Here is a 144,179-nt window from a genome sequence, read left to right on the forward strand (position 1 = left end):
ATTTGTTTTTTTTTTCTTGAAATGTGTGCAAAGTTAAGTAGTTCTTATAAAATAGGACCCCAAAAAAAAAAATCACACCAATTTAATTCCAGAAATATGCGACAAATAATTTGAATACATAACTATTTGAACCACACCACTATCGGAGACACATATAATCACAGTATTATTGTACTATAATGAGGAGTTGCACACCAAAAATGGAGAATTTAATTTTTTTAAAACAACACTTTTAAAGAACACAGTTCAAATTACAATTGCATTTTACACATTATAAATAGAAAGACGAATGTAATAATACATATAATACTACCAAATTCACATTATTTCTTCACATCACAAATCTACCCATGGCCAACATGATTTTCCCACATAGCAGTAGCAACTGCATCCCTCAAGTTCGATTAGTACGTCAACGCATGTTGTGACATGTCAACACAGTCAGCTTGGCCTCCAACAAACCCCTCTGCTGCCGCTTCTGACGCCATTTCATTATCAGCTTCCATGAAGAATGGGTCCATAGTTGCATGCAAGCAGATCTAATTGTGTACTACACAACATGCAATCACGATGGGTCCTTATCGTGTGAACTTGTAATTTGGCATGGACCGTAATGACGAACGTCGATGGTTAAACAATTCCTTGGGTCCATAATAATGATAGCCATGAAACTCTTGCAAGTGATAGCGCTAGGAACGAAATAGGACAAGAAATCCAAGCATGTTCGTGAACTTGGTATCCACTAAATAATACTTGTCTATATGTAAATAATGTTTGTAATGCTCTGTCAAATACATGTACACAAATATCAACATTTAAGAAAGTACAGTGTGTTATTTGGTGACACTTGCCATGGGGTGGGTGTGGGAAATGTAGAGCAACTCTTGTAATTGAGTCAACTAAAATTGCGTTGTCGTGGGCGCTTCTTTCCCATCTAGAATTAATAAATGAGAACAACATGTCGAAGTCGCAAGCTGCGAGTACATTTTGCGATACCGTGGCTTTGCGACCACAGAATGTATTTTATCTTGAGGCAGGGACCCACGCATCCACCAATGTACCATCGATAGTACTAACACAATCCTATTTGAAATATATTAGTTAGACATTAAACGCGAAACAAACCTAGATCTTACTTTGAAAACATAACAAAAAAATTCCTTCGTTACCGTTATTGCAAATTTACTCGTCAAACATATAGTCATACCTTAAATCAGGGAAAAAACCTCTTATCATTTAAAATTTTTGTCGGTATCTTGTATTGGTTATGTGGTTTGATAACCGTTGATGTAAGCTTGCATAGTACCCGCATAATGATTTTAATGTACTAACAAATAGTTTTAGTGGAGTGTCGAAATCTATCGGCCAGTAGCCTATGTCGGTCATTTTGTGCCAATGTGTACAAAAAAATGCCAAGCGATTCCTTGACACTGATATGCATATGTTCAGTTTTGACAAAGCCATTTTGAAGTAAAGTGTCTTCCAATAAAATGAATGTTTGGGTATCCATTTGCATGATGTCCATCATTGTTTCAGGATGGTCATTTAATAAACTAAAGATGTAATGATCACCTTTGAATGGACAGGTTCGCTACGGTCTTCTGCTGCTTGACGCATTTATATGTTTATTCATAAAAGCAATCATAAAAAAGTCCATAAAAACTTTGATAACCTCATCCTCCTCTGATGAGCCTACCACTGCATTATTTTTTCTGTCGGATGATATATTGTTTCTGCTACATGACAATAAAAGCAGAATTATAATAAATAATTAACAACATGATAACTGTTACCATCATTGATGAAACTGAAATTAACCACTGTCATTAATTTGTCGGCCTTAGTCATTTATCGAACTAAATGGAAATATGCATGCAAAGAAAAAACATATTAATATTTACTCATCTTGTCATACATACTAATGCATATTGTATGTTGTGTGTAAAATTGAAAGTTGAAGCAGAATGAAGAAAACGAACATGAATGAATGCAGAAGAATAAAATCACATCTAAATATGAAATAAAAACAATGTCACAAAAATATAAAAATAAACATACAAAGACAGATAAAAACCCACATGTCATCAAGTGCCAAAAAAAATAGAAATCATCAAATCATGTTGCACAACCACAAAGAGAACTGCAAACTCCATCAAGCCACAACTTCTCCTTTGACTACAAAGCTAGGATCATACCTAGGCACATATGCATAGGAGTACACATAAAGAACCTCCTCCATTCCTTGTCTTTGAATAGTGTCAATGCCCTAACATACTGGGTCGGTGGTATGTCCCCAAGCTTTAGTAGGGCAACTTGACATGCATCAAGGAAATAGTCATCACCACTTGCACTTACAGCCTCTGTATCTGGACCGGTGGCATGTCCCTAAGCTCTAGCAGGGCAATTTGGCATACATCAAGGAAATAGTCATCACCACCTGCACTTACAGCCTCCGTGTTTGTTGATCGTGTACGAGACTGTTCCGTTTTTGCTTGTATGTAGGTAGTGAAAACTGCGCAAACATCATCAAATCCACATGATCGTGACCTTTTAGAATGACCACTGTTACTCTGGCTATTTATAGGGCCCCTCTTGTGACTTTTGACCTTAGATGGTTCCATATAGTCATCGCCGAGTGAGTCAAGAGCAATGGCTTCAGCCGCATTACTCCCACCAGCTCCAGACGACCAAAACTTGTTAAGCATTTCGTCCAATGTCCTTGTGGCACAGCAGTTTTCAACAATTTCGGTCATTTCATGAAAATACTCAAATCATTTCGTCCAGAATTTCTTTACATTTTTTGTTGCCTACCTCTAATTGAAAATTTTGCAAATAACCTTATTGTATGTGTGACAAAATTTTACAAAAAAAAAATTGAAAAGGTACAGGTTAATTCAATACCTTATCCCAAAAATCATCAAGTGCAATAACCGTTTCTACAATGAGATCCTATCCCAGACCGGTCTGTACCTAAAGTCGCTTGAAAGTTTGGCAATCAGCTTTCAGTCGCTGATATTTTTGTCTCACCTGTTTTGGTGTGTATCAAAACCCATACTGATTTTGTAACTCAGTTGCAAAGTGGTTCCAATGCCTAACTGTCCACACAGTATTACGACCTTTTGTTTGGTTTTTTTATACCTCTTGTCACACCCCGTATTTTATCACTCTGATAACATTACCAATATTCATTAATTAAGTCCATTTACAAATAATATTTCATCATTGGATGAAATGATAAATAATTAAATATACACATTCCCTCTCGTTATACAACAATGACATTTACATACAAATAAAAGAAATACCCCGAGGCTTACAATAAAAGAGAGGACACTACTCTTTATAAAAAACTAGCACTCAGCCAAATAACAAATGAAGTAATATAATCCATTACTACATTACACTTATGAAATGGTAAAACCTATTGTTTGATCTTCAAATCCGAAAAGCATTCCCTGTACACATGTATAGGTAAGGGGTAAGCAACCACTAGCTCACCAAACAATCTCATATTAAAACATTAGAAGATATACGGCTACAAAGATACTCATACATTTATGTAAAATCATATCATGTCAAAACCATATGATTCTATTATATAAAATCTTTAATCCAATTCATTTGATTAACCACAACTAGTTAACTTAAATAAATACGCATGCCTCAAATACAACATGACATCCTTTTCAATTCATTCAATAACCTATTTGTCGATTGAATCAAATAATTAAACAATTTATAATGACATTTAACAAAGCATTAAATACATTTTATACAATCTTATGATATGAATGCATATGCCATGTCATGCTCAAAATATTTTTTTCATCTTTTGAAAATCTTACGCACAATGCCAATTTGAAAACACATTAATCCAACAATTTTAATAAAATTCCAAGATGGTAAATACGACTCAAGTAATCTCTAGGCTGGTATCTGCAAGTAGACTATACAAGTACTACTAATTTGTCATTTTTACCAGTATTAATTGGAAGGCTCGACACCTATAATCTGTCATTTTTACCAGTATTAACTGGAAGGCTCGACACTTATCCGTGCGGTTTTCTGGTCTTTCACCAAGGACACATAGGCCAACTTAATCAAATTCATCTACACCATCTTTCAAGACTTACCACCGTATTTACCCCAAAATCATTTCATGAAAACTTATTTCCCAACATTCCTTTCTCAATGCAAAGTTTTCAAATCAAATTTCAAATTTCATCATTATCAAATGAATTGATATGCCAATGCAATGATTAATAATACAATGCAATATTTCTTCCACTTTCAATACTTCCACACAATATTCCCATTGTGATCAAAATTCTCATTTCTCATTTCAATGTAATTTCTTAAGATGAATATAAATACTTTTATTCCAATTCATCCATAGGACAACATAATTCCCACACTTAGAGTAATCTCAACCATTTAGTCACTTCAAGACTATATCAACATTTTGAATAACAATTTCAAAAACTTCAACAATTCTCATATTACATGAAAACAATCATTTATATGTAAACAAATAAATAATTTTTCAAATATCATTTATTTTGGCACACAAAATAAATACAACAACATCTTCAAAGATTGTTAACATCTTTCTTAAAAACTCCCAATTTCTATGTTTTCTCACCAAAACCACTCATCTTCATTTATTGAAAGGAAGTCACCAAAAACATATCTCTTCAATCCTTATAGTTCAAAACCCTCAATTTCTAATTTAAAAGGAACAAGAAAGTAAACTCACTTTCAAAAAAAATCTCTCATCTTCTTAAATTAACAATCAATTTTCAAAACAAATCAAATGATGATTTCGAAAATCATCTAGATCTTGCAAAAATATATATATAACTCAAAGAAAATTCTTACTTATTAAATATTACCATTTCCATCCTACTATGTCAAAAGTTATGGTATAATCTTAATAACACACTTTTAGCCATAACGGATATAAGTTTTTAACCAAAACTAATTTAATCTACTAAATTAATAAGTTTATTATATTCAAAAAATTTCAAATTTATAATATCAAATCTAACTTCACATGCCTCATCCTTCAAACATAACTATATTTCAACATAACCATTTTTCATGCCAAGCTACTTAAAGAGGTAATATTTTTACCAAATTCTCTACCAATAACAATTTCACAACTTTTTCTAAATTTACTTAACCAACATGATATTTACATAAAAAAATTATGAAACATGCTCAATGGTAACATTTTCAAGGTTATGAGTTTGAAAGTCCATATTTCACATTTTTATTTTTATAGAAATGAACACAACTTAATCATTAACATATCATCTTTTATAAAAGGGCAAATTACATATACCCCCTCGAGGTTTGGCTAAATTATAAATACCCCCTGAGGTTTGAGAAATTACAAATTTCCTCCTGAATGCTATATTTGCATAACAAATTAGGGGGTAATTTGTTATGAAATTTAAACCTCAGGGGGCAAATTGTTATGAAAATACAAACCTTAGGGGCGGGATGTAATTTTCGAAACCTCAGGGGTATCTGTAATTTAGCCAATCCTCGAGGGAGGTATATGTAATTTGCCCTTTATAAAATATCATGAATACAACACTTATAGAGTTTTTAATCCCAAAATAACTCCATAATTCTTACTTAAGTATTTACTCCATATTCCTCAATATTAATTTATTTTTCTCAAAAATAAATTCTAAATCAAAGATAAAAAAAAATCAACTTTATATTTCTCAAAATAAATCATCTAATCATAATATGATGTAGAGACAATCCATACAACTATTAAATTTAATTTTCGAATTTCTTTGTAAAATTATCAATACAAAATGATTTTCCCAAATCAATCTCAAAATGCCAACATTCTTAACATTTCAACATAATTTTTCTTTGAAAAATTACCAAACAAAAATTTGAATATATATATATATATATATGCAACACCTCTTATAATGATATATTTTCTCAAAATAATCCTAAAATAGTTTTTATATAAAAATATGAAGAAAGTCCCTACCTCAAATAATGGAGAAGAGCAGATCTGGAAGACAAATCTTGCCCGATCATGAATCCGAGACTACCATTGCGAAGATCACGATGAGTTCTCTGACTTTCATTTATAACACTTTAACAAAATCTCACTCTAAGGACTCCCATTTAAACCTCAAAGGTTGAGCTTCTATGGTGTATTCAAGAAAAAGAAAAAGAGACGCAAAGCCTCTGCTCAACAAAAATAAATAAATAAATAAAAAAAGGATGAAGAAAGATGGAAGTAATGGAGATGAGGACAAGATAGAAAAGAAAGAGACGGCTCACATGGGCTCTGTCTCTACGTACATCCTAACACACTTTTCCTAAAATTTTATTTATTTATTTTTATATTATTCAACCCGTTAACTGGTGCAATATATACATTGTAATAATATTTCAAAATTTTGTAACATAAATTATAAAATGATATAATTTTTCTCACCATAAAATATAACATTTTTATACACCACAAAATATAATCTTTTGCTCACTATAAAAATATATATAATTTTTCACAATATGATACTCACCATAAAATCAACTATCAAATATTTATTATAATCATATATAATAAATAATAACAACTCCTAAGGTGGTTATTACCAATCACATAATTAAAAATGACCAAACAGTTAAACATGGGTCATTAAACAAACTCAAATTAAATTAAAATATAAATCGTGGGTCTCACCCATAAGTCAAACATGGTCCAATTATATACCAAAATAAACCTAACAAATTTATCTCAATTCATGGTCCGAATACCCAAAACTCAATTTCAAATTCTGTTATACACTAGACCGAACACCGATCAGTCCGCAAATTTTCATAAAATAAATAATCATTAATAAATTCTGAAATGTTTACCCAACGTGCTAGACTCGTAGGTGAACAACATATGAAAATTTCATAATTTTCTAAAATCGAGAACTATTTTAAAAAAATACAAAATCGAACTGTTTTCACACAGAATTTACATAGCAGTCAAATTCGAAAATTTGCTCAATTAGATTATGCACTGTCTATTTTTTTTAAAAAAAAATATGGATCATCACACCTCTTCTCTCAACATGTTTATCAGCTTCATTTCAATTCTGGAGGTCCACATTCTTGTATCCTGATTATCATCTGAATTGTTGCTATCCATCTAACAAAACATAATTTATATCTAAACTAATCTTAAGTGGATATTGAAAAATAACAAGATAAGTCCTAAGCATAATTTATCATATAACTTGAGTTTTCATAATCAATGCAAGAGTCATCTTCATACAATTTTTGTTCGAATAAAAGATTAATTAATTTATAGCGATCCCGTTTTATTTTACTCGACTCTTGTGATGTTTCCTGCTCGGGTTTAATGCTTTCATATCGTTGTCTATCTCTTTCTTCCTTTGTATACCTTTGAAATTGGTCTTTGGGTTGTTATGGTTGTGTTTAGAATAGGTTGGTTACTTAGTTTTCAAACTTTGTGTTGCCCAGATTTTTGGTCTTCCGCTCGAGCGGCCATTCTCGCGCTCGAGCGGGCTATGTACATTTTGGTCCTCCGCTCGAGCGAGCTTTTTCGCGCTTGAGCGGGAGTTGTAAACTCTTAGTACTTTACACGTCTGAAAGAGTACTGGAGGGGTGTCTTTTACGCTCGAGCAACATTTTTTACGCTCGAACGGGTAGGCAATCGAGTGTCCCTTCTTGAGCTCGAGCGGTTGGTCTGTCGTCAGTAAAAGTTCTAAAGGTGTGTATTTTGCGCTCGAGCGGGCTTCTTCTTGTGCTTAAGCAGAACAAATCTTTTGTGTTTAACGCTCGTGCGTGAAACTCTCTACTCAAGCGGATTACGCGTATATCAGATCACAAAAAGTATTTTTTACATCACTTTTTTATATCTTTTCAACCAAAACTCTAAAGTTAAGAGCCTCTCTCTCTTTCTCTCTCTCTCTCTCTCTACATTTTGGCCTAGATCCGTTGATCTCTCCACCATATTCCCTTTGATAAAGAGGTAGAGCTTCTCAAGATCTTCTAGTTGAACCAATTAGAGTTGAATTTCGGCACTTTTGGGGTTTCTCTCTTGCTGGGCTCATCTTCTCACTTTGAGGTAAGGATATTCTATACTCTAGTATGAGTTTTAACTTAGTTATTTGTTGTTATGTATAAATGGTGAAAATTTTGGAAATTTTTGGGTAAACTTAGGGTTTGGTCTTAAATTGAAATAGGAGTTTCTCTATTGTGTTACATAGATGATTATGGAGTTTCGAATATGAGGATATCTTGTGTTAAAATGGTGAATTTTAGCCTTCGGGCTAATATTTGAGTAGGGTGGAGATTTATCCTAAATGTGCCTTGAATATAATTTGGTATAAATCATGAAATTGACGTGAGAAATGTGAAATTGGAAAAAAGTGTAAATGAATGGTGTAATTGGAATTGTTTAATCACTCATTCATGGAAATTTGATAAATTATCCGTTATAAAGATTGTATATCTGTTTAGAAATATCTATATTGAGCTATCGGTAGAAGATCGTTATGATTGTTGTAGAAATTGCATGAGGATTAGGTGAATTGAAACTAATCATTTAAGTTTGTCATTGAATCTGACGGTATGATTAAGGCATTAAATATGTGTTATGGATAGTCATTGTATATGACGGTAAATTTAAATACATTGTATATATACATTGTTTAGGGAGAAGAAAGGGGATGTACTCCATTGTTTTGGGAAGAGATAGGGGATGGACTCCATTGAGAATTAAGTTGACCGGAGTGTCCAGGGTGAAAGTCCTGAAATCTTGTGTATACATGGGTGCTGATCCCGTGGACGAAATTTCTGTAAAATGGTAAGGTTGAAGTACTTGTATGGTAGTTATGTTGATCGAGAACCACTGAGTTGTAGTCTCGGTTGGGTTATTTGAAAACTATAAACTTGATCTATAAATTGAAACGAAATGGATTAACCTAAATGAATAAATGAAAATGGATCGAGATGTGAATACCAGTAATGAATGGTTACGGGAGGGATGTAAGTTGGTCGTAAAAATTGAACAATTGTCTGACGCTTATACCTTAGTTAAACTTCATACATTGTATTAGACTGTTTCTACTGGGCTTTAGCTCACCCTACTTGGGAAACCATTTTCAAGTATCGGTGACATGCTTCCTCCAAGGACGTAGCTTGGGAGGACTTAGGAGCTGGAGGCTTTATTTTATTATTTTGTGTTTAAATATTTATTGAAGCCAAGGGCTTTACATGTATAGAGCTTAAGACTCTCTTTTGTTGTAACCAAGTATTATCTTGGAAAGATGTAAGCCCGTAGGGCATTTATTTTGTTGTTATTAATTAATGTTACATGTTATAGATTTAGGATGAACATTTATGAATGTATAATGTATGTAATACCTTTTGTAATATGAATTCTAATGAATGAAAGTATATCCATTCCATTATGCACTTTTCTCTTATATATGGGTTAATTGTACTTTTTGGGGGCGTGACAACTTGGTATCAGAGTGTATCGGGTTTGAATACTTTAGGTACATGGGAAGTGGTTGGTACCACAGTGGGTTTGTCTTGCTTAGTTGAGACGTTAGTACATATTGTACACATATGTGATTATATGGGTATGAGATTTAATTTCTAGGATGCTGATCGAGTCCATGGGTTTCTGGGAGTGTGGCATGGCGGTCAACCGGCCGGAAAACTACGACCTGCCAGTTGTCCTGGTGGATGATCGGTCAGCACTGTTTGGACAGAGATGCCATTTCTATTTCTCAGTTATTCCATAGTAGATCGATTGAAGGATATACGTACCAGAGCAATATGAGTAAAATAGTTGCCACTAGTGACGGAGTGGGTAGAGTGGGTGGATGTGCGCTTTTTCGGTAACCATCTGATTCGAGAATACGCTTCACAAATTTGGCCTAAGAAAAATAAATTTGGGGATGAAACAGGAAATTAGTGAGTTGTGTATAGAGAAATTTGTGATTTACTTTATCTCTTTGTTGTCGTTGTTTCGTTGCCCAGAAGGTGAATCTTTCACAGCGTACAAAGTGAAACTCAGTTGATTTGTGGGAGCTGGTGGATGCAAATTTATGGGTGGGAAGGGAATTCACAGTCATGGTTTAGATTTGAAGGTCACAATTCAGTTCAAAGAGAGGAAGATGGCCCGTGAAGAATCTTCAGTTGTGATCTTTAGCTTTAAATTTCTTTGCACGTGAAGCTTTTCAGAAATGGAGAAGACCGAAGACAGAGAATATATACGTTTGGAAGCTTTTCAGAGTGGAGAAGAGGAAGTGAAGAAATCTGCCAAACAGGAAGTAGAGTTGCATTTTGAACTGTGTGGTGGAATTATATTTTGAAACCTGTAAACGTAAAACGCAAAGAGGAGGGTGAAAATATATCTGGAGAGCACAACCAAACACAACCTAAGATTTTCCAAATTTTGGCTTCTTCATTTTCTTCTCAACCTAGACCCTCAAGGACAAATGCTTCAAAACTATGTTACTGTGGAGAGAGATCTCATGTGAACTTCAATTTCCTCCAGCCAGTTCACCATGCAAAGCCTTGCAATACATATACAACATAGTATTAAAAGCCAAATTTTGAAGCAAAAACATAGCCACAATACTCAAACCCATTACAATCTGAAGAACAAAAGATTAGCTCTTCTACATATCACTGAAGCTGCCCAAGAAAGTCCCCAAGCAAGCCCACACAAAAACCCTAATCATAGTCCTAAAAAATAGTATAAGATACAATGAAATTGGTCTCATCTCCTTCATCAAATACATCCTGCGCCGCAATGGCTCGAGCCCCCATTTCGATTCCACCACGACAATCACACATGCCAATGCCCAATTCACTTGCAAATGAACTAATACCAGTAACAAAATCACTGAAACCACAACACAAAAATCCAGAAAAGAATTCGAATTGTAATCAACATCAAACCTTAGAATCTCAACCAGTTAGGGCACCAAAATCACAAAAGAGACAAAAACTATAAAGACGACGATTTAAGAGATGACTGTTGTGATGGCAAGGGGGATGAAGGACTATAATAGGGAGATGGTGGTAGAGGCGAATTTGACAGGTCTATCGTACAAGTCGTGGTAAGTGCTATAGGTGATTGTGCTAATTGCGTAGAGAAAGAATAGAGAGACAAAGAGGATAGAGATGAGGGGGAGAGCTAGGATGTGGAGAGAGTAATCAGAGATTTGGATTGGGTGGGAGGGAAGGATTCAGATGTGTTTGGGTTGGGATTGAGAGAGAGTGGTTTGGAAAGTTGGGTAGATGATGATAGAGAAAGAGATGAGGAAGATGAAGAGGACTTTGAAAGCGAGGAAGTGGCAAGAGTGGACTTTGATGATTCGTTTGGATTTAAAGAGGACTCCCTAAAAGTTGAGGAGTCTGAATCCTCTCCTTGGATTCTTTTCTTGGGTTCCTATTTGCAACGGTGGAGATGCACCCAAACAGATTCAACGGTCCAGATCTGGTTAATAAAAAAAAAATTAAACAAATTGAAAATGAAATTTTCCTGCCCTATACATCTATACTATTATATTAAGTGAAGCCCTAATTTAGTCTCTTAAAACTTTTGCCACCTGTAAATTAATAATAATAATAAAAAAAATACAACCACATTCCTCACACACCACGTTCCCTCACACATCTCACCCTGCACAACTTTAAACTTTGACTCCCACGTTTTCATCTCAAGCAATCTGATTCTCCTTTTCTAACTGTTCCCACCTTTTCACCCCCACAAACACCTTTTCATCCCATGTGTCCTTCATATTACACTTTATGGAATTTTCATTTTCTTCTCCCAAGTAAAATCATTGTCAATCACATTCTTAGAATATTTAATTTTCTGAATATTTATTTATTTACAATTGGTGTCAATTTTGTGATAATGTTTAATTGAACGGTAGTTTGTGGTGGTTTGACTATGAAGTTGGGCTTTAACGTCAATAACGGAAGTCAAGTTTGTTTTTTCATCCCACATGTCCCTCCTGTTATGCTCCAAGCAAAAGTATAAAAACTAGCATTATTAGGTATTTTTTTATACTATTAGTATGTAAGAACATGAATTGACCAATTCTCCTTCTCTTAAACTCTTTTTATGAATTTTTTACTTTATTAGTTTTTTTTTTTTTTTATTTTTTTTTTTACAATTATGGCATACAAACAAGATTACTATTCCTCTTTGAAGGTAAATGATCTAAAACTCATTAACTTTTATATTCTCAGTGATTGAATTTTTTGTTTAGTTATTTTTTTTCATATAAATTTTTGTTCATTATTATTCTAAACTATAAATTCTGTTTTTAAAAATAACTAGAATTAATAGGTTTGTTTATGTTTTAAATATTCTCAATGATTATTTATTATTTTAAAGTGTTTTTTGGGTATAAATTCTGTTTTTTTTAAAAATAAAAATAAATTCTATAATTGTTTAAGAGTTTTGAATTTGTTTATTTTGTTTATTTTCTTTCGTACAAGTTCTTTAGTTGTTTAAGAGTCTTGAATTTGTTATATTCTCAATCATAGAAACTTTTGTTTATTTACGGCTGGTTTGAGATATATAAAAAAATTTAAAAAGTCAAAAAATTATTCAAAAAATAAAAAAGTTATCACTATTCACAAAAAAAAAAAATATTTACACACAAATAATTGCAACTCAGTCTGAACCATCCCACAGACTATTGTTAAGTTGCTGAAATGATTTGGAAAAATTGCATAGGCAAGGTGCACAAATAACACAGTGTTGTTTGACCTGTGGGGGCCATCACGGGTCTTATTTTGATAATCTGTACTGTGAATATGTAGAACTCGTCGATTATTATATGTCTGTAAAAAATCACGTTAATCGGATATCGCTAACTACATGATTAAATCAGTTTTGTATAAAAAAATGGATGGTGTTATAGTTAACGGTTGAAAAAAAATTAATCCGATCAGATAGCTATTGATATCCGATCAACATGATTGTTTACAGGCATATAGTACTCGACGAGTTCTACACATTGAACAGTTCAGATTATCAAAACGGGACCCGTGATGGCCTCCATGGATCGAACAACACCGTCTAATGCACTGCTCAAAAAGTAGGCAACCATTTCTTATCATCAATTCACTCCCCAGGCGGTACGGCCTACTGTTCTTATCTTCTCTTACATATTAATTTATATAATTTTTTAATACACATTTTTTCGTAAAAATTTAAAAGTTAACCAAAATAACTATCTTTTTTTTCTGAACTTTTTAGTCAAAAAAATCAAAAAGTACACTTATTTAAGACACCCCAAACAACCCCTTATTTATTTTTTTACTATAAATTCTGTTAAGTAATATCACTCTTTTTGGCCAATCTTTCCAAAATTTAAACTTGAGAGCACATGTCAGTGATTATTTATTTATTTATATAAAATCACATCTAAGTGATTGTTTATTTTTTATTTTTATAATTTAATTTTGTTCATTATTATTATAAAAAAAATTTCAAAATTTATATGTTATATTACAATACATTATATTGTAATTTTTGAATTTTATTTATAAAATATACTAAAATTAGATATTATATTACAATACATTATATTATACTCATGATACATATATATTATTAAAAAAAGTATAACATAATATAACTTTTTCTGAGAGATTGTTTGGAGTGTCCTAAATAAGTGTATTTTTTGTCTTTTTGAACTAAAAAATTGAAGGAAAAAATATGAATGTTTGGGTTAATTTTTTGATTTTTTATGAAAAAATGTATATTAAAAAATTGTATAAATTAGTGCGTAGAAAAAAATTAGAATTAAGAGTTATACAATTTTAATTTTTTACTTTTGGTAAATAGTGATACCTCTTAAATTTTTTGAGTAACTTTTTTATTTTTATTTTTATTTTTTTTTGACTAATTTTCAACTGGCTAAACTTGGCCTGAGTTTGCGATGCGTGTGCCCTCGACTGCTGGTACAGGTTATACGCCCTTTTGACCTCACTCTTACTCGGCCTCACGCTCACGCTCACGCTCTTCTCCTCCACCGAACCCATCCTCACCAGCGCCTCACTCCCGACGACGGCGACCCACTCTGGAACCCAACCCACCGCTCTAGCCCTCATCTTCTCTGCTTCGCGAACCATAGCCCACCGTCCACCTCACCGAACCCATCTCACCGAATGCACAGTCGACCAAGTAGGAAGTAGACTCAAAGAGAGACAGAGGGCGTTATCCACTGCGACCACCATCGGCTGGAGCAAAGAAATTTGTTGAGAAGAACGTGGGTTCTCAGGCCATATAGATGAACCAGGTTCGTCCTCCAAACTCGGAAATCTAATTTTAAATCCAGATTAAAAAGTTAAAGTTGTGATTGAGAAAATATATTTGGAATTTCAAAATTAGGGCTTTGATTTGGGTTTTCTTGACTTGATTATTTGTAGTGCTATAAATTTGTGGATTTTGATTATGATGTGTACTAGGCAATTATCTATACTTAAAAAAATGCAAGTATTAGAAGAAGGTAGCAGAGATATGAGGTGTAGTCATTACCTAGTTATTATGAATTTTGTGAAATTGATACAGATTTAAGTGATTTTTACTCAAATTGTGTAAAATGGCTGTAGATGCCCTAAGATGATCATGTTCCCACACTAAGCAAAAGTATTACTAGCACCCTTTTCTATTCGACACTGTAAATAGTTTTCATGGCACGGAGAAAACAAAGGTTAGTTTTAGTGCAAAGTTTAAGCCATATCAACATGAATCATCAATGCCATTAAAGTTGTTCTACTTTTCACTGAAAGAATAAATATCAAAATATATTAGTTTACCCAAAGACAAGCTTCTAGGGCAGCTGTCAACTTAAGCAACCAACTCATATGTATTACACCTCCTGTTTTGGGTGGATTTAAATTATGGTTTCAGCTTTAATTGGCTAACATATGGCAGACAACTTAAGCAACCAACTAAGTTGGTTTCAACTTAAGCAACCAACTCCTATGTATTACTGTATCATTGGCTAATTTTATGTCAATTAAGTTGTGAATGATATAATTGCAACTAACCGTGCAGACACCTTGGACCCAACACTTCTATGCCCTTTTTTGAGTTTGAATTCCCCTAAAAGAGGCTTGTTTTTCAGGTCAGTTGTCTTTTGGCATTTGAAACATCCTTCTTATTAAAGTATCTTTAATTTTTCTGTCAATTTGAAAGCTATAACTACATCTCTAGCATACTTTGCTTGATTCTGTGGTCATCAATTTGTAAATTGTGGGACTATCTCTCTCTCTCTGAGTTATGACAACCTAGCTTGATCTTGACATGGGAAATCAGCTCTAATTATGCATACTACTTAACGTGCCTCAACTTGGATCTCGTACTTGTTAATTATTTTTTGAACCTATAGTACTTAAGACCTTCTACCTTTCCCAGGTAAAAATAGATGCAACCAGGAAAGAAAATATGGCTAGCTAAACTAATTCCCAAGCCAGCATGACAACCAAGACAATTCTCAAATTAGTGTAAGAACTATATGACCAAATAGACCCCATTTGTACTAGTTTCCAAAAATATTGTGATTGTGTTGGGCAGAGTTTATTCCGACAGGAAAAATAAACAATTCCATTAATAAATAAAAAGGAGGATTCTAAAATAGTAGCAAACGTTTTTATCTGGTAAAATCAATACACTTACCAATTTAAAAAATCAAAGAGAGACATTTGGAGGAATTAGACTTGCACAAACATTAAAGAATCATATTGCAGTTCACTCGACGAACAATATAATGTCAGGATGTGTGTGATATGCTATAGATGTCTTTATCAATTTCTGAAAAATGTGGTTGTGATCCTTAGTTGTGGGATTGTTTGTAACATTTTGGCTTTGATGAATGGATTGAATGATTTTAGATGGTTTTGATGAATGAAAATTTGATGAATGTAGTTATGGATTTTATGATTATATGATTATAGAACTTGTAATGTGTGATGGTGAGTGTGTATTGATTGATGCTGTTAGGCCAATGCTTATCAATTGATCCAGGAAATGCCTATGAAAAAGGTCACATGCACGCATGTTTTCGGTGTCTCCTTGCTATTTGGTTCAATGTTACTTGGCCCAGATCTCAATCAACATCTGTGAAGGTGGTACATGAACACAATCTGTCCAGAGTAATAGGAAATCAGCCACTCAATTTAACATGAAATCTGCCCACAGCACTAATGAAAGAAAAATTAGTATCACCCCCATAAACAAACTCCAACATTTTTTTTCAAAAAAATAAAAATAAAAATACAAGTAAATTATACAAGAATGAACACCAATCTATGTCATTTTACGTGATTGAACACCAAAACAGTGTGAATAATGCTGGTATATGTTACATAGCAGGCAAGAGACCATCCCGAGCCATCTTTTGCAACAACCCATATGCTTCTTCCAAATTGCCCACTTTACACAATCCATCCACGATAACATTATGGGTAATCAAGTCGGGTGGAAACCCCTTTGCTGCACCTAATTTCTTATATCTGAAAGAATATATAGACATATGCGACCAACAAAAAAAAGAAAGAACATATAGACATGGTATAAGTGCACATAAAATTCGTCCATTCAAAGATCAACAAAAGAAAGGATGAAGTTTGTCCAAATTGTAAATACAAGCCAAGATATAACTCTGGTCAATGTTACATGGACTGTTCAATACTAAATGTACATCGTCACCTAAAAACATCTTATGTCACAACAGCATCAACAACATTAAAAACACACAGCAGCAAATTTTCACACAACGTTTTCAGCAACATTAAAAAAATAAAAAATAAATAAAAAAATTCAGTTATGAGGAACATTTTCAACAATATTTTCTACAACATGAACAGCAACAGTTTCAACAACTTTTTCAGCAACATTAAGGAAGAAACTTTCATTTATGAGCTGCTATAACTAAAATTTCTAATGCATTCCACCTCTTTGTGCCTATTGATAGCCTAAAAAAAAACAAAAAGAAAGAAAACACAGCAGCAAACTGTATTTTCCAAAAAAAAAAAAATATATATATTAAAAACACACAATGGACAGAACAAAGGGGCAAACTCAATGTACATAAAATGTAATAACAATCTAATTTAACATAAAATCGAGCCTCACAACCAGTCCTAGTTTCAGCTCTAGGTTTTTTGGTCAATGGGTCTCGCTTGTCAACCTTCCGAAATCTCTCCTTGTTGCAAACCAAAATTCTAGAAATAAGTTGGCTAGTAAACTTGTTCTCGCTACAATAATCCCTTCTTATGCTAAACCTCATTCTTCCTCCATATATGTATTATAAAAATCAGAGCACCTTGTTCTGAATCAAATGTCATTCCCTCGTTTGGCTTCCAAGTACAATCATTCTTTGATTCTATATCCATATCAAAATGCAACTGAAAAGTCATATAAATCAAATGTTAGCTACAAAATAAGTCATATAAGTTATATCTGCTACAGGAAAAAATGTTATATCTGCTACAGAAAAAAATAAAAAATAAAAAATAAACAATTCCATCCTTAATCATTGTGAGAAAAATGAAAAGAAGAGGTAAGTCAAAACAGACATTGGTTGAGGTCATGATAAAAGTGAAGGTTACTTGAATGCTGACTGAAACTATGGCTTTGGATAAAGGCAATACAAAAAAGGCCAACCCAATTCAACAAGCCTTCATCATATTTACCAGGATCAACTACATCTTTTTCACATGATTTTATCTTTTAGATGGTACAAATAATTTCTGAAAAAATTGAAAATATCTTTTTAGTGTTTATATTTGTCAAACTAACAAAATATAAAAACTAATTTTTAAATTATTATTATGTAAATCCAGCAAAATTCTCAGTGCATCAGTTAAGTTATTGAAATATTGTTTTAAGTGTTTATGTTAGTTGGTTCATGGTTTAATAGGATAATGAAATTGACATACAAACATAAATTTTTTGTGCATCAGTTAATATATTGACATACAAACACCAATTTCTTGAACCTATGTATGTCAAGACCAAGGAGAACCACTACCAGTAGGCAAAAATTATGTATGTCAAGACCAAGGGTATCAACATCCATTACCAACAGGCAAAAATTATATCACATGATTGTTTTCATGTATCTAACAAATGAAGCTGAAATAATCAATTACAGAGACAATGAAGACTAACCTGTGGATGATTGACATCGGACCCATATGTCGGGTGTTTGAAGCTACAGAGACTAGTTGCTCACAGGGGAACTTTGGTTCGCGAAAGTGAGGGCAGAGAGAATGAGGGCAAAGTAATGGGTTAGGTTTGGGGAGTGGGTCGCGCCGGTGAGATGGAGGAGAATAGCGTGAGGCTTTGGTTTGTGAAGCAGAGAGAATCAATCCACCTCAATGGGTTGGGTTTCAGGAGTGGGTCGTCGTCGTCGGAAGTGGATCGCCGTCGAGAGTAGATCGTCGTCGGGAGTGGGTCGCCGGTGAGGCTGGGTTCGGTGGAGGAAAAGGGGTGAGGGTGAAGCTGAGTGAGAGTGAGGTCAAATGTGTATTACCTGGTATGTATGGCTTTGTGCAGGAAAATTTCATTTTCAACTTGTTTTAATTTTTTTTTATTAGCTAGGTTTGGACCGTTGGATATGTTTAGATGTATCTCCCCCGTTGCAAGTAGGAACCCAAGAAGAGAGTCCAAGGAGAGGATCTAGACTTAAAGTTGAGGGTTGGGGCTAGAGTAGCCGTGGGAGGTGAGCTTTAGAGAGAGAGAGAGAGAGAGAGAGACCAAGTCTAGTGGTCAAATCAAACAACTTGATGTAAAATATCTAGGGAATTTAAGAGATTGTTTGTGATGATTTAAATAAATATATTTTTAAATTTTTTATTAAAAGATGTGTAGAAAAGTAGTGAGGTGATATGACCTAAAAAAATAAAAAGATAAAAAAGTGTACTAATATAAGGGATGTCAAACAACCGCCAAGTGTTACAAATGCAACCATAGAGGTTCTGTGTTTTTTCGTCAAACCATAGGGGGTTAAAGTGTAATTAACCTTTTTTTTTTTACTACATAAAAAAATCAAAAAAGTTAAAAAATTACTAAAATACAAAGTTTTCAAATGGACACTAAAACTGGTGTTTAATTGAGAGATTTAAGAAACACAGCTTAAAGAATCTTAAATTTGGGTTTAACTTGAAGAATTCAGTGTAAGTTTAAATTGTCCAAATTCAAATATAAATTGATCGGTCGAGGGAACGTCTAGACTCAATTTGAAGTATGGAGAGATCAATTGAAATTTGAGTCTGACATTGACACCAATCTCTCTCAACTTGTTTGGACAAGTTCAAGTTTGAGTTTAGCTTAAATAACTTTGGGGTATACTTGGGTTGCACAAATTCAAAAAAAAAAAAAAAAAAAAAAAATGTTTATCTTAAACTGATATATTTCACCTTTAAAAACTATAATAAAAAATCTAAAAAATTACAAAATACGAAACTCTAATATGAAATTTTGTTTGTGTATCAAAGAGTAAAATTTAATCCAAATGTTAGTATAATAGTTTGTGAGAACCCTTGCATAAGTATTGTCCGAATTAATTCAAGTTGACAAGTTTAATCCAAACCCCAACCAAATTAAAAATTATATTGTCAAATTCTTTTATAAAAAATATTAAAAAATAAAATTAATTAGCTCATGTTATTGGAGATGAAACAGCTTAAGGTGTCTGCCGAAGAGAGATAAATGAAAATGTTAGGGTTTGGGACCCTAATAATGGGCTGAAACTCTTTGCCTGATTCGAATTGTGCCTAGAGGCCTCAATCCAGCCCACAACTTTGGCATTTTGTTTAGACCAACAATTTTTTTTAGTAATCCAAAAAAAGTGAGCTTATAAGCTCCACCAAACGAGAGCAAATTTAACATTACTAGTGAAAAATAATATAAATATCAACAAATAAGGATACTTTCAATATGCTTTATCTAGCATAAACATTCTTTGTATTTTTTTATGATTCACTTATGTAGAATTATTCCAACAAAAACATTTTGAACAAGCTTAGTGACTTAAGAAAATTGGGTCATTCCAAGCTTCAATCAAGTAGCCACTCCATGAAACTATAGATAGCCTAAAATTGTATCCTTGGTTTGTGTCACGCATCAAACAAGGAGAAACCATGGTTTGTGAAAGCCTAGCATACATGGCCTAAACTTGTAACCCTAATTTGTGTCAAGCATCAAAGACCATGATTACCAACCTCTGCCATGCTAACTACATTGTTGATGCATCAAGAGTGGTGTAGGCGTTGTACATCTCTTTGAAATGTTATATGCCCTGTTGTACTCCTTTTTCCTTTGTAATTTTTACATCTCTTTGAAATATTATATACCCTGTTGTCCTCCTTTTTCCTTTGTAATGTTTTCATCGTTCTTCTAACCTAAAGGTAGTGTGGGATTTGTACATCATATTTTGGACACTAAAATTATGCTTTGAGAAATCCACACAAAATGAAATATGTTCTACCATTCTAAACTAAAAACTATTGTAGGCAAACCAAATTTCTCAAGGACCACAGCATGAATGATTTTATTAAGGAATTCCTAATGGTGATTTTAGGAATTCCTTGGAAGGAATAGATGTCTTGTTTTAGGGTGTGTTGTTGATAGCATTGTACAAAAGAAGAAAAAAACAAGAATTCCAAGGTTATCTAAGCCTAGCTTGAAAACAAAAATAATAAATAAATTTAATAAAGAAAATCCAGCTGTAATTCACCAAATTGATTGAAGTGTCACTTTGTTTGATTTGAAATTTTCAAAAACAATTTTCTTAATTTTCAATTCATATTATCATATATTTTTTAAATATTTTAATCAACCTTCTTAGTCTTTAGATTTACTTAAACTTAATATACTTAAAAAATATAAAATTTATACAAAAATCTTAAAAAAATTATTGAATATAACTAAATACAAAAATATACTAATTTTTTTTTGTATTTTTTTATAAAATTCACAAATATTATACTTTGAAAGTGCATCCAAATTAGATTACGCATATCTCAAAAAAAAAAAATAAATAAAAAATAAAAATTAACATAAATTATTTTTAAAAATTCACTTAAAAAAATTACAAAAACAAAAAAATAAAGTACTTCCATACAGTATTCAAAAACACATCAAAATTTTAATCAATAGCACTTAAAATGAAACAAAGAGGCACTCTCTAGTAGCCACCCTTTAGATCGTTAACCACATCATAAGGTATGGGAGTGACAGTCTCTAGCGTCGCTCCTTCAACCATAAAACCGGGTTTAGGACCCTCTGGCTGCCTCTTGGTGCTGATAACTTCACCCCTTGCCTTAGCCTCTGCCTTCAGCTTATCATTCTTCTTTTTCTGCAATTTGAAGTCCTCGGTGCACCTTGAAGGCTGCACATGTTTGATGCGCACATGGATCCTCTTGCAGATGATCCTGTTACCCACCTGTATTTATGTACACCATAACTTCCATTTACTTTTTTGATAAATAATACACCATAACTTCCATTATGTTCTATTTCATCAGTTAAAAAACCAAATAAAAAAAATACACTGCCAAACAAATTCAATTAGAATAGCCTGATACAAAAATAGAAGGCTAATGAGCAATGTGTTTGGATATTGGATTTGTGGATGTAAAAAATGGATAGTTTCCCCTTCACTAATCCTCCACAAATTCAAGAACCAACCACAGCCTGAAAAGAGGGATCAAACCCATCACACATCCATATCAAACGCAAAATAACCCAGCTAATAAAAAAGCATTTACATACTCCAATTTAAAAACCAAATACTCTAAATCAACTGACATAAAAATGACACTTGTTTCTCTGCTATAAATACACAAAACTATGGAAAACCTGATGATTACTCCACCATTTCGAAACAAGCAAATTGTCAAATACCATTCAACTATATATCACCATTTCAACATATACCAAATTAACTATATCACCTAAAAACCACATTCTTAATCAAATTACACAAAAAGACACTTGTTTTTTCGATAAAAATGCACAAAGCTAAGTAAAACAAACCCAGATGATTGGTCCACCATTTCAACACAAGCAAATCATGTAACACCTTCAGAACAAGTAAATCATCTAACACCTTCAGATCACATACCAACTGATTATATCACAAACAAAAAAATTTTAATCAGATGATTCAAAAAATACTTGTTTTTCAAATATAAATCCACAAAACTAAAGAGAACCCAGATGAATATTCTAAAATTTTAACCCAAGCAAACCATCGATCACCTTCAGATCAGAAACACGCGAAATTACTATTGTTTTTCTGATATAAATCCACAAACTAACAAAACCACAGATGATTACTCCTCCATTTCAACAAAAACAACTCATCAAACATGTTCAGAGCAGAAACAGATTTACAACAACCAATATATGAACACATACTACGCTTATTTATGTATATACAAAGAAATTTGTAATAAAAAAAAAAATGTTACCTCCAACATTTCAACAGAAGCAAATCATCGAACACCTTCAGAGCAGAAACGGATGTTTATATATTCTGATATAAATACACAAAACTAAGAAAAACCCAAATGATACCTCCATCATTTAAACACAAGCAAATCATCAAACATCTTAAGAGCAAACACAGATTTACAAAATCGAATCATAAAAACATATTAAAGCGCACACACACACACACACACACACACACACACACACACACACACACACACACACACACACATATATATATGTGGGAAGGATTAGAAAAGAGGGTATTTGGACCTGCTTGTTCATTTCAACACCGATGGCGCGCTTGGTAACGTTCCATACGTGACCAGTGCGGCCATGGTAGAACTTGTGGGGCATGCCCTTGTGAATAGTGCCGTTAACTTTGATGTCGACATACTCCCCGATGTGGTAAGTGTGAAAATATGTCGACAGATTAATTGTGCCCTTCTTGTAGAACCCTCAAGAGAACAGATCTCTTTTCCTCGACCTTAATCCATGTCCAGCCGGCATCTTCTCTGTCTCTCTCTCTCTGTCTAAATCTCTATACTCTCTGTGCTCTGAAGAATGATGAAAGATGCGTTTTTAGGGTTTTGATTGTGAAGCTGTTTTGCTCTACTAAGAGCATCTCCAATGCTTCACCATTTTTTTCCATCAAATTTGAGTAAAAGAAAGGCGAGTTCCTTGATCTGATATCAGTTGCTCCAACGGTGTACTGTAGCTTTCATCAAAAGACAGTGGACGTCCGGGGAGATGACCGGTCGGCCAATCGGACAAGGAAAATGAATTTTTTTTTTCCACACTCAGAAGCATCACCTAATTTTAAATTTTCATGATTTTTGTAAGGGTAAAATGGGTCTTGGTTAGAAACATCTTCAGTATTCAGATCCCAACCAAGACCCCTTGATGTTGTTTTCAGAATTGTTTTCGTATATTGCAAGTTTTATTCCTCTTTGCTTGTCACTACTCTGTTTTGAGAATTGGAATTGAAATCAAAACCAGATGAGAAAAGAGTTGAATCAATAATTTTCACTCACACTTTTGGAAATATAATGAAAAGAAATGCAGACCCTCAAACAATTTCAAAGAAATCAAATGGGAAACACACCAATTAGGATTGGTTAGGGGGGTTTTCATTTTTTTACACATTGGGCTCCATACGTTGTTGACTACTGCAGAGATCAGTGGAGGACCCATCAAGTTGGAACCAAAGAATAAAAATTCCATTTACATCTCTTTCCTATCATTCATCGGTTGAACGGTTTAGCCTTCACGTTTTTTCCTCACTGAGTTTGTTTCCTCAAAAAAAGATACAGAGGTGGTCGACCGGGGGGTTGACCTCCTAGTGTAAAATTTTCACAATATTTTGTTTGAGGTGGTCATCTAGGAGGACATCCGGCTGGTCGTTCGGTGGGTCCACACTCAACGGCTATACACAGTAAATTGCTGAAAGGTGCAAGAGATCTTTAGTTTGGTGAAAATTTTGGGGCGTTCTCAATTTGATACTGTTTTGATAAAACCGTTGGAGCAAAAAAATGTATACTTTTTCACCAAATTTATATTTGGTGATGCATCTGGTGAACCGTTGGAGATAGCCTAATAGGCGAAACCTATTAATTGGGCCGGTCCAGGTGGATCCGTTGAAGCCCGGCCCATGTTTACAGAGAGGTGTATCTATATTTGAGTCGGAGTCCAACTTCTCTATTCGAACTTGCTTAAAAAACTCTACGGTTGTTTCGGAATTCAATTTGACAAAACAAAAAAAATTTTGAAAAAAATAGAAAAGACAAAAATAAGATAAAAATAGTAGTCTTTTTTGCTTATTTTGACTTATTAAATATAAATTTTTTAGCTTAGTCTACACAAGATAGACCAAAAAATATAAAAAATTGACAAAAAAGTTATTAAAGAGAAAATAAAATAAAAATGTGACTTTTTTTTGCACACCCCAAACAAATTTGGGTTTAACTCAAAGAATTCAGAGAAGGTTTGTCAAAATTCAAATACAAATTGGTTGGTTAAGGGGTATGTTTGGCATGTAAAGTTGGGACTGATAAACCAATAAATATTTTATTTAATAAGATAAAATATTACATTCAAATCATAATTATTTCATTTTTTCTTTCACAACCATCAAATCAACTAAAAAAAAGCCAATTATCATCTCAAACACAAGTTAAAAAAGTTCATCCCAAACGAAGGCTCAAAGTTCATTCCATATGTATAGAGGGATCGTAATCCCAACTTTTATCTGAACTTGTTTGAAGAAATCTAATTTAGGTGAAACTCGAAGTGGGTTTGAGTTACCCAAATTCAAATACAAAGTAGTTGGTTGATGATACGTTTAAACTTGATCTAAAGTATAAGTAGTTGGTTGATGATATGTTTAAACTCGATCTGAATTATGTAATGATTTGTTAAAGTTTGAGTTTGACCTAAATCCAAACTCCCTAAATTGGTGTAAACAAATTTGAGTATGAGTTTAACTCTAATAATTTGGGATATGGGTGATTCAAATTCAAACACAATAAAATGTATTTTACTTTTAAAAACTCAAAAGATAAATCAATAAATAAATACAATACACGACACTTAATATGAAAATACTTTGTGTATACGGAATAGTAAAATTTATTATGTTATAATATAATTTAATAAATATTAGTAATAAAATTCGAGTTGGTATTATTCGAGTTTAATTTAAATTGACAGTTTAATATTCAAATTATATTATTCCAAATTAAAAAAACAAATTGAAGTCAGATTTGTATTGTTGGCGTTGAAACCACCACAAGATGGCTTCGGATGAAACAAATTAAAATGCTAAGGTTTGGAGCCCTCGTATGGGCCAGAACGCTGGACCTGTCCGCCTGTATTTTATACCACATTGTAGAAAAGGAAAAAAATACAAGCTAAGCCTAGCTCAAAAAATAAAATAATAAATAAATTTAATAAGCAAAAAGCCAGCTGTAATTCATCAAATTGATTCAAAGTGGCAAATCAATTTTTTTTTAAACAAGCTACAAATACATCTCCTAAAATATATTTAAAATACAAATTATCCATTGTGATTTATAAAATTATATACCTCCTTATAATAATTTTTTATTTGATAAAATTAGTTAAAAAATATAATTTTTAATTGTTTTCCTAGCGAAATGATATTCCACAACTATTATATAATTTTTTCTATTCTCTTATAAAACCAAACCAAACCAAACCAAACCAAGCCAAGCCTTAAGTCCCATCAAATGGGGTCGGTTACATGAATCATTTTTCTTCGCGCAGCCCTATCAAAGGCCATTTCGTTGGTCAAATTAAGTAGATCCATATCTCTATTTACAATGTTAGCTAACGTTAATCTAGGTCTACCCCATCCCTAACACTCCACTCTATCGTTACAGTTTCGCATCTTTTAACTACTACCTTTGTTGGTTTCCGTTGAATGCGACCAAACCATCTCAATCGATTTTCTCTCAACCCCGACGACCGGGTGAAAGATTGTCTACCGTGGTTGTCACCTTTGTTGACCACAGTTGTCAACCTTCTCGCCGGAAGACCACCTGGATGTCCTCCCAGACGACCGGCAAGGTGAATTTCGGGCCATTCAAGCCAACCTCATATTCGGGCTACCAAGCATTGCTCTTTTAAAAATTCATTGAATACATAAAAAAAATACAAGAATATACTAAATTTTCATTTTTTTTGTATTTTTTGAATTTGGTTAATTTTTTTAAAAACAAATAACAAAATGTATCTAAATTATGTATATTGCTCAAAAAAAATTATGTGTATCTAAAAAATAAAAATAACTTAAAATATTCAAAAAATTTACTAAAAACAAAAAACTTCCATGCAATATTAATTTTAATAAGCATGACATAATGCAACAACAAACAGCCCTAGTTGCCGCCCTTAAGATCATTCACCGCGTCATAGGGTATCGGCATAACAGTTTCCAAGGTGGCACCTTCCACCATGAAACCAGGTTTAGGGCCCTCTGGCTGCCTTTTTGTGCTTATGACTTCACCTCTGGCCTTGGCCTCTGCCTTCAGTTTATCATTGTTCTTTTTCCTCAATTTGAAGTCCTCGGTGCACCTTGAATGCTGAACATGCTCGATACAGACATGGATCCTCTTGCGGATAATCCTGTTACCCACTTGTATTTATGTACATTAAATTATGTTCTATTTCATCAGTTTAAAAAAAAAAAAAAAAAAAAAACGAAGTAGAAGAGCACTTCCAAATAAATTTTAAAAAATTAGTAGATGAGGGGGTTAAGTGTTACAATATTTAGTTCAGGGGGTAAAGTGATATGGGACAATAGTTGAGGGGGTTAAAGTGTAATTTACCATTGCTGAATATGTCAATTACTTGTTTCATGAAAATATGTTTTGAGAGAAAAGGATGTTCATGCTAAATATGTCAATTGGTTTTTTTTGGTATTCACAATTAAATATGTTGCAGTGATGAGTATGTCAATTACTTTATCTTCTCTCTTTGTATTTTATGGTTGTGCTGTTTTATTAAAGTTTGTTTTGAATTTATGAATGTTTTTGCATGTGTTCCACAAACAGAAGTTCTACCATATGATCATTTGAAGGCAAACGGGGATCATGGTCAATTATGTACGTTGAATGTGCCAGAAGATGACTGCATTATGGACGGTTGGGGTTATTTGTGTTGACACTAAAGGACATATAGCATCTGGAGCTTCAAGTCGTGGCATTGCACTGAAGGTGATTATCTGCTTTGTTTTTGTGGCATTTTCTTGTTATATATGCAAAGAGTTTCTATATTATTTGTCTCAATTCCTTAAATTGTATCATTATTTTTCTACTGTTCTTATTTAATTAACCCAAGTATGGTGATGGTGGTCGAATTGGTGTTCTGTGGGAGGAGTTGATTGGTGGCCATTGACAGTTTGGTAGGGGCTTTGGTGTATGAAGTTGTGTGTGTGTGAAAGAGAGAGAGAGAGAGAGGAGGGGGTTTTCAGAGGCTTTGATATTTTTTTTAAAAAAAAAATCAGTTCCACTATGACATTTTGCCCTTCCAAGTTCCCAACAACCACACAAAAGAAATGCTTTTCTTGGTAGTGAATGAAACCTTGAAGTGGTTATTGGGTAGCCAGTTCATTTGATGAAGTTAACCAAGTTTCTAAGGGCCTATTTGGCATCATTTTCATTTTCAATGCTTTTCTGGCTTATCTTTTATTTAGATTCGATGCCTTTGTTGATCACAATTCACACCTAAAAGTGGAAATTTGCATGACATCATTTCTAAAATGGATCATTATTCAGTTAAACTTGAAATTTATTCTTCAAATATTTTCAACAGATAAGTGGACGTGTGGGATTAGCAATGTATGGCTCCGATTGTTAGGCATCCTTAAAAGGCCCGTTTGGGGCTCCATTTATAGTTGGTTGCGCTAGTGGTGCTGGAGAGTATTTAATGAAAGGATTTGCTGCGCGGGAGTGCTATGTCTCATCATCACTTATATGTATCCTCGTTATTCAAAAATGTCATTTTATTTTATTTTGGGAAGTATAACTAACAGAATAAAAAAAAAACAAAAAGAAAATTGTATCTTAGAAACGTTCAATTTTAATTTATCTTTTACTATAAGGAACATTATATTTTCTTGGTATGAGGCTAGTTTGATACTGGGATATTTTTGTAAACGTCTTCGTGTTTTTGTGATTTTTGCCTAGTTTAGTGCTTTCTTCTATGTATTTAGTTTTCATTATTTATTTTTGTGTTAAACCTACAAAAATCATATTCTTTGTTTCCATTTATGTATACCCCGCAACTTGTGAATCTAACATGGTTATTATTTTTGTTGCACAGGTCGCTGGCTGGTTTGGGCTCTGCTTGCATGAAAGTTTTACGCTCTGTTATGTAAGATAGTAGCCAACACGGTACTGATAAAAGTGCTGGAACTCTAGTTGATCAAGCCGAGGCTCTTATATCAGTGGGAGCTACCGACCCTCAACCTTAATGGTTTTTTTTAAGGAAAAAAAATGACTTATTATTCGTTTGTTTCCTATTTAGCTTCTTGGGACTTCACCTAAGCTGAAAGCTATAGAGATTGCAGCAGCCTACAATTCCCTGTCTGTTGGAATGGGTTATTTTGGAAGCTCTATGGGGCGGCCTAAGGTATTATAATATGTTTTAAGTAATATTTCAAAGCCTAGCATATGAATTTTCTTCTTTAATTGATATATTTAGATCAAATTTTAAGATCACATTGAGTTCAGTTGATCTCTGCAGATGACATTTAATGATGAATCATTTCATTGAGAGTAAACTAATACATTGTGTATTAATTAGGTGTGAAATGTTCGTTAACGTTTGTTATATTTAATAATTTCTTGTTTTATAATTGTACAAATATTTTATATAAGAGCATATCATAAACTGACTACAAGAGATTGGCATTTCGTATTTAAATTGTTCATTTTTGTATCAGTCATAATTGTAATGGTGACATATAACAGTTTGTAGTTTGTCCTGTTCGGTTCTTCCTTTTTTGGCCTTTTTGTGTCCATATCATGTTATATTATGTTGGTTTACATTTATCTATTTTTTTGCGGAATACATGAAACGAGCAAGCATGCTGCAATTCAAACCTAATTATGTGTTTAATTTTTTACTTAATAATGTGTTTAATTTTTACTTATACGAAACTTATTTGTTTTATTCATTTATTTTTATGCAGGTCTCAATTCTTAGGACTACAAAGCAGCAAAATAGGACCGACATCAACCAGTTTGCCGCACGAATTGGTGTGAAAGTAAAGGATAAAATATTGTGTGCGCTAAGATTTTGATAAGAAATTTAAAATTTGAAAGTAAATCAAACTGATTTATTTATTTTCTTCTTTCAAGTGAGTCATCATGTTTCAAATGGTTATTAAGGCAAACCTAAAACCCGAAAGGGGTTCATTTTTGCTCATGGGAGAGATCAACGCAATTATTTTATTGTCCATTCTTCTGCAGCATGATAATGGGCTTGTTTGGTGTAAAAAGTTGAAAATGTGTGAAGCCTCTTTCATTGGGTTGCGGGCCGAAACCTTAAGCCTAGGTGAGCTCGCATGGTGGACTGTTGAGTGGGCCAAAATAGGCTCCCTCTATGGGCTCGTGGCCTGGCCTCCAGGCTTAGTCCAAGATTTTTTTTTTTGGGTAAGTAGCCCAAGATTTCAGTCTTTTTTTAAATAATTTTTCTTCACTTTTTTTTTTTATTATAATTTTTTGTGGCTGGGCTGAGCTGGGTTGGGTTTCAAATTCAAGGCCCAATCTCACTTGTGCAGGCATGTCTAGGATTTGGGCTTTATTTGTGTAACGGCGAATGAGCTTGGGCCTGGTTTGGTTTCAAGTTCAAGGTCTAATTCTAGGCTCTGTCTAATTTGGGCGGGCCTGTCTAGGATTTGGTCTTTATTTGAGTAAAATCCCAATGAGCTTGGCCAGGTTGGGTTTTAAATTCATGGCCTAGTCTCACTTGGGCTGGCCAGTCTAGAATTTGGGCTTTGTTTAGATAAAAGCCCAATGAGCTTGGGCTGGGTTGGGTTTCAATTTCAAAGCCCAATTCTAGCCCTAAGTCTCATTTCAACTGATGTGTCCAGGATTTGGGCTTGGTTTAGGTAAAAGCCCAATGAGGTTGGGTCGGATTGAGTTTCAAATTTAAGACCCAATTCCAAACCCATTCTCATTTGGGCTGACTCGTTTGGGATTTGAGCCTTGTTTGGGTAAAAGCCCAACAAGTTTGGGCTGGACTGGGTTTCAAAAGGGCAAAAAATTGTATACCCTTTGATCTTTCTCAAAATTTTAAAATTATGCCTTTGAGATTCATTACAATAAGAAAATAAATATGAGCAAATTTTTATCACAGTTTTTATAGTTTGGCTTTATTGTCATTTCCACCTTTGTAATTTTAATTAATTCAATTTTAATATTAAATTTTTTATTGTCACAATTTAATTTAATTGACCGTAATCATTAACTTTTTTTTTTTTTAAAGGGCAAATTACACAAACAATCTCTATAGTTTGGAGTTTGTGTCACTTTGATCCCGACTTTTTAACTGTGACATATTTAACTCTGAATTTTGAATCTTGTTTCAAATAAGGACAATTGAATATATAATTAGATTTTTAAGGGTAAAATTGTCAATTTGATAAAATATAATCTAATTTGACAAAAATAAATGTCAAACAAATATTTTTGAATTTTTAAAAATTATTTCTACCTATTAAAAATAAAATTATGTAAAATTGATAAATCTTTTAGACATTTATTTATTTTTTTATCAAATTAATTTTTATTATGTATTTGGATGATGATCATGTAAAATTAATTTAAAAAAATTAATCATGTAATTTTTATTAATTTTACATAATTTTATCATTGGTGGATAAAAATAATTTTAAAAAAATTAAAAATATTTTTTTGACTTTTATTTTTGTCAAATTAATTTATATTTTATCAAATTGACGATTTTACCCTTGAAAAATCTAATAATATTTTTAATTTTCCTTATTTGGAACAAGATTCAAAATTCAAGGTTAAATGTGTTACAATTGAAAAGTTAGGACTCAAAGTGACACAAGTCACAAACTATAGGGACTATTAGTGTAATTAACTCTTTTTTAAATTATGAGAAGTGCGCACATAAGTAGCATGAGTTATGGTTTCAGGAACAAAATTATAAATTTTCTTAACTAAGTGAGTCAATCTCTATCATCTCATTAAGGATTTATTTCAAAAACACTAATTAACGTTATTAATTCAATCAAAATAGTGCAAAATTTAAAATTAAAATCAAAATTAAATCAATTAAAAATGTGAGAATCAAAATGATATATTAGTCAAAATACAAAATTACCAATTTAATTTATCCAATAAACATAACCACTTTTCCTACCTTGATTCCAGGGAAAATCCAAGGCTGCCCGTTGGCAAGCTATCAGCTTGCAACCCAAGACAAGAAAATAAAACAAACAACAAAATCAAATCAAGGCCAAAAAATAAAAATAAAAAACTACAGTACAAAAGAATTTTGTTTTTATGATTGTGAGGCCAATATTCACAAATATAATAATAATAAAAAATTTAGTTCTCGATCTAGATTGAAAAGTGTTGTTTAGACACATGGAGTTTGCTACGAGTTTCATTCTGATAATCTAAACCGATCATTTTATATTTTAAATTTCCCATTATTTAGTGTTTTTAGACTATCACTCTACATTATTCATGTTAGAATACTCGTCCAAAAGGGAGAAAAAATTTAATTAAACTATAAATTAAATTATTGGTTTCTGTAATTTAAGTAAAGTGTCATTTTAGTCATTGTAATTTTAATTTGAACATTTTAGTCTTTACATTTTAAATTTTGTTACAAGATGGTCTCTCTGTCAAATGTTGTTAACAATTGAAACATAAAAAATTAAGTGCAAAATTAGAAGGACCAAAATAAAATTTAAAACAAATTATAGGGACTAACGATATTCAACAATAGTAACAAAAAAATCACATTCAAAAAAATCAAATTCCAACAAAATTGAAAACGTATAAACCAAATCCCAAAACTGTTGGTTAAAGATGGGAAAACTTCTAAGCCACCCTCTACCAACTGAGAAAAACCATGATAGAGATGAATTCATTTTAAAACATATTAACAAACGTGATTGGGTTCTTCTACTATCAATATTATATTTGGTTCTTTTATTTTTATTTTTTAATTTATATGTTGTTTTCGCAGAGAGACAGGAGAACGTGATTGGGTTCTTTTACTAACAATATTATATTTGGATTCTTTTATTTTTATTTTTTAATTTATATGCTGTTTTCGCAGAGAGACAGGAGGCCAATGAAAGGAGACTCCATTTTTGACTTATTCTCAGCACTCAATTTCTTCTTCTCATCACAAAAATATAGCCATTTTTGAGACTGCAAAAGCATTTTTTTCACTGAAAAAAAGTCAACCACCTCTTTGCTTTGCTTCGCTTCTGATCTGTTGGTTTTTTCTTTTCCTTCTGTAATCGGAAACAATGCCTATAGCAGAGATCTTTCTCTCTGGCTTCGTCAAATTGCTGTTTCAGAAGATGACCTCTTTTGCCTCCTCCAAATTACCAACCTTTGAAGGTATTGGTGCCCAGCTGACCAATTGGACCAATATGCTGTCTCAAATTGAAGCTCTTCTGATTGACGCCGAGGACAAGCAACTGACTGATCGAGCCGTGAACCTGTGGCTCGATGATCTCCAGGATCTGGCATATGATTTGGATGATTTAGTGGATGAGTTCGCCACCGAAGCTTTGCGACACAAGCTCAAGGCAAAGCCGTCCCAAGCTAGTTCCAGCAAGGTATGGAACCTCATCCCTAATTTCAAGCCGACAGATGTTATCTTTAATTTCAAAATGAAGTCCAAGATTGAGGAGATTAATACTAGATTGCACAATAGTTTTGAACAATGTTCGAAACTTAATTTGGTTAAGACTGTTGGACCCACCACACCCACGAAGACTTGGCAAAGACCAGACTCTACATCTATAATTGATGAGCCTCGTGTTTACGGCCGAGAACACGATCAGAGTAAGATAATTGAGTTGCTCGTAAAGGGGGATGAACCAAGTCATAGCAACGTTGGTGTAATTCCCATTGTGGGTATGGGTGGGATTGGCAAGACCACCCTAGCTCAGATGGTGTACAAGGATGAAACTGTGAAGGAGCATTTCGATTTGAAAGCATGGGCTTGTGTATCAGATGAGTTTGACATTCTGAGAATAACAAAAGCTATTTATGATTCAGTGACTTCCCAAACATGTAGTTTTAATAACTTGGATCAAGCTCAAGTTCAATTGCAGAAGGCTTTGGCTGGAAGGAAGTTCTTAATTGTTTTAGACGATGTCTGGAACAAAAAATACAGTGACTGGAATGTTTTGAAAAAACCTTTCAGTGATGGAGCCCAAGGGAGTAAAGTCGTGGTGACTACACGTAACAGAGATGTTGCAAGAATGATGGGAGCTGTTGAACTTCATGACATTGAGGTCCTATCAAATGAAGATTGTTGGTGGTTGTTTGCACAACATGCCTTTGAGCATATAAGTATTGATGCAAATCCAAATTTGGTGTCAATAGGTAAGGAAATTGTGGAGAAATGCAAAGGTTTGCCCCTGGCTGCTAAGACACTCGGTGCCCTTCTACGTTGCAAAGAACGAGATGAGGAATGGGTAGATGTATTGTGTAATAAAATATGGGATTTATCACACGAAGAAAGTGACATCCTTCTAGCTTTGAGATTAAGTTACCATCATCTCCCTTCGCATTTGAAGCAGTGTTTTGCATACTGCTCAATAATACCCAAGGACTATGAATTTGAGGAAGAGGAGATAGTCTTGTTGTGGATGGCAGAGGGTTTCATTCAGCCAAAAAGAGAGAAACAAATGGAAGATATAGGAGGTGAGTATTTTCGGGAATTGTTGTCAAGGTCTTTTTTCCAACCATCAAGTACTGGTAAAAGCTCTAAATTTGTGATGCACGACCTCATCAATGATTTGGCTCAAGCAGTTGCAAGAGATACTTGTTTTAGATTGGAGGATAGATTGGAATATCAAGAGCAGTGCAAAAATATAAAGAAAGCTCGGCATTCATCTTACTTGCAGGAGTACCATGAGGGTATGAAAAAATTTGAGATCTTTGACGAAGCCACGCATTTACGGACCTTCTTACCACTTTCCTTAAAATCTAATTCAAATTTTTTTTTGGCAAGCAATGTTCCCCGTAATCTATTGCCGAAGCTAAGATGCTTGAGGGTGCTCAATATGAGTAGCTATGTCATCACAAAACTTCCAAATTCGGTTGGAGATTTGAAACATTTGCGGTATCTTAACCTATCCCACACCTCCATTGAAGAATTACCTGAATCAGTAGGCTCTCTCTACAATCTACAAACATTGATGCTAAGAGAATGTGGAGTACTGAAAAAGTTGCCAACAGACTTGGGAAACCTAATTGATCTACGTCATCTCGATACTACAAATGCACATTCCTTAGAAGAAATGCCACTGGGAATAGGTAAGTTGGTTAGTCTTCAAACACTATCCAATTTTATTGTTACTAAAAACAGTGGTCATCAGTTAAGAGAGTTGGGGAATTTAATTTATCTTCGGGGGAAGCTTTGCCTATCTGGGTTACAGAACGTGGTGGTTCCATTAGATGCAAGGGAGGCGAATTTAAATGATAAGAAGGGGTTATATGTGTTATCAATGGAATGGAGTGTTAACTCAAATGATTCACAAGATAGAAGAGTTGAAACAGAAGTGCTTGACAAGCTACAACCTCACAAGAATTTAAAAGAGCTCCATATCAAAGGCTACCTTGGTACAAGATTTCCAACTTGGATAGGAGATTCTCTGTTCTCCAATATGGTTGACGTAAGTTTAGATAATTGTGGAAATTGTGCATCCTTGCCACCACTTGGACAACTACCCTCCCTCAAAAAGCTTTACATTAAAGGAATGAGTGTACTAAAGCATGTCGGTCGTGAGTTTTATGGGCAGGGTGGTGCCAAACCTTTTCAATTACTGCAGACTCTCAGCTTTGAGGATATGCCGGAATGGGAGTACTGGTATACTTTTGAAGATGATAAGGAAGTTCAACCATTTACTCATGTTAGTGAGCTCTCCATTGAAAATTGTCCTAAGCTTGTTGGAATGTTGCCAAGTGATCTACCTTGTTTGAATAATCTAAAGATTAGGGACTGCCCCAAACTCTGCGGGATGATGCCCAAGGATCTACGTTGTTTGAATAATCTAGAGATTTCAGAGTGCCCACAATTCCTAGTTGAAGGTTCCAGCATTAGCCTCCCGTCACTCACCTCGATAGCTATGAATGACGTTCCTCTAACAAGCCTTGAAGCGGTCCTTGAGATGAGGAGTATGGTTGATGATGAAGTGATATCGGCAAATGCAAAGTCTAAGCATCCGAGTTCAATAACTGCCTTGAGCATTGGGATGATTAAGAAACTCGAGCTCTTGCCGAAATGGGTTACTCATGGGCTGATGGAAGTCGAGGAATTGAACATTAGAAGGTGTGAAGAACTCAAGACACTGTGGAAGAATGAGGCGAGAGTGCAACACAGCCTCCCTGCATTCCGACGTTTGAGAATTGAAGACTGCCCCCAGCTTGTTTCGTTGTTTGAAGAAGAATGGGTTACTCATGGGCTGATGCAAGTCGAGGAATTGAACATTAGAAGGTGTAAAGAACTCAAGACACTCTGGAAGAATGAGGCGAGAGTGCAACACAGCCTCCCTGCATTCCGACGTTTGGAAATTAAAGACTGCCCCCAGCTAGTTTCATTGTTTGAAGAAGATGAGGATGAAGAAAATGAAGGGCAACATCAGCAACAACAACAAGAGGGACTCCCTAGCATAGTGAGGCTTGAGCATCTAACAATAATTAATTGTGAAAAGGTGCTGGATAAACTGCCACGGCTGCTACATACCTTCACTTTTCTTCGAGAGTTGTATGTCTCTAAGTGTCCAAGTCTCGGCTCTTTTCCGGAGACAGGTTTTCCCAGCACGCTGAAAAATCTCGACATACGTGATTGTGAGGCTCTGCAATCCTTATTCGGGTGTATAACGCAGATTAATGACAATAATCTTGAAGTGTTACAGGTTTGGAGTTGTCCATCCCTCACATGCTTGATATCGTGCAGAGGTGGGGGGCTACCACCCACACTCAAAAGCCTTGATATTGGGTGGTGTGAAAAGTTGGAGGCACTGCTAGTAGAAGAGGGGATGGAAATTAACTGTCCATCTCTTGAGTCTGTTTGGATCGTTGATTGTGATGGGCTCAAATACTTGCCAGATGCCCTTCCTAATCTCAGGAATCTCAGTCAATTGATCTTGTTTGGTTGTAAGAATTTGGAGTGCATTCCGGAAGGATGGTTCCACTCCACAACAAATCTGACAAAATTGAATATCAGGGGATGCAAAAAACTGAAGGCCCTACCACACGGATTGCAGAGCATCAACTACCTCACTTCTCTTGAAGAGCTGGAGATGGATATTTCACAATGGAACAACAACTTCAAGAAGATTGGTTTGCACAGTTTATCCTCTCTTAGAAGACTGTTGATTGAAGGCAAAGAAGAAGAACATCCGATGGGTTCCAGCTTTCCGATAGATGGGAAGTTGCTGCCCACCTCTCTGATATTTCTTCAAATGAAGGGTTTCCGAAATCTGGAGAAACTATCTTCTAAGTTGTTTCAAAACCTCGCCTCTCTTGAACAACTTTGGATCAGGGATTGCCCTAGGCTCAAATCTTTACCAGTGCAAAGGCTGCCTCCCTCACTTAATGAATTGTGGATTGAGAGTTGTCCGAGACTAACAGGGAAGTGTGAAAATGGGAAAGGCAAATATTTGCCCCACTTAGCTCACATTCCTGCAGTCTGCGTTGATGATTCTTATCTTACTGAGTTCTAAACCGTGTGGAGATTCCCACCGCAATACAAGCAGTCAAATTGGCAGGTATCAAAAACAGAAACTAATGTGATAAATATAAATATTTGAAAAATATTTTCAGATTTTAAAAATTAAATATTTTTTCAAAAATAGAAAATCATATGAAAAATCATAACTGTTTTTGCTTATAGATTTTCAAATTTTTTTTGAACGAGGGATCCCTGAAGTATGCAGTACATTATATTTTCAAGTTAATCGCGTTTTTTTGGATGAGGAAGTTATTTGCAAATTCATATAAAAATTTAAAACAAAATGAATTTGTATTTTGAATTAATAAAAAATATTTTTGAAAATAATAAAAAAAATATGTTAAATTTAAATTCAAAGGACCATTATGGAATAAATAAATAATTTTAAAAATTTTGTTTGGTTTTGGAGTTTTCAAAAATAGTTTTAAAATTTTTAATTCGTATTTTTTTAATATATTGGCTAATTTGTTTTTTTTTATTTTTTTTATTTTTTAGATGCATCTAATCTACGTATACTTAAAATTTTTGAAAAAATTAAAAAATTCTTTAAAAATTTTAATAAATACAAAATAAATACGAAAATGTATTAAATATTTAGTGATTTTTTAAAAGATTTTTTTCATAAATTTTATATGTTTTAGGTGTATTTAGATTGAATAGATCTAAAAACTTAAAAAATAATAAATATTAATTAAAATACTTAAAAAGTTCACTGAAAACAATAAAATATGGATTGAAACTTAAAAACTATTTTTGAAAAAGCCAAAACCAAACAAAGTTTTAAAAATTATTTCAATTTCTAAAAACTAAATGAGTTTTGAATTTTCAAATTTCTAAAAAATATTTTTAGAATATACAACCAAACAAATTTTTAGAAAATTATCTTTCAAAATTGATTGTGAAAACCAAACCTTAGTTTTTTGGGTTTTCTGTGCTAGTCATTAATAAATTATTTTTGTATTTGTTAAGTTGTTGCCTGTCTAGTGACTAGGGAAAAGTCAGATCGAACATGATTAAGCTGATACAAATTCTTGTTGAAGGGGGAATTTTTTGGCCGGTCAAATGAGGGTAATGTTAAAAAAAAGAAAAGAAAAGGAAAGAGAATGAAATGCTGTGAAATTATGTAAGTAGTTTGCAAATGCTTAGAAAAATTAAACAATTTTTTTGTTGTTGGAAGAGCAAACTTAAAAGGTTATAGACAAATATACACATATCGGGTGTCCAAATTTCATTTTGGTGAGCTATTCTAATGAATATGGAAATTGATAACAATTTTAATTGTATACTTGGAGTTGTTACATTTTTTGTATGAAAAGAATTCATAGCATTAAGTTTTATCAATCTATAAGGGATTATTTGATACAGATATTGTAAGAAATAATGTATAGAGAAAGAGAGAGAGAATAAATTGTATGTATTATTGATTGATATATTGATCTTTATTACAATGATTCATGATTCCTATATATAGAAGAGGGTGAGTGTGTAGTAGGTAAGGAGTAGGTGAAGTGGAGGTGGTAGTGGTGTAGTGGGTTAGGTTTAGTGGAGTAGGTTTAAGTGGGTGAAGTAGGTGGAGAGTAGGTGGATTTTAACAGCCCCCGCAAACTCAAGGGGGATAGGAACTAACCAACTTGAGTTTGGAGAGAGTAACAAAACAAGAAAATACATAAAAATAAAAGAGGATAAGAGACACTGTATGGTCGTGTCAGACCATTGGTGAAGACACTGGATGGTGGTGTCATAACGTTGTAGAGGACACTGTATGGGGGTGTCATAACCATGTAGAGGACACTGTAGAGTGGTGTCATAACGGTGTAGAGGACACTGGATGGCGGTGTCAGACCGATGTAGAAGACAGTTTATGGGGTCATGTCGGACCGTTGTAGCAGACACTGTTGTGACAGTTGTTGTGACAGTTTACGGAGTCTTGCTGGACCCTTGTAGAAACTAACCGCAATCAATGTCGAGACAGTTTACAGAGTCTTGTCGGACCCTTGAAGGAGCTAACCGGAATCAATGTCGGGACAGTTTACAGAGTCTTGTCGGACCCTTAAAGGAGCTAACCGGAATCAATGTCGGGACAGTTTACAGAGTCTTGTCGGACCCTTGTAGAAACTAACCGGAATCTATGTCGGGACAGTTTACAGAGTCTTGTCGGACCCTTGTAGAAACTAACCGGAATCTATGTCGGGACAGTTTACAGAGTCTTGTCGGACCCATAAAGGAGCTAACCGAAATTAATGTCGGGACAGTTTATAGGGTCATGTCGGACCGTTGTAGAAGTTGCACCCTCAAAAGGTGTGCCCAATTTTGTCAAAAGGTGTGCCATCAAAAGGCGTGCCCAATTCATCAAAAGGTGTGCCGGACATGATGGCGAGGCACGTGGGCGCCTTGGCTTGCGCGCCCGTTTTGTCGTCTGGTGGCAAGAGGCACGCGATACGCGTGGCTGCCTCGCTATTTAACCAAGGTTGATGCTGAGGCTGAGGCAGACAAAAAAACTTCTGAAAATTCTCTGAAAACAACTCTTCCTTTGCTGAGAAAGAAACTCTGTAATACTCTGTAACCAACCCGTCTCTGAAACACTCAGCAACATGGCCTCTTCTTCCCGTCCAGCTACCCAGAACATGGCCTCCTCTTCCCGTGGTCTGCTCACGCTCTTTCCAGAACTGAACGAGTCCACAAGAGAAATAACTAGTGCGGTTGCCAGTGAACCTCAACCAAACACCTCTGGTTTTGCTCCGTTGAACTTTCCGATGCGGTCGGTGGAGCAAAAAATGGCGGTGCAGTCGGATGTGGAGGCCAATCAGTATACCTTGAAGTCATGTGTGGAAACCATGACTGCGGTTACAAATTTGTCGAACCGGCTGCAGAGTAGGACAAATGAGGTGCAGCAGTTAAACGCCCAACTGGCTCTGCTCCAACGCATGTATAAGGATGCGCGAGCAGAGATAAGTGTGCTAAAGGCGGAAAACAAGGAGCTGAAGCGGAAGGCCAGTTTTATGTTCCGATTTGGAGGGCCGCCATATGCTGCAGTGGAGGAGCAGGGAGTAGTGATCATGCCCAGTGGAGTGGGAAACACGGAGGCAAAACCGGCAAGGGCCGCCCAAGACGGTGGCAAGAAGAAAAGACCGGCAGAATAGGCGAGAAGAAAAATCCCACTGTTCCGATTTGTGTTGGTTGTGTTTTGTTTTGTTTTGTGTTTTTTTTATTTTTATTGTTTTTTTTATTATTATTATTTTTTTTATGGTGTAAAATGCTGATCGGGGTTGATCCCCGGCATGAAGAAATGACAAGTTTGTAAAATGTTTTTTTTTTTTTTTTTTTTTTTTTTTTTTTTTTGGGAGTGTTTTGTTGAAAAAATAAAAAGAAAATGAAAGAAAACAAGGGAGAAAGAAAATAGATAAAAAATATTTATAGATGGATTATATGAAAAACATCAGTGCGATTGTTTCAAAATAAAGTGGGGTATTTAAAAAAGAGGAAAAGTGACTTGGAAAAAATAAATAAAAATAAGTGATTTTTGAAATCAAATGGAGGAGAGAGAGGGACAAACCCATGTGATAAAGTGGAGAGAGAGTCGGTGAGTGGGGTGCAAAAGGTGAAGGAGAAATGATGGATTGAAAATGGTTTGGGTTAAAAGTGGACACTGTTAGTGGGGAACATGAGTGCATTGATTATTTGATATAATAATAATAATAATAAAAATAAAAAGTTAGAACAGTTGGAGAGAATGAGTGGAGTATGGTAAGGGTTTCATCCAAAGCCAAAATTCCTGCAGCGAATCACTTCGCAAATCCTAGCATGAGCTTTTTCTCTTTCCAGGCTTATTCATGAATTTCCTGGTGATTTCAAGAGCCTCTGGTGGCATTGTGGCAGAGAACACCCCAACCTGGATTTTGGGTGGCAGCAACTGAGAACACCCCAACCTGGATTTTGGGTGGCAGCAACTGGAAAATATCATAGATCTGATTTTTAAAAACCTCGTGACAGCATTTCATCAGTTCATCCAAGACAAACATTTTGATGTAAACAGGGCGAAGTGATTGTCTCCGCAACATGTCAAACACACGACCAGGAGTACCAACAACAACATGAACCCCACTGGAGAGAATGCGCTGATCTTCGCGCACACTAGTCCCTCCAACACAAGCATGAACCTTCACACTTTGCTGGGCAAGTTCAAGAGTGGGTGGAAGAACCAAAGCTTGGCACTCAACCAAGCTATAATCTAGCTGCTGCAGAATTCCAGAGCAGAATGTTGCAGTGTTTCCAGTTCCAGACTGTCTCGTCATATGAGGTGAAGAATTCTTCTCCATCAGCCTTACACATGACTACAGTTGCACAAATCTTTGTTGATTTTATCAGCGGAATAGGTTGAGGTCCGGCGGGCGGCTAAGGTGAGGTTGCCGCCCGCCGGGGAAGCGAAAATATTAGGTTTTAAACCAGCTCTGATACCATGTAAGAAATAATGTATAGAGAAAGAGAGAGAGAATAAATTGTATGTATTATTGATTGATATATTGATCTTTATTACAATGATTCATGATTCCTATATATAGAAGAGGGTGAGTGTGTAGTAGGTAAGGAGTAGGTGAAGTGGAGGTGGTAGTGGTGTAGTGGGTTAGGTTTAGTGGAGTAGGTTTAAGTGGGTGAAGTAGGTGGAGAGTAGGTGGATTTTAACAGATATGTGCTTTCAACGATTTGAATACAAAGAGAGGCTTATTCCGATAGATTTCCTCGTCTGCTTTTATTTCCCGAGGGAACCACAACAAATGGAAGAGTTCTCATTTCTTTCCAACTTGGTGCATTTGTCCTTGGATATCCTGTCCATCTAGTGATTTTTCGCTATCCCCATGTACACTGTGACCAATCCTGGTAAGAATTTTCTTTAGTTGAAACCGTTTTGGTGTTGTCTTTTGTAATATCTTTACTTTTGTAATATCTTTACCTATGGCCTATCATTTTCTTTAGGGGAAATATAGCTTTGGGAAAGCTCATGTTTAGAATGTTCAGAGTTTCACAATTTCATAGATGTATGTTGAGTGATTTTTTATTTTTCTATAGTTGCATATACTAAAAATGTAGTGAGTTTGGCTTTCCCCGCTATTTTTGTTTATAAAATTTTTAGGTAGTATGGTGTGTGAAGTGGCAATTCATATATATAAGTTGTCATAGTGATGCCCCAATTTGCTATTTTTCTTTTGATAACTAACTCACTCTCGCAAATCATTAATACTGATTATTCATCAACTTAAATGTATATGCATTTATATGATGTGTCCCTGACTATATGATAATTAGAATTTTGGTTACTGAATAACTTGTATGTTGTAAAAAGTTGAAGCCATTTATTAAATTGTACAAGTAGAGTATCTTCCTGTTATTTTACCCCTTGAAAATCAGTAGGAAAATGTTGCCCATTTTGCTCAGAGGGTGAGTCGACATTATTTGATTAATCTTTGTTGCCTTGTTGGCTTTAGTTGATATTTTAATATTAATTATATTCTTATACATCAAAGTTTTTAATGGGCACATTACATACAGTTTGTTAATTTTTTGTATATTGTTAACATGTTATGTATTTCGTATGCTTAATCTCCTAAGCAATTCAGAACCAGTGGATGTTTAACACACCTTAAATATTGTAATTGAATTTGTGTGATATTATGTCTACTGCATTTGTGTGTGGAAGCCTATCATTTTTTTTCGCATTTGTGCACAAAGAATTAGCCAATTGATGATTCCTGGTCTTTGGATTTCAAGTACTATTATATATATACAAGGATCAAAATTTCGTTTCCGTGTGTTGTTTCAAATAGTACAAAAACAAAAACATCTCAGAAATATTTTATGAAATGAAGATAAAATAGAAATGTTTGAAAATATAAATTGAAATATATCTAAATGTATAAAAGCTAATAATTGATTATAGTCATTCACATATAAGAATTTAAAAACTAATGTCACTATGAACTAAAAAATTATTAAGCATTGTCAAATAACTCAATTTTATTAAACAAAAAATTCCAATAAGGTCTGAAAATTTACTTAAACAATAGCAATAAATGTTTATGAAAATTTCTAACTTTGTATAGATACAATTTATTCTTTTGGTATATCACACTATGTTTTGGTGTGTTTCACTATGTTTTGATGTGTGTCAATGAAAACACTAGAATTTTATTATTCCACTAGTGTTTCATTTCGGCCTCTTTGAAATGGAAACACTTTGGCCATTTCAATGGAAACAAATGAAAATTTTGTTCCTCATATATATTAAAGATAAATCCATGTCAAAAAGTTTTCATTCATGTGCTGTCTACGTTTTTCATGTTATTTGGTTCCAAACAAATGGCATATGGTACCTATTAAAATTGGGTGTAACTGCACATGCAACAGCCCTCGTGTCTTCTGTGTGCACTATGTTAACTTATTACAATTGGAGGAATAATTTCCTATTGTCCATCTTTAATTTGGGAAATTTTCCCCTTTTGTATTGTTTTAGTAGCTGTTGGTGTATTGCCATGATTCTTTGGGGCAGAGCCATGTATAACAAAGTTCCCACTGGAAATTTGAAAATCTGAAAATATATACACTCCACATGTTCACAAAATATCTACCTAACTAACTCTGTTACAAGTTACAACAAGTTGAACTAACACTTGACTTGTTTGGTTTGCAGAATGACTATCTCTAGTCTGGTCTTGGATTGAATCCTGGATTGCTGAGTCTTGCTTGGTTACACTAACTGTACAAACATCTCATTCCTATTGGGGCATCATGCTGCTTGCAAAAACTTCCGAGTCCAAGCAGGTCCCTTTTCGTGCTCCATGTGTTTTGACTTTTATAGTTTATCTTGCTTTTAGGTCAGCAAAAATGATGTTGTACTTCATTCAAACATTCTATGAAGTGCTAGATTTCAGCTCTTAAACTTAATTTGATGGCCTTTTTTGCTATGGACCAAGAATAGTTGATGTAGCTGCAATGATGGAATTTACATTGTCTCCTTGGGATCTCATCATGTATTAGGTGTAGGCCTTGAAGCACACCATTTAACGCTTATACTTCCTGTCTTCCAAAATAAATAACTTCAACTCTCTTTCACATGCATTACTAAAAATATTTTAGTGTACTCTGGTTTGCCAAGTTTGATTTCTTTCAAATTGGGTTGATTCATAGAACTTAACTTTGTTCATTTAGCTCAACAATCTAAATATTGCAACCACCAAACAAAGTGTACTCAAGGCTCTAGCTGCTTGGTTTTTTTAGCATTTGTAACCTTGAGGTATGGTGAATCTTGCTTAGACATGAGCTTTTTGTGTGGTTAATTTCTAACAGCCTTCATTTCTCCGTTGTATGTTTCCACTCTAATGGAAGAGTATTTTTTTTTTGTTTGCAAATATGCCTTGCTCCTTCCAGGGAGTATATATGTTGTTTGGCAACATTGTGTTTGTTCATAGTGTTTATTGCCTAGCCTTAGAAAACTGTCCAGGAACTTTCCCGGATGCAACTATAGCTTCATTGGTTTCTTTAATATTTTTTCATATTTACTTGGAAAACTTTTTGTAAATTTTTCATCTTGTCTACTAACTTCTATACAAGCCCTTTTCTAATAAATGATAATGCTAAATTATTTAAAGAGTCATGCTAATGACAGCCCAATGAGCTGCCAATAAGGGGAAGAAAACACCAAAAAACTCTCAATGTATTTTTTACACATCCCAAAGCATTTTCACAAATTTGGATACACTTTTTACACGTCCACTGGTACTGTTGACAGCCCAAAGGCTGTCTTTAGCATTTTTCCTAATTTAAATTATGCAAATGTATTCCATGTCGAAGAGATATGCCAGAAGACTCGTAGGAATGATGGAAACAACAGAATACTGCATGTTTTATAAAACTAAGTTGCATCTCTCTCTCTCTCTCTCTCTCTCTCTCTCTTTCTCTCTCTCTCTCTCTCTCTCTCTCTCTGTGGAGGAGTTTGAAGTCTTCTATGGAGTCTACCCTAATTTTTTTGTCATTTGTATGCTTTGCAAGAAAATCCCTCACTATATACTGTTGAAATGGCAAATGTGGAATCAGTGAGTTTTTAATTGAATGATTTATATATGAATACTTTTGTTGTGTTATAATATGGTGAAAATACAGATAGATTCATATCTCTTCATTGTTGTATCTAGTAAAACAGTTATTTGGAAGGTTTCCTTTTGTCACTTTTTTTAGAAATCTAGATGTATTACTATGCTGAATATAAGGTTTTTTTTTTTTTTTTTTTTTTTTTTTTTTTTTTTAAATATAAAAAAGACTTCATTATGTGCTTTTGCACAATAGGTCATATCATATCCTCAGTATCTTTTGGTTTTGTTTTTTTTTTGGGTGTGTGTGTGTATATTTAATATAAATGTAAAACACATTTTAGAAGAAAAAAACGAAGCATGCTTTTGTATCTATTGGTTAAAATGATGAAAAATTGAAAATGAGCTTTATAGACTTGTAATTTACTTATGGCTTTAGAGAAGAATTTTTGGGTGCTTCGAATGCATGTTGTTGTGTGTTCCTATAGTCAAGAGCACTCTATCGAACTTGCCTATTTATTTTTTGTCCATGGCCCATTTTTGGCTTTTTATCATTTCAAAACGTTACTCACCTAAGGTTTTAGTTCAATTGTGAATTTTATTTTCCTCCCAAGGAAACCTTCGAGGAAATATATTTGAAAACCTTTTGAGATCATTAAATTTACGGTTTTGGAACAAAAATGTACCATGTTTCGAAATGTGCTTTCCAAAATCTAATTCATTTGGGTGTTAACGTTTTGTGGTAACACTTTGGTTTTATGGATTTTGTAGAGAGCTTATTTCCATTGATTTTTTAATTGGGGTGCATTCTGCACATAGCGCATGCCTATTGTCTCTGTTGGTTTGCAATAAATTATCTTTTGTTTTTTAAAAATGCAGAGGAAGATTCAAGTAATTTGATTACCATCAATTATTCTAAATACATTGATCCCTCTCTAAACCAAATTTCTCTCTTTTTATTCAGTATTCTAGTTCATCATTAATGGATTACTCTCAATTTTCTATTAATTGGTCAATTGGAAAGAAGATGAATTGGATTATATCTCTTTTTTGCCAGACATTTGATTTAAGCAGTTCAGAAGGTGTGGACTTTCTAGATACATTTCTTTCCATGAATCCAAATTCCAGGTATGATGACAAGAAATTTAATTTTAATGATATTTCTATAATACAATAATTGTTATGTATGATTTCATTTTCCTGTAAGGAGCTATTTATAATATACTTCTGATCAAAACTGCTTGAGTTGTTCATCTGGAACTTCATGCCACCTTACCTACATGCAAGTCCCTAAATGTGATCAATTTTCCTTCGTTCTGTCGCATAAGATTATTGAACAGGGTATTTGAATCATGGATGAGTGATCCGCTTGTTTTTTTATTTTTTATTTTATCCTTCATTTCATTTGTTCCTTCTATTCTGTTTCTTTTTCCTTTCTTTCGCTTGTAGCTGTGATTTTTATTTGAGTTATTAAAAAGTATATTTTCATTGAACTAAAGCTGCATCTATGCTAATGATGCAAATGAGGAATTTTTTGGTGGCTAAATCAAATTATTCTTGATATTTCATTATTTGATTTAAAAGCATATGTTATTGCTTCTTCCCATTTTTCTCAGATATATCAAATCCTTGGTAGGGTTATAATTAACGTTGATCATGTGTATTTCTGTGAATATATATTTTTACCCTCATCAGTATGCGTGTATTAGTTGTGCACTGGATAATCCTACTGTTGCACTGAAATTCATTAATCATTATCATATCAGGCTTTTCTTTTCTCTTTATTTTTTCTTTTACGCATAATTTTAAAACATGTGAGCTCAAATTTCTTCCAACAACTGGGTTTCGAAATTGACGCTTTTTTTTTTGTATTGTGATTTGTGACTGTTATAACATACTGTAGTGCTTCACTAAACTGAAGATGTAGACCATGTGTATCTAAATATGCTTAATTCTGTCCTAGTTGCAACATGTAGCATTGAAATGCTTTCTTTTCTCTCTTGAGCTTGTCTAATTGCATTTAAGTTTGTGTTAATATCAATAGCGCTTAAGTTGGCGGTGATGCAAGAATTGTTTATCTCACTGTTTGCATCCTGCTCATAGCGGACAGGTTAGAATCCACGATTTCTACAGGGTTCTGAGATTGAAGGCTTGTAATCTTTCTGAAAAGGTTAGTGACCAAGTATTTTTCACTTTTTATGTAACCTACTGGTCTTTAATATGAATATCTTGTTTGTGTCTCCATGCTTGAAAGGCCTCTTTTATGTATGCCATCTTTGTCTAGTTCTTTTTCGATTTCTGACATTTGAACTGCGAACTCATTTGTTACATATATATATATTTTTAAAATTAATTTGCCATAGAGTGAAGGTCGATATACATTTGAACAATAAAATAGTCATAAGACAGGCATGACAATTTTTAACAAGGATTTGTGTGTGTCAAATGCCGATACTTTTCACACTTCCGGCATTGTGTAGAACACATTTTAAAGCTGTTCTTTATTCAAAAATTAAACTTCATGATTTATGACACTTGGGCAACATGTCCTCACACTGGCCAATACATAACTCACAGAACTTATTTGTTGTGTTACTGATTTCATCTAGTTTATAGAAAAGTTTTAATCATGAAGAAATATGAAGTCAAAGGTTTATACAAAAAATTTCAATTTGACCATATTTTCAAAGAGGAAAAATTACCTATAAGGAGTGGGGTGTGGGAGGAGAGAAAAGTCATTATAGTAATCTGCACTTCTGTGCCAGACACAAATTCTGCTCTATCTGTCTCTGTCATCATCAATGATTATATCAATATAATTCGCTACTAGAAAGTTCAATTACAACTTAAACGATCCCATTACAGGGGTGAGGACACTCTAAATCCACATATTGCCCAATTAGAAGCAAATCAATTAGGAAATCGATAGATGATTGATTATTATCTGTGGATTGATATGACTACTTTCAGTATGTATACATAACCAAGTAGGACTAGTTCAGTTGACCAGAATTCTTGAATCGCTCATGTAGGTCAAGGGTTCTTGTCTTGCCATGGACAAGGTTCCCCTCCTCCCAAGGCTATGATTGCAAATGTCCAAAAATAAAAAATAAAATAAAATAAAGAAAGATATTACCACTTGGAACTTGCAGTCTGGGGACCTGACATTCCGAAGTTGTATAACAGAATGCTCTGCTCCTGATTGGATTCCAAAGCTGCAATGGCTTGTCACACTTGATTAAAACCTGTGTCAAGTATCAAATGAAAAAAAATACTAGAAGCATGTTTTTCCTTAATTTTTCTTATCAACCTGTACAGAATTGAGTGCAGCAAGTATTGAATGATGTTCTCCAGGAACTTCGCACGAGTGACTGCAAGGCTATGACAATTATCATGGTCATTAATTCCTCTAATTTACTTGAACAAAAATATTTAAGCATTAAGTTGCACAGATGATAGTTAATTAAAGGAGAAGGCAATATAAGTTACGACCACAGTATATTAGATTTGTGAATCATAAACTATGTGATTTGCTATGTAATATTACTCTTACTTGTTGTTGTGAATCTATTTTCTTATGATTTGATGAGTCACTATCTAACTTTCAATGTTGGACCGTGGTGATGTCCCATGTCTGTCAGTACTTCTTAGATGTTGACCCATGTTATGTCTTTGTGATGACTTGAACATAGCTGTCTGGTGACACAATGGATGTGAAAGTATGGTCACTAATAGGAAAATGCAATATTGTATGACTATGAAGCACGGGTACAGATACTAATATGATACGAGTATGTCGATATGGCAAAATCTAAAAAAAATAGGGTACGGATACGGCTTGATACGTTTGTAAAAAAATATTTATTTTTAATTTAGAATAATACAAAAATTGATTAAATGATTTAATTTGTTAAGATTCAACCTACAATTAACATTTAATGCCAAAAGTAAAGGTATAAACTAAAATTAAATGTCATTATATTAAATAACTTACAAAACACAGCTTAATTTTGTTTATAAGGGTAAACTACCAATAGATCCTAATAGTTGGACTTAATTCTCATCAAGTCCTATTGAAAATAATGCATAGTACAATTGTCATTAAAAATAATTTTTGGGACAATTTTTTGCGTATGTCGCTAAAAATTGACAATTAGTGATTTTTTTTTGTCACGATTTTTTTTATAAATTGTCACTAAAACTTACAATTAGTAACCTTTTTGTCATGAATTTTTCAAACTGTCATTAAAAGTTGAAAATTAGTAATATTTTTTTTAAACTGCCGCTAAAACTTATAATTAGTGACATTTTTTGTGACAATTTTCAATCTATCGTTGAAAATTAACAATTAATAACGTTTTTTAATAGTGTGTGATGAAAAATGTCATTAATTATCATATGACCTATTGGATAATAAGTTCACTTAGTAGGACCTACACGTAAGTCTCTCATTTTATAATCATGCTAAGCATAAAATTAAAAATAAAAAAAAAGTCTAGAGAAAGAAATTTTATCTTTGTAGTAGAAGAAAATAGTGTTTCGACTGAAAAATGGTATAACTTGGGTATATATTAGGTACGTTTGAATATATCAAAAATTTGAATACGTGTTTCGTGTATTCAGTACATATGCAGAAGTACACCATATGAAGTACTATTCGCCGATGAGTACCTGGTACTGGTACGGCATATTTGTCAAAGTACTCATGCTTCATAGCTGTATAACTATGTAGAAAATACTAGGCCTTAGTCTTGAATGGATGGATATGAGGCCTTTGCTGTGGAAATAAATTAGATACGTGAATAAATTTTGCTCACTTGCTGTCCATGAAATGTGAAACAACATTACAATTTACAGCTACTTGATTTGAGAAAGTTTTCATATTTAAGAAGTTATTCTTTCCTGATTTCGTCACCTATCTCATGGCTATTATTCTATGTTGTAGATATTTGGAGTCCTTGATGTGGAGAAAAAGGGTAAAATAACATTCAAGAAGGTGATAATCTCTCTCTTAGTTATACATGAGATCCTCAATTGGTCCCAATTTTGTCTGCACTAAGCCAATACAGAGCCTCTCATAGATGGAAAATCTATTGCTTGCAGTTCCTATATGGGTCAGCTCATGTCCTACAGCAACCATTTTCAGACAGACGAGCCAGTGAATTAGCCTTCGCTGAGTGTCACACTAGTGGAAACCATTACATTTCCGAGCAAGAAGTATGTCTCATACTCTTTTCCTTGATATTCCCTTTTATTTATTATACTTTTGGATAAGGTGTAAGTTGTGTACTCTTGGTTGGTAAATGGATGGCTCAGTTAGGAGATTCCCTCAAGCCGGCTATTCCAAACACAGACGAGTTTGAGGTGAGTAATTGACATCCTCATGGGTTTAATGGAAATGTTAATCTAATCCATACAATAACCTTAGAAAAGTAACCACAACGATATATTTTTCTTGAAATTCTTTCAAATTGAAGCTTTGTTTTACTTTACATTTGTAGATCCATGAACTATTCAAATCATTTGATACCGATAGCGATGGGAGGATCAACAAGGATGATTTTATCGCCTGTTTAAGAAGAAATCCGTTGCTTGTAGCACTTCTCTCTCCCCAGTTAATGCACAAGAACTTGTCTAGAGTCGATGATACATAGGAGGTTAAAGGAGATGGTGTGACGGACGATGGGTTGATCAGTCTTCTTGTAGATTTGGCTCAATGAAACATTTTAGCTCTTTAACAGAGGGCTTAAGTGAGGGATAGGTTATTCGAATATAATTCTTTTTCTTTTGAAAATAGTCACTTAACTTCTTGTGATTTGTTGAATAAAATATACCGTCTTCATCAAAATTAACAATGTATTACACATGTCTACGTTTTCAAATAGTAGGGGATATATGTGCGTATATAGGGGTAGTGTGAAGTGTTTAGTTTAGAAAATGAGATTATTGAAGTTTGTTTACAAGTACTAATAAATTAGGAGGAGTTAATTGTTTATTTTCAAATAACATAGGTATTATGTGCACATAACTGTACTATAAGGGGATAAAGGGAAATATTTATTTCTTTTTTCTTTTTTTGAGGGAGAGGTGATAAATTATAAATATGCTACTTGAAATTTGTCTAGAAATATAGTTTACTTCTTGTGAGTTTAGAAATTACAGTTTTCCCCTCGTCAGAATTAGTTTATTAACGGCGTTGACGAGAAAAATGAAAATAACCCTATTTTGTTTTCCATAATTAACATTACCCTATTACCTATCTCCCTTTCCTTTGTTGTCAAACTTGTTCTTATTTTTCTTTCATTTCAACCACTTTCTATCCTTGTCCCCTACTCTAGCACCCGACCCTCTCTCTCCTTCACAGCTACCATTGTAATTTCTTTAAATGGTTGGTGTACTCCCCTCTCCTAGTCACCTCCACTCCCTTCCCTACTTTTGCTGCTTACTCTCACTCCCACTTGTACAATCCTTTTTTGAAACACTTCAGTAGTGCTCTTGTTTCAAAATCTACATAATGAATCAGAATACCGGGAGCCATCTCCTTATTAATATAATCTTACCCACCACTCCTACCCCCACTTGTACTTGAAAAAGAAGATAATAACAAACAAATAATTATCAACCCCTCAACCAAATAGATATTAGTTTAACATTCAGAATAGGCGCTATTGTTGTGATTTCAAAAAAAGACTTGTGTATTTTTTTTTCACTTTTTTGTATTTTAATAAATGCTTTTGTGACTACTTTCCTCTTCCTTTGTGGGACCTACCATTATTTTTTTTTTTTTTTGAGGATGGACCTACCATTATTGGGTTCACACGCTACTTTCTTCTTCTCTTTTTGTCATTTTCTTTCTTTTTTTGGTTAATTAAAAAAAATTCTAAGGTTTCACATATTTTTCATTTTAAATCCCAATAATTTCATTTCAACAAATTAAACTCTAAAGTTCCCATCCGTATTTTAATGTGCCCTCTCCTCCTTCCATTTTCGCTTGTTCAAGGTAACGGAGAATCATTTCAAGGTTTAAATTGAAAAACACCGGAGTTTAAAGTGAAAAGCATGTGAAACTTTTAAATAAATAAAAAACCTGTAGTTAACCCTAATATATAATTTCTTTTTGTGTGTGTATATATGTAACTTACATATCTTATTGTATATGTACATTTGTGCTTATATATATGGTGAAATTTTTTATTCAAATTTTGACTCTTCTAATGATAAAATTTTGATTTCATCCATACTATGTGAGAAAGGTTACCTGAAATGTAAGAGACTTATCAGTGTTTTAAGATTTAAAGCTCCCTGATATGTAAGAGACACTTATCAATACTTTAATGGATTAATGTTATTCTTAGTCATCAAAATTAGGGATGAAATCAAAATTTTACTCCCCCGTCCAATATTGATAGCCCCTTTTTGAATATTCAAATTTTAAATAATTAATTCCAAAAGTACCATTTTATTTCCATTTTTAAACATATTTATAATTACTTTACAAGGGATAATTTTGAAAATTTTTAAATTTAAAATTTTGACTTTCAAAGTGGACATATATATATATTTTTTTGAACAGGAAGTGGACATATATTTTGGGACAACAAAAAATGTAATAATGGACCAATAAAATAGGACGGAGAGAGTATCATCGGAAGAATAAAAAATTGAATAAAAAAATTTCACCATATATACAAGTACCCTTGTACATATACAATGAGATATGTCAATTATAAATATACACACAAAAAAAAAATTATTATGATTAATTACAAAAAAACTTTAAAACTTCACGCGTTTTTCACTTTAAACTCTAATATTTTCACTTTGAACCCCAAAACAATTTTCTGTTACCTCACACAGACAAAGATAAACAAAAGAGGCACATTGAAACATAAATGAAACTCTAAACTTTAACTTGTCTAAATTGAAATACTGAGATTTAAAATAAAAAATACATAAAACCTCTTTTTTTTTTTTGTAATTAATCCATTTTTTTAACTTGTTCAGGATTTGGGATTGGTTTCGGTAAAAGCCCAACAAATTTGGGCTGGACTGGGTTTCAAGGACAAAAAGTTGTATACCTTTCTCTTTCATCTTTCTCTTAATTTTTAAAATTAAACCTTTGAAATTTATTTAATCCTCTTAAAAATAAGATTTATTTGAAAGAACTGATTTCATGAACGAGGATTGATTTTATATATATATATATATATATCTTCTTTTTTGAGAAAAATATTTATATATGATTTTTTCCAGGTTAAATCATATTGTTTTGGAAAATATATTTTGGCCTACTACTCATTTATTTGTATTAAAAAATAATTTCAAGTAAGAATATCAAATTTTGTTATAGCTACAATTGGGAGGAGGAAACTTGAATCTCCACATTATCAGTGGACATCTTCAACTAATTGATGTGTCATCAATGTACTAATTTAATAAATCTCACCTTTCATGTCTTATAACAAATATATTAGTGACACAAAAATAATCTAAAATTTAATCACTGCAACATTAACTGAAATTAAAATTATCCAAACAAGCAATTATTAATACAGTTGACAAACAAAAAGGAATCCAAACATGCAACAAGTTCCTGCCGACAAACATCCAATGCAATTAGCAAATCCATGAATCTACACATTTTCTCACAAAAACAATTTCTCCATATGTAGCATCATATCACTTTGACCATTTGCATTATACAGCATGATCAAAACAAACAGCTAACAAAGTACTGTAAGATTATGGAATGCAATGTGATTAGTGAGATAAGAAAGTCCTCTTAGACAGTTTTACCAAAATTTATCAGATTGGAATATGATTGAAGAAAGAAAAAGAACAATTGCCCCTTTCACGCAGGGGGCATTATCGAAACAAAAATGTCCATGTGATTGATCAACAAATGTGTCTGCTGCTGCCACTAATTTAGCTATATTTCTGTACAATTTATACCAAAGGGTTCAAGTAAACCGCTGTACATTCTTTGTGATCTGTTTTTTAATATTATTATGTTAGTTCTTATCTTTGGGTGATGGGTTATATTACCACTGTTCCTTTAGTGATTTGATTATCATCTGAAGAATCAGAGGGTTGAGATTTGGGTTTACTCATGATCCAAGAGTATCTATAACCGAGAGAGCTTCCACTTGTCTCAGAGAGCTGCATGCAATATTTGATTGTGGCACCTCAATCAAATCCAAATGACAGGCCTATACTAACGAGACTAACCGAATTATGAAAATCAAACGTTAATAAGTACCTCGGTAAGCTCAGAAAGATGGCGGGACCTAAACTCGTTGATAGTAGCTTTTATTTCTGACATGGCAGTTTAGCCTAACAAGGAAAAACAAGATAAAGTAAGAACATTCGAAAAATGCCAAACCAAAATAACCAAACTTCTATAATGTTTTGACTTTCTATAGCACATGCTAACAATTTCACAAGCAAGCATCAACCAACAGCAGTAACCAGAGCTACAAACGAGCCGTGCTAACAATTTCACAAGCAAGCATCAACCAACAGTAGTAACTAGGGCTACAAACGAGCCGAGTCAAGCCGAGCTTTAGTATGTTTGGGCTTGTTTATTAAGATTTTAACGAACTCGAGCTCAATAAAAATTTAACGAACCGAGCTCGAGTCGAGTTGGCTTAAGTTAGGCTTGACTTGAGCTTGAGTCTGTTTACAAGCCTTAACGAGCCCAAAAATTTATAAATTCATACTTGCGTATGAAACCAAAGTTACAATTAAAACTTTGATTATACAATATATATAAACATTCTAAAAAAAAAGTCAATATTTTACCAAAATAATAATATCTACTACCACTATTATATAAATGTACTATCTATAGTAAACTATTATTAACATTTATATTTTTTAAACATATAAATAACATATTTATCTTATTTTTTATACATATTTTTATATTATTTAATATATAAATAATAAATATTAAACGAGCCAGCTAACGAGCCGAGCTTTAGAATGTTTGGACTTGTTTATTAAAAATTTAAAGAGCTCAAGCTCGAATGCAAAAAAAAATTTAATAAACCAAGTTCAAACAAGCTCTTACTGAGCCAAGCTCGAGCCTGTTCTTGGCTCGAGCCTGTTCACGAACAGGTCTGTTCATTTTCAGCCCTAGTAGTAACAAGAGTTTGAGTTGCTGCGTTGCAGCTGGTGAATCCACAAGATCAGATCCAAATGCCTTCAATTTTCAATGTGTTAACCGAGTCAAATACATTTGTGTGTGTATGTCACGTGAAAGTGAAATTATATCATATAAATCACAAAACACTTCAGAGAAGCAACAGCCGCTTCTGCTTTACAATCAGAGAACCAGCATGGACATAAAACAAGTACTCAACAATGAAGACGATGTACACAAATAGTTGAATTTGAGACTTAAAGGTAAGCATGTAGCAAGTCACTAATTCAAATTAAAAGATCCAATAAGATGCACGGTAATCATCAAGATTGTAGCAAAAAGAGATTAATCTTACAGTGATTTTATGGAATGTCAATCCAAAAATTGATCAATTACATTTCATACTAGCATAGCATGGTGAGTGACAAATTCAATGGAAATAATATTCAGCTTCCTTATGATTTGTTACAATCGGACTCCACACTACATGCATGCAACCAATTACCGATGCTCAGCAGAAAAAAGAAAATAGTATTCATCAATATAACTTACGCAGTATGTACCAAATACAAACAACGTACATAGCTCATGCAGTGAAAAATCTTATACAATTCAGTGTCACCGATACTGTTTTTAACCTGTGCAAGAACAGCAGTAGCTAGTTGGAGACTAGGTTCCAAGGTCTTGGGGACAACCTGTAAGAGTTTCAACTAAAACTCAAGATATGATGTAATTTGAACAAAAAATTGATCTTTATATAGATAATGCAAGATATATTAGTACTGATAAAAGATTTATACACAAGTCAAACAAGAATAATGAGCTCCTAAAACATAATCCTAAAATAAAATTGTAAGATTAACCTATATAGGCAATTAGGAAGAGTGAAATAACTAATGAAAACAGCAACAGAAATGTACCGTTGTTGGCCCCGCCTTTTCCAAATTGAGGCCATGATCAACATCATGAACACGGACAAATGTCTTGACATTAGGGAAATACTTGCTCAAAGCACACACTGTTCTATAGTTTGCACCGGGGGTATCTAAAGTTATTGCTGCTACACATGCTCTTTCAGCACCAACTTTATGGAGCACCTGGTGGCCAGGAATACGAGCAACATGTCAGACAATGAACCTGCACAAAGCATATTTAAGTTTGAGCAGGATCATCTATACCTTTCGACTACAAGCATCACCAAAATACACAGGAAGATCAAGTGCACGGCCAACTGCTACTCAGTCACTGAAATGATGGAAACTCTAAAATCAGTTATCTGGATGCTGTTGTAAAATATTCTCATAACCATTTAACACATTCTCAGTAAGTCATGGACACGGTACCTTTTCTTTTTTTCCAATTTGCATTTACGTTAAAATGTTCACAGAGATTCAGGGAATATAAGTAAATGTAGGAAAATATGGAACCAAAGGCTGGATAATCCTGGATATTCACTTCATAGACTTGAAATCCCCATGTTGTCCTTAGCAAGTAATACTAGATTTTATCATAAAAAATGGACGTCATAGAAAAACAAAGAAGGAATACCCCCAGAACAGAAGTACATGAAATAGTCTTCAAACTGGCATAGATTACCCAAAAGGAACTAGCTAGAAAACTCACAAAGCCCACACTCATATGACTAAGATTTTCAGCAGAATATTCAATCAGCAATCCCTTCTCTTTCTCAGCCCCAAAATTGACTTTATTCCAGGAATATCAATTCATTGTGATGGAAGCATACCTCCTCACATCAAGAGCAACAAATGGAATAAATTGTTCTGAAAGAAGCTGCACAATGATATGAAAGAACAGAAGGAAATACTGCTCTTAGACAAAACATGATACATACATCCATACATAAACTACATTATTTTTTGGGGTAAGAATCTATACATAAACTACATTAAAAATAGATCCACCACAACAAATGATTTAAAACAAATTCATCAAAAAAAAAAAAAAATGCAAACAGTGACAATACCTGGCCAACACGTCCAAATCCACAGATAATGATATGGTCCTGCAAATCATCTGTCTGGGGAAACAAGCCAAGGGAAATCAACGATCAATACATTCAGTGAATATTTCAGTGTAAAAGCAACATCAACCCTATGTCAAAAACAGACAATTCATTCCATGGTCAGATGTATGGCTGCACCAGTCATTAAAAACGATTTAAAATTATTGAATAAAAGTTTAGTAGATCCTAGGTATAGTTGGACATACTATATTCAGGAGTTTGGAATAGATTTAATAACGGATCATATCTTATACAAATATTGCAAGACCTAACTTATTTTAGTGCACAGACTATATGGCAGCCAGTGGTTCTTCACCACCTTCATCTATCATCGTCAAATATTTTTGCATGAACTCAAAATGGCAAAACTTCAAGAAGGAATATAAACACAAAATACCAAATGCAAGCGAGTAAGTGTTTACCAAAGATTTCTCAAATGCATAAGCACAGTGAGTTTATGGAAACCTAAGATCAAAACAAAATTCATACACATACACGGTTCAAAATTAAAAAAGGCTTCATGATATTGACAGAGACTTTTGAGAGCACATCATAAATATTTCCCCACATTCTAGTGCAATAACTAATAAAAGTGCTTATAATACAATTTTCTTCTTTTTTTTTTTTTGGGTACAAAAATGGATATGCAGATAGGTTACTCCAACATATCCGCCAAGAAGTATTGCCCTTCAGCACCTACAGTATATCTGCAGGGAACCGCACCGCACCTATGTCGGGGTCGAAGCTTAGGCCCCTTGCGTGCTCCAAGCACTAAAGAGTATGTTTAGCCCCAACAAAAGGTTATAGAGACTTGAACCTAAGCCTTGAGTGAGGGATTCGAAGGTCTTATCCACTAAACCAACCACTTGTTGATCATACAACAAAAAAAAATAAATAAATAAAATAAAAATATATTTTTTTTTTATTTGCGCCTCCCATGATATAGTTAGAATGATCACTAGAAAATCTATGCTCCATTTTCCTAACCAAGCTGAGTTTGAAAAGCTAAGCTACCCAGTAAGCCAATCCTGATTGACAAATCATATCCATAACTAACACAGTACCAATAAACTACAAATTATTATCTAGTGGAAATAAATAAATAAAGGAATTGAATTCTGTAAACCACCAATATAAATGCTCACTCAGATATCATCAAACTTGAAATTATGAATTCTACCTCACTCTCTACAGGTAACAAACTTCGCACATCATGCAGCTCAAAACGAGAGGCTAGTAATTGGCCTCCGACAGCTAACCATGGGGTGAGGGCCATTGATACCCTACCACAAGAAATAGCAAAGATGACATTGACATCTGACAAGACATTATACCCTGCAAAAAAGGCCAATTAGCAAACAATTAGTTGTGCTAGCAATACTAATGACAATAGTTACCATTTATATTGTTTTGTTTTATTTATCTAGTGTGGAATTACCAGTCCTGCACAGTTTATTTATCTACTGTTATGTATTTAAGTTCACAAAAACATATATGTGTGTGTGTGTGTGTGTTGAAAAAGAGAATCGAAAGGGGGAAAAATGACCTAAAATAATAAAAGGATAGCATGAATTTTGTTAAGTGTTAGGTGTAGTTTGGTCTTTATGTCTTATTCTTATTAATATAAATAGTTTTGTGTAAGGGGGAAACCCTATGTTTTTGAATCAATAATATACAACAGCCGTTTCTCCCTCTCTCTCTCGGTTCTGCAACTTCTTCTTCTCCTCCTCATCTATACATTCAACATGGTATTAGAGCAATATTTTCCTCCTTGAAGATTGTTCCTATGGTATTAGAGCAATATCTTCCTCCTTGAAGATTGTTCCTCTCCTTCCCTCGTTCTTGTATCCTGGTACGTTCTAAAAAAAAATAAAAAATAAAATTACAGTATGCTCGAAAATTAATGGGTATACATCTTATAATCTCCTTTTGATTTTTTGATTATCATTGATTGTGTTTTCCAAATTTTTTTATTTTTAGTCAAAACTGGGTGATTTTTTGAAAGTCACTGTTTGAACCCTTTTTGATTGATTTTTCCCTCCCCCTTGCATCCTAGGGAGCCAACTGACCCTCTAGAGGGATTTGCTATCCCTGTTTTGATGTATTTTGGCCCCACCTTGGTTTTTTCCTGAGTTTTGGATGATTTGCTTCAGTGTTTGGGTTCCTAGTTGATCTGGTTGCTTTATTCTAGGATTATTTTGCATTGTTTCAGCCTTAGAAGGTGCTCTGTTGTGCTGGTTAGGTGTTTTCAGGACTTGTTTGATATCCTACTTGTGTTTCTGCACCCTTTCTCTCGTATCTCATGGCTGAAAGCGAGGGTCAGTACTCTAAAGGCAAGGAGGAGAGTGGATTGAGTCGTGGTATGACTCTTGGTGATAGTCCTTCTCTCCATATTAATCTGGTCAAGCTTAATGGCATCAATTACTTGATTTGGTCCCGCTCCTGCAATCTTGCCATTGCCGCTCAGCGTTTGACTGGCTATATTACCGGTAGTACCAAGCAACCTACTGAGGACAGTGCTTTATATGCTCAATGGATTTCTGAGAATGCTTTAGTGATGACTTGTCTGATCAATTCTATGAAATCTACCATTAGTCGGACTTTTCTCTTGATAGATACTGCTCACAAGATCTGGATAGCAGCATCTCAGATGTATTCTCAACAAGGTAATGATGCACAAGCCTGTGAATTAAGAAAGAAGATTAGGGGCTTAGATCAGAAGGATCGCTCTTTGACAGTCTACTATGCTGAGTTGAGTGGTTTATGGCAGGAGCTAGATTACTACCAGAGTTTCCAGCCAGTTTGCTCCACGGATGCCACTATGTTTCAATAGGCTGTATGAATTGAGAAAGAAGATTAGGAGCTTAGATTAGAAGGATCGCTCTTTGGTAGTCTACTATACTGAGTTGAGTGGTTTATGGCAGGAGCTAGATTACTACCAGAGTTTCCAGCCAGTTTGCTCCACGGATGCCACTATGTTTCAATAGGCTGTGGAGAAGGAGCGGGTGTATGACTTTCTTGTTGACCTGAATTTGGAGTATGATCAAATACGGGTTCAGGTGTTGCGTCGCTCTCCGTTTCCCACATTGCGTGAGGCTTATGCACTGGTTCAATAGGAGGAGAGTCGTCGTAGTGTTATGGTGTATGTCCCTGTTCAAGACCGGTTAGCGATGGTTGCCACCCCAAATTCACGCGATACTCTGCCTCGTCAGCCTCAAGGTGGAGGTAAGGGTCCATTGGTTGATCGGGATAGGTTGAAGTGTGATTATTGTGGGAAAGATAGACATGATAAAGAACACTGTTGGAAGTTGCATGGTCGGCCTACTCGAGGCCGTGGTCGTGGTCGTGGTATTCGTCCTTAAGCCCATGTTTCTAAGACTACTGTTAGTGCCTCAGATGATGCTGGTTCTATTTCCCAGGATGAGCTTCACACTCTCAGACGTTTGATGGCTCGACTTGATTCTTTATCTATCTTAGCTCCGTCCTCTTCTGCCTCTTCCAACTTTGCCCACACAGCTAGTGCACTAAGTACCTCTTCGTCGTCTCCTTGGATCATTGATTCCGGTGCTACCGATCACATGACGGGTACTTCTAGTTTTTTTCCATTCTTATTCACCTAGTTTTGGGCGAGATAAGGTTAGAGTGGCCAATGACACTTTATCTTCTATCTCCGACAAGGAGTCTGTTCATTGCACCTCTTTACTTTCGCTTTCATCTGTTCTTCATGTTCCGAATTTTTCCACTAACTTACTTTTTGTTAGTAGCCTTACTACTGCTCTCAATTGCTCTGTAACCTTTTTCCCGACTCATTGTATCTTTTAGGAACTGGTTACGGGAAAAATGATTGGCAATGGTAGAGTATAAGGTGGACTGTACTTTCTGGATGCCATTCCTCTTGCATCAACTTTGTCCTCTCAGGCTCTTCAATGCACTTCTGGCTTCCCCTTCGTCTCCTTTATCAGTGGCATTGCCGTTTGGGGCATCATTCCTTTAATATTTTAGAGAAACTTTTTCCTTCATTAGTTCGAGATTGTCCTAGGAATAACTTTGTTTGTAATGCTTGTGAGCTTGCTAAGCATAAACGTGCTTGTTATCCTTCAATTAATAAACGAAGTACTTTTCCTTTTATACTTATTCATACCGATATATGGAGTCCTTCCCCTATGATTTCTACCTCTAGTTATCAGTGGTTTGTCACGTTTATTGATTATTATTCTCGTGTGACTTGGATTTACTTACTTTGCACTAAAAATGTTTTCTCGTGCTTCAAAAGTTTTCATAAAATGATATCCAATCTCTTCAATGCTACTATCAAAATTCTTCGGAGTGATAATGGGACTGAATATGTTGATGGAGCTTTCAGGGCATACCTCAAGGAGCATGGCATTCTTTATCAGACTAGTTGTGTTGGCACTCCTGAACAAAATGGAGTTGCTGAACGCAAGAATGGTCACCTTTTTGAGGTTGTCCCTCTCTTTTGTTTACCATGAACGTTCCTAAGTCTTTTGGGGGGAATGTTATTCTTACTGCTGCTTACCTTATTAACTGTATACCCTCTAGTGTCCTCCACTTCCAAATTGCTCTTGAGCTTCTTCCTGTGACTTATCCCACTTCTTCCCTTCTGACTCGGGTTTTTGGTAGTGCCTGTTTTGTTCATCTTCAATCTCATACTCGTGGAAAGCTTGATCCTAAGACTGTTTGGTGTGTCTTTCTTCGTTATTCTGCTACTCAGAAGGGCTACAAATGCTATGACCCTCACACTGATAAGCTGTATGTTAGTATAGATGTCACCTTCCGTGAATCTGATTTCTTTTTTCCTTATCCTCCGCTATCTCCTCAGGGGGAGAGTGGTATAGATGAGATTGCGGATGAGACGGCATCACATCAGCATGAGTTGTCTTTTTTCCTTCCTAATCAGCGGGCTATTATTTGTGGTGAGGGGGAGCCTAAGTTCAGTTGATGAGGAGTCGGATATCGGTGGTCATTTGTACAAAGCTGATCTTAAGACTTATTCACGGCATCAGAAAGTGCAGACTTCTCTTGTGCCACCAAGTCAATCATCATCTCCTATGCCAATTCCACACCCAATTTCCACTGACTCTACAGGTAATGATCCTCAGCCCATTTCTTCACCTGTTGTTGATCGTCCTGTTGCTGATAATTTGAGTCTTCCTATTGCTCTCAGAAAGGGGGTTAGAGCCTATACTCAACACCCCATTTCTAAATTTGTATCATATGATTCGTTGTCTTCTACATATCGTGCTTTTGTTTCGTCTCTTTCTTCTGTGTGTATTCCGTAGGGTTGGAAAGAAGCAATCAATGATCCAAAGTGGAAGGTAGTTATGGTAAAAGAGATACAAGCTTTGAGTAAAAATAACACTTGGGAGTTGGTGTCTCTTCCTAATGGGAAAAAAATCAATCGGATGTTAGTGGGTGTTCACCATTAAGCACAATGTAGATGGAACGATTGAACGGTACAAAACAAGACTAGTGGCCAAGGGATTTACCCAGACATATGAAATAGACTATCAAGAAACTTTTGCCCCGATAACAAAGGTGAATTCCATTCAAGCTATTCTTTCATGTGCTGCTAATTTGGGATGGCCTCTACAGCAACTAGATGTAAAGAATGCTTTTCTTCATAGGGATTTGGAGGAGGAGGAGGTATGTATGGATGTACCTCCAGGATTCTCATCTGAGTCTACAGTTGGAAAGGTTTGGAGATTGAAGAAGGCTTTGTACGGTTTGAAACAATCTCCTAGAGCCTAGTTTGGTAGATTCCTAAAGGCAATGCTGGGATTCGGGTATCAACAAAGCAATGCAGATCACACCTTGTTTGTCAAACACAATGTACATAAGGTAACAATGCTTATTGTATATGTGGATGACATAGTTGTGACATGTAATGATGAGGAGGAGGTGACCCATCTCAAGATGCAGTTAGCCAATGAATTTGAGATAAAAGACCTTGGTCCATTGAGATACTTTCTTGGGATTGAAGTTGCTAGACCTGATAAAGGCATCTTCATTTCTCAAAGGAAGTACATTCTAGATCTTCTTAAGAAAACGGGCATATTGGGCTGCAGACCAGCTGATTCACCGATAGAGACCAATCATTGTCTTTGTAATGGGGTTGGTCAGCTTGTGAAGAAGGAAAGGTACCAAAGACTTGTGGGAAGACTGATATATCTATCTCATACTCGTCCAGATATTGCCTATGCAGTTGGGATAGTGAGTCAATTTATGCATAATCCTCATGCAACTCATTTGGATGCAGCTTATTGCATTTTGAGGTATCTTAAATCTGACCCTAGAAAATGAATTTTGTTCTCTAATCATGGTCACTCGAGGTTAGAAGCATTCACAGATGCAGATTGGACAGGCTCTATAGATGACAGACGCTCTACCTCCGGTTACTGTGCCACTGTAAGGGGAAATCTAGTCACATGACATAGTAAGAAGCAGGTGGTAGTATCCAGATCTAGTACTGAAGTTGAATACAAGGCTATGGCACATGGAACATGTAAACTAATGTGGCTTCAATCTTTGTTGAGTGATATTAGGCTTGATTGCAATGATCTCATGACTTTGTATTGCGATAACAAGGCTGCTATTAGTATTGCACACAATCCTGTTCAACATGACCAAACTAAACATATTGAGATCGACAGACATTTCATTAAGGAGAAGTTGAATAAGACTGCGATAAGTATGCCTTTTGTTAAGTCTGAAGATCAACTGGCAGATGTTTTTACTAAGAGTCTTAGTAGTAAAGTCTTTCACCCTATTTGTTGCAAGTTGGGCATGAAAGACATCTTTGCACCAACTTGAGAGGGAGTGTTACGTGTTAGGGGTAGTTTGGTCTTTATGGCTTATTCTTATTAGTATAAATAGTTGTGTGTAAGGAAGAAACCCTATGTTTTTAAATCAATAATATACAGCAGCTCTCTCTCTCTCTCTCTCTCTCTCTCTCTCTCGGTTCTGCAACTTCTTCTTCTCCTTCTCATCTATACATTCAACAAATTTCAGTCACTAATACTGACATCCATTCAGTACACCACCACAAATTTGCTTCGACTCCCATTCACAAAATCAAACTCTCAACAGCAATCCAATCCTATGATCCTTTAAACATAAAAGAACCTGAAGTTCACCCAATCATGGTGGCCTATGTAACTTTGTCTAAATAAAGCCCACATCATTTTCATACCTTGCAATGCTAAACTGACCTAAATTTAGTACTATATCACTTTCATATACTTTTGAACAAGTATTAAGTACTCATGCTGGTGCATTCTACTAATCAAAGACAAATGGTATGGCATATCATCATTGCATAATGGATAACTCGGATATGGGTGTAAGGTGCAAGTATGTGTCTAGGTGTCGGATTTATCTAATTCTCATGTCCAATGACACCACAACATCACTAGATTTCATATTTCTTAAAACATTTGTTTGTTTTGTACTTTTTTAGTATAGAATGGCATTTGCAACCAAAAATTGTTATGAATGAAATGAAGGTCTCATGCATAGTGATAGAGTAAACTCAAACCATTTAGACATTCTTGTACATGTTGGATGCATTTCTCATGTGGAACCCTTACCCTTACACATGGCATGTCTATGTATCAGACACATCATATGGCTTGTCAAATTATTAATTATTATTTTTTGCAAGTCATGTTGGGAACACTTCACGGACACATGTCCTATGTCTAGACAAGTCTCTTAGAAAATTGATTTGGGGTCAAAGTAAATATATGGAAATTGATGCTTCTCATATCTTTGTGCCCTAACTTAATATTCATATACATAACAAATAAAAATATATATAAAATAAATAAATAAATAAATAATTCGTATCTCCCATGTTCGTATCTTAATTTTTGTGAAAATTCCATGTCCCATGTCCGCACTCGTGTCAAGGTCTCTTAGGCTGCCACTATGAAACCTAAAAGGATACGCGAAAGCATTTCACTTTCAAACTCAAAGATGGTAGAAGACTATCTAGAATGATTTGCAATGATAATAATAATAATAATAATAATAATGTGTCACAAACTCAACAGAGATATCAAATCCATTCATACATTAGCACCTTCTTAATAAGCCAACCAAATGGAAAACCACAAATATAAATATTTTACTTTAAGCTTTTAAGTTTATATGACAGAAATCCATCTCTTGGGCTGTGTTTAAATCATGGATTTGGGTTTTCAAATCTCAACCCAAATCTATGATCCAAACAGAATCTTAGTAGATGCATAATACACATGGAAAATCATGGGTGCCTAAAATTTTAGATTTCAAGTTTTAGGAGACCTAAACCTCCAAGATAGTCATAAAATGAATTTTCCTTCAGTATCGACTTCAAGGTGAATATACAATACACACACCTTTTAGCTATGACATGTATGCACATATCTGCACATTTAAACAAGTTTTTGGATTACAAACCAACTATGAATCCTATTATATGGATTACAAACCCCAATGCTTTTGTAACCACAATATACATTGATATTCTATATATGTGATTCTCATGTTCGCCTAGTTACAGACCAAATATTCATATTAAGTAATGCTCACTTACTGAAAATAAAATAAAGTCAAGTTTTTATTATGTGGGCCCACAGACATGTTTGAATCCAATACCCAGGAATTAGTAAAAAAAAATTTTTGGGTGAATAGAATTAGTAAAATTAAACAAACAAACAAAACAAAAACAAAAAAAGGAAGTAAAGCTTAGCTACATAATCCATCAACTATAAAACAACGCTCGCTTAGTGCACATTAATATGTGTTTGGGAGGAGAAATCAGACAGTAAAGTTTGCAAGAAAAATATTTAGTTCATAGAGAGGAAAACCTGATTAAAAGCTTCACAAAAGCCACAAATGCGAACTCTCCATCCAGAGCAAGTAGAAGGCCAACTCTTATTGCAGATATGATTGAAATACAAAAAGTCTACCTACTACAGCAATCTCCCCAGCCAGTTCACCATGCAAAACCTTGCAATACATATACAACACAGTATTAGAAGCCAAATTCTGAAGCAAAAACATAGCCACAATACTCGAACCCATCACAATCTGAAGAACAAAAGATAAACCCTTCCACACATCACTGAAACTGCCTAAGAAAGTCCCCAAGCAAGCCCACACAACCCTAATCACAGCCCCAAAAAATAGCATCAAATACAACGAAACTAGTCTCATCCCCTCCATCAAATACGTGCTCCGCCACAACTGCTCGAGCCCGCATTTCGATTCCACCACGACAATCACACACGCCAATGCCCAATTCACTTGCAAACGAACTAACACCAGTAACAAAATCAACACAAAAAACCAGAAAATAATTCGAATTGTAATCAACATCAAGCCTTAGAATCTCAACCAGTTGGGGCACCAAAATCACAAAAGAGGCAAAGTCTATAAAGACGACGATTTAAGAGACGACTGTTGTGATGGCGAGCGGGACGAAGGAATAGAATAGGGATATGAAGGCGGAGGCGAATTCGACTGGTCTACCGTAGAAGTCGTGGTAAGTGCTGTAGGTGACTGTGCTGATTGCGTAGAGAGAGAAGATGGAGACAGAAAGATGAAGATGGGGGAGAGAGCTAAGGTGTGGAGAGAGTAATCAGAGATTTGGGTTGGGTGGGAGAGGAGGATTCGGATGTGTTTGGGTTGGAATTGAGAGAGTGGCTCCCCAGAAGTTGGGGATTGGGGCTAGAGTTGCCGTGGGGGGTGAGCTTTAGAGAGAGAAAATTGATAGAGAGAGAGAGACAAAGTTTAGGCCTCGTTTGTGAACAGGTTATTTTAATAATTTTTTAATTTTTTAATTTTTTAATTAAAATATAAGGTAAAAAAATTAATATGTTTGAGATGAATTTTTAACTTTTTATAAAAAGATGTGTAAGAAGTAGAGAGAAAATAAAATCTTTAATTTTTTTGTATAAACTGTTGACTTTTTAATTTTTTTAATACCTTTTTAACTTTTTGACTAAACAATCACTTACCAAACGAGATCTTCAGTGATCAAATCAAACGACTGAATGTAACATATTTATCCTTTTTTTTTCTTTTTTCTTTTTTTTATGTGAATTGATTTTTGGCTATCGTAATTTAAAAAAATTTATTTAGGATGGATTTTTTGATTTTTTTAATTTTAATGTGAGTAAAAATAAAATGATTATGATTTAAATGTGATATTTTATCTTTGAGCTAAAAAATCTATTTCTTCTTTTTATAACTAAATTAGTCCTAACCCAACCCAACCCAACCCAACCCAAATCTTCATGCCAAACGAACCCTTAGTAGCATTTTTGGGTGTGTTTGTTTGGATGGACTAGATAAGGGGGGATTGAAATCCATCGGACTATTAGTCTTGGGATACATTGTCCCCGGACTATTTGGTTGGACTGGATTTGTATCATATGTTTGTTTAGTCATGAGATTATATGTCTGGATTGAATTATTTTTAATGAATCCAATGTTTATTTGAGATATTATAGAAAAAGATAAATACTCAAATGACTATTTTGTCATTTTCAATTATTTACTAAGTAATAGCAATATCAAACATAGTTTTAATATTTTAATTATTTTTAGCTAGATTAAATAAAAATTTATTTTATTTTATTTTTTTGCACAATTAAATAAATTTATTTTTAAAAATTAAATATAAATAAAAATATATTTTATTTTTTAATTAAAATTTTAAATAAATTTATTTTAAATAATAATAATAATTAAATAATGAAATAAAATAAAACATCTATTAAAATTTAAATAATGAAATTAAATAAAATATAAACAAAATTTTAAAATAAAACATCAATAAAAAAATATTTTAAAAAATTAAATAAATAAAACAAAAATAAAAATTAAATAAAATTATTTTATTTTTAAATTGAGACATTTAAATTTTTTTGAATTTTACTAAATATAATACATAATTAAATACCAGAGGGCAAAAATGTAATTTTAGTGTCTAATTCCATGGGATGAGTTATCCCATGGTTTCTATCCCACCCCTTGAGATAGGATAGTCCCATATTTGTGGGACTAATAGTCTGGGGGGACTATTAGTCCGGAACAAAAAATTTCAAACAAACAATGGACTATTAGCCTGGTAGGACTAATAACCCAATCCCACACCCTAATCTTTCAAAACAACCACATCCTTTGACTTTTTGTTTCTTCTATTCCGTATGTTCAAAATTGCACCGTGGTATGAAATTCAAAGAGTTTAAGGGATTATTTGGAATTATTTAAATAAGTGTATTTTTTAAATTTTTTATGAAAAGATGTACAGAAAAATAAAGAAATAATATGACCTAAAAAAATAAAAAGATAAAAAAAATATATTAATATAAGAGATGTCAAACAACTTCTAAGTGCTATAAATGAAATTATAAGGAGGTTAAAGTGTAATTAACCCTTTTTTTTACCTCACAAAAAAAAAAAATCAAAAAGCTAAAAACCACTAAAGTCTCTGTTTCGGAAGCGAGTTTGGGACTATTTTAGTTATAAAAAACAAAATAGGTTTTTTAATCTAATAAGACAAAACATCACATTCAATCCATAATCATTACATTTTTTCTCTCACAAAAAAAAAAATCAAAAAAACCAAAAAAATTAAGACTGTTTTTGGTTTGTGTTTGTAAAGTAGTTTTTGAGATAAAAAGTACGAAAACTTATTTGGTTTGCCTTTTTTTATAAATGGTTTTGGAAAATTATTTTAGGGAGAGAGTTTTAAAAAAAGTGATTAATTTGATATATATGCGAGAGAGAGTGATTTTGGAAAGTAGGTACCTAAACAAAATTTTGAGATTTTTTTTGAAAAAATTAGTTTGGTTTGATTACTCTTGAAAATTTGTTTGTGGAGAATTTTTCCCAAAATTTTTTCTCAAAAAAAACCAAACAAGGCTTAAAAGTCCTTCCCAAACTAGGTTTTTTAGTCTCAGACTAAAATAGTCAAAAAAAAAAAAAAAAAAGAAGCTAAAAAATAACCCACTTTTCAAACTAAGCCAAAATATCAAGTTCTCAAATGGATAAATTGTGTTTTGTTAGGAGATTTGATAAACACAACCTAAAGAGTCTTAAATTTGGGTTTAACTTGCGTAAGTTTAAATTGTCCAAATTCAAATATAAATTGATCGGTGCTTAATTACAATTTACCTCCGCATGATTTATCACAAAAACACACTAACTCCCTTACATTTAAAAATATGCAACTAAACTCCTTGTAATTTGGAATAAAATGCAAAATTAATAAATTCTATCAAAATTAACGAAATGCGTTATGCACACACTGAACTAAGCGTGTGGGACAAAAGGAAAATGTCTCGTAGCTCAAATTTTGTGGCTCAAAAGTGGCTCAAATGGTCAAAACGACGTCGTTTTAGCCATTTTTATGTTGTTCTGTACTCAAAACGACGTCGTTTTGGCCAATTGAGCCACTTTTGAACCACAAAATTTGAGCTACGTAGCATTGTCGGGGACAAAAATATTCAATGATGTTCTTGCCCTCTTTTATTTTTGTTTTTTTAATCCTCTTCCTTCCTCATTAACCTCACAGAATAACCACTCAGCTCACCATTTATCTCTCTCTCTCTCTCTCTCTCTCTCTCTCTCTCCCTCTCTCTCCTCTCATTTTTTTTTGTTTTGTTTTTGTTCCTCCCTCTCTCTCTCTCTCTGTCTCTATATATATATATATGTATATCCATTTTTTTTTTGTTCTTTCAGTCACTGACCGACCCATATTCTTCTCTTCCCCTCCTGTGATGGCTCAAAATCTACACCCATCCACATGTAAGATTGGTTCATTCCACCTCAACACCCACTCAGCAAACCAAAGTACCCCTCACCTGCCTCATGGACTTGCCATGGTTGACACCAAAACCCAAACTCAAATACAGAGAATTGTTGTGCATATTAAAACTCACTATTTGTGGTGGCTGGGTGTAGTGTACAAAACAAAGGTGTTGGCCTTGCTAATTTTTACCTATTTATGGTGAACATGTAATTTGTAAATGCATACATCAATTCAAGGAAATTAATGCTAATAACAAAATATAAAAAAAAAAATAAAAGCATTCAAGGGAATAAATTTGCCATAGTGAAAGCATTGGTGGCTACATCTTCCTCGCCTCATATATCAGCCATCAATTTGTTATAAGAATTAGGTTTTTGATTTTTGATTTGCGATTTGAATATTTTTTCCCTAATCCCTTGTCGTTTGGATCTGCAACAGGAATTGGATTGGCTGTAGTCGGTGAGAAGCAATAATGGTGGAGGCACTGAGCTGTGTGGAAGTGGTATTACTGATGGTTGAGTTGTCTGCTTTCAGAAAGGGAGTAACGGAAGTAGTGGCATAAAAAAGAAAATTATGAGAGAAATTAAGGGTAAAATTTTGAGAAAATCATTGTCAGAGTCATGTTTTGCGTTTCACTCCAAATTACCAAGAGTTTATATGTACATTTTTAAATGTTAAGGAGGTGATATGCTTTTGTAATAAAGAATAGGAAGGTAAAATGTAATTAACCCAATTGATCGGTTGAGGGAACGCTAAGACTCGATTTAAAGTATGGAGCAATCAATTGAAATTTGAGTCTGAGATTGATACCAATCTGTCGGCTTTTTGACTTTCGAAGGTTGCTTTTGTAATTATGAGCGTGCCAGCAAGGATCAATCAGTCCTTACAGATTTGTAATTGCCAACCAATTATTCAGACGATTGTGTTATGGTTCTTTTAGCCTCAATAAAGAGGACTTTTACTGATGGCTTACTGGTAATTTGACTTCAGAGAACTTGAGCATAAGAACAGTTAAATAAACTGAAGTATTTCATTAGTATGAGAAACTTACAATGATCTTAGTTCCGTAGAGAATTACAGCGGCAATATACTCGAAAACTACTCCTACAAATGAAGTGCAGCGCAGGAACTTAAAGTACAGAAATATAAAGGACAGGAAATAACACTGGAATATGTAAAGTAATTCTTCAGATCTTTCTTCGTCCACTTCTCTGAAGTCCTTCCTGCTATTTATACTTTCTGAAGATAACCATCGAATTGTACTTCAAAACGTCGAACTGCTCCTCCATAATCACTGATCATGCTACCTTATAAGTAGTTCCACTACGCCTTCACTTGCAGTTAGGCTTCCCCCCTATATTCGAATTTGAATGTGAGCAACCGTTGAAGCCACGTCACCGTATGTCTCTTTGTTGATCCGCTACTACTCAGATCTTATAACAACCAATAGTGACTGCCACGTGTATGATCAGGATCGAAGACCTACCCGGTCTCCCCATATTACCCTTACTTTGCCACGCGTCGAATTGTCACTGGCTAGCACAAAATGTGTAGCCAACATTACCCCCCGTACTAATATACCCAAGACTTGGTGATATTAGTGGATCAGAGTCCCTTTTCCCACGTCTTAGAACGTGCATGGGTTTTGCATCTTCCCAGAAATGCAACTGTCACACACCATCTGTATTAATACTCTCGTCTTGATCCTTTAAGTACTTTCACTATCTTATTATTCGAACAGACGGATACATTTCATGGCCAAATTAATTCTTTCCTCCAGTGATGAAACATACGAAGAGTCATATGTCGATGCTATTTCTCATCGAACGCATGCATTTATTAGCCACCTTTACCCACCTTTTTATATTCAGGTCATGGACGCCTTTGCAAATTACTGACCTTTGGATTACGAACACATTGCTCTTAATCCTTCGATTCAGAAGGCTATAGACATAAGAATTTTCCCCTCTGACTTGCCTTTATCGTTCGAACAATCTGCTCTCAAACCTTTGATTCGGAAAATTGCAAATATGGATTTGAGCAACTCTTCTTCGCAAATTTCTGTATGGGATAAAGCTGCAACTTCTTCCTCTTCTGGGGGTTCTGACTGGACAAGCTGGTCAGTACCTGAGACTTATGATTTGAAGGAGCGAATCAACCACCATTTTGTTGAGTTCACTGACCCTTTGGAGTTTCCTTCCTATGCTCGAAATTCAGTTGTTTATCCATATGTGCCCATTGACCATCTGCGTAGTCTGGAGGAGAATCTTCTTGTAGCATGGTATACATCTTCCATGCCTACAAAGATAGTGCACGCTGCCCCACGCCTAGAAGAAGCACAAGGGTATAACCCATCATTCTTAGCCCAGAAGGCGAAGATCTGTTCTTCTGACTGGCTTGATTATATTAATGTCTTTGTTCCTTCTACTCCCGTATCATCCTTGGAAACAGAAGCGTCCACACCTTCTTCTTCGTCTCCCGAAATTGAAGTATGCATACCTTCTCCCCCACCAATTCTTTCCTGGACAGAGAAACTGAAGATTGCCCTATCCATGGAGAATGTCTTTCCATCTTATAAACCTCCACCTCCTCCTACCCCAGCTGAGCGGAAACAGGCTCAACTTCTGCTTGCAGCCTTCTCTCACTTGCCTTTTAATGTACTCGAGGACGAAGTCCCTCTCACAAACCTTCGATGGGCTTGTGATATTCTGACTAGGGGTCATGTCCTTAATCCCCTTGCTCAGGCAGAACTTCATATGTTTCTAGACCAACTTCCATTGCTCCTTTACTGGCATCGAAACTCTGTGGCTACTACACAATCTTTAGACCAACTTTCGTCCCTTCGAATTCATGCTCAGTACGAAGCAGAAAACTTTATTGAAGAATTCAATGATTTCAAGAATAAAGATTCTGCGTATTGGGATGACTTAGACATTGATGAATTGGAACAAAGATTAAGAGAGGTGGCTTTCGAAACAAAGGCTGAAGAACTCTACTATGAAGTGAGAGCACATCAACTTATGCAGCCAATGCTAGAAGATTTAGAAGATAAAATAAGGAAAGAACAAAAGTTCATTGATCATTGTTGGACTAAATTTCATGATCTTGTTATTTATTCCATTCCTTATTTTTATGAGCTCGAGTTCATACCGAGATAGGTCAGCTGATGTAATTGCTCTGCTCTTAATATAAACAAAATTCTTTTTCATTTGTCTTTGTTTGACCCTGTCTTCACTTGTGTTTAAAAGTCAACTCAGAGCTTCGAACTTCGAACAATTTCATCCCTTGAATCTTTAATTGTTTTTAAATGAAACACTAAATGAGCCAATTTGTAAACCTTTCCAATTTGTGGAATAAAGTTTTGGCTGACTTTCAATTGGAAACAGTGCTTCGAATCTAGCAATCTTACACTTAAAGCCTGTTTTGACCATAGTCAACATCTAGTCATTGTCATTATTGCTTTTGATGTTTCAAACACCAAATCCCATCCTTAAAGAATCTCAAGTTTTGCTTCGAAGGACATTACCTTTGTTAAAAAACCTAAAAATAGGTCTTTAAACTCATTTAAGTGAAATAAACACTCGAGTATTTTATATTTTGGGTATGGCAACCTACTTCGAAGCTGGCTTCTCTGTTTCGAAGCCGTTTAACTCGGCTTCGAAGCAAAATATCTTACTTCGAAGCTATTCTCAACAACTGGGCTTTGTTTTTCCCTCCAAAAGCATCAATATTGAAGAAGGCTTTTGTATTCGTACTTTTATTACTTAACAGCTCATGTAATATATTTTCAAATGCGAGGGCTTTAAAAACCCTTTTGTTTCGTGTTCTGAAATCACTTGCTCTTCTAATCGCACAAAACCCCTCTTATTACCGATCGCCGGCTTCTCTCTACTTCCTTTCCCGGTTTTATTGTCGAGAAAAGCATACCGTCAATGGCTTCTTCTTCAGTATCAGTCCTAGAGCGTATGAGCCCATCTGTGGCCTTGAAGAGGATTATTGATGCAGAATGCGAAAAGTACAAAGCTGGGGAGAAAAGCGCTATTGATGGACGCATATTTGTCCCTCGTCGCCATGTGCAGTTAGACTACGTGCTTGGGCCCATATTCAAAGAGGTCCTTACTGAGCTCCCAGCCCTGTATCCCCGACTGGAAAACCAATGTTTTCTCTATGAAGGTGGTCTTGACTGGAGGAACTGGAGGATAAATCGCCCCCACCGATGCTGGCCCACGGTGAGACCAGAGTGGCAAGAATGGTATGATCGGGTTATTCCTGCTAGGACCCTGGACCTTCAAGAACTCTGCTTTCTCGATGCTCTCAGACTATCTAGGGTAACTATTTCAGAGGACCCTTTCCTTATTCCTGCTGCCCTATGTTTTTGGAATCCTGTTTTTAACTTTTTCCAATTTAGATGTGGGATGATGGCCCCTACTGTTCTTGATATTTGCCATTTACTGGGACTATCTCCCATTGGCACCCCTTTTGGACCAGATTACCCTGACTTAGCAGTCCCTTTCTCTCTCCCCTCCCTTAACTCATCTTATAGTGACTTTGCTAGGGCTGAGAATAAAAGAGAGGGCCCTGTGACTGATAGGGAATTCTTTTCTTTCTTACTGTATTGGCTTCGCAAATTCCTCTTTTGTACTTCTTCTCAGAGAATTATGCCTGAATTTACCCCTCTTGCCAAAGCCTTTGTTTTACAGAAAAAGGTGGCCTTAGCCCCACATGTTCTAGGGCACGTATATAGAGTCTGCTCCCTTTTCTGTGAGAAACCCCTAGATACTAATCAAGGGGGGCCATTCTGGATCCTTCAGTTTTGGCTCTTCGCCTATTTTACTGAATTACAATCCAAATGCCTTAAATTTTCCGAGCCAAACCCTCTTACTCATGGCATAAGGATGGCCAATGTTTCACTTTACCCTTCTACCTTTGCCTTTTACTTCTCTTTCTTCCACCAGCTTCCAGCCTCCCTTCCTACTTACTGCTTTCGTCCCTTCGAACCTTCCATTGGTCCAACTTGGTTGAGGAACTTTTTAAGTGACCAGTCCTGTACTTCACTTATTCACAAGGATATATGGGCTTCCATTCTGATTCCCAGAGAGTTATTTATCGGGACTTTGAACCTGAAGGCCTACAAATGCATTGCTGAACCTTACTGTCCAGCTCAATTTGCTAGACAATTTGGCCTCACACAAGGGGTCCCAATACCTCTCTGTAGCAACACAAATCTCAGCCTTACCAGAAGGGATCTGAAAGTCCGGAAATCCAGGCTAGAAGAGGCAACTTTGAAATTTGTAGATGACTTAGCCAACTTTGAGTACACCCCTTTCATTCCTCAAGGTACCGTGTTGAAGAGGTACCAAAACTGGTGGGTGACTAACATGGAGATTTATTTCGCCATTTCACCTTTAAGCCTACTAACGGTGTTGGATGTGACCAAGCCCAAAGAAACTGGGGTTGTCACTTCTTCCATTGTTTCGGATATAGCACCTGCTGCTCCTGCTGCTTCAAGTTCTCCCAGAGTCACTCGGGCTGCCTCGAAGAAAGGTATACCCTTGTCTCTTCTCCTTTTGTCTTTCATAATGCATTTTGCCTTATCTTTAATTCTTCTTTTGTGGAGGTGGTCAATTACAAAAGAAAAGGAGGCTCTTTGAACTCGAGAAAGGAACATCCAATATTCAAGGGGAAGAAAAGGAAGAATCAGATGAAGAGGAAGAGTTATTTTTGAGAAGAAAGAAGAAGGCGATCGTCTTTTCATCCGACTCGGTTAGGGATGAAGCAACTGCCAGAGAATCAGAAGATGAATTCATCTCTTTGGAATCCAGATCACAGCTTGAAGAACTTGAGGGAGAAGTTGAGAAAGAAATTGAGAAAAAGCAGACCCTGCCAATACAGAGGAAAAGGAAAAGAAAGGTGACTGTCTCTCCTTCCGATATGGTCGAAGATTCTGATTCTGAGACAATCGCCAAAGCCATAGAGAAGAGAAAAAAGATGTCTGCTTCCGCTCCTGTCTCAGTCGAAGATACCATTCATGAAGCAGCCGTCAAGACAATAGAGCAAGAACATCCTAAAGCCATAATTGTCTTCGAGAGAGCTGAGAAGAGACGGCAGCAACAATTTCTGAGAGATGAATCTGCCGCTGCTGACATACCACAAAGGGAAACTGTAAGAAGGCAGCAGACTGCCAGAGATTACACCCTTCGTAGTTCCCCCATTATCGCTGATACTTCTGGAGCAGGTAATTTTTATGCTTCTGCGATTCTTCCTCTGTTAGCCTTTGGTATCGAGGTTTATCATTGTCTTACATGTCTTCCTCTTGCAGCGGCAACTTCTGAGTTCATCTTTCCGATGAGACCTCTCTCAGTTTCACTTGAGGTAGATCAGATACAGGATGTAAGGACTACTTAGACCATACTTCCATTTTTAGGGTCTACATTTTCTACACTTTTCTTGAGGCCAAGCATTCCTGCACCTCTTCCTCTTGGTTTGACTCCCTATCTTTCTTACTTGACTCTTGACTTTTCTCAATTTATTTCTTTATCGAGTCTTGCCTCTCTTTCTCCTTCCAAAGAGATTTCAACTACTACCTTGTCTTTGATGGGTGCTGACAGCTCTCCAATTCGTGACTTACCACCTTTACCTAGATCTAGCCCTCCTTCTCTTGATTCATTGGTGACTAGGACCATGGAGACCATTAAAGATGCTCCACCCATTTCTCCAATCGTTATGCAATCTTCTGTGTCTCCCATGGCAACTCTCTTTGCACCCCTCATGTCTACTGATGAGATTGATATTTTTGAAGCAAGATTAGCTAGTCTTTTTGACATCACTTCTACTCCTCCGACATTCGATGAGGAAGCCGAGCCATTAGTTTTACCTGATTCTTTGCTGGAAATTTTTGAGAGCTCTCCCTCCTCCAGCAGCCAACCTTCTGTGCCTTTGATAGACTTGGACACCTGTCTGGACCTGCTAATTTCTTTTTCAAGGATTCCCTTCGAGGCTCTACAAAGGCCTATAATTAAGAACGGGTTTCTTCAATGCTGCAAACTTGCTGAGCAGTCTGGTATGGATGTCTCTAGCCACCTATCTCAGGCCGCAGCTACCATCGATTTTTACATCAGCATCTGTCATGCTGCCAAGGCCGCAGATGAGAAATTGGTTCGAGATCAAAGTTTTGTTTCTCAAGTGCATACTGAAGTATCGACGCTTAAGGAACAACACTCCTCTGCCTCTCACTTCCGAACTCAACTGCTGGAGAGGAAAACTCAACTCGAAGAGGAGCTTTCTGCAGTGAATCAAGCCTTACTCCGAACTGACCTCAAACTGCAAATCACCAATCAAGGACTAGCTGATCAAAAGAAAGATATGGCTGCAGCTATTCAACTGTTTTCGTCGTTTACCAATAGGAGATCTGTTGTACAAAAACAACTAAAACATTGTAATGATTTTTGGGCCAACTTGCGGCACAATGTACTTGATTCTTTATAAAATATTTCCTTGTTTACTATTTTATGTTCTTGTACTCAGTGTTTATTCTATTCCCTGTGTTTCCCAAATAGTTGGAAAATAAGGTTTTAAATATCTGCCATTAATCTTTCTGGGATGCACATAACCATTCAAATCTTTCAAATGGTATGCCCCAAAAAGCAAAACTCTATGAATTTGATATGGTCCTTCCCAGTTAGGTGACCATTTGCCAAATTTATGGCTTCTAATCCCTATTGGGAGTATTGTCTTCCACACCAAATCACCTTCATCGAAGCCAATGTGTTTGACTTTCTTGTTATAATTTTTGGCTGCTTTCTTCTTCTGAAAGAGAATGCTATTTAATGCCAAAATTCTAGCTTCATCTATATCTTCTAACTCCAAGTACATACTCTGATAGTACTGCTCAGGATCCAACTGGTCTTGGCATCTTACCCTTAAGGATTTAACATTGATCTCCACTGGTAACACTGCATCATGCCCATAAACTAAGGCATAAGGAGTGACTCCTGTGCTTGACCTTGGGGAAGTTCTATAAGCCCACAATACATCTAACAATAAGTTGTGCCAATCTCTCGGATTATCTTCCACAACCTTTTGTATTCCCTTTTTTAATGACTTGTTAGATGACTCAGCTTGACCATTGGCTTGTGCGTAATATGGAGTAGAATTCACAAGGCTAATCCCAAACTCAGCCACAAAAGACTTTACCATTTTCCCATCAAAAACAGTCCCATTATCGACCGTTATCGTTTGTGGGATGCCAAATCTATGGATCAAATCTTTAATGAACTCAATAACTTCCGTCTGATCTACAGCTTTATATAGCTACCAAAATAAAACAATGATGCTTCGAAGAGGGAGGGTGTATTTTCCCCATCATATCCATGGCCCATCCTCTGAATGGCCAAGGCTTTACTACTGCATGTAGATTAGTTATGGGCACATGCCTTATTGTACCATGCTTTTGACATGCCTGGCAGCCCTTTGCATATTCTATGCAATCTTTAAGGATAGTCGGCCAATAATAGGAATGTCTTCGAAGCAGCTATCTCATTTTTACACCAGGCTGATGTGCACCACAGATACCTTCGTGAACTTCAGCCATAGCTATTAATGCTTCTTTTGGCCCTAAACATTCTAACAATAGACCATCTCCCCCTCTTTTGTAGAGATCATTGTTGTATATGATGTATTGCACGGATTGCAATTTAACTCTTCTGCTGGCTTTCGAGGATGGGCCAACCAAGTATTGTATTATTGGATGTCTCCAATCCTATTCCTGCAGATCATTATAATTGATTTCTAGGACCATGTTCCTCTTACTTAAAGGTGGTATAGGTTTCTGGTATACCGTTTGGCTTACATCCCAATGGGTACCATCTTTACTCTTGAAATTCGAAGCTTTCTGTGCCACATCATTAGCTCTATTATTCAAGAATCTCGGAACATAAGTTACATTTACTATTTCAAATTGAGAGAGCAAATGTAATGCGACGACATAATATGGCAGCATACTTATACTTTGACACTTGAAAATCTCTTTTACTTGGTTAACGACCAATTGGAAATCTCCAAATATGTCAACTGCATGTACTTGTTATCCAATAAGAATTTCCAATCCCACTACCAAAGCTTCATATTCAGCTTGATTATTAGAACAAGCTGTTTCATCTATTCTGAAACCATGTGTGGTTTTTATTCCTTGTGGTGACTTGATTACTATACCAATTCCAATTAGGCCATTGGCTTTCGACCCATCGAACCACATTTGCCATGGCTCGACACTAGCCATACTGAGTTCCATTATTTCTTGACTCTCTGTTTGAGATGGATGGTCTGCCAAAAAATTGGCTAAAACTTGTCCTTTCACTGCCCTTTGAGGCACATATTCTAAGTGAAATTCTGACAAGGCTAATACCCACTTGCCAATTCTTCCCCTCAACATAGGTCTAGATAACATGTATTTAACCAAATCTGTGGTTGCAATTACCAAGACAGTTGTAGGCAAAAGGTAATATCTTAATTTCATTACAGCAAAATACAGTGCAAGGCAAATCTTTTCTACAGCTGAATATTTACATTCGCAAGAATTTAAAAACCTACTAAGGTAATAAACAGCTTGCTCCTTGCCTTCCTCATTGTCTTGGGCCAAGAAAGCTCCCAATGAATCTTCTGTTGCGGCTATATACAACTTCAAAGGCTTAACGCCATTTGGTGGCATCAGTACTGGAGGGTTGGCCAAGTAGGCTTTGATTCCATCGAAAGCACTTTGATGCTCCGTTGTCCACACAAATTCCTCTTCATCATTCAGTCTTAATAAAAAAGAAAAAATTTTAGTTTTCCCTGCAGTGTTAGAAATGAATCTTCGAAGGAAATTAACCTGACCAAGGAACTTTTGTAATTCTTTCTTACTTGATGGAGGTCTGGCTTCAATGATGGCTTTGGCTTTATTCTGGTCGATCTGTATTCCTTTCTTGTGTACTACATAGCCCAAGAAGTTTCCAGATGATACGCCAAAAGCACATTTAAGAGGATTAAGCTTCAATTTGAACCTTCTCATTCTTTCAAAGGCTGCCTCTAGGTGAGATAAATGTTCCTCCATGGATTGGGATTTAACCACAATGTCGTCAATATAACATTCTAAATACCCACCAATAAGGTCATGAAAGATAGTGTTCATAGCCCTCTGATATGTGGCCCCGGCATTCTTTAGACCAAACGGCATTTTAACCCATTCGAAGGTCCCAATATTCCCAGGGCATCTAAATGCTGTCTTGTGAACATCTTCCTCCGCAATGCAGATTTGGTTATAGCCTAAGTGCCCATCCATCATTGATAAAATGTGATGTCCTGCTGAGCTATCCACCAACAGATCTGCTATAGGCATAGGATATTCATCTTTTGGAGTTGCCAGATTTAGGTTTCTAAAATCGATGCATACCCTCATTTTGCCATTTTTCTTGACTACAGGTACAATATTAGATAGCCACTCAACATACCTGGCTGTTCTGATAAAGCCCGCCTTGAGTAGTCTAAGAATTTCTTCCTTGACTTTCTGGATCACCTCTGAACCCATTCTTCTTGGTTTTTGTTTGTATGGCTTGAAGTTAGGCTTCATGGGAAGCCTATGTTCCACTAATGATCTATCCAATCCTGGTAGTTCATTGTATGACCATGCAAAACAATCTTTATATCTTCTCAGAATAACCAATAACTGGTCCCTATCAAGAGAACTCAACCAAGCACTTATATAAATGGGTTGTTGTACAGAACCTTCCCCTAAATTTATTTCTTCTAAGGGGTCTTGTATCTGAGTACTTACTGGAACTCCTTCTTTGATCTTCTCGGACTTCGCGGAAATCTCCTTACTGTGTTCTGCTTCTAGGTTCTTTGATTCCTCCTCTTTATTCTCTTCCTCATAGACAAAATCTGTCCACAAGGTTTCTTCTTCTTGTATTTCTTGGACTTTTGTTTCTATGTCCAATGCACAGTATTTATCAAGGGTCAAAACTCTGGCTTGTTGCTGCTCCCGCTTGTAGCCAATCGTCATGACTTCTTTCTCTTGCTCTCGAACTTTCTGGACTATTGACTTTATATCCAATATTGAAAATTTGATTAAAGCCAAAGACCTGGCTTCTGGTGCTTCATCTTGCTGCCTATAACCAGGCATCATTGTCATCTTTAACCACTAGCTCTTCACCAGCACTCTCCTGGACTAAATGCTTCAGGTGTGCTACTTCCTTATCAGCCGTTACTTCGGCTGAGCCATCGAATTCCATCAGTATACTGAGCGGTGCCACGCCATCAATATACAACTTGGCTTCTGCGAAATCTGCACAGGCTATGAAAGGTTGAGGATCTGCATTAATTTCCTTCGTCTTCCCATTGCCCAGAGCCATTATCATCTTCTGATGCAAAGAGGAAGGCACACATTTATTAGTGTGGATCCAATCTCTACCAAGTAAAGCATTGTATTTCGCATTGCTATCGATGACGAAAAACGCCGTCATGCAGTCCTTGGTTCCCACACTCAGGTTGATGGGTAGAATTCCCTAGGCCATTTGCTTATCTTCAGCAAAACCAGCGATGGCTGTACTGGTTGGGATCAACCTGGGATTCCTCTTCCCTAACTTCTTCAAGGAGGATCTTGGTAATAAGTTCACCGCCGCTCCATTATCGACCAAGACTCGGTTTAACTGAACCCTATCGAAGAAGGCCTTAATGTACAAAGGCTTAACATGCTACGTCATAGAATTCAAGGGATATTCGAATGGATACGAGAGGTTAATGCTCACCACTTCCTCGCTCTCATATTTAGCTTCCATTGGGGTAACCATTTCGAAATTATCTTGTACCATACTCGCTTGTGAATCTTCACTAGAGATCGGAATTGGATCAGCTTCCTGCCCCTCTTGATTCTCATCTCCAGCTTGGAATTCCTGTGGCAGTATATGTACCATGTTCACTGATACCGGGGGAAACGAGCCAAACTGGATGACTGGCTGTACCTGTTTCTCCTCTTGGTAACCTTGGTCAATTACCTCAGAAACATCCTGCATGATGCATTATGGTATTTCATTGCTAACGGGTCCCTTCGAATGATTTTCCTCGACTGGTTTTCCAACCAAAAATGTTTGCTCGACCATGAAAGCTTCGAACATTTCTTCTTCCACCATTTCTTTCTTCTAGCTTACGCCAATATCTTCTTCCGTTTCGCTACCACTCTCCATCAGAGCTTTCTCCAACCCTGCTAGACTTTCCTTCTCTCTGACTTTTAGTTCAGAATGAACCTTAGCCAACTGTTCTCTGCTGCAATCCACCTCGTTTTGTGTAACTGGCTTTGAATTATGGTCTGACTTTCGATTCTTCTTTTCTCCAGTCTGGATCATCGAAGAACCCTCTCCACTTTCTTTCAGGTCTTTTTGGTATTGGGTGTACCTACGCTGAATTTTCCTCCTTTGTGATCTGGAAATAACAGGGACCATATCTGGTTCCCTCGTTCTTGGGTGTTTCAGCAATACCCAGTTGTTGGGGGCTACCAAAGGAGGCTTAACCATCTTACTTTGATTTCCAAAATTCCTTTAGGTAGGCATTTCTCTAGGTTTGTTTTGCATCACAAACCAATCTGGGACTCCAGGTACCCACGAACTTACTGACCCAGACGTTGAACTGCCTCTTTCTTCTTTCGAAGTCACCTTTGAGGCTGGCTGTGAAGACAATTGTTTGGTCCTGTCTCCAAGCTTTGAGCCTGATTCAGGTTCTTGATGATGGTGATCATTTTCCGTCCTTCGTGAAGCTGGCCCAAGAGGCCAATTCCTGGCTTTGATCCCAAAACCTGAACTCTTCTCCAGTCTTCTGTCCAACCTGTAATAGTTAGGTGATCTGGACTCATATAAGGGCCTCTTGCCTTTAGCATGCATTCTATCAACTGCAGGCTCAACCACCAATGGCTGCCGCCTAACATTAGCCGGATACGGCCTTTTATTATAAGCATTGGTTGGTTTGGGACGCCTCTGCACATCCCTGTAATACTGCTTCCCATCGACTGGAAGGCCTTTCAACCACTTATAACTCAGTCTGCACCTGGGACACATTCGTTGCATTACGGCTGCCTCTAAGGAGTCATCATCCAATGTTTCTTCATCAGAGTCTTCCCTCTGATGTGAGAAATCTCGTCCCATAGCTGGTGGACTTCTAGGGTCTTTTTTGGTTGATGTCTGGTTGGCCACATGCATCTGTACATTGACTTCCTCCAATTCTTTCAAAGACAGGTTCTGAAAGTCTGACATGATGACATTGGCTGCCACCTCTCCAATTTCTGGAAATGGATTGCTATCGATCCCCATGGCTTTTTCAGCTTTGGCTGGGAACTTCAAACTCCCTTTCCGAATTTGTTCTTGGATCCTGTCTCGAAAAACAACACAGTTTTTAGTCGAGTGAGACCAAGAATTATGCCATTTACAATATATTTTTCCTTTAAGTTCATCAAGAGATGGAATTTTAACACCTTTTGGTAACTTAAGGAAGTTGGCCGCGAGCAAATGATCAAAAATGTCATCTGCCTTAGTTAAATCGAAAGAATATTTCCTGTGGAGATCTTTCTTTTTAAATTGCTGGTCAATTGTCGTATCTTTATGAACTAATGCTTCACAGATCAAAGGCTCTTTTCCCACAATCTCTGCTGCATCAATCTCATAATTAGGATCTTTGTAGTATGTCCTATATGATGCATTATTTCGATCCTGTTCCTTTTCTAGTAATGCTTCATATCTAGATACTTTATAAGTCAGTTCCACTAAATCTCTAAACTCTGTTGAATCAAACTTCTTTCGAAGCCTGAACTCTAGGCCATTTTGAGTCAATCTTACGAATTCCGTTTCTGGCAAGATTACTCTACATTTATTTCGAGCCCTCTTAAACCTAGAAATAAACTGAGTAGCCTTCTCTTCAGGCCTTTGACTCAATCTTGCCAAGTCTGCCATGGAAACTTCTGGCTCAGATTGGAAGAATTGGGCATGAAATGCCTCTTCCATTTGCTGCCAAGTCTGGATGGAGCCAGGTGGAAGATTAACGTACCACACAAACGCCCCCCCAGTTAAAGAATTCGGGAATAGTCTCAATTTCATATAGTCATGATTGGTGAATTCACCACATTGAGCGGCAAACCTAGCAATATGCTCTACTGTTGATTGGTTTCTGTTCCCATGAAAGAGGACAAAATCTGGTACCCTGAAACCTCTTGGATATTCATGTACCCTATCGACCCATTCTGGGTATGGTTTTCTATACACAGGAGTTTGGACCCCCCGAGCCATTGGCCCACACAACTCCCTAGCTATCTCAGTAATTTGGTCCATAGGGACCATATTTTGTGCCTGCTGAACCACTACTGGGGGAACAAACACAGGATTTGGCGGACAAACTTGTGCTTGTGGTCCCCTTGGTCCATAAGGTGGTACATTCGGGACTGGTTGTCCCTGTGGTACAGGCTGCTGTTGGGGGTGTAAGTAACCTCTTTGAGCCTGTCCTACGAAAGGACCCACGAAAGGTGCTGGAATAGGTATTGTATCCCTTCCACTTGTAGGGAAACCTTCCAACCCCCCGTGTATAAATTCGAATAAGGGATTATTGTACCCCCTAGTACCAGGTAGGGCTTCGAATGTTGGATTTGGAACCATTCTTACGCCATTTTCTTGTACTGGGCCAGATCCACCAATTTGCATGGCTTCACTGTTAAATATTGAGGCATTCTGGCCTGCCGCAGGCCTCGAAATGGGTTCGTACCAAGACTGAGGTGGTAATCTTTCATGAGTCTGATTACTGGTTTGACCATTGGAATGTCCATTAGCTTGCATAGGCTGTCTAGCCAACCTTTGTTGAGGGACATTTACTTCCTCCATGTGTCTTACATTTGTTGGTTAGTGGTTATTCATTCGATCCAAAAAGGATATTGCCCACCTTTCCATTGTGTTTATTAATTGCTGTCCCATAGCATCTACTAAGCCGCCCCACGGGTTGACTGGCTGGGTAGATGGGACACTGGATGGTCCAATTCCTTGGTCTCGTCCACTATTACGAACAAATGGTATTTGCTCTGAAGTATTGGTCTGTTCGACCATGGGTTCTGATAAAATAGGAGTCTCCACAGGATGTGTTATCACATTATCCTCTGGATTTGATGTCTCCACTTCTCCTTCCATGCCTTCTTCCAATCGTTCGTTCTCTCCTTGTCTCCTACGTCTAGCCATTTTTAAAGCGTCCCACTGGGCGTGCCAAAAATATATGTTGGCTTTTTGGCTTTCGAAGGTTACTTTTGTAATTATGAGCGTGCCAGCAAGGATCAATCAGTCCTTACAGATTTGTAATTGCCAACCAATTATTCAGACGATTGTGTTATGGTTCTTTTAGCCTCAATAAAGAGGACTTTTACTGATGGCTTACTGGTAATTTGACTTCAGAGAACTTGAGCATAAGAACAGTTAAATAAACTGAAGCATTTCATTAGTATGAGAAACTTACAATGATCTTAGTTCCGTAGAGAATTACAGCGGCAATATGCTCGAAAACTACTCCTACAAATGAAGTGCAGCGCAGGAACTTAAAGTACAGAAATATAAAGGACAGGAAATAACACTGGAATATGTAAAGTAATTCTTCAGATCTTTCTTCGTCCACTTCTCTGAAGTCCTTCCTGCTATTTATACTTTCTGAAGATAACCATCGAATTGTACTTCAAACCGTCGAACTGGTCCTCCATAATCGCTGACCATGCTACCTTATAAGTAGTTCCACTACGCCTTCACTTGCAGTTAGGCTTCCCCCCTATATTCGAATTTGAATGTGAGCAACCGTTGAAGCCACGTCACCGCATGTCTCTTTGTTGATCCGCTACTACTCAGATCTTATAACAACCAATAGTGACTGCCACGTGTATGATCAGGATCGAAGACCTACCTGGTCTCCCCATATTACCCTTACTTTGCCACGCGTCGAATTGTCACTGGCTAGCACAAAATGTGTAGCCAACACAATCTCTCTCTCAACTTGTTTGAACAAGTTCAAGTTCGAGTTTAGCTCAAATAATTTTGAGGTTTACTTGGGTTGCACAAATTCACATATAAAAAAATTATTATTATTATTATTTGTCTTAAATTGATATATTTCACCTTTAAAAATTATAATTAAAAAATCTCAAAAATTATAAAATATGTAACTCTAATATGAATTTCGTTTTATGTGTACCAAAGAGTAAAATTTAATCCAAATATTAATATAATAGTTTGTACGAACCTTGCATAAGTATTGTCCGAATTAATTCAAGTCGACAAGTTTAATCCAAACCAAAACCAAATTAAAAATTATATTGTCAAATTCTTTTATAAAAAATATTAAAAAAATAAATAAAGCTAACTAGACTCATGTTGTTGGAGTTGAAACAGCCTAAGGTATCTGCCGAAGAGAGAGATATGAAAATGCTAGGGTTTGGGACTCTTATAATGGACTAAAACTTTGTGTCATTGCAATTGTGCTTGGAGACAATACTCCTGTAAGAGGAGCTAATTTAAGCCCACTAAATTAATTAGGCCCAATAGTCCAAGGTTGGTGAGCTCGAATTTATCGTAAGTCCAAGATTGGTGGGCCCGGATTTATCGCCGTCAAATGGGCCAAATCTCTCTAAGCCTCGAAAGGGTTCAGATCCACGAACTTAGAGACTTACTCAGACTCAGACTCGAAAGGGTTCGGATCCACATACCTAGAGATCCGAAGCACTTGGCTTCGAACGGATTCAGATGCAATCTAGAAGCCGCTCCATTAATGAGTCCCAAAACACTTGCGGACTCAGAGCTTTCCGGGATCTAAGTACCAGAACCATGGGCGTAATGGAGTCCGAACAAAGGACCTGATCCCGAGGGCGGTGAGTGGAGATAAATTCACTCTTCGGTTAAACTAGCCTATACCCGGGTCGAGGTGGCACGATCTAGGGGGTCCCTGAGACCCGGCAATATTTGCGGCAGGACGTTCTCTTGAACTACCCCTGACCCTTATGCGGCAGGACGTCCTCTGGGACTACCCCTGACCCTTTGGGATGATTGGGGATCATTGGTTAGGTGTGGCTAAGAAGAAGGGTTCACCGAGAGGTTGATCTCCTCTTCGGGGTTTTCCTCATCCTCGGAGAGGTCACCTCCTTGGACAAGACGGTTAGAGAGAATATTCCCCATGTGCTTTGCACATGGGCTCCATCCTACATCATGAGGTGTCTATAAATAGCACCCACCCATGGCTTTACAAGGGATGGATTTTGGAGAATTAACTCTTGGGAAAGAACTAATTTCTCTTCTCCATTATCAACCTTGAGAGTGAAAGTGGGAGATCCATGGGAGAGCCTTGCCATTATTCTCTCTCTAGCCATTTTGCCTTCTTCTTCACCCAATCTCTTATCTCCATCATCTCCTTTACTCTTGTGTTCTTGAGTTAAGACTATTGAAGAATCTAAGCCTCTCATCATCTTCTAGAGAATTCGAAGTTGTTCTTCAAGGATCTTTGAAGATCTTCAAATTTTCCAACAACGTTCTTGAACCCTCTCATACATTTGGCGACTTCACTGGGGAGGCGGATTGGTTAATGGTCTCAACGAGATCTGGAACTCATACAACACCGACAAAAATGGCAGATAATGAGACTCATCAACAAGGCTCTTCCAATGGTGGTGATGAAAGGACTCAAGTTCAAGACTCACCTCTCATCCTTGAAGCCATTCAAGAACTCCAACACACTCAACAAGAGATTCTCACGACCCTTCAAAATCTCACCCACACCATGTTGGTGATGGGTTCGAATTTCGCACCACCAGCAACAAATGGAGGTCAAGTCGGCACTGACAAGCATCAACAAGTTCATGGTAATGTTGGAAATGGTCAAAACCATCAAGATCTACCCCAAATTCTCCCTGAAGTTGTACAAAATGGTGTGCAAAATCAAGTGTTAGGAGGAATAAGTCATGGCCAACCTGTGGCCCATGGAGCGCAAAATCACGCACCTGGCGGATCGAGCCATGGTCCATCGGTGGTTGGATGAGTTTCTGGCATGATAAATGGTGTTCCAGCGGCTGTGGAAGTTCAAGGAAGGCCTACAGAAATTCCTCTACAAAATGGTGTTCCATCCATGCCTAATTTTGTTCCACCGGTTGTAAATTCTACTCATGTATTAAGTAGGTCTCCTTTGGCTCCGACAACGGCTTTCCAAGCCCAACCTAGCATACCCATAGCGTGTAATGGAGTGTATGGAACTCAATTCAATGTTCTATTACCAAATGGCATATCCATAGATGCCAATGGTCAACATCACCACATTCTTACACCGATGGTCAACACCCAAATGGCCAAGTTACTCCAAGTTCAGTCCTCGGGTCTACAAGCCAAGTTCTGGAAATACCACCATCAAGTTCTCTCCCTCAACAATTTCTCACCCTTGCAGATGTGCAAGCCATGTTCGAGCTAGAACGGAGCAAGAAAACTTTACCCTCTTTGCCTGATCTGGATGTCAAGCCACCATACCCTATCGAGATGTTGAGTTATCCATACCCGGAGGGGTACACGGTGCCGAAGTTCATCAAATTCGATGGCAAACGAGGAAATGCTCGAGAACATGTTGTGCTGTTCATGAGACTCTGGGTATTCATGGTTCAAACCACGTCCTCTGGCTGAGAGAATTCTCCAAGTCCCTCACCGACCGAGCATATAGTTGGTACGTTAACTTGACCTAAAACTCTGTTCAGAGTTGGGAGGAGATGGTCAACAAATTCTATGCCAAATTCTTTCAAGCAGCTGAGAAGGTAACTGCACTCACTCTATGTAAGGAAAAGCAACGAGAGAGTGAAGACATTCTCGAATATGTGAAAAGGTTCCAAGACAAAGCTGTTGACTGTCATGAGGCTGTGGAGGAAAGCTACTTGGTCCAAATCTGTGTTGAAGGGGCATTGAATGGGTACAAGATGCTTCTTGTTAATCACAAGCTACCGACCTTCTCGGCACTAATTGAAGCATCTCGGAACATAAACATACCTCAATCTTAGGAGATTGGGTTCAAGACTAGTTATAAAACCAGTTTCAAGTCATCCCGAGGACCTTCTGTCACTGCGGCTTCCGTGTCTTCTACCCAAAAGTCGCAAGGGAAGGAATTCAGAGGTCAGGAGAGGAAAAACTGCGAAGATGACACTCCTTTTCCATGTAGTGTTGAGGAGGAGAAGGCCTTAGTTAAAGAATGAGTGGCAGACGAAGAACTGAAGTTGCCTCATGTCGAAGAGCTTTTGCCGAAGAAGGACCGCGAGGGTCCTAATTATTGTGTTTTCCACCGATCACTAGGACATCCTACAGAAAAGTGCCGGATGCTTAAGAAGATCTTTAGAAAGAAAGTCAAAGCACATGAGATAGAGTTCAGAGAGCGGGAGCCCTGGGATATCTTAGAAGACATGGCTATGATGGTGCATGATGGCCACAACCCGAGCAGCTGGTAAAAGCTTTCCAAATGATCTTGCAACTCTAGGGGCAAATTTCAACATTCCGTAGAAAAAGTCTATCTATGACATTTACAATTTGTATTTACTGCATTGTCTAAGAATTTTCTATCTTTCTTTCTTTCTTATGTTATGAAGAAAGTTATTTCCTCTATATTATGTATTTCCATTAGAAGTTATTTTCTCTACATTGTATATCTTCATTGTGTTATGTTGCTTGAAACAGTTTTCAATTGCCCCTCGAAGAAGAAAGAGGAATAGTAGACTCGGTTACCAACCTGAAGGGACTTTTCTTGACGCAGTAGAAGTGTACTCCCACTCAGAGAGGGACAAACTTTGCTTTCATTAGTTGCCAAAATAGTGTGTGCTCCCACTCGGACCTCCAAAGAGCAGCCATTGCTTCCTTCAATGCAAGCTTTGAGGGTCTTTCTTGCTAAAGTAGAGTGTTGCACCCACTCGGACCCTTGAAGAACAGCCATTGATTCCACCAATGCAAGCTTTGAGGCTTTTTCTTACTGAAATAGAGTGTGTGCTCCTACTCGAACTTCCGAAGAATAGCCCTTACTTCCGTCAATACAAGCTTCGAGGGTCTTTCTTGTTGAAGCAGAGTGTGTGTTCCCACTCGGACTTCCGAAGAATAGCCCTTGCTTCCATCAATGCGAGTCTTGAAGATCTTTCTTGCTGAAGTAGAGTGTGTGCTCCCACTTAGACTTTCGAAGAACAGATCTTGCTTTCATCAGTGCGAGCTTCGAGGGATAGCATTTGCTTCCATTGATTGCCGAAGAAAAGAGTGTGCTTCTACCCGGACTTCCGAGGGACAACCCTTGCTGCTATTTGAACTTCCAAGGAGCCAGAAGGGATCTTTTTTGCTAAAGAAAATAGTGTGCTTCCACCCGGACTTCCAAGGGACACCTCTTGCTTCCATTTGGACTTCCAAGGAACGAACATCGTTTCCATCAGTGCGAGCTTCGAGGATCTCTCTTGTTGAAGTAGAGTGTGTGCTCCTACTTAGACTTTCAAAGAGCAAATCTCGTTTCCATCAGTGCGAGCTTCGAGGATCTCTCTTGTTGAAGTAGAGTGTGTGCTCCCACTCAGACTTTCGAACAGCAAATCTCATTTCTATCAGTGCGAGCTTCGAAGATCTTTCTTGTTGAAGTAGAGTGTGTGCTCCCACTCAGACTTTCGAAGAACAGACCTTGCTTCTATCAGTGCGAGTCTCAAGGATCTTTCTTGCTGAAGTAGAGTGTGTTCTTCCACTCAGACTTTCAAAGTGTGTCAAGGATCTTTCTTACTGAAGTAGAGTGTGTTCTTCCACTCAGACTTTCGAAGAACAACCCTCGAGACTCGGTGGCCTATCATAAAGGATCTTCTTGCCAAAGTAGGGTGTGTGCTACTATTTAAACTCTTGAGGGACAACCTTGCTTCCATTTGAACTGCTGAGGGACAACTCTTGCTCTCATTAGTGCGGGTCCGAAGAACAACCCTTACTTTCATCAATACGAGCTCCGAAGATCTTTCTTTTCAAAGTAGAGTGGACTCCTACTCGAACTCCCGAGGGATAGCCTTTGCTTCCATTAGCTGCCGAAGTAGAAGTGCGCATTCACTCGGACTTCTGAGGGACAGCCTTGTTTCCGTTCGGACTTTTGAGGGAGAGCCTTGCTTCTGCTCGGACTTCCAAGAGACAATCTTTACTTCTGTTGGTGCAAGCTTGGTAGACTCGGTTACCTTCCAAAGGAATCTTTCTTGCCGAAGTAGGGTGTGTGCTACTTTCGGACTCTCGAGGGTTTGTCCCTTGCATGTATGAGAAATTGTAGTTTTCTCGGACATGCATAGTTTCACTTTGTCAGCCATGCTTCACATTATGTCTTTGGGAATATTTGGCCTTGATAGAGTCTAAGGATAAAGTTGAGGACTCACTGTAAATTACAGATAAAATCGACAAGTAATATTAAATAAACAAATATCTATCTTTTTTTATTTTTTTATTATTTTTTATTTTTTATTCAAAAGTCAACTTGAAATCTTCAATTCCATAAATCAGCAGACATGAGTCCAAATCTTCTTTTTCTTATAGAATATCTAAAGTCTACTTTTTTTTATTCCAAGTCAAATAACAATAAAGCATCCATTTTTTTATTCTTAAAAAAAAAATCCAAACACTCCTTTTTTGCTTGGAAAAAACATCAGGCTCATTATATATATATATATGGAATATTTGAGAGTATATTCAAGGGAATATGCTTTTCTTTTTGCCTATTTAAAGAAAAAGACAAGAACCCTAATCAATACATTTCCTCTCTTTTTGCCTACAGCCGCTGAGACCACTAACCTTTTTGACAAAGACAAAGAAAACCTCATTCTTAGCCGTCTCTCTCTCTCTCAAACAGAGACCAACCCAGGCTTTTTTCTTTTTAGAAGGCTTTGTCGTTTGCATACTAATCTTCAAGTACCATCACCATTTTTGTCCGCCTGTTGCAGATATTCGGAACACGTCTACCACAACCCGAGGCGCTGCTAGCTCGCGCCGACGCCAGTCCAGCTTGCCAATTAATACTATCTTCATCAGCAGTGCAGCAAATCAACGACGTAGAGCATTGACTCGCTCACAGCCATCAGCGCACTTAGCACGCCGTCTGTCGCCACAGCTTCAGATACTATTAGCGTCGCAGCTCGGTCACCGGTTCACGCCAACACCAGCCCAGCTCGCTGTTGGTTGGCCTGTCCTTCATGCTTGATGCCTTACGCTGAGACCAAACCAGCCTACCATCGGCCTCTCTTTGCTGAAACTCTTCATCCGGCCTCGACGGTCCAGTGCCAACCACACATGTCGCCCGTTCAATGCGTCGTGTGTGGTCTTGCCTAACGCTGTTCAGCTCGTCGTTGGTGTGCCCTCCTGGCTTAGCAACATTTTTCAAAGCTCCGAACACATAGATCTCAGCCTTGCTTTACACTCACTGGTTCCAGCAGTGATTAATCAACGCCAACCATATGGCTGACTCAGCACAGTGTCGGTCTGTCGATATACCTTCTCGCCCACTGAAATCCATCACTGTTAGCCGTGACTCGCCAACGCCGACCACACCACCGATTCAACGTGGTGTCAGTCTGCCTAGTTGTTCCAGTGCCAACCACACACGTCGCCCTTCCAACGCGTCGTGTGTGGTCACCAACTCCGCTGCGACATCACCGCTGGTTCCGGCCTCGCTCGTCCAACGCCGACCACACACGTTTGCCCACTCAACGCTGTGTGTGGTCCTCCCTAGTATCGTTCAGCTTCAGTTTGCATTATCATTCATCTCTTTCTTGATCATTGTTGCCTTAAATCTGCTTCCTCAAATCTGTGGTTAAGTATATATATAAAAATATATTTAAAACTTGGTGCAAGCTTTTTTTTGTGTAAACCCACTTTAGAACCTCTTGTAAAAACCCATTGATGCTGAATTTGATGTGTTGTGGGCTTTGCTTAAATATATATGAGTTTTTGGGTTGAAATTTGATCTCCTGATCTTGAGATAACCACCACTCTTGCTGAATTTTATTTTTTGTAAAAAATCTTGGGCTGTGAATCTTGACTTGGAAGAGATATTCTTGAAATTGGTATGACTGAGAAATATAATATCCAAATAAAAAATGTTTGAGATCTTGGGCTCGAAATTTGTTACTCCAGCCAAAAACTTTGGCATTTTGTTGAGACTGACAATTTTTTTTATTACTCCAAAAAAAGTGAGCTTATAAGCTCTACCAAACGAGTTCAAATCTAGCATTGTTGGTGAAAATAATATAAATATCAACAAATAAGGATACTTTCTGTCCGTTTTATCTGACATGTAGTTTTGTGATTCACTTATGTAGAATTATTCTAACAAAAACAATTTGAACAAGCTTAATGACTTAAGAAAATTGGGTCCTTCCAAACTTCAATCAAATCAAGTTGCTGCTCCATGAAACTATGCATAGCCTAAACTTGTAACCTTGGTTTGTGTCAAGCATCAAACAAGGAGAAACCATGGTTTGTGAAAGCCTAGCATACATAGCCTAAACTTGTAACCCTAATTTGTGTCGAGCATCAAAAACCATGATTATCAACCTCTGCTATGCTAACTACATTGTTGATGCATCAAGAGTAGTGTAGGCGTTGTACATCTGTTGTCCCCCCATTTTCCTTTGTAATGTTTTCATCCTTCTTCTCATCTCAAGGTAGTGTGAGATTTGTACATCATAGTTTGGTCACTAAAATTATGCTTTGAGAAATCCACACAAAGGATTGTTTTGAAAAATAGATTAGAAGTTAATCTTTTGACTCTTTTTTTTTTTTTATACTTTTTTTGAAAAAATGTGTAAAAAAAATAAAGAAATGATATAATCCAAAATAGATTAAAAACCAAAACCAAAAGGGATTTTTATTGATAAATCTCATTTAGAAGTGTTTTAACCTAAGAAGTCCATGAAGGAATTTTTTAACCCATTTAGTCCCATGTATGTATAGTTTTATTCCATAAAGTCTTTTTTCTTAATTTACACTATTTTCTTGGACATTTATGCCCTTATATTTAATTTTGATACCCTTATAAATATTTTTTGAACGGTTAACAATTTTATGATGTGAACATTCATATTTTAAAATTCACATTGGTAGGAATGTAAAATTGGCCCGTGGGCAGCCCGAAACCAGCCCGCGAGCCGGGGCGAGCCCAACCCGTTGACAATGTGAATATTCACATTGACATGTTAACATTTACATTAATAGGAGTGTAAAATTGGCCCGCGTCCCGTGACGGCGCGAAACTCGCCCACGGCCCATGGGCGGCCCGGGGCGGGCCTAGTCCGGGGCGTTGACAATGTGAATATTCACATTGGCATGTTAACATTCACATTGATAAGAGTACAAAATTGGCCCGCGGCCCATGGGTGGCCAAAAGCCCGCCTGCGGCCCGGGGTGGGCTCGGCTCGGCCCGGCCCGGCCCGTTCTGTTGACAATGTGAATATTCACATTGACATGTTAACATTCACATTGATAGAAGTGTAAAATTAGCCCGGGCCTCGTGGCAGCCCGAAACCCGCCCACGGCCCGTGGACGGCTCGGGGCGGGCTCGGCCCGACCTGTTGACAATGTGAATATTCACATTGACATGTTAACATTCATATTGATAAGAGTATAAAATTGGCCAGCGGCTTAGGGCGGGCCCAACCCGGCCCGTTGACAATGTGAATATTCACATTGACATGTTAACATTCACATTGATAAGAGTGTAAAATTGGCCCGCAGCCCGAGGCAGGCTTGGCCCGACCCGTGACAATGTGAATATTCACATTGACATGTTACATTAACATTGATAGGAGTGTAAACTTTGCCCGCTGCCCGAAGCTTGGCCGCGGTCCGGGGTGGGCCCGGCCCGGCCCGTTGACAATGTGAATATTCACATTGACATGTTAAAATGCACATTGATAGGAATGTAGAATTGGCCCGCGGCCCGTGGACTGCCCGAAGCAGCCCACGACCTGGGACAGGCTCGTTTCGGTCCGAGCCTGAGCATGTCCGAGACCCTAGGTTAGGGCCTAGGTCATCAATTTGAAGCCTGGCCCGACCCATCGGCCCGCTTAAGGCCCATTCAAGGCTCGGTTCGAGGCCCAGCCCGTGCTGAGGCGCAATGTATTTTTTTGTAGAAAAAAATAAAATTTTGGTAGAAAAAATTAAAAAGAATTAAAAAAAAATGGCCAGGCCTGCCCAAGCCCGACCTAAGCTTGAGGCTAGGCCCAGGCCTACCGGCCCGACCCGAGGCTCGATTCATCGGCCCGTCCAAAGCCCGAATACCCTTGTTCCAGGGCTAGGGCCTGGGTCTAATTTTTTGGCCCGTGGGCCGGCCCGACCCGGCTCGTTTGGGCCCAGGCTCAAGCCTAGTCCGAGACCCTAGGCTAGGGCTTGGGCCATCACTTTGAAGCCCGGCCCAGCCTATCGGCCCGGTTAAGCCCTATTCAAGGCTCAGTCAGAGGCCTGGCCCGCGCTGAGGCCTAATGTCTTTTTTTGTGAAAAATAATAAAATTTTGGTAGAAAAAATTAAAAAGAATTAAAAAAAAATGGCCAGGCCCGCCCCGGGTCGTGGGTGGGTTTCGGGCAGCCACGAGACACGGGCTAATTTTACACTCCTATCAATGTGAATGTTAACATGTCAATGTGAATATTCGCATTGTCAACGGGTCGGGCCGGGCCCGTCCTGGGCCGCTGGCCAATTTTATATTCTTATCAATGTGAATGTTAACATGTCAATGTGAATATTCATATTGTCAACAGGCCGGGCCGGGCCCACCCCGGGCCTCCCACAGGTCATGGGCGGGTTTCGGGCAGCCACGAGGCGCGGGCTAATTTTACACTCCTATCAATGTGAATGTTAACATGTCAATGTGAATATTCACATTGTCAACGGGTCGGGCCCGCCCCAGGCCGCGGGCGGGCTTGTGGCCGCGGGCCAATTTTATACTCTTATCAATGTGAATGTTAACATGTCATTGTGAATATTCACATTGTCAACGGACCGGACCGGGCCCGTCCCGGGCAGCCCATGGGCGGTGGGCGGGTTTCGCGCCGCCACAGGACGCAAGCCAATTTTACACTCTTATTAATGTGAATGTTAACATGTCAATGTGAATATTCACATTGTCAATGGGCTGGGCCCGCCCCGGCCCAACTCGAATTTTTCCGGGCACCTACGAGGATCGACATGGGTTGGGCCCCTACACATTGACAATATGAACATTCACATTGACGGTGTGAACATTCACATTAGGGGTATTTTGGTAATTATGTCACCCATAGGACTTATTGAAACATAAGAAAATAATGTGAACTAAATGGAACATGAGTAGATGAAAAGCGTATTTTGGTCTTCTTATCTCAAATAGGACCTAATGGAATAGTCAAAAAGAATATGAGTTTGATGAAATAAAACTCTTAGAAAGTGAATTTATCAAAAAAGCTCCCAAAACCAAAAAAATTATTTTTAGAAATGTTTTATATCATCCAACAAACACGGATGGAAGGAATAGATGTCTTGTTTTAGGATGTGTTTTTGACAACATTGTAGAAAAGAAGGAAAAAAACAAGAATTCCAAGGTTATCTAAGCCTAGCTCAAAAACTAAAATAATAAAGAAAAGCCAGCCGTAATTCACCAAATTGATTGACGTGTTACTCTATTTGAGTTGAACTTTTTAAAAACAATTTTCTAAATTTTCAATTCATATTATTATATATTTTTAAATATTTAATCAACTTTTTTAGATTTTAGATTGACTTAAACTTAATATATTTAAAAAAGTATAAAATTTATACAAAAATCTTTAAAAATTTTATTGAATATAACAAAATACAAAAATATACTAATTTTTTGTATTCTTTTTATAAAATTCACAAATATTATACTTTTAAAATGCATTCAGATTAGATTACGTATATCTAAAAAATAAAAAATTAACATAAATTATTTTAAAATTTTCACTAAAAAAAAATACAAAAACAAAAAAAAAATAAAGTACTTCCACACCGTAACAAAGAGGCACTCTCTAGTAGCCACCCTTTAAATCGTTAGCCACATCATAAGGTATGGGAGTGACGGTCTCTAGCGTTGCACCTTCAACCATAAAACCAGGTTTAGGGCCCTCTGGCTGCCTCTTGGTGCTGATAACTTCACCCATTACCTTAGCCTCTGCCTTCAGCTTATCATTCTTCTTTTTCCTCAATTTGAAATCCTCGATGCACCTTGAAGGCTGAACATGTTCGATGCACACATGGATCCTCTTCTGGCTGAGCCTGCTACCCACCTGTATTTATGTATACACCATAACTTCCATTTATTTTTTTGATAAATAATAAACCATAATTTCCATTACGTTTTATTTCATCAGTTAAAAAGCCAAATTAAAAAAAAAAAGCACTTCCAAAAAAATTCAATTAGAATATCACTGACACAAAAATAGAAGGCTAATGGGCAATTGAAAAAGCCTAAAACTGTGTCATAAAACTAACTGTGTTTGGATATTGAATTTGTGGATGGAAAAAATGGATAGTTTCCCCTTCACTAATCCTCCACAAATCCAAGAACCAACCATAGCCTGAAAAGAAGAAGGATCAAACCCATCACACATCCATATCAAACGCAAACTAACCCAGCTAATAAAAAAGCATGTACACACACCAATTTAAAAACCAAATACTCTAAATCAACTGACATAAAAATGGCACTTGTTTCTTTGCTATAAATACACAAAACTATGGAAAACCTGATGATTACTCCATCATTTCGAAGCAAGTAAATCATCAAAGACCATTCAACTATATCACCATTTCGACACATACCCAATTAACTATATCACCTAAAAACCACATTCTTAATCAAATTACACAAAAAGACACTTGTTTTTTTTGATAAAAATGCACAAAGCTAAGTAAAACAAATCCAGATGATTGCTTCACCATTTCAACACAAGCAAATTATCTAACACCTTCAAATCACATACCAACTGACTATATAGTGTTTTGAGAAGTTGGTGAAAAACTGACTTTTTTGCTTTTTAGTTTATTTTGACTTTTATGGGTAAAAAATGTGAGAGTTGATGTGACTCAAAATACGTAAAAAGCTACTTCCCAAAAGACTCTAAAAAAAATATTCTTAATCGGAGGATACAAAAAACACCTGTTTTTCAAATATAAATCAGCAAAACAAATACCTGTTTTTCAAATATAAATCAGCAAAACTAAAAAGAACCCAGATAAATATTCTACAATTTTAACCCAAGCAAATCATCGAATACCTTCAGATCAGAAACACACAAAATAACTATTGTTTTTCTGATATAAATCCACAAACTAACAAAACCACAGATGATTACTCCTCCATTTCAACAAAAGCAAATCATCAAACATCTTCAGAGCAGAAACAGTTTTACAACAACCAATATATGAACACAGACTACGCTTATTTATATATATATATACACAGATAAATTTATAATAAAAAAAAATAAAAAATAAAAAATAAAAACCAGGTGATACCTCTAACATTTCAACACAAGCAAATCATCGAACACCTTCAGAGCAGAAACAGATGTTTATATATTCTAATATAAATACACAAAACTAAGAAAAACCCAGATGATACCTCCAACATTTAAACACAAGCAAAAAAAAAAAAACTGTTTTATGTTAGGGGGATTTGATGATAAACCCTCACTGTCTAATTTATCTTTAAAAAGGATAAGAATTATATAGTTACTTTCATAACCTCCTAATATTTTAAAACTTGTTTCTTTTTTTATACTACCATCATATCTATTAGCTCTCCTATTAAGTTATTTTCACAGTATATTTTAGAGTAAAATTTTACTTTGAAAGTACAATTTACTCTGAATTAGTAAAGTTTACTATGATTCAAAATAATATTTTATATTGTTAAGCAAATCAACATATTTTTAACCAGAGTAAAATTTTACTGTTACAAAAGATAAAATACATACTAGATGAATGAACTAGAGTCAAATTTTACTCTAAGATCTATTAACAAATTAAAAAAAAAAAGCCAATTGGAAACAACAAGGCGACATCTACAGCTCAGATTCATGTTCTCCATATCTATTACAATCTGCCTCATTTTCATCAACATCAACACAAGAAGAAAAAAAAAAGAAGTATCTATTGCAATATGTTTCTTCATCATCATCATCAATAACAACAAAAAATGATTTAAACTTACATAATAATAATAATTAAAAAAAAGAACTTGAGAAGATCAAAAATAAATAGATCAAATTTTTGAACAAATCATAGCCTTTTATCTATACAAATAGTGTGATTGAACACCAAACAAAAGCTGTGAGACCAGATTCGAAAGACCAGAAGCTCCTAAGCACAATCTCCCTTTCCAATTTCTTTTCTTCACTTTCGCCATTGGAGATCACTTCGCAACAATCAACCACCATAGGTGGCAGAAGATCTTTAATCTATAATAATTATAGAAAAACTTGCTCAAATCCACCATTAATGGAAAACAATTTCAAATCTCTAACCCTAAATTCTCGATTTCTTTAGAAATCAACATTCTAATAACAAACTCTAACCCTAGCTCAATCATTTAAAACCCTAATTTCAATAAAATTACAATCAAACATGAAGAACAGTACCTTATTATGCATCAAAATTGCGCAACCAAGCTTGAGTTGATCCTTGTTAACAAACGACAAAATCCCGACATAGTACTCCGGTCACACCGACAGCAATATGATGGCACAATTCTCATCGATCAGCGCCTCAAGATTGTCTCTCTCTTTTTACTTTGCCCTAGCTTGCATTTTAGTTGATGATTTTGCTTCGAACTTTGTAGTGTACTGAGGTTGACTATGAGGAGAGAGACAGAGAAGGTAGGGAGAGAGTGGGCGGAGAAGGTGAGAAGATTTAGTTGAGGGTATAATAGTCTAATAAAATATTTAAATAATAAATTTTGTCCTTTATGCAAGACTTTATAATTATGAGGGGGTTTTGAAAGTATAATTTTTTTCTTAGTCCTTTTAACAATAAAAGAAAAGTAAGGGGGGTTTATAGCCAAATTTCCCTTTATGTTATATTACCAAAATAACCTTTTTATATTTTGTCAATCATTTTATTTCTTTTATTTTTATAGGGACAAAATTGGTATTATAAAAATATAAGAATCTGTTGGTTTCTTTTTCCTCCCAATCTCTTCACTTTTGGAAAGATTGAAAATGAAGGTTATAAGAGAAATGAGTTTCTCTTCGTTTCTCTCAATTTCTTCCCATTTCTCTTCATTTAAATTATCCAAACAAGTAAGAGAAATACATATCTCTCCATTTCTTTTCTTTTCTCTCCAAATCACTCAATCCAAACATAGTGTTAGAGTTTGATTATAGAGCTGTTTAGCTCCACTAATAAGCGAAACCTACTAATTGGGTTGGGTCGGGTGAATCCGTTGAAGCCAACCCCTGTTTACAGAGAGGTGTAGGAACATGCAAAAAAAAAAAAAAAAAAAAAAAGAGATTAGAAGTCAGTTTTAATTCATTTGAGTCACATCACTTCTTACATAAAAAAAATTTAAAAAATTAAAAAATCATCTTTTAACCAATTTTTCAAATCACTCCTATATTTGAGTTGGAGTCCAACTTTTATTCGAACTTGCTAAAAAAACTCTACAGCTGTTTCGGAATTCAATTTGACCCAAAAAAAAAAAAAAATTAAATTAGAAAAGACAAAATTAAGACTCCCTTCCTGTTAAAAGAACCCTTTCCCATTAAAAATAATATACAAAGACCCCTTTCTCGTTAAAAGAACCTTAACAACATTAACTTAACAGTGAAATTGACTATGATACCCTTCAACCACATTGTGAAAAGACATAATTGACCTTTAAGGTAAAAAACCCCCCTCTCTCTCTCTCTCTATCTATCTCTTCCCAGATCTACTTTCTCTCTCTATCTCTACTTCTCTCTCTTTCTCTCTCTTCAAACCCCACACCTCTGCCATCTCTATTGAGAAAGAGAGCATAGTGTGAAATGACTTTGCTATTTTGTTTTCTCCGGTGGGTCATGTGAGTTGACTCATTGGGAAAGTGCGAGTCAGAGATGGATGTGTAATTGTACCATGAAAGGAGGATGAGTAAAGGAGGAGAGAGAAGATGACGGTGGCGAGGCAATGCCAACAATGACAGAAATGAGTCACTGCTTTCAAAGCATGTAACGAATTGAATGAATCACAAAGAGTACGTATCGAACGTAGGTTGTATGTATTGAACGTGGGTTGGGTCTCGTGACCCTTGGAATCAACTAGGTCTCATGACCCCTGTAATCAACTTCGATCCCATTTCTCTATCTAAATATGTATATGTATATGTATGTATGCATGTATGTATATATATGGGGGTTCAATCGACGATTAGGGTTTACAAAGATGAAGTTAGAAGCAGTGGCGGTGGCAATTTGATGAATCTGTGACCTGTAACCCACTTGAGATATCACAAACTCTAACCTCAAACAGAGAAGATGAAAAGAGAGAAAGTGGTGTTACTAGTTCACATAGTAAAAGTAATGTTACTGATTCACATAGTAGATCTCGCTTTTTTTTTTTTTTTTTTTTTTTTTTCATTCATTCTTACAGATAAAGAGAGGAGGAGAGAAAACAAATGTTATGTTGCATTGTGGATCTAATGTTTGATTTTTATGTAATTTGATTCGATGAGCGAGATTGGCACCGGCGCTGTTGACGGCGAGAAAACAGTGAGAGAGGTCTGTGTTTTCCAGTAGAGAGAGAGAGAGAGAGAGAGAAGAGAGAAGATAACAGAGAGATAGAAGAGGGATATTGAGAGAGAGAGAGAGGTAGATCATAGAGAGAGAGTGAGAGGGAAGAGAGATGAAATTTGAAGAATGTGTTTATGTATGACATAAATATACATTTAAAGAATTTGAAGAGAGATGGAATTTGATATGTATGTGTTTATATATATATATATGTGGGTAAATTACACTTACCTCCCTTGAAGGGTAGTATTAGAATTTGAAGAATAATTATGGATGACATCAGCATAATTTATTTGAATTTCGACAGATAGGTAACAGAAGGGGGGTCTTTATATATTATTTTCAAAAGTAGGGGAGATCAGTGTTATTTTTGAAACTACAGGGAAGGTACCTGTAATTAAGGTAAACCTTAGGGAAGGTCAGTGTAATTTACCCATATTTTCATAAAAAAATTAACATTATTTTTAATTTTTTAATTTCGTCCACACAAGATAGACCAAAAAATATTTTAAAAAAATTATTCAAGAAAAAATAAAATTAAAATGTGACTTTTTGTGCACACCCCAAACAAATTTTGGTTTAACTCAAAGAATTCAGAGAAGGTTTGAGTTGTCAAAATTCAAATACGAAAAAACAAAATAGGCCTCTGTGTTAGGAAGTTGAGGTTGGGGTTTTTTTTGGCTAAAATAGTCACAAAAAAAAAAATAAAATAGGTTTTTTAGTCTAATAAGACAAAACATAACATTCAACTCATAATCGTTACATTCTTTATCTCACAAACAGTCAAAAAAGCTAAAAAAACCCTCCCGAACAAGACTTTTTAGCCCCAAGCTAAAAAAGTCAAAAAGTCAACCCACTTCCCAAACGAATTGGTTGGTTAAGGGTTATGTTTGGTATGTAAAGTTAGGACTAATAAGCCAATAAATATTTTAGTTAATAAAATAAAATATTACTTTCAAATTATAATCATTTCAATTTTTTGTTTTTTTTTTTACAATCTTCAAATCAACCAAAAAACAAAAAAAACTAATTATCATCTAAAAAACAAGCGAAAAAAGTTCATCACAAACGAAGGTTTAAAGTTCATCCCATGTAGAGATCATAATCTCAACTTTTATCTGAACTTGTTTGAAGAAGTCTAATTTGGGTTTAACTCAAACTCGAAGTGGGTTTGAGTTATCCAAATTCAAATACAAAGTAGTTGGTTGATGGTATGGTTAAACTTGATCTAAAGTATGTAATTATTTGTTAAAGTTTGAGTTTGACCTAAATCCAAACTCTTTAAATTCGTGGAAACAAATGAGTTAATTATCTAAAAGTCTTATTTACAAATGCTATGGTAGCTCAGGTTTTATCTAAGATTTTTTTAATCAATAAATCCTATGAATAATGCTTGGGACCCCCTTTTGGGGGTCACCCCCTCACCCCCCTTTGCCACGTGGCGGGTGGTGATTGGAGGAGCAGGAAAAAAAAGAAAAAGAAAAAGAAAATGTAACCAATGAGAGAGAGAGGGGGTCAAAGGGGGTGGGAGGAAAAGGGGGGATGAATCATTGTTGAAATCCTATTTAGTAAAACTAATAATATTATCAGTTTTTTTTACAATTTTTAAAACTAAAACATTATCAATTTTGCATATTAATATTTCAGATAATTATTTCACTAACTGATAAAAAAAAAAAGAGCATGAGATTAAACTTTGTTGCCCTTGGTTTGATTCAACTATCCAATAAAACCAAGAAGATTTTCAGTTTTTTTTTTTTTTTTTTTTTTTCCAGTTTTAAAACTGACAACATTATTAATTTTTTTTTCATTTTTAAATTTTACACATTAATGTTCCATCATCATGCTCATTTGTAAAAACAAAATTTTAATTTTGCACAAAAAAATAATTCAATTTTTTCAACCAAAAAAAAAAAAAATTAATGTATTTGGTTTCAGTTTTTTGAAAATTAAATTTTTATTATTATTTTTTGTTTTTAGTAAATATTTTTTAAATTTTATGTAATTTTTTTAATTTTTTAAATGCATCTTACTTAGATGTATCTAAATAGTAAAATATTTGTGAAAAAATATTTTAAAAAAATAATAAATACACAAAAATATTAAAAAATGTACTCAAATTTTGTATTTTTTGGTATTTAGTGTATTTTATTAAAGATTTTTTTCACAAATATTATACTTTTTAAGTGTGTTTATGTTAGGTGTGTCTAAAAATTAAAAAATTGCTTAAAATATTAAAAAAATTCATTGAAAACATTAAAATATGAAAAATAAAAAAAATGTTTTCTAAAAACGAGAATCAAACAAGCTGAATAGTTTTTTTTTGTTTTTGTTTTTGTTTTTTGTTACACATAATTTTTTTTTTTAATTTTTTCAATTTGAAAGTCGATATTTTAAAGTTTTGAAAATCAAAATGAATGCCAAATCATTATGTTCCTTTATATATAGGGTTTGGCTTTGGTCCAGTCCAAGATCGAACTAGATCGTGTCTCGTTTTGATAATTCGAACCGTTCAATGTGTAAAACTCGTCGAGTACTACATGTCTAGCTATATGATCAAAATAGTTTTTTTGTCAACCGTTGATTTATTCACCAACCATTTTTTTTAATACAAAACTGATTTGATCACATAACTATCGATATCCGATCAACGTGATTTTTTACAGCCATATAATACTTGATGAGTTCTACATATTGAACGGTTCGAATTATCAAAACGGGATCGGTGATGGGTCCCACGGGCCCAACAGCACGGTCCAGTCCGATCTTGGACTGGACCAAAGCCAAACCCTATATATAATTATAAATGATGAACAATCATTGTTTGAAGGATAATTTCGACTATTAAAAATTTAATGGGAATTAAAAGTCCAAAAAATCTTAACTAGGATTTAATAGAATATAAATTCATAAATTAGGATTTGTATGTAAATATTCCAAAAACAAATTTGAGTATGAGTTTAACTCTAATAATTTGGAAAATACTTGGGTGATTCAAATTCAAACACAACAAATTATTTTTATGTTTATCTTAAATTAATGTATTTTGCTTTTAAAAACTCTATAAATAAATACAACACACCCGACACTTATATATAAATACTTTGTGTGTCCCGAATAGTTAAATTTATCACATTATAATATAATTTAATAAATATTAATAATAAAATTCGAGTTTGTTGGGTTGGCTGCATTCTGAGAATCCTTGCACAACCATTGTTCCAATTTAATTTAAATTGAGAAAGTTTATTATTCAAATTATATTATTCCAAATAAAAAAAAAAAAAAATTTGAAGTAAGACTTGTATTGATGGAGTTGAAACCACCCCAAGATGGCTCCGGATGAAACAAATTAAAATTTTGGAGCCCTCGTATGGGCCGGAACGCCGGACCTGTCTGCCTATATTTTTGACCACATTAGCTTTGTTTGGCACATTCACTTGAGCTAATTTAGGGGTTATTTGGGATGACCTAAAATAAAATAAATTTTTTAAATTAATAAGATAAAATATCACGTTTAAATTATAATTATTTTATTTTTTTTTACAAAATTCAAAAAAGTTAAAAAACTTATCCCAAACATGACTTTTTAACCCACGTTAAAAAAACTAAAAAATCAACCCACGTCCCAAACGAAAGCATTGTAAAAAAAAAAAAATAAATAAAAAAAATACAAGACTGCCTTAGTTAGCTAAGCTTAGCTCAAAAAATAAAATAATAAATAAATCTAATTATTAAAAAAAAAAGGGTATGGCTTCTGTCCGGTCCGGGATCGGACTGGACCGTGCTGTTGGGCCTGTGGGGGCGCACCACAGATCCCGTTTTGATAATCTGAACCGTTCAATGTGTAGAACTCGTCGAGTACTATATGCCTGTAAAAAATCACGTTGATCGAATATCGATAACTATATGATCAATTCAGTTTCGTATTAAAGAAATTGGACGGTGAACAAATTAACAGTTGACAAAAAACTGTTTTGATCACATAGCTATCAATATCCGATCAACGTGATTTTTTACAGCCATATAGTACTCGACGATTTCTACAAACGGTTCAGATTATCAAAACGGGACCCGTGGTGGGCTCCCACGGGCCCAACAACACGGTCCAGTTCGATCCCGGACTGGACAGAAGCCCTACCCAAAAAAAAAAGCCAGCTGTATTTCATCAAATTGATTCAGTGTAGCAAATCAATTTTTTTTAAAACATATTACAAATACATCCCCTAAAATATATTTAAAATACGAATTGTCTATTATAATTTAAAAAATTACATATACTTCCTTATAATAATTTTTTTATTAAATAGAATTAATTAAAAAATATATAATTTCTAATTGTTTTTCTAACTAAATGATACTCCAAAATTATTGTATAATTTTTTCTATTCTCCTATATAATAATAATATTAACTACATTATTGATTAAAATATATTTTTAACATCATTAAAAATTATGAATAGACTTGGTAATTTATTAATAAAAGACCACCCGTTATGATATTAAAAATTCAATAGGCAATTCATATTTTAATAAACAAAAATGTTAGAGATCCCAAAAATTCTACCAAAATTTCTATCAAATGTCTCACATAGATGTAGGGATGGCAATTTAAACCCGGCCCGACGGGGACCCGATCCCCCGATTTTGATTAGAATGGATTTTTCCCGAAAATAATCCCCATAAAATGGGAATGGTATTAAAAATTAAATCACCGTTCATTTTCGGGCCGGGAACAGTAATAAATTTCCTGACCCCGGCCCCAGCCGCGCTCCGCCCCGAAATCCCCGAACAATTCCCTGTACATATATATATATATATATATATATTTAGACTTTATTACTTTATTATTTTATTATATTATATCTAATATAATATAATATCTTTATTGCTTTATTATATTATAATATAATATCTGACCAAGCCATTCTTTTAAAGATGACTTTGCTTTTATGTTTATTATATTATATCTGATATAATATCTATCTCCACTTTATCTATCTCAACTCTCCCTCTCTCTCTTTCTTCTCCCTCAACTCTTTGCGAGAGAAATAGACATTTTTGATCTGAGCACCATCCAGGTCCAAGCCGCGATGGAGAAGTCTAGAGAGAGATCGGCGACGATGAGCATTTCTGAGCACCTTTGTCTCTGCGAATCCGCGATGAACATTTTTTATCGCACCACCGTCAGCCGCTGATCGCACTACCGTTACCAACACCACCATCACTCTCTCTCTCTCACACACCTCCGTTTGCTGCCTCGTCTCCAGATCTACTGCCACTGTTCTTCTCTCACTGGTATAGATATAGATATAGATATACATGGTGTTGATGTTGATGATATAGATATGGATATACATGTTGTTGTTGATATTGATGATGATGATCATTGATGATGATTTTGTGGACTATAGTTGTTGTTGATGTTGATGAGATAAAACAGATGCTATTTTGCATTTTTTTTTTTTTTTTGGGCCGGTGAATTTTTGGGGTCGAGGAAACCCGATCCCCGTTGGGGGGGGGGGGCGGGGGCGGGGACGATGCTAGGTTCCCCGTCGGGGATCGGGGTCGGGGACAGGGGAGTTTTACCATTGGGAATTGGGGACGGGGAGTGTGGTCCCCGGCCTTGCCCCGGCCTGTTACCATTTTTACATGGGTGTGGAATCCACATAAGACCCATATAGTGTGGGTTCCACACCCATTCGAGACATTTGATAGAAATTTTAGTAGAACTTTTGGGGTTTCTAACATTACTCTTTAATAAGTCTCAATGAATATTGATATTGATGGGCCCCCAAGAGGGTCCAACCCACAACTCAAGGCCCACTCAGGGCCCAATTCAAGGCCCAGATACTAAAGCCCAGTATCTTTGAAAAACTAATATTGAACCAGGACCAATAGCATTTAAACACTTGTCAGGTAGGGAATCAGTCACATAAACAAACAAAGATCCTGCAAAGTTATTGCACCCACACATCAACTATTAATAAGGCCCTCATAGCATTAAATGCAGCAACCTTTCTACGCCGGAAGATACAAACTCACCATAAACAATGCTAACTAGACTATAGACTTTCAGCCAACAAGACAGCTTGGAATGGATAAGGAAATGATGAGCAATGGATACAATAAAGTCTTAGAGATACGTTGAGGTTAAGTTTTTCGATCCCTTTTTACACTCTCTCTTTCTCTCTCAAGTCAATCTGCCCTAACCTAACTTGGTCGTCGGAGTGTCCGTCGGGGGAACACCTCCCCCTTTGGACCTTTTTGCAGGAATGCTTTGGGGACACTGAGGTCAGCAGATCTGTTAGAACTGTGGATCAGTCCAGCCCATTTTCTGCTAAAGTTACCATGTTGTCAGTTGGCGCCATCTGTGGGAACTCTCTCTAGTTGACAGTTGTGCTCATTGTCACCGGAGGAAGCTCCGGTATCACCCATCTCCTACGTTAGAGTGGATGGTTACAACGAGATCCATGGCTTCACAATATAATGCTAGTAACCTTGAAGCTGAGCCTTCCAACCCAAATAACCCACCTCCATACTTTGTCAAGCTCACTAACAGCATCAACCGGCTGACCGAACAAAACCAAGCCCTAATTAACACTCTACTCCAACCGGATTTACCTGTCCACCCTTTACCATCACCTGCAGCCCCCCCAAACCCAGAACAATCTCACCATTATCACCAATTACCACCACATATGTCCCAAGGAATATTTCCTCCCTTCGTGCCGCACATTCAACCGCCGAATCTTAAGGATCTGTGCGCCCTCCCTCCTGACTCGCAGGTCCGCTAAGAGGGACAATCACATTTTCATAACCACTCTCCACCACCTCACGCTGCTGTCCAGGAAGGAGAAACTAGCAGTGTTCAACCCCCGATTCATAATTGTGGGGACAATCGCCCCGTCTAGGACGCGGAACTGTGGGCCATGAAGCTTTAGCTATAAGGAGTCATACAGAATATACTGCACAAATCTTCTTATCAACTCTCCTTTTACCGCCTTCATCAGAGATAAAGCTTTGCCTCTCAAGTTCAAAATGCCATCGATCAACACCTTCGATGGTACCACCGATCCGGTCGACCATGTAAAAGCATATTGGACCCTCATGATCCTTCATGCCTTCCTAGATGAAATCATGTACCGCACTTTCCCCGTCACATTGAAAGGGTTGGAGTGACTTTGGTTTAGCCAGCTTCCCCCAGACTCTGTCACTTCCTTTCACCAGCTCAGCAAATCCTTCTTGAGCCATTTCATCAGTGCTCAGAGGCAACACCATCCTGCGACTCAACTACTAAACATTCGGCAGGTGGAAGGGGAGTCGTTATGCAGCTTTGTCACCCATTCCATTACCGAGGCCTTGCAAGTGAAGGAAAATGATGACAAGGTTATTCTCACAACTTTCATGGCCGGCTTGCGCCCATCAAATTTCCTCTTTTCCCTTTCCAAAAACCCCCCATCTGCCATGGTCATCCTTCTCGCTAATGCCCGGAAATATATGAATACAGAAGACTCTCTAGTAGCCTGCCAAGACTCCACATCCAAAACCCCACCATCCAAGGACAAAAGAAAAAAACCCGAGCCCAGGTCCACGCAATATACACACTGCCCCCCTCAGTTTTCAAATTGACCCGCACAGTCAGATCGACCAACCCCCACCCGTCCACCCAGTCCGTTTGAACGATACATCCCCCTCAACACCCCTATGGAGCAAGTTTTGAACCAAATCCAACGTGACTATAACCTAAAATGGTCCCAACTGTCGAGATCTCCCTCCACTTGGCGGGATCAAACCAGGTATTGTCATTTCTATCAAGACCATGGCCATAACACTAACGAATATGTCAACCTTGAGGATCAAGTCGAGGGTTTGATCTGCCAAGGGTGCCTCAATAGATTCACAACAACTTGTCCCCAACAACGCCCTCAGACCGACCTTTCAAGGCCTAACCACCGCCACTCTCCTCCTAGGCAACCGGCACAACCAAGGCGAAATGACGACCAGTGTCACGACCCGCTCCTCGTACCCAAGGGTTAAGCATCGTGATGGCCAGTAACTAAATTTACCTCCGGCTAATTCTTAAACAAATTACTAAACGCGAGCAGAAAAATATTTAAGTGAGGGTACCAAAATAATCATTGGAGCTTCTGTTTTTATAACAAAATTTATTAACCAAAAAGACCGATATTTACATCTAAAGAATAAAATTATAAATACTATAAAAGTGCTATGTGTGTCTATTCTGTAGCCCTGCATCTAAGACTCTCCAAAAGTTATTTTAAATTGTATTGTTTCCTGAAAATTGGTAAACAGTTATAAGCACATGGTAGAGTGAGAATATTATACTCTGTGAAAACCCATATTTAAATTATTCTTAAAAGAGAATAAATAAATAAATAAATTAATTAATGTTATTCAGAACCTACCTAAAATATAGAATAGTGAAAAAAAAAAAATTTAGTTTTAAATTAACCCAATTCTATCACTAACAAAGACCTTATTAAGAATAATAAGGTATTGATGTTCAATAATTATTGTTATAAATTATTATTAAAAACATATATATATATATATATATATATATATAGGAGAATCAGATTCGGTGGCAAGGGTATGCCATATGTTAACTTGCATGTTGGCTTGGTGAATTCCACCAAATGATGCTTTTGGGTAGAGTGAAGTTTATGGCAGGGAATAACATCATGAAAAGAGAGAGAGAGAGAGAGAGAGATCTACCTATATATATCATAGGTAGACTTAGTTCATGGACACATACAAACAAAAGAAGGAGTATATACGGGTGAGAAGAGATTCAGTAGAAGGGAAAGAAGAGGGGAAGGTTAAGGAAGCAAAATTTTTCTACCACTTCATCACCCATTTGAATCCTACTATTAAGTAAGAAAATCCTCTCAATCCTCTCATTTTTTTTTTATATTTGAAAATTTTAGATTATATATGATAAATTGTCTAAACTGTGTTGAGAATAATCTGTTTTGAATCGGCCAGCATGTTTACCAGAATTTTTAGACAATTTTATACTCAAAATTTTGAGATGATTTATGCTACAAAGTTGTTGATAATGATGTCTAGTTCATCTAGGAATTTTGGCAACAATTTTTGAGCTTTCTACGAATTTATACAAATATTTTTACTAAATCTGAAACTGTGTTGAGAATAATCTATTTTGAATCTGCCAGCATGTTTGCCCGAATTTTTAGAAAATTTTATACTCAAAACTTCAAGATGATTTATTCTACAAAGTTGTTTATAATGATTTCTAGTTCATCTAGGAATTTTGGCAACAATTTTTGAGCTTTCTACGAATTTATACAAAATTTTAACTAAATCTGAAACTGTGAGACAGATTTTACTATGTATTTGAAAATTTATTTAAAATCCTATACTAAGCCAAATCTGGTAATTTCTAACTAAAAGATGAAATTTGAGAAGTCTAGTTTCATGATAAATTTTTAGATTATGGATTTGATCAATAAATTTAAGCATGGAATTAATGTAAGGAAATGTGACGAATCTGTATCAAAAAAAAATTGCTGGGAATTTTACAGGATTATTTACACCTTCTTTTTCTAAAATTCTTTTTGAAAAGTGACCTAAACATCCCTATTGAGTATTCTATTCAATTGCACGAATTTTAGAATTGTGTAAATAATTTATTTATAAATTTTAATACCGGGTATTCGGGGTGAGCCCTGGTTTTTAATAACTTTTAAGTAAATTGTGTCGTGAAACCCTAAGTTGGCATGGGGATTATTTGAACCCTTATCGGTATTTGGTTTTGGAATAAGGATGGATGTGCGGGTGGCATGCAGGGAAGTTACGTACCCCTGGCAGACCGTTCCCTTGGGGCAGACCACGGATGTCACGGCTTGGGTATATAACTCCGGGCGTAGGCATCTTTGGTAGTTTTTGAATATTTGACCAAGGGGGGGGGGGTTTCCAAATTAACCGTGGCCATGACTTAGTGGTTGGTAAGTTAAACCTCTTTGGCGAGATTTCAAAGGTCACCTAAGTTACTAAAATTATTTGAGGTATTTTAATGGTTGTAATTTATGTTTACGATTATATTATTATCTCGTGTTTATAATCTCATTATTTTCTCTCAAAAAGACTGGTAGGTTGGTTATGTTTTCTTACTGTGTTGCAAAACTCATGGCATATATTTTGTTGCCCTGACGTTTCATGCCAGATTATGTCGAAGAAGGGATTGAGGCTGAAATTGGAGTTGTTGCTAATATCGAACTTTGGCTAACTTAGAGTCAAGATTTTATCAAAATAAAATCCTGTTATTTCTTGTATTAGTGTTTAACTATGTTGTGACGTTGTGTGTGAACTTGTAGTTTTATTTTGTTGTTGGACAATGACTATGTAAGAATTTGAAATTTCCTAATTAGTAGTTAAAATTTTATCTAGCAAGTTATTGTTATTTAAATCTTATGACGTTTCAAAAAAATTTTTTGGGGCGTCACAGTTTGGTATTAGAGCCTAGGTTTGAACCTTTGGGCCATGGGTAGTAGTTTATTATTTTTACATTTAAGAAAACCTTACGCTAATTTGTAATTTTTGGTGACTTGACTAAGTTAGAACCTTTTTATTTGTAGGATGCCAGGGTCATCAGACATTAACTCTAACGAGGAAAATTCGGTGGAAAACTATGACATAGAATTTGACCCAAGTGAAGAAATGGAGATGCCTATAGAAGACTATAAATCCATAGAATCTGACCCAAGTGAAGAAGTGGGGATGCCTATAGAAGACTATGAATCCATAGAATTTGACCCAAGTGAAGAAGTAGAGATGCCTATAGAAGACTATGAATCTGAGCCTGAGCTTGACCCTGAACCTGATCCTGAACTTGAGCCTGAACCTGAGTCTGAAGAAGTTGTACCAATATACAACCCCCGGGAGGTTATTGTGATTGAGTCTGACACTGAAGATGAGTCTATGGAAGGCAATACCGAGGAGAGCACTGAAGATGTAGGAGCCACGTTTGAGGGTTGGGATGTGCGAAACGGGTTGTAGATTGGCTCTTTTGTATATGTCAGACTTCATCCCCTAGGAGGTTGTGCTCGGAAAGCTGAGAGTTGGGTGGGTACCTATATCGGACCTGTCCAGATTCTAAGACAAAAGACTCCCTGGGTATATCAATTAGGCCCCTTCCCGGATGGTTTCGCCGATAGGGTGGGTGACCTTTTTGACTTTTGGAGCCTTCAGTGTATCATGCCCGACCCAAGTAGAATTGTGAGGAGAGATGGGTCAATGGACTTCAGAGACTGGAGGACCTATCGGGAGGAGCCGGTGCTGCTGCTAGGGCATCGTGTGTGCGAAACTGCTATCTTCGTGAGGGTGTTGTGGCGATTCATGGGGCTTTTCCAAGCCACATGGGAGCCGGAAGCCCTTGTGTGGAGAGACTTTCCTTGGCTATTTTAAGGGGTCTTAAGGGAATTATAAACTAGGCTAACCAATTGTTTTGTATGCTCACATGTAAAATTGCCTAGTTTAGAATTGTGAGTGTAGGAGTTAACTTGGATTGTAGGGGCTACCTTTTGCCCGTAGTATGTTATTTAATCTTTTTCTTTGTTTGCGTGTATTTTGCTGGTTGTAGCTTATCTAGTCTAATTAATGAAGTTTTTTTTTTTTTTTTTATTTATTTTCTATTCTTGCACATAAATATAGTAACATATAATAATAAAAAATAAATAAATGAATAAATCACAAGAAAATCCCATCATGTAGAATGGCTGGACGAACAAGAAATAATAACAACGGTAATGGTGATGGAGTGCCTGACGGCGATGTCGCTCGAATTATACTGGCGATTGCTGATAGGGTAGGCAATATACCACCCCGAAACCAAGATCAAAACAAATCGGAAATGATAGCAAAATTTGAAAAGCTACGTCCCCACAAATTTCTTGGTGGATCAAACCCCCATGAAGCTGAAGCTTGGTTAAGACAAATTAAGAAGTTGCTAGATACTTCCGACATCTGAAACGAACAAGATAGAGTGACCATGGCGGCATTTCAAATGGAAGGGGAAGCAGATCATTGGTGGGAAATGATCAAAAGTACTCAACAAGTAGAGACATTAACTTGGAGACAGTTCGAAGACCTGTTCATGGAAAAGTATTTTCCTAACTTGCTAAGACAAGAAATGATTCAAGAGTTCCTCCAACTGAAACAAGGAAAAATGTCAGTCACTTAATATGCGAACCATTTTGAAGCTCTTTCACGGTACGCTTCAGCCATAGTAGCAAATGAAGAGGATAAGGTTAGGCGATTTGAATGGGGTTTGGATACAGACATTAGAGGAAGGTTGATCACAGTGCAACTTTCCACCTATGCTCAAATGGTGGATCGAGCTTTAATTGTGGAGCGAGAATTAGGAGATTCCGAGCGCACTCGAAATCAACGATCAAGGAACAACAACCAACCACGCGGAGGAGGTCCAGTCCGCAACACCAGAAACCATCCTGCACCAGCACCTTATGCCGGAGGGATGCAGCCGCAACAAAGGCAGAATCGAGGAAACCAGCAAGGAGAAACTTTGTAAATGAGTGGAAAGGAAGATGTTTCAGATGTGGTCAATAGGGGCATCGTCGAAGTGAGTGTCCTCAAGGTGGGGAGTATTTTATGGATCAGCGAGGGGCACAACAATACAACAAATGCCAACCAGGGCAAGGTTCTAAGCCTACTCAAAATACTCAGACCAACAAGGGGCAGCCACAAGCCTCTAGGAATGCAGGCCGACCAAGAACACAACCACAAGGAGCTGGAAATGGAAAGAAACCATGAGAGACTAACCAACAGGTATGCTCTCCAAGAAGAAGAAGATGCTGATAACCCATCAGTAATTCAAGGTATGTTAATCCTTATGAATTCTTGGGTTAAAGTATTGTTTGATTCTGGAGCTTCGCATTCTTTTATATCCATTGCATGTGTGACAAGTTTGGGTCTAGAGCCAGAGACGCTAGGGATAGCTATGAGTGTCGCTTCGCCCTTAGGAGGTCAAACCCGAGTAAATCTAGTATGTAAATCTTGCGACCTAGAAATCTCCGGTTCATATTTGATCTGTGATCTAAGAGTTATGGATATGTCTGATTTTGACGTCATCCTAAGAATGGACTGGTTGTCAGTTCATCGAGGCATTATTAATTGTTACTGTAAGACAGTGACAGCATCCCCCCTTAATGGCACGAAAGTTCAATTTATAGGAGATAGACAGGATTCTCTAACTCTAACGTGTCGCAAGTCACGATGGCATGATCAACTAAACGGATGGTTGGCAAGCCTAATTTTGGAAGACAAAAATCGAAAGGATCCAGGATTACCCCATGTGGTGTGCGAATACGTTGACGTTTTCCCTGATGAATTACCAGGATTACCCCCAAAACGAGACGTAGATTTTACGATTGAGCTTTAACCTGGGACTTCCCCGATTTCAATAGCACCACATCGTATGGCGCCAGCTGAACTTCGAGAATTGAAGGAGCAGTTGCAAGAACTGTTGAATAAAAAGTTCATCAGACCAAGTACGTCTCCTCAGGGAACGCCAGCATTATTCGCGAAGAAGAAAGATGGAACCTTAAGATTGCGCATCGATTACCGACAACTAAATCTAGTCACCATTAAAAATCGATATCCCCTACCCAAAATTGATGACTTGTTCGATCAATTAAGAGGCTCAAAATGTTTTTCCAAAATTGACCTTAGGTCGGAATATCACCAACTTCGTGTCAAAGGAGGAGATATACCCAAAACTGCATTTCGAACCCGTTATGGCCACTATGAGTTTGTGGTAATGCCATTTGGTTTGACGAATGAGCCTGCGGTATTCATGAGTTTAATGAACAAAATCTTTACACCCTATTTGGACCAATTTGTGGTAGTATTCATTGACGATATTTTGATATACCCACGATCGAAGGAAGATCAAGAACAACATTTGAGAACTGTTTTGCAAATTCTAAGAGAGAACCAATTGTATGCTAAAGCTAGCAAATGTGAATTTTGGTTGAAGGAAGTAAAATTCTTAGGTGATGTTGTGTCTGAATCAGGAATATCAGTGGATCTTGCTAAAGTAGAAGCAGTAATGGGGTGGAAACAACCTAAGAATACGTTTGAGATTCGTAGTTTCTTGGGATTAGCAGGTTATTATAGGAGATTCATTCAGGATTTCTCCAAATTAGCCAAGCCGATGACACGCCTAACGCAAAAAGGAGTAAAGTTTGAATGGGACGAAGCGTGTGAGCAGTCATTTCAAGAACTCAAGAAGAGACTGACAAGCGCTCCTATATTAATCATACCCGAACATGACGTTGGGTACACTGTTTATTGTGATGCCTCTAAAGAAGGGTTAGGTAGTGTGTTAATGCAAAACGGGAAGGTAGTAGCTTACGGATCAAGACAATTGAAGAATCATGAGAAAAATTATCCTACTCACGATTTGGAGTTGGCGGCTGTGGTCTATGCACTTAAGACTTGGCGACATTACCTTTATGAAAAAAAATTTGAGGTATTTACCGATCACAAAAGCTTGAAGTACTTGTTCACACAAAGAGATTTGAACATGAGGCAGAGACGTTGGATGGAGTACCTTGAAGATTACCAATTCACCTTGTTTTATCATCCCGGGAAGGCTAATGTTGCAGCAGATGCACTAAGTCGAAATACAAGAGAGATTGTAGCCAACATATCAATTAAAGAATGGGAAATGGTAAGCACCGTGAATGGGTTTAAGTTACAACCAGAGACTCAGAATGGGAAGGGTAGGTTGTTTACAATAGTTACAACACCTCAACTTCTTACCAAACTGTTGGAAGCCCAAAGATTTGATCAGGAGACCGACTTCATCAAGGCCCGATTAGTGTCCGGGGAATCTTCACCGGATTGGACACTCCATCAAGATGGCAGTTTAAGGTATTTAGTTAGAATTTTTGTGCCAAACATCAAACAATTAAGAGACAAAGTACTTAAAGAATTTCACCATTCAGTTTTTGCGGTTCATCCGAGAGGAAACAAGATGTACCAGGATCTTAAGCGACAGTATTGGTGGAGTGGAATGAAGAAGGACGTTGCTCAATTCGTATCTAAGTGCTTGACGTGTCAGCAAGTGAAGGCAGAACATCAAAAGCCGGCAGGGAAACTCCAACCTTTACCAATACCTAAGTGGAAATGGGAACACATAACAATGGATTTTGTAACGGGATTACCCCGGTCGCCGCAAGGCCATGATGCCATTTGGGTGGTGGTTGATCGATTAACTAAGACGGCACATTTCCTACCAATAGGACCAGCAGACACACTCGAATCTTTAAGTTGATTATTTATTCGAGAAATAATTAGATTGCACGGAGTACCAGTCTCAATAGTATCAGATCGTGATTCTCGTTTTACGTCACAATTCTGGCAAAGTCTGCAGAAGGCCTTGGGTACAGAGTTGTGTTTTAGTACAGCCTTTCACCCTCAAACTGACGGTCAATCAGAAAGAAAAATTCAGACTTTAAAAGACATGCTTCGAGCTTGTGTGATGGACTTTAAAGGTAGTTGGAAAAAACACTTACCATTAGTCGAATTTTCTTATAATAACAGTTTTCAAGCAAGTATTGGTATGGCATCGTATGAAGCTTTGTACGGACGACCTTGCCAGTCACCAATATGTTGGACAAAAGTTGGAGAAACACCTCTTTTAGGGCCAGAGTTAGTTCAAGAAACTACCGAGAAGGTGAAACTAATTAGGCAAAGGCTTGAGACCGCTCAGAGTAGGCAGAAAAGCTATGCATATCAAATAAGAAGACCTTTAGCATTTAAAGTTGGAGATTATGTGTTTCTGAAAATACAGCTTCGCCGAGGAGTTGTTCGTTTCGGAAAGAAGGGAAAGTTGTCACCTCGCTTCATTGGGCCTTTCGAAATCTTGGACAAAATAGGAGAAGTGGCATACCGCTTGGCTCTACCACCTCAACTGGCTGGAATACATAATGTATTCCACGTCTCTATGCTACGGAAATACGAGCCACACTCTTCTCACATCATCAATTGGGAGGAAATTAATCTTGATGAAGGCGTGACATTTGAAGAAAAGCCTGCCAAGATTTTAGATCGTCGCGAGAAGAAATTACGAGGTAAAACTATACCATTAGTTCGAGTTCTCTGGAGACATCGTGGGACGGAAGAGTCAACGTGGGAGCGAGAAGATATGAAACGTGTCAATTACCCTCAACTTTTTGAGTCTAAAGGTACGAATTAATTTCGAGGACGAAATTTTTTTTTAGGAGGGTAGATTGTGAAAACCCATATTTAAATTATTCTTAAAAGAGAATAAATTAATTAATTAATTAATTAATGTTATTCAGAAGCTACCTAAAATATAGAATAGTGAAAAAAAAAAAAATTTAGTTTTAAATTAACCCAATTCTATCACTAACAAAGACCTTATTAAGAATAATAAGGTATTGATGTTCAATAATTATTGTTATAATTATTATTAAAAATATATATATATATATAGGAGAATCAGATTCGGTGGCAAGGGTATGCCACATGCTAACTTGCATGTTGGCTTGGTGAATTCCACCGAATGATGGCTTTTGGGTAGAGTGAAGTTTATGGCTGGGAATAACATCATGAAAAGAGAGAGAGAGAGAGAGAGAGAGAGAGAGAGAGAGAGAGAGAGAGATCTGCCTATCTATATCATAGGTAGACTTAGTTCATGGACACATACAAACAAAAGAAGGAGTATATACGGGTGAGAAGAGATTCAATAGAAGGGAAAGAAGAGGGGAAGGTTAAGGAAGCAAAATTTTTTTACCACTTCATCACCCATTTGAATCCTACTATTAAGTAAGAAAACCCTCTCAATCCTCTCATTTTTTTTTTATATATTTGAAAATTTCAGATTATATATGATAAATTGTCTAAACTATGTTGAGAATAATCTGTTTTGAATCTGCCAGCATGTTTACCCGAATTTTTAGACAATTTTATACTCAAAATTTTGAGATGATTTATGCTACAAAGTTGTTGATAATGATGTCTAGTTCATCCAAGAATTTTGGCAACAATTTTTGAGCTTTCTACGAATTTATACAAATATTTTTACTAAATCTGAAACTGTGTTGAGAATAATCTGTTTTGAATCTGCCAACATGTTTGCCCGAATTTTTAGACAATTTTATACTCAAAACTTCGAGATGATTTCTTCTACAAAGTTGTTGATAATGATATCTAGTTCATCCAGGAATTTTGGCAACAATTTTTGAGCTTTCTACGAATTTATACAAAATTTTAACTAAATCTGAAACTGTGAGACAGATTTTACTATGTATTTGAAAATTTATTTAAAATCCTATACTAAGCCAAATCTGGTAATTTCTAACTAAAAGATGAAATTTGAGAAGTCTAGTTTCATGATAAATTTTTAGATTATGGATTTGATCTATAAATTTAAGCATGGAATTAATGTAAGGAAATGTGACGAATCTGTGTAAAAAAAAAATTGCTGGGAATTTTACAGGATTATTTACACCTTCTTTTTCTGAAATTCTTTCTGAAAAGTGACCTAAACATCCCTATTGAGTATTCTGTTCAATTGCACGAATTTTAGAATTGTGTAAATAATTTATTTATAAATTTTAATACCGGGTATTCGGGGTGAGCCTTGGTTTTTAATAACTTTTAAGTAAATTGTGTCGCGAAACCCTAAGTTGGCACGGGGATTATTTGAACCCTTATCGGTATTTGGTTTTGGAATAAGGGTGGATGTGCGGGTGGCATGCAGGGAAGTTACGTACCCCTGGCAGACCGTTCCCTTGGGGCAGACCACGGATGTCACGGCTTGGGTATATAACTCCGGGCGTCGGCATCTTTGGTAGTTCTTGAATATTTGACCAAGGGGGGGGTTTCCAAATTAACCGTGGCCATGACTTAGTGGTTGGTAAGTTAAACCTCTTTGGCGAGATTTCAAAGGTCACCTAAGTTATTAAAATTATTTGAGGTATTTTAATGGTTGTAATTTATGTTTACGATTATATTATTATCTCGTGTTTATAATCTCATTATTTTCTCTCAAAAAGACTGGTAGGTTGGTTATGTTTTCTTACTGTGTTGCAAAACTCATGGCATATATTTTGTTGCCCTGGCGTTTCATGCCAGATTATGTCGAAGAAGGGACTGAGGCTGAAATTGGAGTTGCTGCTAATATCGAACCTTGGCTAACTTAGAGTCAAGATTTTATCAAAATAAAATCCTGTTATTTCTTGTATTAGTGTTTAACTATGTTGTGACGTTGTGTGTGAACTTGTAGTTTTATTTTGTTGTTGGACAATGACTATATAAGAATTTGAAATTTCCTAATTAGTAGTTAAAATTTTATCTAGCAAGTTATTGTTATTTAAATCTTATGACGTTTCAAAAAAAAAATTTGGGGAGTCACATGCTCAGAGCATAATTACCATGGATAAACTTTAGGCTTAAAATAGATAAAATAGAATACTTTTTTTATATAGAATTATAAATACTATAAAAATGTTATGTGTGTCTATTCCGTAGCCCCGTGTCTAAGACTCTCTAAAAGTTATTTCTGAATTGCATTGTTTCCAAAAAATTGATAAATAGCTATAAGCACATGGTAGAGTGAGAACATTATACTCAGAGCATAATTACCATAGATAAGCTTTAGGCTTAAAATAGATAAAATAAAATACTTTTCTATTGGAGTAAATAAGTTGCTCATATTATAACAGAAATCCGTTTCAGAAATCATATGATATTATACGAAAATATATAAATACAACCACGGTACAGAACAGAACATAACAGAGGTCATGGATTCATGACAATACAAAGGTACAGATTCTAAAGGTGGCTTCCACAATAGTGTAGCACTTAGCTCCGCACAGTACTTTGCTCCGCACAGAATAGAGGTCAATGGATCCATGACGAATAGAGGTCAATGGATCCATGACAAACAGAGGGCCATAAGTGACCAATCAGAAGCCAATGGTTTATTTAAGTCCCCCAAGGCGTGGGACTCTCGTGGTGGTACTTATAGAAAATAATTGCTTATGAAATCATTGTCAAATAATTATTAAAAGTTAAACAAACATATCCATGGGTTTCAATTTAAGCAAAACGTAATTGTAATATTAATATAATTTATAAAATATAAATTGCGTAAAATAAATTATGGTAACTGAAACATACGTAAAATATATTATGGTGCCTCAAGGTATAATATAACTCACCTTAATGTTAATTTCAACTTTTACTTTTCGTTCATTGTGACTCACTAAATACTCCAAACTAAATTCAAAATTTTATATATAAAACAAAACAATTAGAGGCAGAGAGAGAGAGAGAGAGAGAGAGAGAGAGAGAGAGAGAGAGAAGAGAATGCTTTTGAGGATTAAGGGATGGCTATATATATCCTGAAGATGGCATGCGGAGCAAGACAGCTTGGAGCGCAAGTCAGTTGTTGTACAGAAAATGTTGTATTTCAGTGTATTTTGGTCTAGGAAAAATATGTAGAAAAATATGATAAAAATATCATAATACTCAAAAAATAATATTGAATAATAATATAAAGTTAAAATTACTTTTTTTTGAAATCATTTATAATTACATAATACTATTATAAAATTTAAGGGACAATTTAAATTTTCGGGTTGTTATAACTGGCCTTTCCAACAACCCCGACCACAAGATGGTCTTGTCCCCCCATTAGGTGAGATCAGAGTTGTGGTGTTGATTTCCGACCACACTATCAAAGGGGGAACTCAGCTGGAGAGCACCGGCATAATAGATTAAGCCCAAACAACTTGTCACAGAAAGATAAAAGTTCGATGGCGGTTCGTCCACCTCGGGGCACTCCGACGATCAAGTTAGTAATCAAATATCTCTTATAGATAGCTAATTATGCTTAACTCACAAGCAAAGAACTTGTTACTCATAGTATATCACACATACCTTAGACCTACGAGGGTGCCTTGCTTTTATATCCAGCACTGATCTGATCCCTATAGAAGTCTAACTTCAATGGACTTTGACTCAGTGCTCACCTTGGACTCTCAACTAGATAGGGATAAACTCCTTAAGAGCTTTATCTTTATCCAAACTGAGATCCTCTCCTATTCTAGGACTCCTGTCCCTTATCCGCTCATCTTGGATTCTGATATCTTCGCAGACAACCTCGGCCTAGCTGAGATCACCTCGGCATCAAGACCAGACCACGTGGCACCTCGGTTGGCACTTCGGCGTCACCTTGGCCACGTGTTTTCATTCACAAAATATGCCACCACAACTGCTCCCTTGGTTCTATTACCTCAGCAACCTGAGGTGATGGAGCCTACATTGCTAATTCATTTGCCACATCGGTTGAAATTCGTTCTTTTTTCCATGTTCGAGATCATTACTCGTCGGCTTTATGTACCCAGGACTCAACTGTCCATCTCCTATTAATGACCAAGATCCAAAAAATCCAGTTCTTTGAGTTACTTAACCAAGATCGTTTCTATAGCTGAGGTTGTTGTCTTATCAGATCAAGAATTCTAAGAGTTTTATTTGTGCATGAGCTGTTACATACGGTTTTCTCAACCGTTTCATCCACGTGTCACGCCCCTATTAGCTTGTACCATTCATGCGTCACTAAGTCACGTTGATCTGCCCACACCGCCTGACAGACACCTTGTCCTAGGCATTCCATTATGGTTTGCCGCCCTTTCGAATTTTTGACAAAACTCTTACTCTCTCTCCCCATCTCTTAACTTTTGAGAATTCAATTTGCCTTACAATTTTCTCTTTCTAACTCTTCTCTCCCAATCCTCCATTTTCGTGCTTCCAAGTTCCTGCAACTGCTCCAATCATCTCCTTCGGTGAGCAATTCATCATTTGGTTTTGATTCTTCACGCTGTCTGACTCTGACGAGACTCATTCCAGTATCCTTTCTGTTGGCTTCACTTGGTAAGTCCTCAGTTTCTTTATTTTTTTGCCATATATTCCACTCTATATCTGTTGCTGTGGAAGTTACATCTATTTTCGTAGTTGTACTTTGTTTATAAGATATCCTTTGTTCTTGAATCTGCCTTGTTCCTCGAACTTTCGTCATTGCATTTGCTTGTGATTTGTGCACACTGCTTTCACACACTCACACTGTCTTTGTAATTTTTCATGTTCTTGGACTGCCATTCGTATGACTAAGCACATCCTTGGTACATTTGTACTGGCATTGCTCTTGCCATATTTGTATTTCTACATTTTTGCTTTGTTCAATTTTTGAATTTTGCCTTTGATGCTTCTTGACTCTGAATCTTGCTCTTTTTCCTGCTTTTCTTGTTGTATTTCCAGATTTTCCCTTCAATTCTTATTTCTGCGTAGACCTAAAACTGGGTTTTGCCTAGAAACCAATACTTAGGAAAAACTGAGACAAAACTCCCCTTAGATTTGAAAAAACCCTAGATCCCTTACTAGCTTAGGTTTTAGCCTAGGTATTCAAACCTTTATCCATCACTTTATTGCCCAACCCCTTTTAGCCAAGACAATGGGTATGTTCAGGTGGAGGGTAGACTCTCCAGAAAAACTCGAGTACTTTAAGAGGGAGTTCTCTATCCTTACCGACGTCCAGGTTAGGTTGGCTGGGGAGGAGGACTCCATCATGCTAGATGGAGATTCCATGCCCTTCCCCGTGGTGGTTGCCTTCATAGAATGCGGACTTCGGCTTCCTCTAGACATTCTCTTTAGGGAAGTCCTTCACTACTACAAACTCAACCATATGCAACTACCATCAATTCCTACAGGGTTATCAATGGGATAATTGCCCTAGATTATCAAGAAAATGCAAGGATAATGTTAGCTGACCTCCAATATTGCTATACCATGTGTGGCCTGAAGTCTAAAAAAGGCTACATTTATTACCTCAAGCCGAGATCCATAGCCTACAAAATCATAGCCGACCTTCTAGACTCCAACAAGGGTGTTGGAGATGATTACCTGATCATCTCGGGTAACTGGGAGTTTGCTCCTGATAACGATCTCCATCTCTTCCCTCTGTGCCGATCGATGTTTAAAGAGGATGAGGGTAAGAACTAAGTGTTAATTTCTCTGCTTAAGACTTTATTACTTTATTTTCCCCTATCTGTTCTAATGTCTTCTTTTTATTCTCTGTAGCTCTTCTTCACCTTCCAAAGACTTTTGCCAATCTTTCTTCCCCAGCAAAGACCTGAAAAGACTGCTGGGCTTGCCTATAGACCAGTGCAAAGCTCCTCTGCTACTTAATTATATCCTAACATACAAGTCGGCTTTGCCCGACGTCCCACAGAGAAGTCAAACTCCACCATCTGCCTCAACCACTCCAGTTATCTCTTCACTAAGAGCTGATCAAGCTTTCTCTTCTGATCTAGTTGAGTTGTCATCAACATCTGCCCCCCCAACTCATCTTGATATCACAACGTCGACGCCGATGTCAAGCTCCACCAAACATCCTTGTCGGCAGAACCCGAAGTCGCAGACGACGAGATTCTGAAGAATCAACATTTGACCCAGCAAACCCACTGATCGCTCTGTTAGCAATTCATTTTGGCACTAAAATCACCGCTGCTGCTACTGCCGAGGAAATAGGCCGCAGCAAAGCCGTTGTGGAGGACCTCTTGGCCGACCTGCCAGGAGTGGTGACAGTTCAATCTTCTCTATCAGAATCCTAGCCCAAGCCAAAACCAAAGAGGGTAAAAAAGGCTAAGGCAAATGCCTCAGTTACCTAAATGGACACCGATGACACTGTGCCTATCTCAAAACTGGCCGAGGTCGAGAAAAAATGCTTCTGCTACCGAAAAGTGGCCTGCCGAGACCGAGCCATATGATACTGCTCGGTCAGAGAAGCCGAGGTCTAAGGCTGGAGCCAGCCTAAGTGCTTTCCAGGCCAACCTAAGTGCTTTCCAGGCCAATGAACCCTGGGCTCCTACTATTGCTATTGGGGACCAACCAATCATGGCCGGTGACAGTGCCATTGACAATATTTAAGTCAGTGTTGCACTATCCATCGTTGTTCTTCTGCTGACTGATCTAAACCGTATGATCGAGATCTCTGAATACAAAAACTTTGCTTTGATGATATAACACTCCATCCTGGTAAGTTCCAAATACTTGAAACTCTTGCCTTTTTTCTTTAAGTTTTTTATACTTCAAAATTTTACCAACTTGTTCATTCATTTTCTTTTTAGGCGATCCAACACACTCATTCCTTTGTGGTGAAATATGAGGATTTGAAGAAGGAATTGGTCCACAAGACCAATGAGGCTGTTGGCTTCCTCACTTCCTTAAAAAACGCTGAGGCCAAGATGAAAGTTCTGTTGGATCAGGCCAAGGCAGCCAAACGAGCCCAAGACCAGGCCGAGGAAAAAGCAGAGGCAGCGGAGGCTGTGGTCGAGGTTCTCAAATTCGAGGCCAAGGAGGCCAAAACAAAAACCACCAAAGCCCAAGCAGAGTTTTGAAAAGCCTTGGCCACTAAAAAGGTCAAAATCAAAGCTGCCAATGAGAAGGCTTTCTCAGAGGGGCAGGCCGCCGTCCGTGATGGATACAAAGCCCAGGTTACCCAAGCCTGTAACCGAGGCTTTCTTCTCGGCTGGACTGCGGCCCTAGACAAACTGTGTGTTCCTGCAAACTCCCTTTTCCGTGATACCTATCAACTCTAATTGCCATTCCCTCTTACTTCCAAGGATTCAAAGGACGAAGCCGAGGACGAGGACTCCAAGGCTGATGATGCTGATAAAGAGGAAATTGTTACTGGGGTCAAGTCCCCAACTCTGAATGATCAAGTGCTAGACTTGACTCATAATGAGGAAGAGGACTTGGTTTCCAAAGGTGCCTCTCCTAAACAAACAACTTCAGAAGCTGAGGTCCTTTCAGCCTGTAGACACCCCATTTTTGACCGCCCTTTAAGACTTGGATGTACTTGCAGGTACATTCGGTGATGAGTCTGATCGCTCGCCAAGTGCTCAAACTCCTTAGCGGAATGCCACATCTTTGAGTCTTGCAAACCTTGCATCCATTTTGTCTCATTTTGTGACCAGGCCTTGGTATTTCTTGCCTGCAATCTCTGGTGGCCTGTCAGCCATCCTTGGAGGCTGCTGGCCAGCACTTCTTGTTTGCCGGCCATTGATGTGCCTTACCTGCCATCAATGATGCCTTGCTGGCCATCACTGATGGCCGGCTGACCACTAGTGTTTTCTGCAAATATTTTATGTTAGCTGTGCCAGCTGTTTGCATAGATGCTTGCATCTGTCCACACATGGAGGGTTGGATCTCCTTGTATAGAATTCATGTTTTCTATATGTAAGGGGTCTCCTTCCCCCATTTTTTAGGGTTAGAAATTTTGAAACAAAAATTCTCTCTCTCTCTCTACATTTCTCTATCTTTTGAAATTTTGTACTTATTTGCTTAGATACACTCTACTTTTGCATACACATCCTTAACCAAAATTGATCACCTTTGAGTTGAGGTCCCTTAAGGTCTTGTTGGAGCTCTTGAAGGGGGTTTTGGCTTGCATTTGTGCCTAAATTTGTACTTGACTTCAAGAGGTATAACACTTGTCTATTAACTTGTTTTAGCATACTTGTTTCTCTATCTTCTCCCACTATTTTTGAGCTGTAAAAATCTCTATTTTAATGGGATGAAATTGGTGTTTTAAGCCATTTAAGGTTAGGGGGGTGTCTCACCATTCTTTATTCCTTGCTTCTAAGGCTTTTGCACCTTTGTTTCCCACTTTCAAACTAACCTTTTTGGCCTTTTAACCATTGAATTTCAAGTATTTTCAAAAGCATGTTTTGAAGTCCAAAATTGGAGGGATTAGCCTTCTCTCCTTGTGTCTTGTTTGCTAGCCTAGTTAGCTCTATATGTTAGCATGATTTTCTAGCTTTTTGTAGCTATATTCCAGCATGTTTTTGCCTTTGATTTAGACTACTTTAGCTCTGTTTTGGGCTGTTTGGGTCAGTTGAGTCTTGTTTTGCATGGTTGTAGTGTAAAGATCCTCACAAGGATGGTGTTTTAGGCCATTAGACACCCTTTGTTTGAGTTGATTGCATGTTTTAGTATTGTTTTGCACTTCATTTCAGCATCTAAAGCTCTGCAACCTCCCTCATTTCTTCACTCTTTAATTTGCTTAGAGGGTTGTTTCAAACTTGGGATTCTTTAAGCTTGAGATATTGAGGTCCATGCTTAATGGTTTAATCCTCTTTTACGGGTTCATTACCAACGGCATGAAATTTCTCTTATGCCTTAAACCACCCCTTGGTTGACACTTCCTTCTCTTTAGAGAACTCTCACCAATGGACTTAATTGGATTAAGGAATGATTAGTAAAGTTAAAATGAGCAATTGGAACTAAAAGTGAGCCAAGATAAGAATTTGGTTATGTTTTTGACGTGTTCAATCGGACGTTAATTGAACACATGGAACCTGGACCATTTCATACTTGTTAGTGATGAAATGATCCAAGTCTCCAAAGCCAACTTCTTTCCTTGATCTTTCATGAAAGGGAGGAGGTTTGTGTCTTATTTTTCATTTATTGAACTTGCACCTCGTGAGTCACTAGTCATCATGCAATGAAATTGCTTAAATTGGTGGTTTGTGGCTTAAGTTCACATTTCCTTGGATTTGTTCATGAAATGGAGAGGTGAATTGTGTAGACAATCTGTGAGAATGCCTTCATTTTGCTCTGTTTGTCCTTTGTTGTAGCAAGTGAAACAGTGCATCAGTGGCCGGCAGAGCACCATAGATGGCTGGCAGGCCACTTTTATGGCCGGCATCTGGCCGACAGTACTTACCAGTGGTCGGTTAGCCACTGATATAAACCTCAGTAGAATGTTAGTAAGATTGAGCAAAATGGTTCTGGAAGTGTTCAACTCTGCAAACAGAGGCTTTTGAGAGCAAAACAGAGGTCTTTTCGGGTGGTATCCGAGCATGTGCATCTTCCATTCTTGAGAAAGAGTAGTGGCAGTGTAGTTAGAGGCTTTAATTGCTTATTTCACTTACACTTGAGTTACAACTTAATTAGTTAGCTTACTAGTTAATTCATTCAAGTGATGTAATAATTAGTTAATTAGTTTAGCTATTTATTTCATTTTGATTTGTAATAATTAGTCTAATTAGCCTAATTAGCTTAATTAGCTTAGCCCTAATTAGTTGCTAGTTAGTTTTGCTTTAATTCATTCAGACTCTCCTTCGTGAGAGCAAAATGTAATAATGTGTATGTCTTCCAACCCCACGTCTTTCTCTCTTTTATTTAATCGCTTTTGATGGTTAGATTAGGGACATGTTTCAATTAGCATACCTTATACTTGCATCCATTCATTTTGTCTTGCATGCACTGAGGCTCCTCGCATCATTCAAACCACATTGTCATTTCAATACTTCGTTGAATACGTACTTAAACCGCATGTTATTTAAATTGAATCATATGCCATATTAGTAGCCGAGCCTATTAATTGCATATTGCATGCGTTGCATAAGGCATCTTGTATAGTTAGGAATCATGCATATTTTCTAACTCATATCTTCTTAGCTTGGAGTACTCGGTGAGTTTTTAATGCTTTAGCATACTTGCATGAGTGTGAGTGATTGCCATAACTAGCATGCTTGCATGAGGCTAAATGCTTATTTGATAAACTGCTTGAGTGCCTGTGGATGAAGGCTTGTTGTTTGAATTGGAACGATTCAATGAATTTATGTTTTAAGCCCACTACGTCGAGTGGCAAATCAGTTTTTAGCCCACTTTGTTAAGTGGCAAATCCATAAACCTTAAGCCCACTTGAGGTGGCAAATTCAAACCCTTTTTGGAAAACAAACATGAAGTTGAGTTGTTCCAAATTAAGCAAACTAGTCTATACTTGTATGTGCGCATCACATAGTAAAACTAGTCTAATAACCAGAACAAGAGCACATTATGTACATAAAAAATCATATCATGATTAGTAGAGGCCGATCTTTGATCGGGTGACCGGTTGTGGGCTCTGCCACGATGGGAACACAACCCTTGGATCTGGACTACCGTTGTACTGTTTGATCCTCCTTTTACTTCTCGGTGTTAGGTGTGAGAGGTATGTTAGGTAGTCTTGCTAAGGTACCAATTTTGACCAATCAGCCAAGTTTCATATCGGAGACCATAGAGACTGTTCCAACTAGGACAAGTTGCTTACCTGAATGCAAGATTGTATGAAACCACTTGTTGTGCATAGTGAAACCTATAGCTTCTGACGAAACTAGGACAAGGTAACCCTACCCCATCATAGGGGTGTTTTGGCTCTCACTTGCTTGATATGTGATTTTAGAGTGAAACTCTAAGTTTGAGTATTAGATTTGGGGGCAGAGATCGGTTTTGAGTGCAGTGTTACAACTTTTGATTACAACTGTGTGTTGTTAGCATCTGAGTTGAGGTGCTATGCGGTTTTTGATTTTTGTTTTCCATTTGCTTTATTTTTTTTGTAAGGTAGTTTATCACAATTGCTTCAGACGATTCTGTTACCCCCCAAGCACTCTGGACCCGTGTAAGAAGACTCTACAGATCCAGGGATCTTGTTAGGGGACAACCAGTGTTTGCTTCGCTCTCACCAATTACGAAACGGAGGAGAGTTCTGCATAATTCACCAGTTCAGCAATCACTTGTATCTAGTCAGGATCAAACCTCTACATCTAGACTAGCAAGTGACCACTCGCCTATTCAGATGGCTCAGTTTCCTTCAGGAATGAAAGACTTGATCTGTAATCTCTAGCAAACCATTGAGGTCATGTAGCAAGATGTTGCCCGCCAAGCTGAAGTTACAGCTCGCCAAGCCAAAGTCATAAACAGGCTGCAGCAACCATAGCCAGCAGTAGTTTCCACATCCCATGCACCCCCAGTGGGTATTCCAGCACGCGGAGTCACTGTCAATGTCCAAGAGAATTTGGGCAACCCAGTAGGCCCCATTCCACTACAAACCTCCAAGGAACCAGTGTACCAAATTGAGGCGCCATTTGAATTCGAGGTTGATCCCACTGCACTAAAGGTCAACAAGCTAGAAAAGCTTTTCTAGTGGGCACAGGGCGTGAATTCAATCCCTGACATCGAGGATGGATACACAAACTCCGCAGTAACTCTGCCAGACAAATTCAAGGTGCCACACATAGACCAGTTCGATGGCTCCAGGGATCTCATGGTCTATCTCCGACTATTCTCAGATATTCTGCCGCTAATGAGCCTTACTAGACTTCCAAAGCTGTCGTTTTTCGGCCGAACCTTGTCAAGGATAGTGGCTATCTGGTATGCAAAGTTGGAAGACTTTGTGAAACAAAACTGGGAAGAAATGGCTGAGGCCTTCATCGCACATTACTCCTATAATACCCAGATTGAGGTCACAACGCGTGATCTTGAAGCAACCCGTCAAAAGCCAAATGAGGGCTTCTCGGACTTTGTAACTTGATGGAGGGCCAAGGCCTCTATGATGACTATCAGGCCATCCGAGAAAGATCAAATCAGAATGTTGGTCCGCAATCTTCAAGGAAAACTACTGCAGAAGATGATAGTCCTGCCATTATTTACATTTGCTAAACTCCATGAAATAGGGGTTCAGATTGAAGATGCAACGAAACAAGGGTTGATAGCCGATGAGAAGAAGCAGCTTAAGAGGCCATTCACACGCAGTTCCAATGCAACCATGAGTGATAGCACCTCTGTACGGCCCTCTGATGTCAACATCGCCACCACCACAGCCAAAACAGCCAACCCTTTTGCCAGTACAAATCCACAAACCTCAACATCAAACAACCAACCTCGAAGTCAAAGGGTCTTTACCCCACTATACATGCCTTTATCGCAAGCCCTAAGGGTGCTGATCAAAAAGAGGCATCTGAAGCCGTTAGAACAACGCCCATTACCCGATCCTCTCCCGCCTAAACATAACCCGGCCAAATACTGTGCTTTTCACCAACAGCATGGCCATAACACTGACCAGTGCTACAGACTGCGTCATGAGATTCAAGATCTCATCGAAACTAGGGTGATAGCACCTCCCCAAAAACCCAACGTCACTACAAATCCTCTCCCACCACATAATCAAGTCCCTTCACCCCGGCATATAAACCTCATCCACACACTGGCTGTCCTTATGACCCCAGTATAAATATCACCCCTTCCCACCTACCTAATCCGGCGTTGTTCATCCCTAAGAGCACGGACTTGTGCATGGTGTGCACGTCTATACTCTAGCTTGAACCCGTGGTGGTAACATTCACAGAAGGAGGAAAGTTAGCCGTGGAGGAGTGCGCTAGCCCATTGCCTGAGAGCTTTGCAGACTTATCTGAGGGGGTGTATAACCCGTGCAGCTATATTGTGCCAATCAATCAAGCTAAGGCGGAAGTAGTGTTGCCGGCTGGGATGGAGGTCAGTGTAGTTCGAGAGGATGGCCCAAGTCAGGGATTAGATGATCTGGTCGACCTAGAAGAGGACATAGACAATTTGTAGTTCTTTGAAGAGCAAGATCAAGGAGACGTATATATTAATTGGTTTGATCTAAATGGGTCGACAGATAACTCCGGGTGGCTTAGTGATGAACTTGACCAGGAGTAGGAAACTGAACCAAAACCTAAAGAAAAGGAATAAAGAGTAACTGCAGTGGCCGAAATGGCTAAAGATAAGGGGAAATTGCCGGAGAGCCCTGGTATTAAGAATTTGGCTCAAGAATTGGGCGCCATGAGTACCACGTATACTGAACAAGAAGCTGCATTGAAGCGGTTTGTGCAAGAAAGGGATCAAGACAAACAAAAGGCTGGAACAGCTCAACACCCTGAGGGGGATGTTTCTGATAAGAGAATAATTAGACCGGAACTAGACAATTGCTTGTCGGTTGTCGGAGGAATATGGTGGGAGGATGATGATCTGCATCTTGCCCACACTGACGAGGATTAGGATGAGGATTTGCTAGACAATACCTAGTATTTTGAAGAGGTGGACCATATGACTAGAAGTGGGCGGTACTTCAAGCCCCCACATTTGAACCAATCTGAGGCATTCGGGAAGGATAAGGAAGTCGAGAAGCAGAAAAAAAAAAAGTTAGAAGAAGAGGTTGTGTTGAAATAGTTGAAGAAGATTCAAGCTGATATATCTATCTGGGGTCTGCTTATGGCTTTGCGAGTGCACAGATAGGTTGTACTGTCGGCAATGGATAAAGCAAAGTTGTCCATCAACACTACCTCAGAACAACTGGTGGGATTAGTCTTCCCGGGAGGCACTACGCCAACTCTAACCTTCTCAGACAAGGAACTGCCGCCGAAAGGCTCAGCACACAACAAGCCTCTATACATATTAGTGGAGTGTCGAGAAAAGTTGGTCAACACCGGGTCAGCAATCAACATCTGCCCATCTCGTACAGCCTATGCCATCGGTTTGAAACCGGCAAATTTAGTGCCTATAGCCCAGGTGATTCGGGGGTATGACAACACCGGCAGGGAGGTGATGGGCATAGTACAGATTAGGGTTCAAATGGGCCCAGCTCAACAGGATATTGAGTTTCAAATCCTCGATGTGCCGGACATTTTCAATCTATTGCTTGGAAGGCCGTGGCTATACCAAGTAAAAGCTGTCTCCTCTACCCTTCACCAAATACTAAAATACCCTCATGGAAAGAGGGTGGCTATTGTGTTCAGGAATTTATCTATCCATCCTCCGCCAGAGATAACTACGCCTGTGCTGGAAATTGTTCACGATGAAGAGGATGTTTTCCTTTTGGATTTACCCTGGCCGAGGCTTGGATAGTACATACCATCTTGACATCAAATGAGGGTTTATATGTCAGTGCTCAAGCGATCTATTTCATGAACAAGCTCCAACACATACCAGGAATGGGTTTGGGAAGAATTGACCGGAAGGGCGTTACTGCATTGGCTGATGTGCCACATAACCCGCATGCTTTCGGCCTTGGCTATATACCCACTAGAGAAGATTAGGTCAGGAAAGGAAAAGAGATAGCCAGCAAAGACAGAGCAAAGCAAAGCGGGAAGCGCTATGAACTTGTGTACAGACCGATCCGGGGAACCATGAATGGTCATTTTGTTTAGGAGGGTGAAGACTTCCCATTTTGTGGTTTCCCCGAACACTGGTTTAACTCTGAGAGGCGGCAGGTTCCTGACTTTGAGATTTTCTTCGACTTGCAGCTGCAAGACAGTGATATGGAGGAAATGGCTGAACCAACTGCTGAAGCTGCAAAGAGCACATAAAGTGGTTCCAACAGTAGCGAGCTTGAACTAGGAGCAGCACTGCCATGTCTCATTCCGGATCCTCTGATCGACTTAGAGAGCTTGGGGAATAACCTGACCTTTTCCATGATCGGGGACCAACCGGGTGTGAACCCTTCTAGCAGCATCTTGGATACATCTGACGCACCATCCCTCATTTGGCAACTGGAGAAGGGCTACCTGTCTAGCAGTTCTGAGTTGAGTAGTGAGCCAGAATCTGATTCCACAGAGTCTTTGGAGTCGGAATCAGATTCCGGCACTTCTGAGTCTGGGTTCAGTATTCCTGGGGTTGATAACCCGAATGCCGAAGTTTTGTCTAGGTCGTCCTTTTATTTTTCCTTTGAGTCAGTTGTAACTGAGGTACTAGATAAGCTAGACTTTGTGAATGAGAATGCCACTGCAGATTATGAGTATTTCTCTGTGCCGCTTGTTTATTGCATTGATCATGATTTTCAAAATTTTGATGAAAACAATGAGGAAGGAATTCCTATGGTTTTGAAAAATTTGATTAATTAAGAGGATGAGAGGTTTGTAAAACCTCTTGCTGATGAAATCATTACTTTTAATGTGGGTACTAAGAAGGATCCGCATCTGGTCTAGATCGGGTCCACGTTGTCTTCGGAGGAGTGCGAGCACTTAGTCGCTTTATTAAAAGATTTCAAAGATGTTTTCGCGTGGTCCTACGAAGACATGCTTGGAATCGATCCTGAGATTGTACAACATCGGATCCCTCTAACACCGAGGCCCGACCCATCAAACAAAAGTTGCGGAGAATTCGCCCAGATTGGGCTTTGAAGATTAAGGAAGAGGTCACCAAGCATATAGACGCAGGGTTCTTGCTAGTATCTGAGTATCTAACTTGGTTGGCTAACATCGTCCCAGTGCCGAAGAAAGATGGCAGAATTTAAGTGTGTGTGGATTTCAGTGATCTGAATAGAGCCAGTCCGAAGGACGACTTTCCTCTACCACACATCGATGAATTAGTGGACTTCACCGCTAGCCATGCGTTGCTCTCCTTCATGGATGGATTTTCCAGGTATAACCAGATTCTGATGGCACCCGAGGACAAAGAGAAAACTACCTTCATTACGCCGTGGGGAACCTATTGTTATCAAGTGATGCTGCTTGGGCTGAAGAATACCGGGGTTACCTATCAAAAGGCTGTAACCACAATTCTGCATGATATGATCCACAAAGAGGTCGAGGTGTATGTGGACGACATGATTGTCAAGTCCAAAGAAAGAGAGGGCCACTACACCGCCTTGAAGAAATTCTTTCAACGGATCAGAGAATATAGACTAAGGTTGAATCCACAGAAGTCTACTTTTGGTGTAACAGCAGGGAAAATACTGGGTTTCTTGATTACACAGAGAGGCATCGAGGTAGATCCTTCCAAAATCAAGGCCATCCTAGAAATGCCACCACCAAGGACTGAAAAGGAGGTGTGAGACTTTCTAGTCAAAGTGCAATTCATAAGACGCTTTATCTCTAAATTAACTTTGACTTGTGAACCACTATTTGGTCTCCTGAAGAAAGGAAAGAAATTTTGATGGGATGATTGATGTCAATTTTCTTTTGAGTAGATCCAGCAGTACCTTCAGAATCCACCTGTGTTATCGCCGCTAGAGTTGGGAAAACCTTTGATTCTGTATCTGTCAATAACAGACACAACAATGGGATGCATGCTTGCTCAGGAATCTGAGGATAGGGTGGAGAAAGCCATCTATTATTTGAATAAGAAAATGCTGGACTATGAGACCTGTTATACCCTGCTGGAGAAAGCTTGCTTAGCCTTGGTATGGGCTACCAAGAAGTTGAGGCACTATTTGTTAGCTCACTTCGTAATTCTAGTTTCGAGATTAGATCCCATTAAATATCTCTTTGATAAACCAGCGCTTACGGGTAGGCTAGCCCGTTGGTTGCTTCTCCTTTTCGAATTTGATTTGAAGTGTGTTACTCGCAAGTCTGTCAGGGGGAGAGTAGTAGTTCCTGGCAGATCACCCAGTAGAAGGGGACAAAGTGGTAGAATACCTGTTCCCAGATGAAGCTATTCTACACGTCGAAGAAGAGATTTGCACAATGTAGTTTGATGGAGCATCTAATCAATACGGTTATGGGATAGGGGTGTTGCTGATAGCACCTGACAATTTCCATATACCCTTAGCCTTCAAACTCCGGTTCAAAGTTGTGGGGGCCGAATAATGGGGATCGTAAAGAGGCCGAATGTCTGAACTTGGAGAGTTGGAATATAAATATAGTGTTCGGCTTCATCCCGCAATTTCAAATCTAACCCTATTCAGTCAAAAGGCTGGTTGGGAAAGGGGCCGAGTGAAAAGTAGTTTGCTTTAAAAGAAGCCGAATGGCGAACTAAAGATGGGCCCAGCCCCGAGGCCCAAGAAAGAAAATATATAAATAGAAGAACATCAACCAGAAAGAGGTATGTGAGAACTATTGTACTTAACTTAGAATACAAGTAATCCTGAGTGCAGAGACTAACTTGCCCGTCGGAGTGCTAATTCCGGCACCCCCGACCAGAGTGTTTATTCCTTTTCAGGTGACTAGCAGAGGATCACTAGCGTCTCCTAGGATCAGAAGAGTATTTTCAAACCACTTCTTCACAATTGGCGCCGTCTGTGGGAATACTCAAACACATCCATGGCGGGCGTAACGAAAAACCCTCCGATAGTCACTGATGAAACCACGCAGAGAGATGACCTCACTCCAACAAACATGCTTGGACTGGAGACTATCCCCGCAAGACGTGTTTTGAACTTCGCCTAACCCTCGACTCCGAAGCATGAAGCAATGCAAGCGATTATGGAACAAGCAAAGCAAAACGAACAAAGGTTGGAGAACATGATCGCAGAGAACGAGCGTCTCCGTCAGGATTTGGCCTTGGAGGTGGCGAAATCCAAACAAGCTGTACGCCAAGGCCCGGAACGACCTGTGAGGGCAGATGGTCGACAATCTTGAGCCTGACAGCAAGACACTGATAACAGCTCCGACTCATTATCCCCGGAGCCCAAGAAGAAGGGGCGATCTGAAACTTCCAGTTCCTCTGAAGAGAGTCCACGTATAAGGCATAAGCGCAGAAGAAACAGCTCAGATGACGAAGACCAGCATGATCCCGTTGTACGACGGATCGCTAGGGGGGTCCTGTCCAAAAAGTTTAAAGCTCCGTCGTTCACTCTCTATGATGGAAAATCAGACCCCACCGATCACATCTGTCATTACAAGCAAGCCATGACATTGCATGCAGACGACGAGGCCCTTATGTGCCGAATATTTCCCAGCAGTTTGGGACCATTGGCTGTCAGGTGGTATTATAAACTGGAGCCGGCTTCGATCAAGAGCTTCCATCAATTATAGAAATCTTTCAGGGCCAGATTTATCACCAACGAGGTCCAGCCGAAACAAGCCGATTCTCTCTGGGCAATGCAGATTCAGCCAGGAGAAACACTAAGAGCGTATTCGGCGCACTATTGGGAATGATTTAATCTTGTTGATGACGCTTGCAACGACTCCATGGCCATCACTGCCTTCAAAATGGGTTTGCATCCTGACAACGCTCTCCGCAGTTCTTTGACTAGAAGACCTCGCAAGACGATTTGGTCGTTGATGAAAAAAGTTGAAGAATACTGCAAAGTAGAAGATGACGCTTTGTGGGTTAAAGCCGGGAACACGGCCAACAAGACAGCTCCTGAAGAAATTGCTCGGCCAATAAATTCTGTACCACCTCAGAGCCCTGAACCACGACATCGGGCTAAACGAGACAAGAGACGAGATTCCCACCGATCAAGCGACCAATGCTCCCACCGAGAAAGCGAACAACTGCAAGTTGACAACAGGCGCACGAGGCACGCTGACAAGAAATATACGGAGTTGACAGAGTCGATCAGCGCGGTTATCTCCAAAATCTAACACCTTCCATTCTTCAAATGGCTGTCAAAAATAGTGGGACCTCCCGACACGAGAAGACGAGATAGACGGTGTGAGTATCACAAGGACCATGGCCATGATACTGAGAGTTGTTATGCACTGAAGGATCACTTGGAGGAATTGGTACAAGATGGCCGGCTACAACAGTACGTCCGAAAAGGCAATCCGACCAAAGCAATAGCCTTAAGACAGGATTCACCTCCGCTCGGCATGATCCACATGATATACAGTCTGCTAATGTCATCAACGATGCATACGATTCAGTCGAACTCCGACCCTCAAAACCAACTCACTCTGGCTAAACGGCCCCATGAAGCCGCGGGCATTACTTTTGATGATTCAGATTTGGCCGGAGTAACACTGCCCCATATTGATCCCTTGGTAATTGAGTTACGCGTAAACCGGTTCACAGTTGAGTGCGTACTCATTGATCTGGGGAGCACATCGGAGGTTATGTACTATAAGACATTTACCAAACTCGGCTTCTTCGAATTGGATCTCTCTCCGGCCCCGTATCCACTATTCGGCTTCAACGCCAATCCAGAGTACACGTTGGGGAAGATCACACTACCCGTTCGAGCAGGCTCCCGAACAGTAGATGTGGAATTCTTGGTCGTCAAGCTGCCGTCGCCGTATAATCTCATCATGGGGCGATCTTGGTTGCATACTATGCAGGTCGTGCCAAGCACCTATCATCAGTTGCTACGCTTCTCGACACAGAGTGCGGTATTGAGCAAATTTGTGGCTCCCAGAAATCGGCACAAGCATGTTATCTCCTTGTTAAAAAAACACCAAAGGAGCTGCAGGTGAATTCTATTGAGGTGCCAGATCGAGAGAGCCTCGACGATGTTGGGCGGCTCCCAAATGAAAAGGCCACGAAAGGCTTAGACCGAGTTGAAATCGATGGAAGCCCAGACAAATTCTTCATGGTCGGCGCATCCCTGAATCAGGCCGACAAACAGTAGTTTATCTCTTTCCTGCTCAGCAACCTTGATGTCTTTGCGTGGACTCCATATGAGATGCTGGGTATAGATTCGTCCATCTCATAGCACCGTTTGAATGTTGATCCTAAGTGCAAGCCGATCATTCAGAAAAGCCGGCGGTTAGCCGCAGAACACACCGCTGCCGTTGTTGAGGAGGTTGACAGGCTGCTTGACGCCGGGGTAATCAGGGAAGTGACCTACCCTACATGGCTCTCTAATACCGTGGTGGTGAAGAAGAAAAATGGGACTTGGCGAGTGTGCGTTGATTTCACGGACCTGAACAAAGCCTGCCACAAAGATTATTTTTCCTACCCAGAATTGACCAACTTGTAGACGCGACGGCACGCCATCAACGTATGAGCTTCCTCGGTGCTTACAGAGGCTACCATCAAATCACCATGCATCCAGAGGACCAGGACAAAACTACATTCCTCACCCCAAGAGGAACCTACTGCTACAAGGTTATGCCTTTTGGGCTGAAGAATGCAGGGACAACCTACCAAAGACTGGTCACCGCCATGTTCAAGGAGTAACTCGCCACACTATGGAAGTGTACATTGACGATATGGTGGTCAAGTCCAAGGAAGAGCAGAATCATGTAGTCGACCTGGAAGAGACATTCAGCATTCTACGCAAATATAGAATGAAGCTGAACGCTTCCAAATGTGCGTTTGGGATCGGCTCTAGCAAATTCTTGGGGTACATTGTCAACCATCGAGGAATCGAAGCCAACCCAAGGCAAATCACAGCAATCCTAGAACTTGGCTCCCCTCGATCGGTCAAGGAAGTTCATAAGTTAATGGGGATGGCCGCCGCACTCAACAAGTTCATCAGTCGGTCCACAGATCGCTGCTGACAATTCTTTCATACACTACGGCAGGGCAAGGCTTTTGAATGGTCTGCCAAATGCAAAGTTGCTTTTAACGGTCTCAAGACCTACCTCCGCTCAGTACCATTCTTGACAACACCTGCTGCTGGTGACCCGCTCATTTTGTATTTGGCAGTTTTCGACAGGGCCGTCAGCGCCGTACTGATAAAGGAAGAGCTGGGGGAGCAGCGGCCAATGTATTATGTGAGCAAGGCAATGGTTGACGTCGAAACACGCTACCTTCCGCTGGAAAAACTCATCCTAACCCTAGTCACAGCGGCAAGAAAACTGATGCATTACTTCCAGGGACATAGCATTGGGGTGCTAACAGATTATCCTCTCCGATCAGTACTACGAAGTGCAGAAGCATCAGGACGTGTTTCAAAGTGGGCTCTTGAACTCGGCCAGTACGTCATTCATTTTCTACCTAGAACCTCAATTAAGGGACAGGTGCTTGTTGACTTTGTTACCGAATTCACTGGGGGTCTTGCCGATTTCAAGTCCGATGAGATTCGACCAGAGCCGAACTGGAGAATTTATGTTGGGGACATTTGGCAGTTGTACTGTGATGGATCATCTAATCAGCGGGGCAGCAGAGCCAGAGTTGTAATCATGGCTCCCGACGGTGCAATAATTGAGTAGGCTGTCAAGCTTGGCTTCGAAGCATCAAATAACGAGGCCGAATATGAAGCCCTTCTAGCCGGTTTGTGGAATGCACATCTTCTGGGTGCTCGGCGTTTGCTTGTATTTTGTGATTCAAAACTGGTGATCAATACGCGGCAAGAAACGACCGTATGGCGGCTTACATGAAAACGGCCAACTCCTTGCTGGCAAAATTTGACCATCATGAATTGAACCAGATAACACGTGATCAGAACACACATGCAGATGCCTTTGCCTGCCTAGCCTCCGCCATTAACTCAGAGATTAAACGGACCATCGAAGTAGGTTTCATCCTAGAGCCAAGCATCGGCCCTTCGGAGGAAGTTTAGGTCAATGCTATAGAATCTGGACCGAGTTGGATGGATCCCATTGCTGCATTCTTGTCTTTCGAACAGCTCCCAGAGGACAAGAAAGAAGTGCACAAGCTGCGAAACAAAGCCCTACGATACTACTTGGATCCGCAAGGAAGGCTTTATAAAAAATCCCTCTTTGGTCCATATTTGGAATGTGTGCACCCTGACAAAGTCGAAGAGCTTCTTGCTGAAATACATGAAGGCAGTTGTGGTGCCCATTTTGGCGGGCGCTCTTTGGCCCATAGAGCTATAACACAGGGGTATTATTGGCCGACAATGAGATCTGATACCGAATGCTATGTGAAAAAATGTGAACAGTGCCAGTAGTTCTTCCCATTAACCCATCTGCCTGCTGAAGAGTTGAGCTCTATCACCAGTCCCTGGCCGTTTGCCCAGTGGGGGCTTGATATCGTAGGTCCGTTGTCGAGGGCCCCAGGGAACAAGCGATACTTGATCGTCGCCACAGACTACTTCACAAAATGGGTCGAAGCGGAGGCATTAACGCACATTCGAGATGCTGATGTCAAGCGCTTTGTATGGAGAAATATCATAACGCGATTCGGCATTCCTAGAGCTCTTATCTCAGACAACGACACCTAGTTTGATTGTGGCATCTATCGGGAGCTGTGCAGCAAGTATGGTATCCGGCCCTACTTCTCCACGTTGGCTTACCCCCAAAGTAATGGTCAAGCCGAAGCCTCTAACAAATCCATCTTGGACGGCATCAAGAAGAGGCTGGAGAAAGCAAAGGGCAAATGGGTCGAAGAATTACCGAGTGTATTGTGGGCACATCGAACTACGCCGAGGCGATCCACTGGTGAAACGCCGTTTGCTCTATGCTTTGGAACCCAGGCGATCATACCCCTGGAGATTGGCCACCCAACCCTGAAATCTCAAGTTTTTTATATGGGCCGAAACGACATGATGCTGGCTTTGGATTTGATTCTGATCGAAGAACGAAGAGACCGCGCCCTTGCCTCCATGGCACAATACTAGCAACAGCTCACGAAGTCATACAATCAACGTGTTCAGCTGCGACGCTACACACCAGGAGAGTTGGTCCTGAAGAGAGTACATCCGGCGGCCAGGAAACCGGCAGATGGAAAATTGGGCCCTAACTGGGACGGCCCTTATCAGGTCAATTCAATCGTAGGGGTAGGGGCGTATCGGCTTAAGGACATGTCTGGAAGGAGTCTACCACGGCCTTGGAATTCAATACACTTACAAAAATTTTATCATTGAACCCGACTTGTGGGGAATGATACTAGTTCTGAATGGTTCAACGTGTACATGCTCCACTCTTGTAATGCAAAGATCTTTGTTTATTCATTGTGCAATCCAGTTCAAAAGATTTCTGATAAAAGCCTTTGGAGTCGGAGCGCCCTTCGTGGATATCATGATTGGCCAAAAAGTCTCCGGATTTGGAGCCCCATCGGCACATGACGTCTTTGGGCCGAAAAAGCCTCCGGATTCGGAACGCCCTTCGTGGATATCACGATTGACCAAAGTCTCCGGATTCGGAGCTCCATCGACGTACGACGTCTTTAGGCCGAAAAAGCCTCAGGATTCGGAGCGCCCTTCGTGGATATCATGATTGGCCAAAAAGTCTCCGGATTCGGAGCCCCATCGGCGCATGACGTCTTTGGGCCGAAAAAGCCTCCGGATTCGGAACGCCCTTCATGGATATCACGATTGGCCAAAAAGTCTCCGGATTCGGAGCCCCATCGGCACATGATGTCTTTGGGCCGAAAAAACCACTGGATTCAAAGCACCCTTCATGGATATCACGATTGGCCAAAAAGTCTCCGGATTCGGAGCCCCATCGGCACATGACGTCTTTGGGCCGAAAAAATCTCCGGATTCAGAGCACCTTTCGTGGATATCACGATAGGCCAAAAAGTCTCCGGATTCGGAGCGCCCTTTGTCGATATCACGATTGGCCAAAAAATCTCCGGATTCGGAGCCCCATTGGCGCATGACGTCTTTAGACCGAAAAAGCCTCCGGATTCGGCCCTTCGTCGATATCACGATTGGCCAAAAAATCTCTGAATTCGGAGCCCCGTCGGCGCATGACGTCTTTGGACCGATAAAGCCTCCGGATTTATTGCCAGGGCCATGTGACACGTATGTTGAATAAATATTTAAAGAAAAGCGCTCCGTTATAACAAGCTGGCAAAAACCGTTTGCACATTAAGGCATATATACATTTGAAATGAACTCCAGACGGTCAATGTTTATCCAATCATCTAAAGCACATTTATTCAAACATTCATGCAATAAAGCACAAAACATGCAAACATACGTGTGCCGAACAAAAATTATAAAGAAACACGAACATTGAAAACTAAACATTTTATTCAATCAGCCAATGATTACATAGTTTTTAACGCAATCTGCGTTTTCAGCATCACAATGAGTGTTTTTATCCGGCGTCTCCCTCATCGTCACTCTTTTTGACTCCAAAAGCGGAAAAGGAAAAATGATCACGCTGGTACATCGGCAATGCCGAATCAATACCCTTTGCACAGAGAGCCTCCGCGGCCTGAAGTGCCTCAATCCAACCGTGCCTAAATCCCCAGTTCTCGCATCGGCAAACCTCATCCGCAAGTTTCTCTTTGGTTTTGTCAATGCCGACCTTCCGGCCCGCATGGAAGCCTTGTTCGTAACCCATGGTCCTCGCATTCTCTACGGCGAACATGCTTGCCGTGTCTCGGTCGGCGATGGCGTGACTCAACAGCTATTGAGTCACCCTCTCCTCTACGATCGGGTTAGATTGACCCACCGCACGCGGCTCAGTGGTTTGAGCCTTCCTGAGCTCCCTGAGCTCACGCTCGGCCTTCTTCGCGCGAGCCTCCAAACTGCGGATTCTTTCCTCTTTCTTCTCTATTTCACGTCGCGCGCCGCGCAGGCGCATGCCGACTTCATAGGCGGTATACAGCCTTTTCACTGCTCGTGGATGCCCTCTCAAAATACATCAAAATCTTGTTGACCAACCATCGACTGCTGGACCTCCGGTGGAAAAATCTGTCGAGCAAACTCGATCGCCACACCTGGGTCCTTGATAATGGGGTCTGCCTCCGTCATCGGTTTATTCCCCACGAAAACTGCAAAACTCAATGGTCGCGGCGCCACGTCGGCCTCATTTTTCGGTCACAGTCGCGGAGAATTTCCCCGTTGCTGTTTCTCCTTTCAGGGTGATCTGCTTCGACGACTTGGAGGTTAACGTTTTTCCCGTTCTTTGGACGCCCTACCTCCTGCGTGGGTGGGTTCGCTGTTGCGATTCATTGCAGTATCAAGCTCAGCCAAAGTTCGCGCTTCTCCTCTGCTGTTGAAGAAAACTCTATTTGACATTCGCACTTGCCTAACCCCATGCAACAAATTGTTTTAAATTGAGTCTCAACATAGTAAGCGAAATTACTGGCGCGAAGAGTCCATCCCATTTATTTCTAATGCTTGTAGCGACCCCGAGGCGATTTCGTTAATGCTAAACTCCAAAAGACGGATGCCGATCGATATGTACTAATTTTTGGCTTTTGAGAGTTAAAATTTCCTAATCTTCTAAACGACAATTATATATGAATGTCTTAGAGTTCATGCACTGGCTGGGGCAAGGGCAGATTTATTAATCTAACCGGCCAAGCATCTGGGCCCCATGCCAATCTATATGTGCCACAGCCACTCCATTTTCAGCTTTTTGGAGTTAAAATTGCCTAATCATCTAAACGGAAATTATACATGAGTATTTTGGAGTTCATGCACTGGCTGGGGCAAGGGCAGATTTATTAATCTAACCGGCCAAGCATCTGGGCCCCATGCCGATCAATATGTGCCACAGCCACTCCATGTACTAATTTTTTGGCTTTTCGGAGTTAAAATTGCCTAATCATCTAAACGGAAATTATACATGAATGTCTTGGAGTTCATGCACTGGCTGGGGCAAGGGCAGATTTATTAATCTAACCGGCCAAGCTTCTGGGCCCCATGCCGATCGATATGTGCCACAGCCACTCCATGTACTAATTTTCGGCTTTTTGGAGTTAAAATTGCCTAATCATCTAAACGGCAATTATACATGAGTGTTTTGGAGTTCATGCACTAGCTGGGGCAAGGGCAGATTTATTAATCTAACCGGCCAAGCATCTGGGCCCCATGCCGATCAACATGTGCCACAGCCATTTTCTGAAGTTAAAATTGCCTAATTATCTAGTCGGCA

The 144,179-nt window shown here is 37.5% G+C and overlaps 2 protein-coding genes, 3 long non-coding RNA genes and 1 pseudogene across 25 annotated transcripts; 2 read left to right on the plus strand and 4 right to left on the minus strand.

The window, feature by feature from the left end:
• The first annotated feature begins 13,956 nt into the window (after nucleotides 1-13,956).
• On the plus strand, nucleotides 13,957-44,165 carry LOC114284902 (putative disease resistance RPP13-like protein 1). Of its 5 annotated transcripts, none has more exons than XM_082916842.1 (8): nucleotides 13,957-14,339; nucleotides 15,101-15,170; nucleotides 27,121-27,282; nucleotides 28,391-28,699; nucleotides 29,262-35,970; nucleotides 36,016-37,070; nucleotides 41,717-41,908; nucleotides 43,716-44,165. In XM_082916842.1, the coding sequence occupies exons 5-6, from the start codon at nucleotides 32,589-32,591 to the stop codon at nucleotides 37,023-37,025; spliced, it is 4,392 nt and encodes a 1,463-aa protein (XP_082772968.1). In that variant the 5' UTR covers nucleotides 13,957-14,339; nucleotides 15,101-15,170; nucleotides 27,121-27,282; nucleotides 28,391-28,699; nucleotides 29,262-32,588; the 3' UTR covers nucleotides 37,026-37,070; nucleotides 41,717-41,908; nucleotides 43,716-44,165. The 5 variants fall into 5 exon arrangements, with proteins under 5 accessions (XP_082772968.1, XP_082772966.1, XP_082772965.1 ...); XM_082916840.1 differs by having other exon boundaries at nucleotides 13,958-14,339; nucleotides 27,881-28,514; nucleotides 28,595-28,699; nucleotides 29,262-37,070; XM_082916839.1 differs by having other exon boundaries at nucleotides 13,958-14,339; nucleotides 28,391-28,514; nucleotides 28,595-28,699; nucleotides 29,262-37,070.
• On the minus strand, nucleotides 16,869-18,824 carry LOC145820602 (uncharacterized). The gene is made up of 2 exons (XR_014362481.1): nucleotides 18,218-18,824; nucleotides 16,869-17,451 (listed from the first exon to the last, which is right to left on the minus strand). It is a non-coding gene; the product is annotated as an uncharacterized LOC145820602 (long non-coding RNA).
• LOC114295230 (large ribosomal subunit protein eL21x/eL21w-like) lies at nucleotides 21,071-23,056 on the minus strand (annotated as a pseudogene). Its single transcript, XR_014362464.1, has 2 exons — nucleotides 22,820-23,056; nucleotides 21,071-21,494 (listed from the first exon to the last, which is right to left on the minus strand). The product of XR_014362464.1 is annotated as a large ribosomal subunit protein eL21x/eL21w-like (transcript).
• Nucleotides 40,683-41,190, minus strand: LOC145820603 (uncharacterized). Its single transcript, XR_014362482.1, has 2 exons — nucleotides 40,960-41,190; nucleotides 40,683-40,922 (listed from the first exon to the last, which is right to left on the minus strand). It is a non-coding gene; the product is annotated as an uncharacterized LOC145820603 (long non-coding RNA).
• Nucleotides 43,765-51,012, plus strand: LOC114295232 (lysophospholipid acyltransferase LPEAT2). Its single transcript, XM_082916846.1, has 7 exons — nucleotides 43,765-43,899; nucleotides 46,169-46,239; nucleotides 47,215-47,281; nucleotides 50,057-50,107; nucleotides 50,215-50,328; nucleotides 50,428-50,475; nucleotides 50,613-51,012. The coding sequence occupies exons 2-7, from the start codon at nucleotides 46,223-46,225 to the stop codon at nucleotides 50,763-50,765; spliced, it is 450 nt and encodes a 149-aa protein (XP_082772972.1). The 5' UTR covers nucleotides 43,765-43,899; nucleotides 46,169-46,222; the 3' UTR covers nucleotides 50,766-51,012.
• Nucleotides 47,896-67,061, minus strand: LOC114295235 (uncharacterized). 16 transcript variants are annotated; one of them, XR_014362476.1, is made up of 9 exons: nucleotides 66,149-67,061; nucleotides 58,459-58,613; nucleotides 57,240-57,293; nucleotides 56,599-57,046; nucleotides 56,434-56,500; nucleotides 56,176-56,352; nucleotides 55,894-55,950; nucleotides 54,371-54,444; nucleotides 53,908-54,270 (listed from the first exon to the last, which is right to left on the minus strand). It is a non-coding gene; the product is annotated as an uncharacterized LOC114295235 (long non-coding RNA). The 16 variants fall into 16 exon arrangements; XR_014362477.1 differs by lacking the exon at nucleotides 53,908-54,270 and adding an exon at nucleotides 47,896-48,356 and having other exon boundaries at nucleotides 56,434-57,046; XR_014362474.1 differs by lacking the exon at nucleotides 53,908-54,270 and adding an exon at nucleotides 48,235-48,356 and having other exon boundaries at nucleotides 55,837-55,950; nucleotides 56,434-57,046.
• Between the last annotated feature and the right edge of the window lie 77,118 nt (nucleotides 67,062-144,179).

This window comes from Camellia sinensis, chromosome 2, assembly GCF_055761805.1.
Source record: "Camellia sinensis isolate YWXY chromosome 2, ASM5576180v1, whole genome shotgun sequence".
NCBI lineage: Eukaryota > Viridiplantae > Streptophyta > Magnoliopsida > Ericales > Theaceae > Camellia > Camellia sinensis.

Excerpts from the sequence above, each read along its gene's own strand:
- LOC114284902 (XM_082916840.1), top strand. The coding sequence starts at position 32,589 with ATGCCTATAGCAGAGATCTTTCTCTCTGGCTTCGTCAAATTGCTGTTT.
- LOC114295232 (XM_082916846.1), top strand. Across the intron at positions 47,282-50,056 it reads CTTGTAATCTTTCTGAAAAG|ATATTTGGAGTCCTTGATGT; the intron begins GTTAGTGACCAA and ends TCTATGTTGTAG. Across the intron at positions 50,476-50,612 it reads CAAACACAGACGAGTTTGAG|ATCCATGAACTATTCAAATC; the intron begins GTGAGTAATTGA and ends TTACATTTGTAG.